This window comes from Rhyacophila brunnea, unplaced genomic scaffold (genome assembly GCF_057557595.1).
Source record: "Rhyacophila brunnea isolate RB1 unplaced genomic scaffold, BYU_Rbru_1.0 scaffold_6, whole genome shotgun sequence".
NCBI lineage: Eukaryota > Metazoa > Arthropoda > Insecta > Trichoptera > Rhyacophilidae > Rhyacophila > Rhyacophila brunnea.
Window position 1 is genome coordinate 32,063,971 of NW_028233276.1, and position 144,179 is coordinate 32,208,149.

Here is a 144,179-nt window from a genome sequence, read left to right on the forward strand (position 1 = left end):
AAAAAGACTAAGATTTAGAGTACGCAGATGATGCAGTCGTGTTTGACCCGACGATCGAACGGTTAGAGGAAACCGTATACAGGCTCGCCGCGAACTCGTGTGGGTTTTCTAAGACAAATACATCTGCAGTCCTGCAAGTATTGACGCCGACACACCTCTGCGGGTTTCCGGTCTCCCGTCGAGCTGGTGACCATGTTCAAATAATAGATGGAGGTATTTCCATTGAACTTGGAATCCATATGGGTATGGCGGGCTGCATTCAGCCGACCAGGAGTTGCATGGAAACCAAGGCTCTATTCTGTGAGGACCAAATGTTGTTTGTTTATTAACTGGGTTTTCTTACTGACGATATAAAATCATTATAATAAAAGCCATTTTTTGTTTCTATTTTGGATATTTATTGTAACATTAGATATACCAGGGTTCATGAAAGAATATAACGATATTACATCGATGTGTCAAATTATTGTTAAAAATCGATAATAAACCTTTACTAGACAATTAGCATAAACTTTCGTTTACTACAAAATATGTTAAAAAGAAACAGGTGAAACATTGTAATATCATAAAAATCTAATAATAAAATTACAGCATAATCTTTCATTGAATAAATTAATAACTTGTAAAATGTATAAATTATTTTTTTTATTATTTTACGTAATCCGTAAATTTTTCTTATATAAATCTTAGTCATGGCAAAAATTTATAATATTATACTATAGCACAAAGAAAAAAAAGAAATATGATATTGAAAAAATCGTTACTTAGTTTATAACTATTTCTGGGTATTATTGTTTTCCTAAAAATTTTATTTTTTTATTTTATTGCAGACCATATTTAATAAAATAATATTATTAATTATAAACTTTTAAAAATAATATGTACCCGTTATTTAATATTTAGGATTAATAGTTGCCTTTTTATTCTTTAGTTTAAAAATAAAATAATACAGTTCTCAAAGTAAAGAATTTATTTTTTAAAAAATATTTATCATTTTGAAAGAAAATTTCTTTGCATAAAGAAAATCTTACATAAATATAAAATTACAAATGGCGAAAGTAATATTAATGTTTCAATTTATATTTTTATCTTATTTCGTTGGCCAATCCACTTGAAGCAGTAGTGGTGACCTTGACAGGTTTTTTCGTAGTTTTTGGTTTTGCGGTGGTAGTGGTGGTGATTGGATCCAAGCCTTTGATAGAGAAGACTCCTCGGAAAAGTGGCCGGAAGAGGCGCAAGAAGGCTTGGTACCGTTCAGCGGAGCTCTGGAATAAATATTTAAAAAATAATTAAGTAGATAATATTTTCAACGCTCATAATAGCGTCTTCTCTCTATCAAATTCTCAAATGTCCAAATTCACGTAACCTGTATCAAAATTGACCATACAACCTATACCCCACCATTGTCATTCTTCAACTTGAATAAACGTAAATATAGTTGGCAGAGGACACTGAGGCGTTATAAATTAAAAACACTTGTTTTTCACCATCACAAATAAATACTCAACTTTCCATTAATTGTCATCAGTCGTGGAAATCTTATTATGTTTTGTGTCTTCTTATAACACTATAAAAAAGGGAAAGTTGAGTAACTGATGGGAAATACTCGACGAACGAATAATTTAAAATTATATGAAAAGGTGGATACACAAACGTTATCCTGTATTGTTGCCTGTGATAAATTGTAGGATGTAGGTATCAGTTGATTTGAAGATAAATCATTGACATAATAAAGAGCCTAATATACAAAAATTAGAAGGAACATGCCACGCTCATCCTTTTCGTTAGTTATTATTTTTAATTTTACTGATTTCATTACCTATTAAAATTAGTGACCAATTTAGTATGGTTATAGACTGCTTAATCAGCAAACCAGCTAACAGCAATTTTGACCAAAAATGAGGTTTTAACGGCATTTTATTATAAAGCATGTTTTCTATGCTCACATAAATTTCAAAAACTCCTAAACCTCCTAAAACTCCTAAAATAAATGCGTTATCGTTCTTCACACAAAGCAGCCAACTGGTGCCAAATTTCCAATATCGTAAATGGAACAACTCCCCCCTTTACATAATTTTTCTTTATATATAAAAGGGAAGCTAAAATATTGTATTACCTAAATCATAGTGCATCTTATTTGTAAAATAAAGTACGAGTATTATATAGTGTATCTTTGGAATAAAATTGTTAAATTCCGCTCGATTGTTAAATTATTATGTTATTTTGCCTTCCTGAACAATTTTCCCAAATGGAGTTAGCCGGTTTGTAGATTAAGCAGTCGTTATGTGAAATTTCATCCTTGTCATTTATTTTTTTATTTTATTTTATAATTTACAATTTCAGTTAAGAATTGTTTAATTTGCATTAAGTATAGTTTTTTGAAATTCTAAAAATTAAATTATTTTAACAGATGAGATTAAAATATATTTTTCCGGAAAGAGGTATTTTGAAAAAAACAATGATAAGAGTGCAGCAAATTAAAAAAAAAGTTTGATAAACTATATATTAGTGGGTATATAATGAACAATCAAATAATAATTTGTCACCTGTATGACGTTGCCTACGATCTTAGAAGACCTAATCAGAAGGGACACGGATGGACCAAACAGGGCTCCGGGGAAGTTCAGAGAAACCCTGTTGCGGTCGAACACTGGGATGTCTTCTGTAGTTGTGGAAGGTCGGGACCGGGGACGGACGGTAACTGATCGCCGCTGGAGTTGGTGATGGTACTGGTATTGGCTCTGGCTCGGGTTCTGATTCTGAAAGGAATACACAAATTATGATTTATAACATTTACGAGTATAGTGACATTCAAGCGAAATACAGTAGGTATAGATAGTATGAAGTCATATAATTATTGTCATACAAGGGTAGGATTTTTTTGATTAAAAAAATGTAAAAACCTCGCTTGTACGAAGTAAGAAAATAATAAAAATAATTAAACTAATTAAAATATTCAAAATAATTAAAATACTTAATTAAAATAGGTACCTAATTAAAATAAATGAAATAATTGAAATACCTATGTAATTGGAATATTTAAAATACTTAACCATAAGGAAAAATATATGCGAATGTAAATTTAAAAGACAAGAGTCTGTTTTGACGCATTGTTTTGGTTATTTAAGCCTCAATTACATTGAGCTTCTTTACGAGCTGTTTATTGGCGAATTTACAATCTGCCTGTAAAGTCGCCCAGTGTAATCATCGAATAAGCTAATAAGCAGGTTGTAAACACCCTACCGAGAAAAGTTGAAAGCCGGTCAACTTTACACGCTACACGCTGGCGTGTGGGCCTACTGCGTCTGCGCAGTAGAGCGCAGTACCAACCTCCCGGTAAAAAAACGAACTACGTTCCGTCAAAATAGTCGCTGGCTTGTGGCTTCTCAGCGAATGGAAAGTTTTGTGTGTAATCATCAATTCACAGTAGCTGAATCGCCTGCTTTTAATTTCGCCAATAAACAGCTCGTAAAGAAGCTCAATGTAATTGAGGCTTTACGTAAGATTATTTGTGAATTTACGCATTTTTATATATAAATAATAAATAATGATTGTTCATTGTATTGTATTATATTATGCTAATAACACTATTGCAAAGTGTTTTTATCTCAGTGCTGCCATAAGAAATAAGTATAATATCTCACACTATTTAGATAATGATTATAACGTACTACTAATACATTTGCAATTCAAATAATTGACTTTCAGATATGTTAATCCCATAATCATTTGATGATTAGTAAAAAAAAATCAACTTCACTTTCATAATATAATAATATTATGTATATTTAGTTTCCATCTTTATAGAATAAGGTTAAATTCAGTTTTAAAATTCCAAGTGCAAGTTAAATCAACCGGTCAATAGATATGAGTCAGTTTTTTTTGGCAACACTAATCAAAGCTCTTGCTATTAGAGTACTTCTAGCTATTTTTATTAAAATAAATTTGCGATTATCGTTTTACTGTTTAAAACCACCACTCAAAATAGAGTCTATATGATATAAGCATTTATCGTGGGAGACAGGCGACACTAGTTGTTGATCATTTAAATCATTTGCGTCAATCAAAACGTTCAGTCTATCCAGCTAACGATATGGTTTTTTTTCAAGTATACTTTAAGAATGTATAGTTTTTTCCACGATAATTTCAACATTCGTCTACATACTGCCGCGGAAAGATGGTATTATATTTAATTGTATAATGAAAACACAGTTATATTATAACCAAAATAATTTAGAAAATGTTTAAGGTAGTAAGTAGCCATTTGAGTGTTGATTGTGTAATTCACAAACATACCTAATATATATTTAACTATCTACTAAATAACTAAATGAACAAAAAGATTAAGTTTTTCAGAAATTTACCAATAATATCACTCTCTAATAATATTAGTCGATTATTGTACACATACACATTTAAAATTAAATTCGTTCAAGGATCCCAAACCTCTTACCATAAATAATTACAAAATAAAAATAACTTTTTATATACAACGTTTTTAAATTTTCTGTTGAATTATTATCAATTTGCTCAAACTTGTACTTGATATGAAGTAAATAAAAAACAAACAAAAAATATAGAATACTGAAATGTAATTTTTATTTCCATAATAACGCACGTTTTGTTGCTAGGACCACCCACTTAGCAACCAATAATAGTGGATTGGATTTCGGATTTCTTCCGAAATAACTTTTTATGCAAAGCAGAATTAACTGAAAATGAATTCAATTCTACTTAAAGATGGCTGAAAGTATTAAAAGAATGCATTGGCATCGTGTTCTGATATTTTATAAAGGTTTCAATTGTTTAGCTAGTCGGAAAGTTAGTTAAAAATCGATTGCAAGATTTGTACTGGATAAATAACAACCGGACAAATAAGAATATGAGCTAATAAAAAAACGTTGTAATGTAAAATAAAACCTACTACGATAATTATTAGTGATCATTGATTATAGTATTTTAGGGAAAACGGTTCCGGATCCGGAAAAACCTCATTCGTCAGACACGGGTATTTAATGGAGTTGTTTTTGTAACCCGTTATTTCATTTTCCGAATTAAAATTTTTATTTTAAAATTGAGTGGACTTTCATGAGTTCCTAGGATAATTTACTATTGTATTGTTTATTCAAACTATAAAGTTTTGTCGGTGACAATTTGCCAACATTCATGGGATATATAAAAAAAACATTATCTCTATATATATAAAAATCTCGTGTCACGATGTTTGTGGTCGAACTCCTCCGAAATGGCTCGACCGATTTTTATGATTTTTTTATGTATATTTTTTAGGTATGAGAATAGGTCAACAAGTATATTTCATACCGCTAAATGATTAGGGTATCTCTATCCAGAAAAATTTTCTTTTATTTTTTTGACAATTTTTTTTTTGTATTTTTTTTATTATTTGACATAAAAAAATACCTATAACCCCAAATTTTCACTTTCCTATCCCTAGCCTCCCATTTTTTATACGCGTTTTTATTATTTTTGTATGAACAAATTTATCCGTCGTTCGTATTTCAAACAGAACGAAATTATTTATGTTGTTGAATGACAGATGGCGCTACGTCCGAGAAGAATTCAAGAGAAGCGTCGCGTCATTTTGACATTTCATTCGGCATATCACAACGCAGTGCGTGCAAAATTTTGTACGATTTATTTTAATTTATCTATTTTTATGTGCGTGTATTACAGTGCACAATGCCAGCAAGACGCAAGGGGGGCCATTTGGGCCTTCGAACGAATAAAGCAACAAACATGCGAAATATTAGAGCAGAAAGAACAGACGAACAAATCAAACAAGATAACAAAAACGTGCGTGTTAAGCATGTCGCAATTGCATGCATCCCAATCACAAGAGGCACGAGCTGAACGAAATCAACAACGACAATTGGAACGGAGCCAAGCGCGTCGCTTCGTAGTTAACACACGCAGAGAAAATGGCCGACAACGCCAACAAGTACATCGAAAATTTACATCCGCTTCGTTCCTTCGTCTCGCATTCGAGTACGAGCCATATATTGAATATTCCGCTCATCCGAAAGTACTGATTGGTGCTATGGACAAAGAATGTCCCCATTGTCATGCGCTCAAATTAAAACATGAGTCAGCCGGTATGTGTTGCACATCAGGAAAAGTGCAACTAGCAGACATTGAGATACCACCAGAACCATTGAACGGTTTGCTCATCGGCACGGTTCCAGATTCAAACCTGTTCCTGAATTCCATTCGCACATTCAATTCATGCTTCCAAATGACTTCGTTCGGAGCAACAGAAATAGTTCACAATACTGCGGCAAATGGTCAACAATTCCATTCTACGTTCAAAATCAAAGGCCAAGTATACCACAAAGTAGGCTCATTGCTGCCAATGTCAAACAAACCACATAAATTTTTACAAATCTACTTCATGGGCGGTGAGGACATCAATCATATGGATGCACGTTGCGGCTACAATAGCCTCAATTCGCCTAATGCCAGGCGCATCGTCGGCGAACTGGACGCCCTGTTGAATGAGCACAATGAATTATTGAAATTCTTCAAAGCACACATGCACGAATTGCAAAGTGACAATCACACTATTGTCATCAATCCTGATAAAACACCAGCTGGAGAGCACGTACGTCGATTCAATCCGCCTGTTGTTGACGACATTGCTGGAATCATGGTTGGCGACCGCACATCGACGCGAGAAATCGTGATTCGAAGAAGAAACAATAATCTGGAGTTCATCGCTGACACACACCGTTCATACGACGCTCTCCAATATCCGCTAATTTTCTGGAAGGGACAAGACGGATATTGCATAAACATTAAACAACGAGATCCTGTCACAGGTAATTCATTCATTATGAACATCATTACTCATTTTGAATTGAGAAAATGAATGGTTGATGTTTTTTTGTTTTTATCGGCGGTCATCGTCTACAGCGCTATATTCCTCTTTCTGTCATATATCCCATCCCCACACACTTACGATACATTCGTTATTTTTTATTTAACAACCAAAATATTCACTAGAAATAATTTATATGGCAAAACAACGTTTGCCGGGTTAGCTAGTAACTTATATAAAGATATTATGTGACAATTTCTGTCTCTTGACACAGAGTCCTTGTTTCAAGATACGGAATCCAATGAGATTATTAACAATTAACGTTTTACAGTAAAATTATATTAATGATTATATATTTTAAGCAGGTTATACACAACATTACATAGCTATTACTACTGGTTTAATTTACAATCACTACAAAGAAGTCATGCTTGTATAAGTAAGTTATCGAACATTAAATTTAAAAGTGTGATTTGCTCCATAATAAGAATTGAAAAGGATGAGTGAATTTCTTACAACTTTAATATCAAATAAAGTATATTAATATAGTATACAAGGAGTGACAAATGTCAGCATCGAATCGTTAAGAGGAGTTAAAATGATAATTAGCCTGAAAAATCAGGTTTATATGTTAATAAATACAATATACATGAAATATATAAAAATATAAACCGGTTATATTGAAAAAAAGACATTACAAGGCTAGAAACTTCAATCTCTAAATTCCAAATCCCAGGATGATAGCATCCCGATCAATTTTTGAATCTATAATTCCGAGATTACAATTACTCAAATCGCAAGTTTTAAATAAAATAGTTAGGTATCGGAAAAAATGTTAATTAATTATCAAAAGTTTTTTATGAACATGCGTGAGCACTAGTAGAACATATTTATTGGTTGAATATTTTACGCCGTACGCATAATCGGGGGGAACTTTTTAAGACACTAGTTAGTTGCCCAAATGCGTACCATGCCAGTTTTGTTTTTCGAGCAATCTCGTCATACATACCTCCGTCAAATTGACATGTGTTGCCATGATAGACGTAGTTGTTGACCCCCTTAATTTGAGTATCATTGAAGGGGATTTATTATTACTTTTGACTTCGAGAGATCTTTAAATCCACTTCGCAATTTCTGTTTGCAAGCTTCTATATCATGCACTGGAGGTCTTTTGGGTCTTTAATATGACCCTTACTGTAAGAGAAATAACAAACACTACTAGTAGTAAAACGAGGTACAGAAAGCTGTATATTGGGCATGGCGTAGATAGACTACGACAGAAACCAATGGATAAGGAAGGATATAAGAGTATATGATATCATAGAGGTCATAAACCTGATGAAATGGGAATGAGCTGGATATGCATTTCGGCGTGTGGAAAAACACCAAACAAATGCAATCAGATAGTGGGTACCAAACGGGCATTAAATGACTGCAGGGTTACTCTGAAACCAGCTGGATTGACGAACTCATAAAGTTATGTACACCCGTAATAGAACTAATCTAACTAATCCACAAGGACTAGAGGCTGAGAAGATTTAAAGCAGATAGGGGAGACCTTCATCCAACGGTGACATCGACCACAGCTGATGATGAAGATTAAACGTTTTATTTGACGTACAAACATTTCCCTTTTAATCGTGTTATAATGTTTTGTTTTGCAAAATTTCATATATTTTTACCGATATTTAGATTCCCAGGTCAATAATCCCAAATCCCGAATTCCAAATCAAAAGTGATGAAAATAAAAGCATAAGATGTTCACCAATGGCAATTCTTGGAATTCAAGTCTTTGACGAATCGTTCGAATAATATATAAACAAACTAATCCATAGGGCATGGTAAATAAATACAATGATTAATTAATTAATTATAAATCTTAAAACGTGAAGGGCATAAGAAAATGTAGCAACGGATAACCTTGATAGTCAATAATATACTGATTGATATCAGCATGGAACTCCATTATGATGTACTTAAGTATCAGTTTAGTTTTTTTTTAAACTTTACTCTTGCTACTGGAAGCATATTGAGTATTCATTTGTATTTTCAATCAATGTAGTCGATATTGTCGATAATGGTTTTCTTCGCGGACATTAGATCGCCGAAGACATTTTTTATTCTATTTTATGGGCATTGTTATTTTTTACTACTCCTATTAGTTTTATCTGATAAAAATATACACCATAATTTATATAATATGTAATATAATATAGTATATATGTGTGTAACTATGGATTTATGAAAAGATAGAAAATCGACTAAAATAACGATTGAATTTAACATGAGTTACAAAAGAACGTACGAATATGTCAGAATGCAATCTTTCGATGAGATATAGTAAAATATATAAATTATTATTGTCTATATTGTGACAATGTATATTATAATACATTTCAGGAGAACGTTATTTTTTATATTTAAAAAAAATGGTATACTCAATCCATGTATTTTCAGTGATAACTCTTTTATATAACACTTTTTTTTGAATATTCCGAAACCATTTTTTTCATATCGTCTTGTCAACATCTTGAATTGACAATTTGTATTTTTTACCAGTACGTAACTTAAAAAAATGATTTTGAGTTGATATAATATAATATATTTAATATATTATGAGGAAAGTGCTGTAAATATTTTTAACGGGTCCGGGGATTGAATTTATTATTAGAACACTCGTTTCATCCCCATTGAAGATACCTGGAACGTTTGATAAAATTATATTTTTATACCTAAATTTTAATTGGTACTCATTCCTAAAATATACCAGATAATTTATTGAGTTTTCTTATATGACTTTAATAATATTTCAAGTGATATATTCATATTTATTAATTTAGTCAATATTCTTTTAAATGATATTGAATATATTGATGTTATTCAAAAGAGAAAATAATTATTGTTTAATTTACTATTCTTGTTTATTCAAATCAATGAGTTTATTATGCATTTCTAATTTTTATCACTTATCACAAAAAAATATTTTAATAACACAATCTTTAAGAATTGTGTCATCTAAACTGCACCATAAATTAATTATTTATAGTATTTTTAATGTTCTGTTATAATATGTTGCATTAATAAAATATGTGTGATTTAAATGCTGGTAATAGAGTTTTGTTTTTATAAATTACTATTAGAAGATTTCTAATATATTAAAAGAGGAAGAAAGTCTCAGTAAGAGAGTTCCTGTTAGAAAACATTGGTTGTAAGATATACGGAAATCGGTGTGAAAGATTAGTGAGTAATATTACATTTTAATTACAAAAACGAATACTTGCTTTACGTTTCCTACTTTGTGTGTAAAGTAATTAGTATGCAATACTGCAATAAACTATCGAAAAATCTAGTCAACAATGAAAATACTTACACCTGTGTTAATAATTGGATAATTTCAAACAGTTAATAAATCTTGCGATTTTAATAATATAACAAAGAAGTTTATATTTAAACTCAACTGAAAAAACTATCTTACAATAATAATGTTTCGATATTATTAAAATTAACAATTAAACATCACCTCTAAGTGGGATTTTTTTTGTTCTGAGTAAATCGAGATTGAAGATTGTGTCGAATCTAGAGTAGACACATTAAAAAATAAATATGTATTGCGAAGCCTAAAATAATGACACTCATATTCATTCTCAGAGATCACGTATGAATGAACAGATCCGAAAAAAATTTGTAGTTGAGTATAGTCAGATGAGAAAAATAATGAAGAAAATTCTGAAATACACTCGTGGAAATGACGGGTGAAACTAGGAATCCACATACTGTATTTCCCTTCCTCGCAGACCTAAACGCTGAGAAGAAAATTGCGACAAAAATTTTTAAAAATCTAAATAAAAAAAAGTGTAATATGGCATATTAACCGATTTCTCATAAAGTCTAAAGCTTAGCTCCATAAAAATACCCTAAATATTATTCTTCGATCTTATTTTAGAATCACTTTACATTTACCTAGGTGCATAATATTATGTTGAAAATATGTTTTAATTAAGAATATACAAGAAATAATATGGATCATTGCTATTGTTATTTTGATTTATTTTTGATTCAATGTGGGATAAACAATATTTTAAAATCAAAATGCCAGTCATACTCGCTAAATAATTTTATATTATATAGATCAACAAAGCCTTGGTCTTGGGCGCCACTTTTTATTAATTCACGCCACAGTAAATTGACGGTGTCTGTGCGGGCACTCTCAAGTAGATAATTAAATTTGCATACTTAAAATAAATGACAAAAAATAATGCTATGTACTGACTTCAATATTGTGTATAAGGCCGTCATATCGGAAGAAAACTTACAAGTTTAATATTATAAAAATGTAATATTTTCTAGAAAAACAATAATCATACTATCATATCATGTTTGGGGCAAAAAACAAGATGGAAAAAAATGATAATAGCATTGATCTAAGTAATCTAATCTCACCTAATTTCACTGTACATAAATATTTACTGCGTTTTGCATTAAAAACAGTTTGTGTTACTTTATCTGTGGGAGTTGAATGTTTTTAAAACATAATATACTCAAAACAACTACATACCGTCAAATTATTATTTTCAAAACAGTGTAAGTATTTGTTGATCAATATATTATTTACGTTATTATTATACATATTTATTGGCGAACAATGAACAAAAAATACGTTATATTATATCATTGAAAATAAATTGTTGAAATATTGCAAAAATGTTAATGCATTGTCATCGTCAATTAGCATTTAAATATTCCTAACATGGAAAAGTATCGAATGATTCGCTACTAAGCAAAAGTGCTGATACTTTTTTGACATAATTTTTCGGTAACATGTTGCTATTAGGGGTTGCACTACTGAATGAATATAATATGTATTTTGGTATTTCTTATTGAATAGCGGTATTAATACCGGTATTAGAAACAAATAAGTAATTATCAATAAATACAACTATTAAAATCTATTTAACATACTATTCTATAGCAAGCTGAAGAACCTACCTACATTTATTGTATGTATATTTATTATATGTAGAACTGGTAATTTTTAAAAAAGTTCGAGTACAGAAAAATCGTTCTGAAATTTAACGTTTGTTTGATGTACTTATCAACGTTGGATCAATAGTATGTTATAGAATACATTTGCCATGAATGTTTTGTTTTTAGAAATATGTTAATTCGCGACTATTCTATAAGTATATTTGAGAGATTTTGTTTTAATGTTGTTTAATTTTTGTTGGTTTCACTCGATATATTTTGTATTTTGACAACATTAAACTTATACACTAAATTTAGTAATATACAATATAGTAGTAAGTAATGAAAAAATAACATTAAATTCATTTTTGAAAACGTATACGTGTGTGATTTCTTAATACCGAAAATACCGGTATTTTGGATTTTTGAAACCGGTATTTTGGTATCGATAAACAATTGAATACCGGTTTTGAAATACCGGTATTGCGATCCCATGTTGCGATGCAATGAAATAGAAATGTCAACGTTTGGTTTACTGAGTGGGTTACAACCCTCAAACGTATAAATAATAAAAATAGTAAACGACAGTGAGGGAAAGCTCACACTCAATTATTATGGAAAAAAGATTTGCGAAGATGTTGTGTCGATATCTATTTATTACACAGACTATTGTACAACACTAGTATCATTAAAATGACATGGAATCTGGTCATCACGGTCAACCAGAACTTGGTGACACTTGCCTAATGAAATCGGAACTAGCAATTACAATAATAAAAATAATTAAAACTTGAGCAATACTTACGGCAAATACCTTAGAGATATTTTATTTTCTAATATTGTTTTCTAATGCTCGCTCAATTTCGAAACGACGCTATCATTTGCCAATCCTCGGCAGTAAAATCACTAAAACATTATTTGAATAAAGCGATGAACCTGTTGTACAAATTGCAGTTTAATAACTTAATGTGATTGGTCGATCAGTTGGAGCTGGTTGTTTACTGTCGCTTTCTGCTTTAATTACTGGTATTGTGAATTCTACAAACAATAGGTTTTAAAAGGCTTTGTTGATAGCGTGGTATGGAGAAATTAGCCTAAACATCGAAGGTCTGCCGTGTCATCTTTAATGAACATGTTTTAGCCAGTGGCGTAATGATAAAAGAATAATTTTAATACCTTTCCGATGTTACCAAATCCAATCAATCCAATGAGTGGGTCAACCCATTCACTGCGGACCTTTTAATTAACATTTAATTACCACATTTAAATAACATGGTAATTATACATAATGACCACCTGATAGGCAACGCACCAGATGCGTTGAACGCAGTAGAATAAAAGAAACTTATTATTACAAGTATTTGAACGTTTTTTTTAACGTCTAATCATATGAAAATCGTATTATGATGGACCATAGAATGGAGGTTTTTGTTTTCACGAGTATTGTTTTGCTACAAACATACATTGAAAGTAGCCAGACCCGAAAACCATGACATTATAGGTGGAAATATTATCCGCTCGGCCATAGTTGTCGTTGTTTACAATACGAAACAAAGAGTTACTAAAATCCACTATAACAGAGGAGAAATACAAACTTATTGTACGCACTGTTTATAAATAATAAAGAAAATTGTGACATGCTGTGCTTTTGTACTATTGCAATTATTGTCAGTGATTGATCATATACATAATAATAGTTCATTATATAACAAAACTGATTTAACACTTATCTGAGATATTTTAGTCTCATTGCAACTCTGGAAAATAAATCCCAATTCACAAGTGTGAAGCTGGCTATAGACATGTACCCGCAATATGACACGGTTAATTCGAGTGCTTAAAGTCAGACAATGTTATCTACAAAAGAGTGTTTTTTTTTTTTTTTTTTTGAGATAACGTTATTTTACATTTACGGCTACATGATAGTCAAACAACGTTATGTCAATCTTTTTTAATTTCTTATTAAATCGTCAGTAAAGTTTAACGCTAACTACATAAGTTAACCTTGTTTTCATATTTTTTTAAAACTATCCCTATAAATTTTAACATCATCACAAGCAAGATAAATGTACACTACACAATAAATTATAAAATATTAACATTAGGTTTTAAATAAACATTTCCTTTGTTGAGTTACAAGAATCTAAAATAACGATTTTTGGCTCTCCTGTAAAGTTGCACTTTTGTAGATAGTGTTGTTTGACACTAAGCCCTCGAATTATAATAATCATTAGAATTATTTTCTTCAGCTTTGTGTTCGCATAATAAAAGCTCTGTAGGAATGTAAAAAAAGGTTTTTCTTTAATACGTTCCATTGGAAAATTTTCGAAATCATTATTATCAAAGAAAAAATAATATTTTGCTATCTATTATAATTTAATTCAATGTAAGTAGGCGATTCGTGCTGTGGCGTTATACTATGACATATATTTTTATCATAGTTCATCTTGAATTCAGAATTAATTACAATGGTTGCAATACTTTCATAATATAACTTGTCCCCCCTTAGGGTACGCTACTGTTTAGATTGTGGTTGAATATAATGCAACGATAATGTAAGTAAGTACTATTGAGGCCATTGCACGACCTACGACATGGCAACAAAATGACTAGAATTTAATTGACAACATTAAATCTGGACTCGAGAGGTGGGGTGAAGTAAGGGAAAAACTTCTTTGCAAGAGCCAAAACCTATATCTGAACCTAAGAACCAGTGTATCATATATACGATTGTGCATAAAATGAATTAATTAGTAATTTTGTATGTTTGATTTCACCTTTTCAGCATATTCATTATAGAAACCTGAAATTTCGAAAATTAAAAAACCGAAAGTGCATAGACACCGAGCGGCAAAAAAAATGCATTTTCATGAAACTGTTATCTTTGGATGGATGATACACTGACTTTCAGGTAAAAATATAATTATTTCATTTAGCGCATACCTATACGATAATATTTTACAAAAATATTATTATTATACCTTTTAAATTAACTAAATTGACTCCGCTTTATTTGGCTGAAACAAGTTTTTGAGGGTCTTATAACATGAATTTGGCTGCAACGTAGACACATATTAATAATATTATATATTACGTTTTATTGAAATAGTAGGTATTAAATTTTTTTACAGTTGGGTATTAGGTCCTAGGTATTAGTGTCCCCATATGTCGGTTGAAAGGGAAGAGCTTCTCAAGTCAGTCCAACCCTCAGTTGGACCGGTTGGCTATTGCGACTTGGTATCTACAATGGAAAATTTCTCAGCTTTTAAAAAGTTTTCCGCATTTTACGGCGAGCGAGAAGGTTTTTTCTCATCGAGATAATTCTCGGTCAATACCCGTAATACATTATATCGAAGTAGGGATCACGCACACTCTTGGGAAGTAGCTCCTGGGACACTTTCGACACAAATTTGAAGAGCACCCAACGTTCGTTACGCCACGGTATACGCCTGCATAACGGGTGTGGAGACGTGGCGGGTGGTGGAGGGAAAAGCAAGTTGGGTATTGGGCGTGTAACAAACATTTTACCTGGTCCTGCGATACGAGAAATTAAAACTCAGTAAATGAAGTCAGTGGAACCTTGTCCCATACTGGGGTGAGTCGTTTAATTTTAATTCTAAATAACATTGATAATTTATAGGAAAAAATGTAAGCTGTACGCTGTCTGTATTAATCTATAAAATATAAAGCGTTTTAGACCGAAAATTGATTATTGAATTCACCAACCTCCAGCCATAACACTTGATAAGTATTTATGTAAAATTACCACTAGCCGATAGCTATACCTTTTGGTAACTACACGTTGTATATAGCATTTCCTATAACGGTTGTATGGATCGTCTATGCCGCGAAGTATGCGAGACGGTACGTAGGAAAGTCTACAGCTAGTCATTGTGAGTGAGAACCGATTATAATATTACCTATCCTAATAACTATTTTCAATCACATAGTGATATAATTCACTTGCGTTACTGAGTTTAGTTGGACGTTGTTTTATATATACCTAGTTTTAATGAGGTCTACTTTGCTCACACGGTGTACTGCTAGGTATGTAGTTTTTGATGATTCTCGATTTTTGTATTTATTTTCATATTATAGCGACTTGCCTGCGCGGTATAAGCTTTTACAGCACTTTTCGGTTTGCGCGAGCTTCAGTTTTCCCGTCCATACATACGAGCTTCCCGATACAAACTGGTTTGTGCGGGTAAATTAGCCGACGCTTAACGCTATTCTTTGGTTTAAATACAGCTTACACATACTTTTTCTAATGGATTTATGTTTTGTACTTTTCCATTTGAGTCGTTTTTGCGACCATGGTTTCGCTTTTTCGTCGCTGTAGATTGGTTTGTCGAATAGACCAAATGTCAAATGTTCAAGAGACGAAAAAAAAATTCATTATCCTATATTTAAATACATGGAGGAATTTAAATTGTTATTTTTACAGTATACGAATGCTGTATTCATTACAAAGTAATTTAAAGAAAAGGGTGGTTCTGGTCCATTTGTATCTAAAAGATGATTCTGTATTAAAAGGTCGATTTCGATAAAAACGGATATTTGACAAAACAATCTTATTGCGACGTTTTGGTATCTTCAGGCACTATGTGTATGTACTCACCAAAAGGCACAAAATACACTGACAACGAATACAGTTACCTCTAACTTAAATAACAAATTTAAATTCAAATTCCATCAAGTACCCTTGGTCGATAGTATTAACACTTACTTTTTTGTTTTGTATGTTACATTTTGAATGCCTTAAATTTGTGATTTATCATGAATTTAAAAAAATTACTGATCCCATTACCCAGACTCCCCTTCTTTAATTCTTACTGTGAAATATGCCCTGCAGTTATTAAATCACTGGTAGTATTACTATCTGACTTGTAGACTAACTCGACCTGTACCACCCACAATACGTATTTATTATGTGCGCGTGGCCTATCACACCAATTCAAGAAATAATTTTAAACCGGTCACGGCATGTTGAGCAATTGATAGTTATTTGTTTATGAAACAAATTAAGTAAGTAATTATATTATAAATGCACGTAATAAGACAATCTAGAAAATATTTGAAAGTGTGTTCGATTTTTTAGTTACTCTACTAGGGCGGATAAATACAATAAGGCCCATTTCAGATGGGACACCGGTGTCGCGCTCGATATAATATAGGAGGCATTTGTATTCGAATAAAAGGACCTTTGTATTGTGGTTATGAACGCCCCAGAGCTAATGAGTCGACGCGTGTCCGGTACACTTTTCCGTCAGCTGCTATATTCTCAAGCCGCCGATACACTTGTTTTTATTACCGCAGCCAGTTTAATGTTCTAATGTATAACGCGAAAGTATGCGTTGACTCATTAACTCGGGGCGTTCATAAACATAATACAAAGGCTCTTTTATTCGAATACAATGGCTTCATATATTATATTGAGTTTATGAGGATATTGTAGATATAAATCGAGGTTTTGTAAAATACACAGCTCATTTAATCCGTTATAAAAGTGTATTTAACGACAATTAAATCTAATCTTTCTCCTATTGTATTGAATTTTAAAGTATAGTCCTTTTGATGATAATAGATTAATACTAAAAAATCATCGTAGAATATGAATATCGTCGTAAAGAGGCATCGCAAAATGCGCACTTTCTTTAAAACTATTCAATAACAAACTTTTACTGAAAGTTTATCCAAATATACTTAGTGAACATTAAATTGCGTGTCTTGATAATAGAATCATTTGGTAAAGTGTATATTGTCTTTTTAGGCTTTTGTTCAAATCGGTTTTTGAATCTTTGTATCAATCATTTATTTGAAATATAAATAAAATTAGAATCTTGGAGGTTAATTGTTTATTTGAGTATAAATCTGGAGAGAGAGAGGCTCTTGCGTGATTGCTGCAGTATGGCCAGTAGGGGATCAGTATTTTTAGCTACGCCACTGTTTCCAAGGCGGTATTATTAGAAATAAAATATTACAAACCGATTATACGTACCGATTTAAGTGCTGGATTAAAACAATTTTAAAGTTACCTTAGTATTATACTGAAATCGGAATTTTATTAACGAACTAACTAGATGTATTATTTGAAAGTATATAGTGACAACGCCAGGTGTCGTGTATAAACACCACAAGTGATAGGTGCCCAAGGACATTCAGAGAATGGTAGATCTCTCTGAATTGGATGTTATTTATTCATGGAACCCTAGTCCTACTAATTGCATATTATGTACATGAGATTAGGGCCCCGTTATATATAGAATTTTTGGGATATAATATATACATACATCTTGTAGCACCTGTACAGATGCATGGATTTACTTGCACAAATAGTGAGTATTTTAAACTGTCGTGATAATAATTGTTTACACGTAAAAGTGCTCACTGTCTCGCCAATCTCATTCTTCAAAAGTAAGCGAGACGCAATGTTGTCATTTTATGGTACTATTTAACAGTCGTAAAAATTGGTTAAACTCAAAAATGAGTCTGCGCGGTGTAGTTTATTTTTTGTCCGGTAGGTTCGCCACTATCGTTCTACTGTGCAGATGCAGATATTGAACAAAAACTTTCGCATGAAAATTCAGAAGCTTCTGAACTTATTTAATTCATGCATGCAATCTTGCGACTTCCACAACAATACATGTTTACACGTAATTTTATTGTTATGGCCGCGATACTACGTACTGTCAGCAGTAAATCCATGCACGTGTAAACGGGGTAGGTATTATGCTTTGTTATGTTCAAACAGTGAAAAAAATCACATGATATTATAAAAACTGTATATTATTAATAACCCTGCGTCATGATCAAATATAATGCCAGGTTCATCTGCATTTTTCCTATAAAGTTTCTTTCCATAATAATTTTTAAATATATTATTATTAAACGTGGCAAAAGGGCAGATCTTTCTGTGTACTACAAATGTCTTAAGCCTGACACACTCGCATGGTGTGTAATTTACACTGTTCAATGTGCACGGAAAGCCATTTTTATACCGAGGGGTTGGTACAATTTGCTGAGAAATGTACCCTTATAAATGTCTTCATTTATTTAAAAATATATTCTTATATTAATGGGAAAATTAAAAGTATTACTACCAATCAGAACAAAACAAAATGAGACATTTTTTGATATACACTGAATTCCCTTTTTACACGATTTCGAAATAACACGCTGCAAAGCCATCAACTCTGAATGCATGTTGGAGACCAACTTGGCCAGAATGTGTTAAAACATAGTGAATAATTTTTGTTACCTTTGATTTTTTAAAGTATTTCAGTGTATACTTTTTAACACGGTATCGCGTGGAACGTATCTACCGTGTAAATGGGGAAGTCAGTGTAATTAAAAAAAAACGTTCTGATGGCACAAGAACCCATTTGCTTTATAATATCGAATATCTCAGTTAAACCGAATATGAATAACATATTTTTCTCAAACTAATCAAACAATATTTACAAAGGTTAACTGACACTAAAATATTGTGTATGTCACTCAAATAATTTGTTTGCTAGAATAAATTGAAATCTTTTTCTTTGCTCTTAAATTGACTTAAATTGACTGACTACCGATATATAAAATCCTAATTTATTTGAAATTTATTTCAGAAATCAACTCGAATAAAAATATGGTAGGAATAATAAAAAATATATTATATATTTAATTTAATGTAATCCTGTGTCATGGCCAATAGCTTGAAACCTCTAATAAGTTTTAATTAAAAATGAATAAAGTCTTTAGAGACAATTCAAAGATAAATATAAAATATAATAAGTCTGTTTATATGTATAAAAACTGTTCAAACCAATATTTTTACAGTTCGACGAAATTGTAGATACCATGGCGAAAAGAATGTACGTGAACATAGTGACATACTTACGTGAAAGATCAGAGCATCGTAGTTCCCTAGATGGCCGCTACGACAAGTATGTAGGTATATAGTTTTAATTAAATTATATTATAGTCTTTATATAAAGTAAAAACAATATATAAAATAGTGGGTATCGCAATAAAAAAACTATAATGTCGTTTTCTATGGAAAGATTATTTTTTTGTTAAATTTAGAACTTGATATTTATTTGAGTGTTACTAACACTGTCAATTCTTGGTAAAAAATGCACTGTAATAATTAAAATATAACAATGTAGTATATACTCTACATAATTTAAAAACGATCAACACCATTGGACAATCGGACACCAGTTGAGAATGTCGTACAGAAGCAAACAAAATGAAACCAGATCATTATAAAATTATTTAAAATAAGTATATACCTATTATGTATTGTGTTTTTATTTTAGATATTAATCTTTAAATTTATTTTATGATGAAAAATTATAGACTTATTTACACCTATTTAGACGTAAATATTAAAAAAAAAATATTTTCGTTTATTAAATACATTTATCTGGGTTTAATTTAATATTTTGTATGGCGAATCATATAAAAAATAGTTTTAAGTGGAGAATTCATGTCACCAAGTAAAAATATTGTGCTTGAAAGATGTTTCAAAAAGCAAAACCAATTTTGATGCTTACTTACAAACAGCACACCTTATTAATTCACCTACTACATAATTACAAATAGATACATGTATTGTAGCCATAAACCATTTTCAGGAAAATTTTGAAAAATCTATTGCTAATTTCTATCAATAACTACAAAGCCAGAGAAGGACAGAGTTCAACTAAAAGACAATAACCATTTTATTTTCAAAATAATTTATTTCAGTCCACATGGGAATAAATCACATAAAATAAATATGCACCTGTAAATATACTAAGCCACATATTTGTTGGTATAAAAAGATTTACAAAAAAAAACACAGAGAAAATATAGTAATGAAGTTTCTCAAAATTTTGAGACTAACAACAAGTGAAAGCATCAGTTTAGAAAATATAAAGGAAATAGGTAACCGTAGATACTATAAAGGTAGTCTCGAAGATTTTTTAAAAATATTTTTCTAACTATAAGTTAGAAAATTATAAAAGAGTATTCACATGTTTACATTTAGTAAAAATGTACAAAACTATTTACAAAAATATTATACTAATTTACAATAATTAACTAGTCAACTACGCACTGAAACCACATACATGAGTAAAATTATAAAATGGATTTAAGATACAACGTTATATTGAGCATTTTTTTCGAATAACAATGTTATATACAACTTAACACTGACAGTTTCCTATATTCTAATGAAAGAGTGACATATGATTTTATAACTAGTTTATTTTACATTTTTGTGCGGTAGTTATATTAAATGTGCTGAGTCAATTTTCATATGGCACAATGAAACATTCACGACTGCAATAGTAATAAAAAATATATATATAATACTATCTTGCATTTAAAATTTTATTTATAACAAAAGCATAATGTTTAATAAATAGTATGTTAGTATGTAATTGTATTGTGATATTATAATATTAATAGGAAGTGTAAATAATATAAAATGTGCATTGCAGAAATATTTAATATATCGTTATGTGATATCCATTGGTGCTATTATTATGTAGTAAAAAAACAGTTTTTTATTGAAAATAATATGTCACTCTATCCACAAGAATCAATAGAAAGAAGAAGATGTTGGCTCAATAGTTTACATAATGTGTCTTATTAAAAAATCAAATTGAGCCGTGATTCAATTTTCTACTTTATTTATATTCTGTTCAAAAAGCAGAGTATAGCGCCACAAATAAAATAAAACACATATTATCTTACCGTAGCCATCAAAATACCATAATAAACCTCTGTTCTACTGAAATCATTAATTACCTCAATATAAACAGTTATATTATAAGTTTTAATAATTATCGATAAGCGTATTATATCTTTCGTTTTATTATTTTTACTAAAGAGAAAACTTGGTAATAGTTTCACGAAAACGTATTAAACAATCATAACATTAGGTTAATAAACGATTTAAAAAAAGCTTTCGTATATTACTAATTTTGTAATTATTATTGTTAATCAAGTATTTTTTGAATGCATGTCGGAAACAGGCACGTTTAATAGAATAACAAAGCTTTACATGCTAAGTAAACCTCGACTTAATCGATCTATGGTACTTGATTGCTAATAATCTATGATCATATATTATGCTATTCGGAAATGTTTTACTTAACATCGCTTTGTAGTATCCGTGTGTTATGAATTTAATTAATTGAAATGGGATATGTTACATGGTTATGTTTATATTGAGGTAATAATGATCAGATATTTTCATCGTAATTTAATCGTCTTTATCGTCATCATCATCATCGTCATCGTTATTATCGCTACTGTCTGTAATGGTAAGGCTACCACTGTCGCTGTTTCCTCCACCCGAGCTGGAGCCAGAGAGACCGGTGAAGATGCTCAGGAGTCCGCCGAGTCCTCCGCTTCCTGAACCTGAAGAGCTTGATCCTCCCTTAGAGCCTCCGCCGCTCAGACCTCCGATGGCGCCGGTGATCAGATTGAGCTTGGGTCCCAAGAGCTGCAGCTTGGGTCCGATTATTGATGAGAAGACGTTTCCGAGTCCACCGATTCCTCCTGCGGATGGGGGTTCGATTCCGTATTGCTTGTTCTTGGCAATATTTTGTTTGTCAAGCTGGATTACCAGTCGGGTCTTTGTGTCGATCAGTCGGTTGATTTGCTATATATTAAAAGAGTACTCTCAGTATTCAGAATATAAAAATACTTTAAATAACCCCATATAGTTATTTCTTTTTACAATGTATAAAACCCAATATTTCTATGCCAAATTAGTTTATGTCTAATGAATACCTTATACCAGGAATTCCCAACCCTGCACGGGTGCGTACACGAGCACGTTTACGTGCACCCGCTGACTATATTTTTTATATTTTATAATGTTTTTAAAAACAAAAATTCAACTATTATCATATTTTTAATAGTGCAATCAACAGTGCTGCCGCCTAGCGAGACAATGATTTAGATTTAGTTTATATTAATAATTAAATTTATTAAAACGCAAATTTGTATCGTACTAATTCCACTTTTATTAATTTATATCTGGACCGGTTTCGTCCGCTTCAGAAGAAAATTAATAAAAGTGGAATAATTACCTACGATAAAAATTTGCATTTTTTTAAATTAAATTAATAATACAATGCATTTCCACCATGATTTAACAGTTAAAACAATAAAAGAAATTTAGTTTGTACACATTTTTGTACTTGACATTTTTTTTTCAATACGTGCTCAAAAATGAGTAATCCAAATAAAAATAAAACACCTATTGATTTATTTCATTTACATATAATAAATGTGTCTTTATTGTGCCCGCCACAATTTTTTTTATTATAGATGTGTTCCTGATGAAAATAAGATTGGGAACCCCTCCTCTATATAATAGTATTATTATGTATGTGCATAGGTAAACAATGAATATTTATTAAAGATTTTGTATAGTTAAAGTGTCACACTCCACTCCTACTCTGACTTTATAATAAATTATCGATATAATTAGTTTTTTTTACTATTTCCATCTTTATGTATTTCAAAAATAAAATTTAATGAAACATGAAATTGATTCATTGTCATTTTAACTAATAGTAAATACACTTTTATTTGTATTTTCTTAATATTTAGTGTGACTTGGATAATTTGCGACAGCCTCAGAAATATACCTATTACTGAAATTATATTGAATCGATTGCGGTTGAAACCATTGTCGTATTATTATATATGAAAATTTAGTGCAAAATAATTAAAATGATTACAAATTTTTTGTCTGGCCAGAATTATTCCCATTTTTTATTACGCAATAAATAGATAAATACATACAGATGAAAGTGATGGAATAGCGAATTCTACCTACTTTATAATAAGGATCAATTTTCAAACTACATTAATTTATATACGTCGAATTCAATGTTATTTTAATTTAAAATAAAAAAATGTAATTAAATTTTATGGGATTCTTATTATAAATATATATTTTATGTAGCCAAAACTGAACTCCATCTATATTGAAATAAGGCAAGAAAGACCTTTATTATTGAACTATTTAGGTATTATATGAATAAAAAATTAATATATTGTATTCCGAAAAAGAGCTATCAACCCGCATTACCTACTCAATCCAAGATTTTTTAAATGATAAACAATATATCTTTGAGGCTGTACCAAATTCTGTAAGTATATTCAAAGAACGCAACATTATTAGAATCTCGTTTTGAATTAGTTATACTTACTTTAAAAATGGACGTTGATAACAACGATAAAGTGTCAATGAAAGTGGTTTCGTACTATATGTAATTACTTACTTTAAATATTTTTATAGTCATAAACTGTATTAGTTTGCATTATTATCATGTACCTATCAACAAAAAAAATGATAAAAAGGTAACTACTTTTTTTGCAAATAACCTACTTTACTGGTGCAGAAAATACTAAAATTTAAAAAAAAAATATATATAATTACCCCAAAGACAAAACCAAGGATAGCATTTTTTGCACCCCACTTGGCTTGTGTTACTCCTTCCAACATTCGTTTATCTCTAGAATTGTCTTCATCGTCTATTGTTTCTTCCTGAAATCAAAGAAAAAGACAGTATTTAATAATTAGATACGTAAAACATAATAAATGGTTAATACCAAAATGTCATAAGATAAACCTGTAGATTTTCAAAGATTTTTTATTTTGTGCATGCTATAAAAATATTAATTATTATTACAAATTTCAATATGTGTTTATATTACTAGTGAGGCTTCGCCCCCTGGTCACCTTCGACAGCCCAATCTCCGACCAGGGAGATCCGCCTTCGGCCACCATCTGGCAGAACTTCTGCCCTCTCTTTGCTACACGTGTAAAATGATGACGCACACTAATACTGAAATATTTAAGTTCTATTATCTCAAAAAGTTAATCAACGAAACCAAGTATCGACACTTTTTTGACATCCCTAGCCTCGACCCATAAATGAATACACAATATATTTATTGCAAGAAAGGATTCCTACAAAAATATGCTTTATATGTCTCACTTTCATTTTGGTTTTAATAGTTTGTCTTGTCCAAACAAAGATCATAAATTATTGTTTGAGTCAGCATTTACTTGGCAAAATTCTACATGATATTTTTAAAGACGATAGTTATTTCATTTGTAACACCATTATCATGACGAATACTACAATAAATGACCAGAGTTTTGAAAATGTTACAATTGAAATAGTTATCGACTTAAAAACACATGTAGAATTTAATATAATTTATATTATCATTTGTCGAAAGATAATCATATGATTAATGCTTAAAAAAAGATGTAATGAATTGATAATTTTTGTGTTGAAATATTATTGTATTGGTATCAATTTAAATAGTGATTGATATACTGAATTATTGACCCACTTTATTAACATATACCAGAAGGCTAATTGATTTAAATCGTAAAAGTGCCTTCAAGAAATTTGATGTGTGTAAAAAGCAAAATTTTATTAAATACCTGCAAGGCTATATATAGTATTTAACCAATTGCCATTCAAAGTACCGATGCTGCTGTTGCATAACCTCCACAATTTTATTGAACGGCGGATATCATCAAAAACGCATTAGTAAACCAATTTAAAGCCCAGTTGCCAAAGTTGGATTAAATTTAAAATCGATGAATGAACAAAACATCGAAATAATATCGAAAAAATTAAGGACAGTGGCAGAGATTGGAAGTCGATTGGCTGATAGAACATGCAAGTACATGAGACAGTGAATACGCACTAAAATATTAAACAAATTAAATAAAAAACATATAAAATAGAGGAGTGTATCGAATGTGGGATAGTTTCTAAATGCTGGATACTTGAATTTATGAAAAACTAGGCAGTTTTATCCAGGATAGAGTTTATAAAGTAATCGCTGTAAGTTAAGCTCACTTTGAGAAAATATATAGTACCTACTGTCAAAAAAAAAATTATGACAGGAGATAGTTTAAAGCATTTTTTCAGTTTGAAACTTTGGTCGCATATTCTAGGTCACATGATTGACTCTCGAGGATTCTTAGTATCATATGACCATTTAATCCCTGTCAGGGACTGACAGCCATGCTTTTTGATGTTTCATACGAGTACAGATTCACCAATTAGTGATTCCAGATAGCAGACAGATAAAGCAAAAAACGCCCTGGTGGTAGATGATCATCGGTAAGGGAAGAAGAAAAAGATTTTTCTTTTCAACTTTTCCCAATTTTTTTTTAATGAAATTTCTATTTTTTTGTGTAGTAATTACCAAAAATGAAATGTAATTGAAAATTAAAAACATACAAAAAAAATTCGATGTTAAATTGTAGCTATCTAGCTACAATTTTTTCACCACTATTTTCATATATTTTTAACAAAAAATATCCAATTTTCGGCACAGTTACGGTCGTAGTTTTTTTATACAATATAGATAGTCAGGAGCAGTATTACAAATCGTACCTACTCTAACTATAGTACAATACAATAATATTGATTCCTCAAAAAATGTAAAATACTATAATTAAGTTTATGCAAAAAATACATTTTTTTTAACTTTGTACTACAATCAGTAAAGAAAAAGATGGTAATACTGTTATTTGTTTAAACTATGAACATATGATTATATGAAATAATACTAACCATTTGAATCTAAATGTTCATGTATGTAATTTGTTACAATATTTAATTTTTTAACATCTGTATTCCGCCATTGTCAAGTATTCATTAACAAAGTACTTAACGTATTGATATTGTAAATAAATGTTTGCACATTAAAATAAAAAAAATGTATGTACCTATATATATTAAAAAATACAAGAAAAAAACTTGCCAAAATTAGTTATGTACGGCTTATTATATTATCTATTTTGACGACATAATAATGTTTATAATGATTTGATTATTAATTTTGACGACATAATAATGTTTATAATGATTTGATTATTAATTTAGTAGCCTTAATAGTTTTTGTCTGTCAATGTTGTTTGCATTCCACATTTTTTCTTATAAAAATGTCCCAGTCAATAAAGTTATTTATCGCTGGTTGTTATAATCAATAAATCAATGTTACAACATAAGTGTTGTATTTTCATTAATCCTAAGCGGAAGGTCATCAGAAAATAAAATATTTTTTTAGCTAAAAGGCGACTATATGTATGTAAGTATGAATGAAACTTGGATTCCATATAATAATAAATGCCTTTAGTCCTACTGGAAGACTTTCCAAAAGGTAACTGGGACCATAACTTTAGAAAAACCTAAACAAAATAGTACTGTTCTAGTTAGTGGCAAAGCGTGGAGGTAGGTTATTAAGATCCGACATAAGTAGTGCACACTAAACTTTGTCAGTCAAACGTATTTGCTTAAATTGAACCAAAACTACAATGTGTAAATGGTATTTGTTAGTTTTTAAAATTCAATTAAACCCTGCCTAAAAAAACATAATAGTTTAGGTATGCAATGGACGATCCGATAAAAAAAGTGCACACTTTTTCAGTCATACTTATTTGTTTTAATTGAATTAAGAATACATAATATTACAGATGGCGTTGGTTACGTTTTTTAAATTCAAAGCTAAGCCTAAACCAAACCATAATCGATAAAAAGTATTCTTCTATCTACAAAATATCTAAAATTATGTATGTTTTAATGGCATAATTTTAGATATTTTATAGATAAACGAATATTTTTGACTTTTATCTACTATGGTTTAGATTAGGCAGGGTATATCTAAATTTTAAAAACTAACAAACACTATCTATACATTGCAGTATTGGTTCAATGAAAATATATACGTTTGACTGACAAAGTTGAGTTTGCACAATTTATGACGGATCTTAACAGTCTACCTCAACCCTTCACCACTGGACTTCTAATAGTTTATAATAAGAAATTAAAAGAATAAAATTCTTATTGTTGATACTGTTTTTTGACGATGCATATTTAATATTATATATTATGAAGCTCTAATAAAAGTTTTGAACATATTTGAATTTGTTTATATATTTATTCAACAACATAAATGCTTGTACTTGAATCGTCAGATAATTATTAATTATTATTCCTTTCTTGTTGAGATAATAACCTTTCCTCAATAAACTTGATGAAATGAAAATTTCTCTTAGGAAATGATATTCAAACGGACCGCAAATACTTGTCTATGTACGAGTATTATGGAAAACTTGATATTATGATCAAGCCAAGATAGAAATTTCTAGTCATTCTAACGTAATTTCCCTGATGAAAAATATGGCTTTGAATATTGTCTTGACATTGGTAATAAATTTTATAATACTAAACATGTTATTATAAATGGATTTAGTATTATGAAACTTCTTTCTGCAAAATAATTACATATTAATGGCGTATCACTTAAAATTCATTCATATAAGAAAATGTACTATTTATTAGTTATTTGATATGCAATACTATGGTACTATATTTTTGATATTTTGTAGAGCAGCATTCTTCATTTGGTAGGTACAAAGATCATTCAGGATTTGGGTGGATTGTAACAAAAATTTAAATAAATCATGTTTTGCTACTTGAGTGTGTGAAAGCAAAATTGCTTCATAGTTACGAAAAGACTATGCAGTATACTAATATGAATAAACGGGACAAAAATACGATTATTTAAAATATACTATATGAGAATATGGTGGCAAATGAACTAATGCAGTACGTGCGCATAATGGTCATTATTTACTCAAACTTTATTATGTTAGTCAACGACATATCCCTCAATACGGATAAATGACTGAAGATAATTATAATTGTCAACTATAACTATAACAACAAAAATTAAATGCAGCATTCTTCATATTACGTATATTTAAATATTAATTAATTAATTAATTATCTCTAACTCCTAATATTCTCCATATAATAACTATATATTATATTTATATAACATGTCGGCTTATAAAGTCGTTAGTCTGGGGTGCGAATCCCGGGTCAAGTAACATTATATTATGTTGTTTTTTTCAACGTGTGTTTGATCACAGAGCACAGACTTAATTGATTCAGCAAGTACCTTACATACATTTCTCGTATAACAAAAAACTTTTTAAACACCTCTTCGTAAGGCGGCAAAAAACCACACCTGGATTGTTGAGACAAATAATTAAACCGTACAGTCTGGGAAATGTTGTTATATAAGGTATAAAATCTATTATCTGATGAGTCCAAAAGTTTTTTTAAACGAAATTTAAGATCTTTCAGCCACTGGATGTAAACGGACTTTCAGTTTTATGATTAAGCTTCTGTTATTAATAAACAAGATGAATAAACAAAGTTTAATTATCCATATATTTAAATAAAGCTGGCATGATTATCTTTATGTTAAACATCGCATCAAAGTAAATAGATATATAAACAAATAATGAAATTGGTCATAAGATTGTTGGACATGGATACATTGTACAATAATTAATTGTATTAAGTATATCTTAGTGTAGGTAGTTCTTAAGAGCTGACAGCGCTTGGCTTTCAGACTTCCTTTTCCGGGTGCCAGTCTTGACCAACGTAATACATTGTAATTTATATATATATGTTGGTGTTTACTTGTGTCTAATTACCATTCAAGTATTCAACTTGAAAAGTGAGAGTTACTTTTGCAATTTATGGTAAAAGATAACTTGAATATTGTAAAAACACAAATAAAAGCGCAAAAAATACCACTTGTAATATGATATGTTTTTTTTTTATTATTAGAGGCTAAAGAATAAAACACAAGAATTATGAATGAAACATTTAAAACATTGAAAATATCGAAATATATATAATATTTAAATATCTACGAAAAATCTCAGAAATATGCCTATATAAATTGATTCGAATATACATCTTTCACACTCTGTTAGAATTCTTTATTAACTTAAAGTTATACTCAATTAGTACTTTCCATAAGAATTTTGTTGATAATGGCTCTCATTTGTTTGTAATTTAAAAAAAGATTCTCTAAATTTAGGTACTTAGTTAGATTTTATTCATCAAAATGACCTTTTTAATGGAATTTTGTAAAGATTTTTTATTGAATAAACCGTCTCGTTAGTTGGTTAGTTAGTTATCAAATAAATTAATTTATTTATTTATATCCTAATTGAATAAGTAATAATTATAACATTTGTAATAGCCACTGTAATATAATATGTAAAATTAAAATTTATATAGTATACAATTATTTATAAACTTCTACTAATATATTGAAGTTACTTGTCACTTGTCGTATGTTTTATTTACTAACGTGACGCTTTGGTACCCTTATCTATCAGATTTGTTTATAATATCTTGAATAATTGATAAAAAATCGCATATATGATATTTCATTGTATGTTATATGGTGTTGGTATTTATTTTGTAATATAGTTATTTTATTTTTTAATTTTATTATTCAGTAGGTATGTGAGATTACTTAATTATTGGTAAACCGGGAATTCATGCAATTATTGTAATTTAAATATAAATAGGATGTATTACATTATGAAATCATGTATAAATTATTGTGGATTTAGGAAGTCATAAATCTCTATTTAAAAATGACACAATACTTTATTAGCTTTGCCGAAAATATAAATGAACTTTTTGGAGATTTTTGTTATCACGAATCGACATGATATTATGACATGAGGTCACTAAACTATTATAAATTGTGCAACGGAATCTGTCTGTTATTATGTTTGTAGTATAATATAATGATTTATACACATTAAGTAATTATGTTAAGCTTATCATGCATAAATCGTATAGTAGACATCGTTGGCTTAACCACATATGCCTGTTGTGTGGTTACTTTTGCACAATGAACTGTTCTGAATGTGTAAAATATAATTTTATGACAACAAAGTGTGTAGAACGAATACTGGATTATTATTTAAAATTGACATGTTTTCACCAAATTAATATTTGAAACCAATTATCATATATAGTAAAATAAAAATAAAACTTTATTATATATATATATATAAGTTACAGGTAATATAATATATTATATGATACTTTGTATTGTTTTGTATTATTTTGCATGTATTAGATACTTAATTGAATTGTCGTTTACTTGCAAATACATAATAAATTCAAAGCGTGATAACACAAATAACTCAATTATCGTAGAATTAACGAAAAGTTGTTTTTCAAACAATATATCAGAATATTTGGTTTAAAGTTTTTCTTTTTATTTTCTTTAAAAAATATATAGTTGAATATTATTGAATATACCTAAATGACGAAATAAATAAAAGATTAATATTCGTTTTCCAAAAGATGCATTGTTTCCTTGGTGATAATGATGATATTAAAATAAGTTTATCACTCATACATGATAAATACCAAGTGATAAACTATCGAGAAATATCGAAAATCTATGATATAAACGAGAAATATAACAAAAATGTATATTAGTAATATAATAATGTCATATTACATAATTGACTAAGTTAGTGTTTAATTATTGGAACTTCTTTCCATGGTGATTATTATTAAAAGCGATTGACACGCGATTGAAGTTGGAACTGTTAACAATATATTTATGAACCCTAGTATCGGAACAGGTAGTTTCCACAGTTTTTAAGGGTTATCAATACTACCGAAAATGTAAAATAGAATGAAACAAAAGTTCGTTCCATTAAAAATTGAATACCTATGTCCAAACGGGAAATTTGTTGTGCCGAAATTCAAATAACCATATTTTTAAATTTCATTTATTATGAAAGGTTGAATATATTAAGTAAGTATATAATATTAAAAATGCAAAGTATTTTTATTAAAATATGTATGCTACTTGGAAATACTTCAGAAATATACCTATTAAGGAAAATTATTTAAAAAAAACCTTGAAGCAAGTGGAATGCTAACTCATGCCTTTTATCTTCAAATCGATATAGAGATAGTAGACATATTTTGTTGTTGGAATAAACAGATTGTAAACCCGTATTACACCGTTTTTTCAAAATATTCAAATACAATATTTGTTATCTTTGGTTAATTTATGATACAGTGCCATAAACTTATCTGAAGAATTGATGGGGAGCCACCGTCAAAAACTACCCAATCAAGACTTGTAACTGGACAGAATCTGACATTGGAATGACGTATTCAATATGGCATCACTATTAGTTTCATTGTTGACCGTTCTTCAGATAAGTTTGTGGGACTGTACGTTCAAAATAGATACTTTGGTACAAAATTGGTTTATGGTATTTTATATTTGACAGGCGTACGCTTTTGTTTCTTTAAAAAATATTTTTTATATCGAATATGTAATAACACGTTTTAAGTTAATTATTTCAAAAAGATCACAAACCATTCCGTCAATGATCGTGTCTGTGTGATGGCATTACCTAATAATAAAAAGGTTAATTATTTTTTTTATTCAACGAATAATTCGCAAGATTTAAGAATGTAATATTCTAATTATTGAGCATACATAATTTTGAAAACACTTCTGAGAAAATACATTATAACCAATAGAAAAAATCTTTTTGATAAAAGTAATACACCCCGCAGAAATCGAACATGCATCTGCAAGCAAGTTCAAGGAAGCTACAACACTAAAATATCTTGAAGTGATCCGTGACGTCGGTTAGTAATTAAAGTAATACCTACTTTGATTTAAAATACAAAAGCCGATAGCCAATAGTAGCTCAATTTGGAAAGCGCTTCAGAGAGTTTTATAAGAGCTGTTTGTTAAAATCTGTCGTAATTAAGTATGGTAGGTACCTAGTGGTATATGTGCATGGGCGCGAAACCCGAGGGATGCAAGTTCGATTCAAAAAGATTTTTTCTATTGGTTATATTATGATTTCTCAGAAGTGTTTTCAAAATTATGTATATTCAATAATTAAAATGTTACATTCTTAAAACTTGTTAATTATTCGTTGAATTAAAAATTAATTAACCTTTTTATTATTAATCACCCAGACACAACCATTGACGGAATGGTTTGTGATCTTTTTGAAATAATTAACTTTAAACATGTTATTAAATATTCTATATCTCTAAAAATTGTTTTCTTAAGAAACAAAAGCGTATGCTTAAAAAAAATTATGTATGTTTATGAAAAGGTTAGTTTTTTAAAAGAAAGTTGTTTTGTGACACCATGTTTCGAACACCAAAAGAAGATACGACTTGGATGGATATCGACTCATTAATTTTTGAATTAAAGGCGAATAAACGGAACTAAATCACAAAACACTTTTATTATATAATATTGATAATATATATTCAAATTTATTTGAACAAGAAAATCGAGCAAAGGTTATCAGCAATTATTAGGCTCATCTCTATTGCCCCGTTATCTAAGAGCCGGTTCGTGCAACACAAGAGAAAAAATGTTCCGTCTCTTCGGTTACCAAATACCGCCGACATGTTAATCAGTCGAAAAAGAAATGGGCTTCGTAAATAAATTATTCGCTCGCCTGCAGTGTGTGCTCAACATGCAACACGGTGAAGATCTGACTTTCGCCTTCGTCAGCTCACGCTTTCTGGTCTCCCGGCAGGCCATCGAACTCTTTCGTGATATAACAATGGGCTTTACTTTTTTTAAGGTGCTCGTCGCTCATGATGTATTATATCAAGTATTAGATAAAGTTTATTGATAGCATTGCGTCATTTTGTTCGGTTCGTATCGTATAGTTTATCCCCAATTAGAATAACATAAAATACCGCTAGACGTTTGCTATACTGTTATGTATTACGTTGCCTAAAAGCCTAGTTTAGAAATAGAAATTTGGATTCAATTATTTGATTACGAATTACACGTCATTTTAGATTTCAACATCGTATTTATTCATTACTACCTATCGCACACGACTTAAAAAACGATAGGTCAGAAATACTTAAAACTACAGGTAATATTAAACGGACTTTCAATGTAATATTTCAACTAAAAAATATTTAGCAGCATGTAATTAGGTACTTGAATAACTTACGATTTAATTGACAAAGCTCATATTAATATAATATAATCAAAGGACTCCATTTCATTAAGCATTGGATAAATGTCAAATACTTAATCATACTGTCATGGCATAGAGAAAAATCAATGAAAATATTGGCCGTATTAACAAGCGATAATGAGTAACTTCTTTTTGTGTAAAATACGTATAGAAATGTTGTCAGATTAATAATTGTACTGATTCAATTTGAATGTAATTTATAAATGAGTTCAACCGTTATAATTTTATGAATATCCATAATAATAAAGGTACTAACCTTTAGACACGTACGCCATTATCACATTCAATTAACCCCACGCGATCAACAACGGTTAAATATTGGCATTCGCCCTTTCTTCGCAGCTCACCTCATCATTCCATCACTGCTGTCTAACTAATTTACTCACTCGTTATGAATTATTGCGAGTGCGTTATGTATATTTGAAAAGTTTTATCATGTAACATCAAAACCGTTTGATTATAAAAAATAAAACTTTACTAAATTTGTAATAAAAAAAATATTGTATAAGATATTTATGTGTCATAAATATTGGTGGGATTTTTTTTTTGTTATAAAAGAAAGAAAATTAAGAATAAAACCCATCGGGGTGCCCAGATGAGAAGCCAATACCTATAAATGTGAAAGCCTACTATACTAAAGAAATTTTTGTATTACAACACATATGAATTTATTAATCCGCTTGAATGGGTCCTTTTATAAGAATTAATATATTTTAGATATTAGTAGTATTGCATTTTTATAAATTGTAGATAAATATAATAGCGTCAACTTCTGACGTTCTATGTACATTTGTAAATTTTTGTGATTGTTTATATAAATATTATAAATAATAACTGTTGTGCGCTTTTAATTCTGAGGGATGTCTAAGCTTATGTTTTATAAATCCCAGCGCACAACAAAATAGTGTGATAAAAAAGAATATGCAATTCAAAATGAATTAAACATCAGTTATACTAATATTCTTTAGCTTTAATTTCACTATTTTAGCTCTATTTGGGAGAATAAATTGTTTCTAACATGATTGAATATAATTTTCTATTGGAGATCAATAATCAAATTAAAAAAGAGCAATCTATGCAATTATACATTATAAAGATATTTAATTAATTGTATAAAGTATATACAAATAAATCTGTCAATTATTGATAAGATAATACTATAAAATTAAAAGGAGAACAAAATTACTATACTTATTTGAGTCAATACACAGTATGAATGAATGAATAATATATTATTATGAGCTAGAATATTATAATTACCCACAATTTGTCTTGAATACAATGAGCGCCTAAAGCACACACTGTTTATCACAAAGTGTATAACTATTATTATGTCATACATCTATGTTATTTACGAAAAATATAAATTTCAATTTCATTTGGCTTAAGGAAGTATTTATTATTAACTGATATAAATATCTGACTTCAAATATCCGCGCACCTTTCATTCAGGTTTTAGTTACCTTATGAGTCATGACGAATTATGTAATAAGGATGTTTAATAATACATACATTCATTGTGCTGTTAAAACCACCGATGTGACAAAATTCAAATTTCAGAAGAGATAAAAAAACATTTTATTAGTAAAATAAAATGAAAAGAGTTTAACACGTTACAACCATCATAGCGACCCTATGCACTGAAAATATAAGCAAAAATTAAGCATCATATAGCGGGAAAATCTGACGTGTGTCATCCGGTCGAATATTTGAAATAGCGGATTAGAAATTCAAAGAGTAAATGCAACCACTGCTTCGGGTAGGTATCCTATCCCTAAAAATGTATGTATGTAAGAATATCAAAAATTCCAGAAATTATTATTTTTTCAACTTTATATGGTTAGCAAAAATGATAATATAATATTTTAATTTAATATACATGACTAAAGTAAGTATTTAGTTTTTAACTTATTTTGACTATAAATAAGAAATTATATAACTAATTAAATCAAACTATACTTGATCCGAATTAGGATAACATTTAGCTGTAGTAATAATATGCGCCATGCTGTCCCGCTTTGACATTTCTCTCGCGCGGCGGCCAGTATAATTTACCGCAGTAATGTGGTATATAATATCAGCAGTTGTCAACACGATGGAACATTTTATATGCATAGGTACCATTTTAACGGCTTATATTTTTAATTTGTTGTATTCTGATTATAATAATATCAATTAAGAATAAAACAAGTTATTAAATCACAGTGTTATGAATTCGTAATTAAACAAGTGATTTAATGATTTATGAATGTAATATACATAAAATACATTTAGATACAATGTAAAATACGTCAAAAGACAGAGATACTATGTACAACTTTGCTATCTGATTTCTTATAACAGATATACACATGTTCATGTGTTTAATTTATAGTAAAGTAATTGATTTATGTAATGTAATTTGACTATCAATATGGGAATGACTTGTACGATTAAATATAGAATCGTTTTGGGCAGCTCATGGGTATACGTTAATTTTGCCTACTACCAATCAAAGTTTATTGGCTATTCGCAATTACAATACAAACAATATCTTATACACTCATACAATTCAATTGTCTTTTGCACGATAAACTTTGTTATGGCATGTTATGTAAATAATTTTAATGCAAAATTTAGTAATATACTGCCACTAAACTTTATTTGGGAGTTTGATATAAGTAACGTAGGTAGTAAGATATAATTTCAACATACCCGTTGCATCGATTGATAATTTATTCAAAAATATTTCATATTTCTGTAATGCACAAATAACTACATTCTTAAAAAATGGCACTTGATTAAAATAAATTTGTATTGACACTAGAATAGTTTATTGTGATTTATTTCTAATAATGACGTCATATTTTTTATTGGTCAACCGCCAACGTTTTTTTTTCAAAACTGGACCATTCACTATGCTAAATAAAATACAGTTTTTTAACTGGACTAACAAGAAGTTAGCCTTGTTATAAATTAAAAAATAAGCACCATAATGCCCTCGCAAATAAAAACATGAGTGAGGTATTATAAATTTCTTTGATTTAAAATAATATTATTTAATTATTTAATACATTTTGTAGCTTAAATACAATTTTTAAATTAAAAAAACAAATTAGCATGCGTATTCTAGTAAAGATTTACTTAAAAAGCAGTTAATCATTTATTATGAAATACAAATATTTTAAAATTCACATAATATAGTAGTGGTCCATTAATAATATTAATGTTCGTTATGGTAGGTACCTAACATTAATTCATCTCTTTCAAGATTTTTTTGGGCTTACGAAAACCTATTGATTATGGCAATTAATTATAAATCTAACACATTTATAGTTAATTACAAAACCGTCTTTCAGATCATCCACTGATAACACATTTCAAATAATTACTAGACTTGATAAATATTGGCACAAGTCTGTTTATTGAAAACCAGGCGGAAACATGCAATTTTCATAGCCGATTTCGGCAAAATTCATGAATTCAAGAATGTTAACCTAACCTAATAAACTACAATCAAGTATATCGGCTATTTTCAAAATTTGTTTGCCGCTGGCTTCCACTAAATAGACAAGAACCTAAATAATAAATATTTGATGTTTATAATATGTACAGTCACAATACCACCGAAATAGCTTTTGCCTTGAAAACTATTTTTTTATGGTTATAGTAATAGTATTCTGTTGTAAATTGGAATTTTACTAGTTAAATATAGTATTTAGGTAAATTAACACATATTTCAGAATTTATTTACTTTTATAATATTATTCTATTTGAAATATTGTATTAATGATCTACCACGTCATATATTATTTATTACAATAAAATGTATAAGTAGATTATATAATATTAACCGTATTTATGGAAGTTGTTATAGCAAAAATATAATTTGAAATATTTATATGTACTATCTTTCCCATTCTTTGTCATATTTTGAATATTTAATTGCTTAATATAAAACATACAATTATTATCATGTACCTATCTATACTTAATAATATTTATTAGATTATCGATGTCAGAAAAAAATACTCATATTAAGGAGCCAAAAATAAGCTTTGAAACAATAGCAGTTTATATAATTTTTTTGACTACGCTTATCCTGGAAAGACGCGTAAAATTATGTTTACAATGATATTTTGTTAAATAATATAATATTAATATTATTAATAAAATATTTATTAAAACCAGTTAAACAAGTATTATAATTTATTATTATCTTCTTTACTTTTATAATCATCGGGTGTGGTTTGTAGTAGGTAGATTTTTATAAATATGTATATTTTTAATCATAATAAGTACTTTATTACGCTAAAAATAAATTTTGGTGCTTTAGATGCAAATTTGACTGGATAAACCATCCATTATATTATTTAACGCCGTTTGTAACAGTCCTGCTTTAAAATATGCTAGATCATTAAAAAATAATACTTATAATGAAACAAAAGATTTGTTATTTTATTTTCAATTTGTATAAACTATGTGATAAGCGTTCTAGTTAAAGTCCATTGGAGTGACCCACCGCTTTGGATCAATGCTAACTTCTGCGAACTTGTTCTGGGGACAACTTTCACTAAGCGAAACACTTCGCACCATTTTCAGACAGATATTTTTGTTAAGCTTCGGATTAATATAAAAAAATATTTGATTTTAGTAATATTCCCACTAAAAATATATCAATTAGATATTCTTTATGTTAAAAAAAATATTTTAAACTGCTTCACGTATTATGTTTAATATACCAAGATTATGTTAAACATATTTCACATATTATACATATAATATTAGGAGACATCCTTGTGTGATCTTTCTAAATAAATATCTACAAAATTGCTAGCATATTCAAATTGAGAAATTTATATTGTAAGAACACTAATTTTTTTCAGTTTTCAAAATCATTTGTTAACTTAAACGAACATTACAAATCACGTACGTACTTAAATTGTTAAAAAATAACACAAATAAAAACAATTATACGTTATTAAAAGAAAATAAAATAATACTAGTACGTAAGGCACAGGCGTTTTATCCGGGTTCGATTCCCGGTCAGGTCAAAATATTTATATGATTTTCTCAAGACCTGGGTGTTTGTGATTGTTTCAATTATATCACTAATTACACTACTGTTTTACTATACAACTGTCATTGGGTGTCGTAACCTATTGTAGTGTTAAAAAACACATATTTGTATAACGTGAAAAAACTAATTAAAAAATTATAACGAAAATAATAGGAATTTTTGAAGAAAATGCCAACATATAAAACAGCGTTCATCTAAACTTATCCTCAATTAAGATGCATATTGATATCAGACACAATTTGGTAAAACACAGTTATTGCAATCCTAATTAGCATCTTCAACAAAGGTTACTAATTATAAAAACGAAATGATGCATGAAATAATTTGTTTTCACAGACAAATTAAAATTTTCATTTAGTTGACGGTAAAAAAATAACTCTCAATTCGTCAGTGATACGTCGGTCCTTAGTAACTGACTGAACTGGCATTGCTCAGTCTGGAGGATTCCGTCACAGACCCTCCAAAACATTTTAGTGCTGCTACAAAAGCGATCTACGCACTGCGTTTCTCACATGACGTAAGGTGAAAGATGTGGCGATTCCCGAAGTGAAGTAGTGCAACCTTGTATATTCTTCAATACTGAAGTGTAATAGAGTGAAGTAAGAATTCAAGTAAAAAATATATTTATAACGTTCATATTTCAGTACGTTGATTGTAGTTCAATTAAATTTATTGAATAAGTGTGTTATTATTTTTTTAATGATTATCTTACGATAAATAGGTATAGAAAATTAATATACTCGGCGAGTAATTTATGAAACAATTTTTTCCTTACAATTTCATAATTGTGGCATCAATTTAGATATTTAACCTCGGTTTTGTGTTAAAAAATGTTGCAGCATAGTATCCAAAGACCACATTTGAATTATATTTTAGGAAATATTCATTACAAAATAAATTATCATAACCAATGCCGGATAGTTCAGTTATCATGAGATATATTAATATAATATAACCCAGTTTCTCTGTACTCTATTCGTATTACAACATGAAAGACTTTTTTATAGATTAGAAAACTATAATGTCATATTACCATTTATTATGACTATTAAACAATATCTATGACTACACTAATAAAGATCGATCTCGAATTAATCTTAAAAAAATATAAAGACTTTTTTTAAATAACTATCCAGCACCTTTGCAATTGAATATGTTACAAAAACTGGTATTAAATATAGATGGAGACTAAGTATATAAAATTGATGCTAAAACAAGGTTAAGACGGTTAATACTTAAATAAGCCACGTGTATTCTCGCATTGTAATGAATGCATTGAAAACATATCAGAATTTATGCTCTGATATTTATTTTCTAGGGCTGCACTGATATAAAAACGCCTTCGACAAGCTTAAAATGTAAAATATTTAAATGAAAAATGTTAAAAAAATAAATAGAAATCATACGTACTGACAGTATACTATTTTTTCAAATATATAATATGTTTTAGAATTTTTTTCAAAACTATATATTTTGAATAAAAAACCGTAAAATTAAACATCCAAATTTATGGCATTCAATTGAACCACATTAAAACTCTATGGAATCACTATCGAGTGTTTTAATACAACACGTGTATGTATATAATATATTTGTCTTTAATGGTAGTTATCCACGATTATAATGATGTGTGAAAAAATGATAAATGCTCAAGAGTTGGATCGTAAGTATTTCAAGGGGTATATTATGTACACAAGGCGGTTGTTGACGGTAGTTTATCATATTTATGTATTGAGGTAATATAATTGTTACAAACTATCTATCTCGCTCTAAAATTTAGCACATCCACGAGAGGGGCTGTTAAAACATAGCGCTTTTTGACAGTTTAGACAGTTAATTTATTGTAATAATTAACCGCCTCCATACATAAATATGATAAACTATCATTGATAACCGCCGATAATCGCTCCGTGTATAGAATAGCTTCGCATGAAGTGTATGTAAGAAAAATAAGAAAACAAACTTAATATATTGAAAACACATAAGCTAGAATAGTCTCAAGAACGTATATATTAAAAATCTTAAAAAACAGAATCAATAGTCAAAAGTACAAAAAAATATATGAATCAAATTAATTAGTACATAATGTGACCTTAATTAAATTTCAAATGTTAAATGATGGTCATGTTGATTGAATTTGACGAATTATAGGACTTGGACTCGCCAGCTAAGTAAAAGTTAAGTTAAGTCCGTGTGTACTCAAATCATAATATGTACATGTTTTCGAAGCTGTTTTAAATGGTTACATGTAAATTGTACTTATGCAGTTCATCGTGCGACACTTATTTGTGCGCCGCAGTACGTGAAACATGAGTTCGTATAACAATTTATCAAATGACGAGTTCTTCATTGAACATTTCACCGTGGAATACATTTGTACGTATCATACAAAATTCGGTGATAGTTTGCAAATAGTAGTGTTCCAATTAGATTAACCTTAACCTAACCTAACCTAGTAAAGACATCTCATAAAATTTGCCACATGTTGTAGCATACGTACAAATATACTCCACGGTAAAATGTTTAACGAAGAACTCGTCATTTGATTAAATGTTACACGAACTCATGTTTCACGTACTGCGGCGCACGAATAAGTGTCCTGCGGTGAACTGTTTACGTACAAATTTCCGGATACGATTTTAAATTGTGTAGTTTCATTAAAAATAATGATATATTTTTAAATCATGTGTATGTTTTGAATAAAAAATATTGAAAAATAATAATATATTGATTTACCTTGTTGACTCTGTGGTAATACTAATATAAACAATTAACAACTGATGACATTTGACTTTTAATTGCATACAAAATAATAATAATATATGGCTTTAGTGAGTTATAAATTATATAGTTAATAATTTGAGTGCCTTGCACATTTGAATGGCTTGTAAAACTGAGTAAGTCCCCTCAATGCAATGTCCAAGGTCTTGACCGAACTCTTGCGAAACCGAATGATGCGATGATACAGTGTCGAAATTTGACTTTACATCAAATAAAGTATTTTGCATTCACACAGTGTGCAACTTGACATATCGATACACACTTAATTTAGCCTTTTTAGACCGAGGTTGGACATCTACGGCCGGCGGGTCTCAATTAAATAAAATTCTAATGTCGTTTCATTTACTTTTGTAGTTTATTATACATTATTATGATTTTAATAATAACGGGACAACTCCCTGACTTAGAGGGTAAATTTTCACTGTTTACGCAAACGTTATTGTTTTGAGAATAGTATTCGAAATTAAAAATTTATGTATATTATATTGTATCAAGTTTTCATCATAATATTTACACACTGACTAGTCAGGTATGATACTTTGTCACACAAATATAAATATCAATACACATATAAATAAATCTCGATATATATATTCCATTATCCGATGCATATAATGTTATCAAGTATGTTGTATTGGAAAGCAAACAAATTTTAAATAATATACTATTCCTAGCAATATGTTATTTTTTCGTCAGATGTTAAATTAATTTTATATGTTTTGTAACCACGCAAATCATCCGAATGTCGAGCGTCTCATTCAGCACGTAACCTAGAGAAACTTTTATATTTTATATTTTGCATTTTTTATATTTTATTATTTAACATTTTAAAATAAAGGCGGGCTCAGGGGTTGATTTTTGGAAAGGTTACAATATATTTTTCTCAAAGCCTGAATGTTTATTGCTTCACTACAGTATTACTGTTTTACAACATGTCTGTCATTCAATTGGGCGTCATAGCATGCTGTAGTGTTGAAAATAAACAATATGTTTATTTATTTTCTTTTATCTATTTGTATATTAAGACCCTCCTCCTCCCTGGGTCGTGACGTCATATATGGATGACCCCTAAAAAGGGTGTGTAACTTTATTTTTGGAAAATGATGAATTCACTATAATTATTTAATATGAAAATGGTGGTTAGACTGGGTATTAAACAGACTTTAAATGTAATTTTAAGATAACTAATATTGCATATTAATAGATAACTGCGATAAAATTGACTAGGTATGTAAAATAGAAATAGAGACTATGATATCAATTAGCGTTGTAAAAATATCATAAAGTCAATCTTGTTAAAACATTTCGAACATGACGATAAAAATTAGGCTCCACCTATGAATATAATAATAATAAATATAGACGAATGAACATATTCACTGCGTTGTTAACTAACGATAGTCCGCGATTTTATCCGCATGAAATTTGGATTATAAAAGTAGACAGCTATATAAAATGAAGAAATTCAGTATACAGATTCGATTTATAAATAAGATCACCAGTACATACTATTTCTATAATTAATATCCAAAAATTACCCTAAGACGCGTTTGAGTAACCCCGATTAATCAACAGTGATTTATTATAGGCACGCACTCTTAATACTCGCACCTCACCTCACGACTCTACCGGCACTATCTGAGTGTTTAACCTACTCGTGATGATGTGTTGCAAGTGCATTGTTTTTGAGAAGTTGAGAAGAAGATCAAAATGAAACTATTTTTTTTTTACCAAAATATATTCTATACTGTACATGAAAAGACCTATGCAAATATTCACGAAATTAATATATGTATAATAATTAATTAAACAATGTAATGCAATAATTACAGCGTGGTATCCTCGGCTATTAAAAATTTAATTTATATGAAAAACTGTACGTTGTTTGAATATGTATTAAATTCATCACAACATTGTTAACAGCTGCTTTGTTTATAAATAGATACATTAAAACAATTTAAATTCTAAACACGTATCTGTATTATTGGCATTCTTGAATTAAATTTCAATTACTTCAATTCGTTATGGTTATCGTTATATTCTATTTTATGTATTTTTACATTACAACGTTTTTATTAGCTCGTAGTCTTGTTTTTTCGGTGGTTGTTTGTCCAGAACAAATCTTGCAATCGATTTTTAACTAGCTTCCCGACTAGCTAGACATTTGAAACTTTTAGAATACATCAGAACACGATGCCAATGCATTCTTTTAATACTTTTAGCCATCTTTAAGCAGAATTGAATTCATTTTCAGTTATTTCTGTTTTTTATGGAAAGTTATTTCAGAAAAATCCGTAAAAAGTAAAAGAATATTATTGGGTGCTAAGGAGGTGGTCCTAGCAACTAAATTATTAATATATACGTGCGTTACCATGGAAATCAAAATGATATTTCAGTATTCTATATTTGTTTGTTCGTGTGTTTTTTATTTACTTCATATCGAGTACAAGTTTGAGCATATTTAGCATAATAATTCAACAGAAAATTTAAAAACGTTGTATATAAAAAGTTCTTTTTATCTTGTAATTATTTTTCATTATTTTTAAGTATTTCTTTGGTTTTAATAATATATATAGTATATACGCTAATTAAGTTAATACTGCCTTTGTAATATATCATTTTACCAAGTTATACTTTAAAGCCTATACAATACTAGCGAGCTGTAACGGAATTTGGCCAAAATAATAAATACAGGCATATAGTTACTCAATAATTTTAGTGTCTTTGAAAAAAAGTAACCAGTAAATTAGCATGTAACTACTAGGTATCTGTATTGTTCTAGTTCTATGCACTGCATCTGAAAAAAGCGCCCTTGTTTTTTTATCCGTGAACATGTGTGATCCCTGTCAGGTTTTCCACGTCATCCTCAAAGAGGAAAACAATAGCTTGTAATTATATTATCGTGGATACTTAAATATTCATATTTTATATGTTATGCAATTGTCATTACTAATTCAAAATTTTGTAATATATTTATCGTGTGAGAATATTCAGATTTATCAGAAATACATGCACTACATAAAAATTTTAAATACATATTTGATTCATTGATAAATTTACCGATTACAATAATTTTGATTTTGAATATAAATCTTTCAAATATATTTTGATACCTATTCGATATTCAAATGTAATATATTGTACCCAATAAAGAAAGAATATAAAGAATCAAAGCTCATTGTATTGACTATAAATGTATGTTTCAATTATACTTGATCACTGCTTGTCGAGTAATATTGAAAGTATTTGTACTGATTAAAACATATTTAAACTATGTATTAAATACGGGTTCAACAAAGTATTGTTACTGTGATAATTGTATTAAAAAAAATAAAGTTTAAAAAAATGATAAAATAAATAAACAACTTATTATGTAATATAACTACGAATCATATAGATGTTTAAATGAAGCTTCAAAATACTTAAATAAAAAATATGTCTGTATAATAATACAAATATTATTGAGCTGTTTTTTCTGTAAACATCCACTTCAAAAGATTTTTTTGAATGGCAATCTCGGCACATCGAATAGCTATTATAAAATTAATACTTTTAAATATTTACTTAATACATTACGTTTATAATAAGTATAAATAAAAAAATATAATAAACTTTCTAGATTTACAATGACCAACAGGTATATAAAAATAGTATTCTGTTCATAATATTACTAAATATTTGCAACATTTTCCTGTTCAAGTAACCGTTTGTCTATTACACACCCATCGGATGAATAATAAACTTTTATTTTGATGCTATCAGATCAAAATAGTGTTCGAAAAAAAATATAAATGATGACAGATTTTATGAAAATTTAGATTTATTGCACTGCTATTTCGTACATGTCTAAATAATAAAATAACATCGATTATGCAAGACATTTTTAGGCCTATTCTAACGTAAGCCTTAGAAAAATTACGAGAGAACTCATAATATATTTGAGAGAAGAATCTGAGAAGAATTTTGTAGCCATACAAGAAAATCTGAGAAATGAAATATAATTTGCAGAGCTAAGAAGAGCACATTTTGTGGACGGGTGATGTCGTAAGGATGTACAATTATTGTACACAAAGCAACCGCCAATAATATGAATGAAAATAATAATTAACCCGAATTGGGATGGCTTCACTGCGCTATTAGAGACCACAGTACACGACAGTCAGATGTGAAGAGATATTTTGGAAATGGCCAATATTCCCATAAGATTAGGGTTTTATAGATAATTGTGATTTTTTTGTACATTTATTATGCTTTGCTTTACTGTTTTGTAAAAAAGATTTTAGCTCAGTTCAATCCATTGAAATTGGGAGGTTCTGCTGATTAATGATTGTATAGAGTAATGTCAAGTAATCCACTAGGCCGTCGAAGAAAAGACATGTAATAAAGTTCTGGTTTGATGGGTCTACTGATGATTTTTGGGATAAATAGGTAAAGAGAATTATTGAAAGAAAGTATTGATCCATACCGATTTATCATGCATCATAATATGTCTCTGTGGATAGTACTATATTTTAAAAATAAGTTAAATTTAAAAACGCGTTTCTCAATGTAGAGACTTTTATAATATCAACTATTAATATGTCTATATAATAACGTCGGTACAGTAGAACAGCAGCTTAAATACATTATTAAACTCAATTAATTCACAAGATTTGATAATGTAACAGTATTTATATTGAATAGGTATATATAATTTGACCTCATATATAAATATTTATACCTACTAGGAAAAAAATTGTTGAAAAAATACGATGCTCGACGATACTTGAACCTGTAACCACTGGAAGATTTTTTCTATTATGTAAATATCTCAGGTGTTTTTTAACTATGTGTATTCAATACATTAGTTTAAAATTATTTACATACCTACATCAAAAAGTGCTGTTTGACGTCATGATCACAAACGGACATGCAGCGATTTGTATATATATTAATTTCTACTCGGTTTGGGATCAAACCATGAATCTGTAAAAGATTATAACTATGCAAAACAATATTATAACCTAACTGTGAACACCGGTTAACCGATTTTAAAAACAATACGTAAATATCAACAAAAAATATTTATACACAAGAGTTTTCCTAATATAGTATTCCATAATAAGCAAACCTGATATTTTTTCATCAATGAAATAAAAAAAACAAAAAAAAACATCTATCTATGAATATAAAATTGAGCAAAAATAATCACGTATCTTTGGAACAAGACACTCTTTTGTACGACCGCATACAATTTAACTTAAAACCACAAGTGACTTTAAAATTTGCCATGCTTAGTTAACTTTGTTATAAAACAAACGTCAGAAGTGTTTATTCTATTTTTAATATAAATTCTTAATAGGATTATTGTGTACGTTTTATTTGAAAAATAAGTCCTCTCTTTTTTCAACATGTCACATCTTAGACGTCATGCTATAAATTATGTATTATATTAATGAACAAAGCCATCGGTAAATTACCATTATTGCTCCCAGCTAGCGCATATAGACTTCCGAAATGTCGTGGTATCTTAACGGATGTTTTAAAAGGCAATAATTGTAATTTACTCCGAGGATGGACCAAAATTTGTAGAATAGGGAATAGGTGCCCTTGCCAAAATTTTATTTCTTTGATAAAGTGCCATTATGTATAACAAATCTGAAAATTGTAATATCTTCATGATTTAATGGTACAACGTTGCAGATTTTTAATCATCAGATGATATTTCAAACCGATTAGTGCCTTGGGTATCTACGTACATACAATCGTAACTAATAATAAATCGTGTCCGGAAAATTGTACGTATGCAGTTAGCCGTATCTCACTTCACCGTGAAATGTTGTATCGAAAATATTATATGGTCGTATATTAAAGACTGTTCAACCTCTTTGGGTCATTATATAGTACTGACATAAAATTCATGTCTAAATAATACACGATTCTTGTCAGTTTAAAAGAAGCCAGCAGCAAACAAATTTTGGAAATAATCAATATACTGGATTATTTGTTAGGTTAGGTTAGGTTTTCATTATTGAACTCATGATTTTTGCCAAAATCAGCAATGGAAATTGAATTAATGTTCATAATATGTAAATATAAATAACATAATAAACATAATAAATAACCGTGAAAATCTTAAGATATAAAATATGATACATAATAATATAAAGATGATGGATAATTGTATTCTGATTTATTTTATTAATTGCACACTAAAAAGATTATGTTCAGTCTTTATTAAACTAAAGGAACAAAATAATATTTATAAATAAATGCTGGGTGTGAGTTGTAAATATTTTATCTATTTTTTTTTATATTTTGGAGTCCAAATCTTATACAAACGAGTTTCTGAAACGAGTCGTCTGAAATGGATTCAGGAAACAATTAAAATATGTATAACATAGTATTATCAATTCGGGGTTAGTATGCAATCGGGTTTTGATAAAATACCTCTTAATTATGTAATACCTTTTTATTAAATAGTTATGTAATGCAAATTTTGATGTCAAAGAACTTTTAGTAAGAAACATTTAAATATTACTTAATATGTTATTGATCATGTTAATGGTCGAGATTACCCAAATCATGTCATATTATTATGTTGTTTCACACATGCAATTACATAGTTGATTATTATTTATCAAGTCTATAAAAATAAAGTATTTCTGATATTACGTATTGAAGAAAACAGAAAAGTAGACAAAATCAGAACAAAAATGTATATTTTAAAGTCTAATAAAATGAGGATACCCAGTTGAAAATCAGGAAAAATCAATTTTTTGTAGTACTTATTCCACTTTTAATCAATAGATTAGGACCGGTTTCTTCCGCCTCAGTGGGACATTTTCAACTTGAAACTGTTGAAAATGTCTCACTGAGGCGGACGAAACCGGTCCTAATCTATTGATTAAAAGTGGAATAAGTACTACAAAAAATTGCGTTTTATTAAATAAAAACAACAATACAATGCAGTTCCACCATGAATTGACAGTTAACAAAATAAAAGAAATCAAGAAAAATCATTGGAATTCTCATCATAACTAATGAACAGATTCGAGACATTTAAAAAAAATAGGATATAAAGACAAATACTATAGTTATTATTAGTAGGTACTAGGTAGTAGGTAATACACAATATTATGTTGTATTTATTACGTCATATAAAACTCGTCTGTTGCGAATACTATTGAACCATAAACATTCATTATGTACTTATACCCACCAAAAATTGACATTTATTTTAACACCATTCAAAGATTATATTATAAATGTTATATGTTATGCATCACAATAAAGAGAAGAAAAACGTTTTGTTTTGGAAGGTCAATTTGACTGCAAAGCTTTTATGAAAAAAAAACGTTTAAATAATTTAAATAATAGATGTAAGTTTTTTTCTTAATAATTATAAAAAAAAATCATTAGTTATAACATCAATTATTGTCGCACGTTGAGGTGATTAGAGAAACGCATAATATAAATCTCTATTGAAGTTTAAAGAGAAAATTCAAGGTCCCACGATTTGGTGAAGCAGAAAGTGATTATCTCAAAGTTCAATTATAATCAAAAGAAAAATCACTCGCCATTTTTGTGACATACTTCAAGATTCGACGGCTTTTGAAAAAAAATATTAGGAATTTTTAACACACTCTATGTTGTTTACGTACAAAAATTAAGTGTTTAAAATGTTTTATTTATTTATTATAATATTGATTACCAGCTGCACTAATTGAATTTGTAAAAAAGAAAATGTGTCTCATATCTGAATACTTAGATTTTAATATTTATCAATTTTTGATAATATAACCTCATCAAAGTCTGAAAATACTGTTGTGAATTGACATTGTTTTAATGTAACAGAAATATATAGATATATTCATAAATAATGACGTATCTACAAAAAAAATTGTTTTTTGATATTAATATAGTTTTATGTTAACTATGTTATGTTAGAAAAATCTAAAAAATTGCCAACTTTCTATCATAATATGAATTTTATTAAAATAAATATAACTGTGTAATTGTTCCTGATGTCTAAAGTATAGTTAATTTTAATACTTTGGTACGTCCTTCCTGTAATGTATATTTGATTATGATTTTTCTTAAAGCACATGCCTTTAAAACTATTAGCCGGCTCGCACATCACAATTCGCCTTGTGTGCCTAACGGCCATAAATCAAAAGTTGACAAAATTTCGACGAATGTTGCATCGTACATCCTCGCACATCTGCCCAGCGGCAAACGTCAAACACGAAAAAAGAGAAGTCTCTCGTCTGCCATTTTTATTGTGTTGATTGTATGAACAAACGTCAAACGCGGCGGCGTGAGCGAGCAATGACATTGTTGACAGAGACAAAGACAGAAATGACCGATGGCCGCCAGCTGTGCGCTTGCGCGGAGGCGACATTCCCGAGATCGACATGCACGCTTTGGCCATTGCAACTAGACGAATGTCGCAGGGTCGCAGAGTTGCAGTTGCATCGGCCAATCTGCGAAGGTCCATTTGATAACGTTTGTTTCTTGGTTTACGATGACGTCACATCGACGAATTCGTCGTAAGACGCATGCGGCGAGCTCTAATGTGCGAGCCCTCTTAAGAATACAATGCTTATTTGAGTCGCAATACATCTAAATACCTATATATCAAATATATTAATTTTAATTCAATAGGGACAAACTTGTTAAAATACTGTTAAGAGTGAAGAATTTTTAAACGTAAAGAGACAGCATCTAAACTTCAATTATTTATTATTTTTTTTAGAAATCAATGACCAGAAGACCACAAATAATGATGTAGCTATGTTTATTTATAACATCATAAGTGCGTAAACTAAAATACTTATTGTCAGTATTTCACTTATGCGGCCTTCAATATATTATATTTTTAATTGATAATTAATTCAAACTTATATCGGGTAACCTTCGCGATGGCCATAAGTTTTAGGTAGTAATTATCACATATTTAACAATGCGTTGTTTAAATACTCTTGCAATATGAGTTATTTTAGATACTTACTTATTATTTATTATGGCCGAAGTTCCGCAAGTTTTATTTTAACGACGCATATATTTTAAGTAGATTTTGACTAGATAAAAGATCCATTTATTGCAATATTCCTAATTACTCAAATATATTTACGTTCTGAGTTAAGTAAAATAACAGATATTCCTTGGAAAGGTACCGGAAATCCGTTGGCGTATCTTTCCAATGATAATGATATTTTTTGATAATTAACATTGCCAGAATAATCAATTTTTTATAACTACTACAGGTCACGTAGTTAAATGACAGAAGTGAGGCACATTACAAAAATAACTAAATGGTTGTGAATCATTCGCTCAATTTATTAGAACCATGATCTATGTGGATATGCTAACTCGTATTGAAAAAAAAGCAACACCTGAAATCATGTGAAGATATGGAATTCCAACCCTAAATCTGTTAAGATGTCTAACTATGGGTTAGATATAATATATATATACCATTCTAAATCGTTAAGTTAATCTAATGACAAAAAAGAATTAAGTACTTTCATTAAAAAAAATACCATTTAACGTATATGGGTTTCATACTTGACCGTGCGTTGATGTTTATTTGTGCATTATTACAAACTTAATGAAATAATTACGAACACCTAAATACTAAATAATAATGAAATCTTACGAATGCTGCTTAAAACATACTTTTAATGTGGCTATCAAATTGAAGTAAGAAATCCTTTAAACCAGTTGCATGAATTATCGTAACAACCTACTTTATAGGATCATCAATTAATTTGATCATATGGAAAGTCATTTATTTTATTCTGTTATACACAATTGAAATTGGTCCATTACTCGTATAATCAAATCGATATATTATTTGTATATATAAGTATAATTCCGTATTATGCCTACTATAAATTATGCAAAACACCAGCAAAATGCAACAGCAACAGTAATAACTTAAAATTGTAAGATTAAAAAAATAGTGTGTTTCAAATTATAATAACAAATATCTGAAACTAATTGATAATCATTTTTTTTAATAAAATTTGTAATTACTGTATAAGAAACTGTTTTTATTCTAAATAATACGTCTGTCACTTGCTATGAACAATTAGTAGTGTTTATTATACATACATAACGTATTGCTTACTATTTAAGTAATTTGTGGTATGATTTGCAAATATTAATACGGCGGATGTAGAATATTTATATGCGTTGAGTTATTTCAGGAAAGATATGCATTGCTAAATGAAATTTTCCTGTTGAAATAATAATGATATAATTGAGTGACCTTGAAACCAGCCGACGAGTACATGCTCGCAAAACTAGGAAATGTTTGTCGGAAAATTCATCACATCAGGGCCAAACAAAATATTGAAGGATGGTATCTAAGCAATATTATATTTTTTAAATTTTCATGCATTTCCTGCATGCATTATGTATTTAAATGAAATTAAAAGTCGTATACGGGATCATTACTGTAATAAGCCCATTATGAATATTGCAACCCAAACTAATTGCTCATCAATGTTTGTATAGAAGTGCATTCAAAAGTGTCCTTCCTCTATTTTAAATTTAAAAATAAGCGCATCAAAAATGTCATGATAATCATAATAATGACTGTGAAAAAATGTAAAAACGCAAACAATAACCTAAACAAAACAGAAGAACATTTTGTGCAATAGATTATATTTATGTTTTTCTTGGAAGAAGGGGGGGTTTTTCTGGAACCGTTGTGATATCATTTTTAGGGCACCTAACACTCGTTAATCTACACTGTAGATTCTACAGTATAGCCCCACACAATAGGTATAGAGATTTGACTGGTGTAGGAGGGAAATAAATAGGGAGTAAATAAATAATAATATGTATATACACAAAAAGTACTAATATTGAATATAAAAACTGTGTACGAAAAGGAAAGTTAAATACGGTTTAAATAATTAAAAAAAAAAGTGTGGCTAATTACTTAATAGTAATGCATATATGCATAATATTGCAAATGCACTAACCAATTTGATTCACTTTAATTATTAAATTTCAGACAAAGAATTGAAAACAATGGTATCCAAAATAAAATTGAAACTTAGCCTCCAAGCTAAGAAAAGTATTCTTTTTTATTTTTGCACACAGAAAGTCATGACTATCGAAAGATAGATACCTTATTGATTATAGAAATTTGAATTAAGTATCATACTTAAATTTGTATTAATAGGTACTTTAATAATAAGAAAAGTATGTTTAGTATGGTTATTACGATAATATCCTTAATAACGCGTTTGATTATAATTGTAAATTTAATTTGAATATTATAATATTTCGCGGTAATGTAAAATGCATTTATTAAAAAAAAAAAAAAAAAAAAGCATTAATACTTGAAGAGCTTAAATGATAATAACGAATGCGTGGTAGACATCCCCCCTTAAGTTTTCTCCTTCTTCCTTTGCCGTTATTGAGTGAAAGGTACGTCTCGTTAATTACTATGACGTTTTACTTCTTTTAAAGATCATAGTTCAGAATACATTTCAACATTATTAACACACGACTAATGATATTAATGAACTGTGTTATTTAATCACAAATCAATTAATTCTTTGTCAAGCTATATGTAGTATGTCCTTGATTGATAAATCTATACCTACTTATAATATACGTTCCTGTATTATACAAATTTCGTACAGTAAGTAATTGATAAATTTTACTAAGAGTTAAATATTTAACCTTTTTTATATAGGTACTCAGTAAAACTGAATACAAATACACTACTTATTTTTACTATTCTTCGTCTTTCATAATATTCACATAAAATAATTTGGAAACTTTGAATTTCTTTCAAGATTAAAATGTATATTTTCAAGTCGATATATAAACAAGGATCTACTATCCTTTATGCATTGTCGTGATATATGTGAAAACTTTTTTCAGTATTATGTATTCACTTTATATTTATTGATATTTAAATTTATTTATTTACTAATATAGGTACTTACTTTTAGTGGAGTGAGGTTTTCACTATCCTGTAGTTCAGCCTGCCTCCTCACTCTAGGAAAAGCCGCTACTTGTAGGGCTAGGAGCGCGACAAGCGCCAAAATGCTACCACTCCACCTCATTATCACAGCTGTTTTATTTTAATGCTGAAAACAATACAAAAATATACGTTAAAATTGAATTGAAATCTCACAGCGGCGCCATATTTATAAAATGTAGTCCAATAGATAATACTGTGATGAATGGCTTTATTGTTAAACACGTAATCATTGTAAAATCGATCATATTATATCACTGTTTTAATTGTATGACACATACGCAATTAAGGAACACACGCTGAGATGTATTATGAGATCCAACTTATCAACGGAAAGCGAAAGTGATTTGCTTGATGCCGGAGTGGCGATCTCTCGATAACACTTATGTCGGCTGCTCTTCTGGTTACTTTCATAACGTGTTAACTTTGTATCAAAATAATATTTTATGCAAACGTACGTGCCTATTATATAAAGGTATGTATATAAACACTAGAGATGCGTCCGTGTCGGCTGTCGGGGAACGAATGAGCCGCTAGGCTTCTTTGAGAGAAAAGTGGTAATGGGATCGCATACTATGTGAGGAGGTGGTTTAACGCGAGAGGCGAAAATATTATGCGAAGAGTATAGATAGCATGTACCTGACTAAAGTGAGGCAGGACAGAGAATGGCTGGAGCTTGCTAACTACAGTGATATTTCTACCCGGCGTTGTATGTAGGTCGCCCCGCGATGCAGCCTTGAATCTTTCTGTGTGCACATTTGGAATACGCCGCGAGAATACCTCCTTGTTTAACATGCGCGCCTGATACTCATAGGAGCACGGTTTTGCACTAGCCTGCCTCGAATGTCCTATTATTGTGGAAAACATTTTCCGACATTTTCATTTATCTGAAATAAAATTTTCCCGTAGTCCTTTTCAAACAAAACAAAAAAATAAAATAAAATTGATCCCATGTAACTTACTCGGTTCAATAATGCACAGTGGTGAACTCGAGCGAAAATATTACCAGAGAAATGCAGTAAAACAATAATTAAATTCATATAATGTTATGCTATATATTTAAAAAAAAATGTCTTATGAAAATTAAATTAAATCAGTTTTGATAAATCTGGAAAAGCTGCTAAATATTAAATTATTTTTTTATTATATTCTTGTATGTATTATAAATAATTTGACATTTCTCAACTTTTAAAATATTATTTTGAAGTGAATATCAGATACAAATGAAAATAGCGTAGCTGTCATTCGCATTACGCATTGAAAAATAATCATTAATTAAATTATAAGTATATTATATTGGTTCCATAAAAAAGAATAGGGAAAATTTTGCAAAATATGAAAAAGGTTTATTGAAAGAATTCAGAAGATATTCTGGCAATGTGGATGACTTCATTAACAATCATGGAAATAATACTTTTAAGACATTTTAATTGGCAAGAGTACGAATATAATGGGATTAGATACCAACTTTATAGGGGACATAAGATATGTTCCTAAATCTTATTAAAGATGCTAGTATAAAGTTTATAAAAATTAGTTAGATGTCACTCTTAGGTGGTCTATACATCTACTAATATTATAATTGGGTGGAGAGAGTTTCTGGGAGAGGTCAAGATCTGCGAAAGGATATATTTCAAAATATTAAAAATCTACGGAAAATTCAAGATGAAAATGTCTTGCATTATATAGGTATGTCGATTAAATAATTTTGTCAGAGACCTATGTATACATACATGTACATTTTGCATTACATGGAATGGGAATGACTGTCAGGAATGTTAATGTTACGTAAATGCATTCCCAATCCAAAATCACCTAAAATATAAAATTAAAATAACTTTACGTATTAGTTAACAAAATAAATATTTTAAATTGTACCTAAAAAAATGTAATATGTTAAGGCATGCATGTATCCATAAATAATATTGTTTAAAATACCTCAAAATAAATGTTAACTTGAAGATCTGATAACGTAATTAATAAAAAAAATAGAAAACCTTTCAAGGCAATAGAAAATCTGTCACATCGTAAAAAAATATTTGTAAGTATCTCTTTCTGCCTACACAATCAAACATTTTCTAAAATTCATTTGGGTTTTGATTTATGATTTTGTCAAGAAAAAACTTAATTCATTAAACACCGTGCTTTAAAAATCTATCTTGGTCAAATCACAATCGCGCGTTAAAAATATAATCATGTCAGTGAAATGCATTTCTTTATGTAATAGACAATATTATTATCTCATATGATAATGATTTATCTATGGAAAATAACGGTTATGGCAACACACTTGTCAAGATTTTCGGTTTGTAATAGGTAAGTAACATAATTTAGTGTATTAACCGAACTGTTTACCTTGACCGGTAACTGACTTACGCGTATAACCAGTAACACAACTGTATTAGAGTTTGTTTCATAATACCACCAATAACTGTGTAATACTTTAATAATTATTGGAACGGTCATTATCAACTCATTTATTAGAATGTTCATTATTTATTAATAAAAGATTGAGAGCAAATAATAAGACGTGTACTGAAATCCAATCATTATTCAATATATTAAATAATTCCGATTGAAATCTAAACATCTGCGCTGCGAACCAGTTAAAACATAATACGACCGCTGTCACACTCTTTAATCAAAAACAATGTAGCATAGAGTAAAAATACACATTCTCATAGAGAAATTATATCATTTTAAAGAACTATTGCATACAATGCAATACTAATTGCAAATACAATTTAAGATACTGGCATACGAAGTTGTTTATTATTGTATGTAGTAGTAGTAGTAGTCATTAAAATAATTAGTATCACTGAGCCTTAACAAAAAGATTAGGAAAACGATATATATATATATATATATATATATATATATATATATATAAATATATATATATATATAAATATTGAAAATGGCCGTTGGAGCTGTACGTGACGATGTCTCAAAGATGGAAGATACCCAATCACCCAAGAAGATAAATGGTGAGACTCAAACTGTGGATTATGGGTTTTGTAAAAAGAGATCATCCCTCAGGATATATATATATATAAATAACCATGCGCTTGCTTTTTCATACAAGGTACGAGGGTGGGTCAATAATTCCTTATAAAAAAGCATTAAAACAGGTTTTATTTTTGTATTTTTTTTTTATTTCTCAACATAATTTCCTTGGAGCTCAATACACTTGGTTAGACGTTTCTCAATTTTTTTTAAACCGTCAGAAAAATAAGTTTTCGGAAGGTCCTCAAAATAAGCATTTGTCCGATCGATGACTTCTTCATTTGAAAAAAACGTTGTCCACTTAGCCATTTTTTTAAGTTTGGGAAAAGGAAAAAGTCACTGGGGGCTAAATCTGGCGAATACGGTGGGTGGTCGACCAATTCGAACTTCAATTCTTCAATTTTAGCCATTGATCGTAAACATGTGTGAACACGGGCATTGTCCTGATGAAAGAGGATTTTTTTCCTGTTTAAATGAGGCCGTTTTTCTTCAATTTTGTTTTTTAGCTGGTCCAATAAAGATGCATAATAATTCCCTGTTATTGTTTTTCCTTTTTTCAAATAGTCAACGAAAATAATTTCACGTGCATCCCAAAATACAGTAGCCATAACCTTACCAGCTGATTTTACGGTTTTCGCCTTCTTTGGACATGGTTTGCCTTCGCAATCCACTGCTTTGACTGTTCTTTCGTCTCGGGAGTATAGTGGTGTATCCATGTTTCATCTACAGTCACAAAGCGACGAAAAAATTCATCCGGATTGCGTTGCATGAGCGACAACAGGGCTTTAGAGGCCACCACCCTACTGCGTTTATTGTCGACTGTGAGCAAACGCGGCACCCATCTTGCAGAAATATTTTTCATGCCCAATTTGTCATGTAAAATAGAAATGACGCTACCTTTTGAGATCCCTGTAACCTCAATTATCTCACTCAACTTTAATCTTCGGTCACTTAACACCATATCGTGGATTTTATTGATCATTTCTGGTGTAGTCACCTCTACAGGACGTCCTGAGCGTGGTTCATCCTTTGTTGATGTACGACCACGTTTAAATTCATTTAACCAGTTATAAATAGTTGCAAGTGAAGGAGCAGATATGCCGTGAACTAAATCCAACTCATTTTTTATTTCCTTTGCTGTTAACCCTTTTATATTAAAATGTTTAATAACAGCTCTAAACTCAATTATCTCCATTTTCCATTTTTCCATTTTCCACAAGCAAATTTTTTTTTTAAATGTACGAGAAACACACAACAACCCGACCAATCTGATTGAAACTTCGTAGCATACTGAATCGGTAGTGCCGCTGCATGAAAACAAACCGCTTGCAGTACTAGTCGCGCCACCTGTCGGCTTTTCTAAGGACTTATTGACCCACCCTCGTAGTTGGGAAGGTTAGTTGCATTTATGTGTAGTTAATTATGTTCCTCCATTTATATCTTTAATTTTTTTATGGCCAGAATTAAATATGCTGTGTGGCGTTCTTGTGTTATGTTGTTCAGTATTTCGTAAGGTTTTTGTAGGTAAATTTTATGGTTATGCTATTTATATAGAGTTCTGAGAGTCCATCGCTCCTTTTCTAGTACAGGACAGTCGATGATGATATGCCACACAGTTTGAATTGTGTAGCTGTCACATGAACAACGGCCATCGTCCCTCAATTTAAATCTTTTTAGATAGGCTCGCACTGCTCCGTCGCCTGTTAGTATCTGTACGAGTTCGTGTGATAATATTTTTATGTTCATGGCATGAGTGATGGCAGAGTTTATATTTGGAATAAATTTCTGCGTTATTGATCCTGTGGCGGATGTTGTGTATCTGTGGTTCCATAGCTCTATTGTGTCTTCGTTTAGTTTTTGTTGTAGTTCATCCCTGAGGATAAAAGAGGAAGCCAATACACAGATTAGGTTGCCGTGTCCATTAGAATAGCGTTGTAGAAAACTTTCTTCTATAAGTATTGCACCGATATATATGTAAATAGAACTGAACCAGGTAACCAATGATAATAACTAAATTATCTGAAGGTCATTTTGCTCTGCAGATTCATTATTTGTACCAAACATCATATTTATTTACTGGGTATGCATTGAGATAAAAATGCTTAGCATTAGTATTGCAAGCCTAAAATAACCATCCTATATAATTAATGATTATTATTATTATTAAGAATATCTAGATTTACAATCATAACAATTGTAAATAACTGTAAATTTAAATCAGTTCATGTTTTTAACAAGTAAATGCACTCAATTATGAGTTGGAATTGGACTGGAACAACTATTCTTAACTCAAATACGCAAAGCCCTCATTCTACCGCCCTACCATAAAGTATTGGCAATAAGTATAACCCTATTCAAATGAAAGTTTCGGTACACATACTTAAAAAACCTCACCATGTGAATAAAACACGTTTCGTTAAAACAATATGTATACGTGATAAATTCCAAGTGATAACCAATTTATAATTTTAAAAATATATTTAATTTATTTTTATTTACATATTGTATAGTGGAGTAGTTTTTGTCTCTGAAGCAGAAGATGCGGTTTCTAATACCGCATCTCAAAAAAGCACGCGTTATTAATTTGATGTCTGTTTCATGTAGAGCAAGGATTGGGAAAACGGCTAGAACCATTCCTCATAAAAAATCTGGTAGCAGATAACCTCCACTTTACGAAATTTGCTACACTCTGTATCTGAGAAAAAAAGGTTTGTATGTTTTATTTAAATAATTACAAAGTGATTTATTCGCATTTTAAGTGTAGCTAGTGCAACTGTAATATAACAACCATGTTAAAAACTGCGCGAAAACTCACCACTATTAATTTCCCATAAACTTAGTCACTCAAGTAAAAACAATGACAGTTAGAAAAACAATAAATCTGTATCTCAATCGCCTACATAATGTTAAAATAACTACTTTGAACTTTGAAATCAAATTGAATAAAACATTATGTTTTCACTACAATCACGTTTATTCAACCATGTGAGTTTTCCTTATCCCCAAATGTATATGTACATTTTTTACCGTCCTTTATAATAATCAGAATTATGTGTATAGCTGTCTCCTTCTCCTGCGTGTTTATATAGTATTGTCAAGTACGTTGATCTCTAGAATTCTCATATTTGAAATGATAATTATGCATGACAATTATGTGATTTATACAACCCAGAGTATTTAGTAAATTTTTGATACGAAAATGTATATTTTTAGCTTCAATAAAATAAAAACTATTGAAAGTAAAAACGCTATTCTATTCAATTGACGGCATGTTTCAGCTGTTTATTAATTTTAGCGGAGCTACTGCTGTATAAATTTCAATTTATTTATTTTTAACATATTGTGGACATTACAAATTATAAATTTACACAGTTTGACATTTAGAAATAAAAAAATATAAAATAGTATTACATAAAAAAAAGTTAGATCAGTATTTATAGATATAGATAGTAAGTTATTAAACAGTAGAAATGTGTAAATACAAAAAAAATATAAATTAAATAGGTACAAGGAAGTACACCGGATGAGTTAAGCAGACCCTATTTTAAGAATTTATAAAACAACGTCCACCTATACTCATCCTCACGTAGGTGGAATATATCAACACCCGAAGCAATTTCGTTGAACATAGTTATCGCCCTCTCAATTGGCATTACTAGTGGTAGGTTGGTTCTGCACCTTGGGAGAATAAACAACTGATGCTCTCTAGTTCTAAGATAATGGTCAGGGACACACAAGTCAACACTGCCCAGAATGGCAGAGTTCTCATTTATACCTCGTATAAGTCGAAAAAAATACGTAGCTAAATAAAGATTTCTTCTAAATTGCAGACTCTCCACCATAAGGCCATACTTCAACTGATTCGGTGCCCCAACAATAGACCCACTCTCAAGTCTGCATCAAACTAAAGAATTAAATAAAAGTTTTAATACCGTAACATCCGAAACGACTTAGAAAGTACGCATGACGAAGTCCAACATTTTAAGCGCCTTGTTACAAATGGTAACATTATAGCTAATAAATGTCAGTTTACTCTCAAACGTAATGCCAAGATCCCTTACAGATGATATTCGTGACAGGACTCTGCCATCCATCGAGTATTGGAAAAAACAACACTTTTGAGGCTCTGGTAAACGACAAAAGATTGCATTTATCAATATCGAATTCTAGTTTGTTACGCCTGCCCTAATCTAATATATTATCTATATCAAGTTGGAGCTGACGACAATAATTGTCCAAGGTGACAACTTCCAAAAAGAGTTTCAAGTCATCAACGAACAACAAATACATAGCATTTTTTTTTATTACCAATGCTATGTCATTTATAAAAATCGTGTATATATATTAATTTATAAAGTGTACTAACTTTTGGTATACCTATGCCTGGGTACTACAACTGTGTTTCCCAAATGGAGTGTGAACTGCAGAAAAGGAAATTTGTGAAGGCATTCAAACTGTTCTATTCAATGGATGGGAGATATCAATTTCTAGATAAGGTACTAGTATAGGTTTCTAATACTTCAGTTAAACCTATAATTGGCTCTATAATTCTATGTAGATCTGGCAGTGGCAAAGAGTGGAGGTAGGCTGTTCAGATCAGTCATAAATAATGCAGACCAAACTTTGTCAGCCATACGTATTTGCTTTCATTGAAATTAGAAGTTGATTAGTTTTTAAAATTCAATCAAACCCTGCGAAACCATGCCATAATTAATAATAGTCAATACATACTCGTCTATCTATAAAATATTTAAAATTATGCAAATAAATCATACATAACTATGGATATTAAATAGATAGAATATGATTTTTTATCTATTATAGTTTGGTTTAGGCAGGGCTTAATGAATTTAAAATAAATAAAGCAACAATTTTTGTAACATGTACCTAATTTTAATCGAACGAAAACAAATAAGTATGAATTAAAAGTGTGTACAATTTTATTGTATCGCCCAAAATATACCAAAACTATTATAGTTTCGTTTATTGATTTTTAAAATCTAACTAACACCATCTATAAATTGTAGTCTTAGTTCAATAAAAACAAATACCTTTGACTAACAAAGTTTAATGTGCACAATGCATGGCGTATCTTAACAGCCTACCTCCACCCTTAGCTATTGGGATCTGCCCCCCCTCACGAAAAGGTTTCTTAACTGATTTTTGTTTTACGATAAATGGATGTTAGCCCAATCTATTAGGTTTATTTTTCGGGTTCAAACACCACAGGCCCGGAATTTGAGCTCGAAACCAACGATAATTTAAGCCTAATCAGTTCAGCCATCGCTTTAAACTATATATAGTTACTAAAGCTGCATTTTTCAAATCAAATTTTGCGGAATCATGAGTTTATGTAAGTACATAACATATACAGTTATCATTAAAACAGTATTGTGTAGAATACAATGTATGTAAATACAAATTAAATGAAACAAACATGCAAATGAATTGGTTTAGATCATGCTTATTTTTCTCCTCTTACTAGTACACCCATATCCAGCGCAGAGTTTTGTTTTCTTATTTGAACATGTTATTAACTTACCCCACTAATGACTTCACCAAAAAAATATATCGTTTATAAAGATGTTGGCAAAAAGCGTAGGACTTTTTCATGACACCTCTACGCTACGATTTTCCGACGTAGATGCAGCCAATGCTACGTTAAAAATGCAGATATTCTACTGAAACTAACTACATACATAGTAGGCAACGATGTGATCGGTATCTATCTGTATTTTTCATGTCAAACATCCCGTCAGTTCTCAGAGTTGACAAATCTATTAGTCGTAAAGTGGTTATATGTTTCGTATGGAAACTTGTATAAACGTCAATTTTGATACATACTTGTGTTGTTTGTCATCACTGAAAAATGTTCAACTTTGACCGTTCAATATAATATATTAAACAACATCTATGAAGAATATTAACATTCTATAAAATATAAAATTTATCAGCTTTTCTAATACGAATTAATCAGGAATTTATCGAATAATAATAAAAACTTAGGTTTTCTAAATTAATCTTCTTTAAATATAACGTAATATATTTTTTTGTACGTAAAACGTAATATTCGAAATTTCCATTTTTGGTGAGAATTATAATAAATTGTAATAATAAAATTACCCAATAAAATAGCATAAAATAATGTTGAACTACAAATGTTGAAACGATAATACCTAGTGTATGTACCTAAATATATTAATAGGATTAAGTACTCTTTTAAGTTGTCAATAAGAATACATAGGTACTTACTTATTATAATACGAATCACTAATAAATACTTATAATATTATTCAAAATACTATTTTTTTCGTAATATAAACAAAGCGTTTAGTGCAGCGATTTTTTTCGATATGAACAAACAATATCAAGTAAGTATAAAAAAAAATGAAGAATATTGACCTATACATCTTTTAACTATGACCATTTTTATTGTATATCACAAGACATAATTTATAATAACTATTGGCACCCGTTTTACAGTAACATAATATATTGTATATATTATAAACCTAAACTTTTTTTAATAATTACTTTATCATACAATAATATTTAAAGAATATTCATTAATTATTATTGTATGATAAAGTAATTATTAAAAAAAGTTTAGTTATGGTTAATATTACGTCGTAATATAGTTTGAAAAATTACATAATTATATAGAACAGTGAAAATGTAGTTTATATTAATTTTGAATGTGTTTTTATACTCTTTTTACTGTTTCTTTATTATATATAATATAATATTAAATAATTTTAGTTTTAAGTACTGACAATTAACCGAAAATATACATTGAGTAATCAAAAACATTAGAATAATAATTAAGCAAGTAATCGGTTACTTGACAATTGACCTGTCACCTCTAGTATAATTGTACTATTTTTATGTAGTTTTAGAAAACAGCTTCTGATGAATGACCCTACGAAAAAAAACTTTTATGAAGGTAACAATCATTAATCTTTTTATTTAGTAATAGTTTACTGATGTCAAATGATAGGGGAAACATGTGTGCAGATACGTGTATTAAAATCACTGTGTACTTAATTGATAGTAACGCAATCTATGTGGCCCCATCAAACTAGCAAAGTGCAGATTGCACAACTGCATACAACAACTTCGAGTCAGTTGCATTATTTTATCATTGTTATTATCGAGTAACGTGACAATATTAAATTTAAATTTAGCTCATACAAGTATTTTTCTGCAGTAGGCGTGAGTTATTGTGACACTCTACTTAATTATATAAAATAACAAGGGTCATTGGTATTTTAATTAATGTTTATGGCAATGGGTTACCTATATCAATGAAGCATTAACTAGCTAATATAATTATCACAAATTGTATTAGAACTTTAGGGCCTAATGCAGTGGTACAAACTGATGCCACGGCACCCCAAGGCTGTTAGATTGTTTGTGATTTGGACTCTGGTACTCGAAATTTTTATTTGAGGTGAAAATGTCGTTTTTAAGAAAAGTAAAATATGCCTCGTTCTTGAATCTCGTCAGTATTTTTATTTTGGGTAGAAAAACTGGAGCACATTTTAAGTGGCATGCTATGATAAAAGTAAGTATGGAAACTATAATATAAATTGAATAAAATATATATTTATATATTTTGAATTCGGATATAGTTAATAATAATATATACGTTAAATTAAGTACTAGCTAATTGAATAAATTAACGCAACGCGGATAAAAAAATTCCTAGTATTCGGACAATACATATTTAATACTGCTAGTTTTTAGTGTTTGCGTAGATAATCGGTACTCAAAACGATTGCTTTGCGGGAAACAAGAAACACCATTCAAATATATATTCAATTTAGTTAATTTCTGTTTAGAATATGTCAACGGTCACTTTTGTTACGATTTCGATGCTAAGGGCGCGCTATTTGTTTTTGTTTATGCATCTGAAAATCGGCTGACTACCATAAATAAGTATTACTATGCATTATTCGCATAGGTTAAAATATGTATGTATATATGAAAAATGAATACCATAGAGCAGCGCTTTCTAATTAATTTTAGTCATAGAAACTTTTTTATCTCTTAAATAAAATGACTTCTTTAAATATTTTGGCGAATAAATTTTTTCCTTCCTTGGAAAGCTTTGAAAAAAAATTATTTTGCTTCACATATGAGATCTAAAATTGCAAATTACATGTTTAAATTATTTGTTTTGCGTTAAAAATATATCTACCTACTTAATTTGTTTTAATATCAGCAAGGTATACATGTTTTGATAACCATACAATATTTGTTAATCGCTCATAAAATCGAAAATTATGATCTAGACAATATCCCAATAACTCTTGATGCAATTCAAACATTCTAACTACCACTTTACCTCGTGTTAGCCACCGGACGTTTCAGAACATAAATAGGGTAGAGTAGTGATTATTTTATATATGTACGTATAATTTTAAATGGTCGTGATTGATAATAGTCTACTTTTAATGAAATCAACAATCTAGATCACTTTGTCTGGCTCAGTTTGAAGTCTGATTGAAATATTTTTTACTTACTCATACACTTGTTGAAATTGTATCTAAAAAAAAAAACGCTTGCGGAAATGCTACCATAGATATCTTTAATAGAATGCATATGGTGCCCTTTATTAAAATTATTTCAAGCAAGGTTTTCATAATAGGTGCATATTATTTATTACAAAATATTGCAATTATTAAAGGAAAATTTTGTCGATACAAAACAATGATATTGTGCTTGCTATTTAAAGTCAACATATTATATTGTATGGGGGACATATTGACACATTGTAATAATTAGCCGTACCTTAGAATTCAGGAACAATTGCCCAGTTAACTATAACTTCACATAGGTACATAAATAGGTCATAGATCTAACTTATATGACAACGTGTGTTTATTTAAATATGTTTACAATAATCTAAGTACATACCAAAAATTTTACCAATTATTATAGTTTATTTCAATATAAAATTTCACCATATCATAATTGTTTACATTAATAGTTGAATTTAACCTTTAAATTTTCGTACATATTATACCGAAAACATTAATTACTAATTGATTAAATTAGATATTTATTAGCACAAATTAAAAATAAAATATAATGAGTAGGCCATGATAATATTTCAAGGTTTTTGTGGTAAAACGGACATAATTATTAACGGTGCATTATATTGTTGACATTTATCTATTATACCATAATAACTATGAACAATTCAATTATTCACTCTATAGTTATGCTTTTATTATAGTCTAAAACGACTGTTAACAACATCAATTTAAATCAAGAGAGAGTCGATAACTACGTATATTTACTACTTAATACTTAGTTGTCCGGTACAAATCTTGCAATCGATTTTTAACTAACTTTCCGACTAGCCAGACATTTGTACTTTTAGAATATATCAGAACACGATGCCAATGCATTTTTAATACTTTTAGCCATGTTTAAGTAGAATTGAATTAATTTTCAATTAATTCTGTTTTGTATGAAAAGTTATTTCGACACCATTATTGATTGCTGGGTCTGGGGTCCTAGCAACTAAATTATTAATATATACGTGCGTTACTATGGAAATCAATATGACATTTCAGTTATTATTTCTATCAAGTACAAATTTTTTTGATCGTTTAAGCTAGTCAAGTCAAGTTTATATGATTCAACAGAAAATTTTAAAACGTTGTATATTATAAAAAGTTCTTTTTATCTTGTAATTATTTACCATTATAATGTCACGTAAATGCTAGTTTGCAAATATGATATAGATTAATTTATTATTTCCAATATTTTTGTATAGGTAGTAGATTTAAATATACAATAATGGGTAGATACATAGGAACATTTCGTGTACCCCATTAAAATGCATATAATATCTGAATATATTATAATAAATATTATTATTTTATACGAATTTTGACACAACGTGGTTAAAATAAAATTAGTCATTAGATTGCAAATGTGATAACATGTAAGTATCGAAAAACAATTTTTATTGATTTAAATATGGATATACCTCTGTTTGATAATGTCAATAGTAAATGAAATGTCCATGTTTCCAGCTATTCTATAATTTTAATAAAACTCATCGATTATTTTGTAATGTTTGTGATAAAAATAATACAACCCGCATCTCACTTCACCACTACACCAATGCTAGCTGACAATTTTACTAAGTCGTGATCGACAATGGTTAGATATAGACGCACAAACCTCTACCCTCACCTAACCCAACCATTCCACCGTTGTTATCTAATCGATTGTATTTACTAGTGATTCAACAAAGCCTGGGCATCGACACCAATTAATTGAAGTCGTGGTGCGCCCCTTTACCTTTTAGCTTATTTATTATTTTGTTCAAGTAAATCAAATACTTATAAGTATTAGTTAAATATATGTATATTCAATGGTATTACAACATCTACGCATACTCTCGTTGTGGTTTTGTTGGACACGTGATTGGACCATAACCACCTACGTAAACTGGTGGGCATTTTGGACATATTGTTAATCATGTAACCACTTTTTATGAAATATTTTAATTTACCACATACCTAAATTAATCAATATGGTACCAAAAAAATACTCGATGTATACATTTTAAACAGGGAACTAATGAAATAATAATTATTTCAACACATCGGATAACAACACATCGGATTTCAACACATTTTTTTTAATTTTTGTAAATTCTTCTTCCGACCATGTCCAATACTAATAAGATCATATGGGCCTGCTCAGATGGGAGGTTTGTTTTAACAGATTTTGTTTATATGAGAAATTGATATCAGCCACTTGCTCAACCTATTAGGTCCATATTCATGCAAAAATTGAAAAATAATATGGGTACTTGCCAGACCCAGGATTAGAACCTGAGACCCACAACGTTATAGGCCAATGCTTAAGCAGCTTAATCAGAATTTACCTTAAACTTTATCAATATAATATATAAAATGTAACCAATATTAATGCAATGTGCAAAGAAAACCCTCCATAATGTGATATATAAATATTAGTACCTATTTGATATGTTTGTAATTTTTTTATAACTATAACTAAACCAAGATTAAAAACGTAATATTCTAATGGAAAAGATATAGTTTTTCTGTTATTACAAATAAAATATGTTAAACTTTAGGATGAGCTAAATAAATAGACTTAATAACTTCCACGTGCTTATTTTTCAGCGACCAATTAGTTAATTAAGTAAAGATATCATTGGTGAAGGAAGCGAAACCTAAGCATTTTACAGTGAAGTATCTTGTACTTAGTCCCATTTACATGTGCATGGATTTACTACTAACAGTACGCATTATCACGGCCATAATAATACTGTAAACATGTAGCATCCTACAGTTGCAAGATTGCATCCATGAATTTAAAAAAATCGGAAACTTCTGAATTTTCATGCGACAGTTGAGAATTTTTCGTTCTGCGCCTGCGCAGTAGAACGATAGTGGCGAACAAAAAAAATTAACTAAGAACGAATTTTGAGGTTAATCTATTTTCACTACTTGTCAAATAGTAACATAAAATGTCAACATCGCGTCTCGCTCACTCTTGAAGAATGAGATTGGAAAAACAGTCAGGACTTTTACGTGTAAACAGTTATTGTCACGATAGTTTAAAATATGCACTATTGCTGCGAGTTAATTCATGCACGGGTAGATGCGCTATTATGTTACAAAACCATTTAGATACGACGCTTGTTAGATAATGGTAATGTTCTGAGTTTATTAGATCCAATAAGAACATTAATTTGGTATTGATTAGTATCAAATATCTGATAATATTGTTATTATCATTACATAATATTTGATAAGAAATCAAAAGAAGAATAATTACGCTAGGTAATTAATGTTGCTTCGGTCTAATGAAGGTACTACGTTCCAAGTTCCATTCATTAAACCGACACTTGAAATGCATCTTGTACAAAACACTAATAAGACCAGGTGGTATGTATAGCTCGAAGAACTGGTGCATGACTAAAAGTATGGACAAAGTTTTGGGCTCATTTGAGCGGAGCGTGCTGCATTTTATCTTCGGGCCCACCAATGACACATGGTTGGAGTGGATACAAAAATACGACTAAGCGATGGTGCCCATAGAACGCGTCGAGCGGGCGAAGTCCGCGTATGCAGTGTTTATTCATAACCATAATCACACGTCTCGTGCCGCGCATTACCCTTCACCTATGTAATAAGCGGCCCAAGCAGCACAAAACAATTATTTTTAAAGCGTCTCTCATAACAAAGCAATAAAAATATTATATTATTTCGGGGCTTGTAATAAATATTTACGACGACATTATTCAACCAGCGATAAACTTGACACGCAATAAAATTAAACAATGATTCTCTGTTATTAAATAATTGATTTTCGCCCGTCGATCGACGAGGCCTCGAGCAGCGTAATTTTGGTAGCCGTGTTCAATGAATGGACTCCATTGTATTTTCTTTCATTCGTATCGCCGAGAAGCGGTGATTCGCGAAAAAACGATGATTCATGCGGCGGGCGCATATAATGCGTCGTGAAATCCAGTGGGCGCTGGCGTATTTGATTACGTTGTATTTTCGTTGATTTACGCGCCACTTGTAGAAATTTTGCGCGAGTGCGGCGCTCGCGCAAAATTTCTACAAGTGGCGCGTAAATCATCAAAAATACAACGTAATCAAATACGCCAGCGCCCACTGGACTTCACGATACCTTGCGCCTTGCGTGCCGCATGAGTCACCGTTTTTCGCTTCTCGGCGATACGATTTAATGAAAATACAAAGAAGTCCATTCATTGAACACGGCTACCAAAATTACGCTGCTTGAGGCCTCGTTGATCGACGGGCGAAAAGCAATTATTTAATTACAGAGAAGTCATTGTTTAATTTTATTGCAAGTTCAGTTTATCGCTGGTTGAATAATGTCGTCGTAAATATTAATGACAAGCCCCGAAATAATATAATATTTTTATTGCTTTGTTATGAGAGACACTGTAAAAATAATTATTTTGTGCTGCTTGGGCCGCTTATTACATAGGTGAAGGGTAATGCGCGGGAAGAGACGTGTGATTATGGTTATGAATAAACACTGCATTCGCCGACTTCGCCCGCTCGACGCGTTCTATGAGCGCTATCGCTAAGAGCCATCCATATGCTTTGTACGTGTGCCCGCATATTGTAAAATCTATCGAATTCCACGCATGACAAATAAATTGATACTCGAGAAGCCGGAAGGAAAACAAAGACCCAGTCGAAATCATACAAAATGGATGGATGTATCGAGTTAGGTTTTTTTTATAATCCTAATATTATCTTATGGGCCTCCAGATAATGAAGGTTTGTATTAACGAGTTTTGTTTTTACGAGAATTGAATGTTGACCACTTGCTCAACATAATAGGTCCACAATGATATTCTGACGCAAACACAAATTGAAAAACCATATGTGTATTTGACAGACACATGATTCGAGCCTGGGACCTACGACACTGTAAGCCAAAAAGTGTTGAGTTTAGTTGAGTTAGAATTGGGTTTAACGAGGACAAAAATGATAGAAGCAGATGCTGGAGGAGGCCAACATCCATAAAAGCTTAAAAGTCCTTATCACAAGACAGCAGAATATTAACAACCGTAAAAAACCAAAATAACGTAAAAGGACAAAATTGCAGGAAACAAGCGTAATGGGAAGTTTATTGAAAATCTGTGTGCTCGCGTTGGAGGAAATCTAAATATAATAATTTGTTTTATACTTAAATAATTACAAGATAACAATAACTTTTAATTTACCACATTTTTAAATTTTCTGTTGAATCATATAAACTTGACAATTCTATGTATTATTAAATACTTTTTTTTGTACTTTATAGAAATAGGTACCGAATAAATATTATAGAATACTGAAATGTCGTTTTGACATTTCGTATTGATTTCCATAGTAATGCACGTATATATTAATAATTTAGTTGCTAGGACCATCCCCTTAGCAACCAATAATAGTATTTTACGTTTTACGGATTACTTCCGAAATAACTTTTCATACAAAACAGAATTAACTGAAAATGAATTCAATTCTACTTAAAGATGGCTAAAAGTATTAAAAGAATGCATTGGCATCGTATTCTGATATATTCTAAAAGTGTCAAATGTCTAGCTAGTTGGGATGTTAGTTAAAAATCGATTGCAAGATTTGTACTGGATAAACAACCACCGGACAAACATGAATATGAGCTAAGAAAACGTGGTAAAATAACAATAAATCATATGTATCAGGTTCATAGTTGGATTCATCAGATCTCTCTATGTAGTTCATACCATATTAGTATCAGCTTTGTTTATTACTTCTAAACATTTGTTTAATAAATTTTATTTATATCTATAATTTTAAAAACCAGTTTGTATTATAATGGAATTTCACAATATTATATTGTATTAATATATGATATGATAATTCCTATATAGTTATTCGTATACTCACGGCGACAGTGTTTTTCCATCACTTATATAATATAATGGGAAAGTTTTAGAATGATTCTCGACTACAAATTGGTATTTTAATGACAAATTATTAATGTTCTCGTTTTAAATATAATATATATGCAATATTAAATGTTCTGCATTAATGCTGAGCAAAATACAACGTGTTATAAGTAACGTTTTTCCGGTAATTTAATGTAGAGGGTACATGTTTTATAACGATCGTTGAATGATAAATAGATTATCTTATCTCATTTATTTCGATAGCAATTCATTCATTATTTTTTTGCGGTTGAGGTACCTTATCATTAAAATTAACTAATACGAGTACATACCTATCTTGTCTTGTCTATTATGTGAATTAAAACAAAATTTTCAAATACCTATCTCTAAACTATTCGTTTAATCCTTGAGTTATGCTAGAAGCCAAGGCCGACTATATACAGTCAGGGACGTGTTACGATGGTAGTGCCAGTAATTGATTATTTTCAAATTCAATACGGTAACCTGTTCGCAGTAAATGAATATTTTCGTTCGTATATTTTGCTAAAATCAATTAACGTGTTAATATTTATTTCAATAAGAAAGAATTATAATTTTCTACAACAGTTTACCATATTATTGCATACCATCTATGAGCATTAACTAGAACTACGATTGATATTTACAGTTTCGTGTATTACGGCCTGACTATAGTATTGAAATAATAATCAGAATGTTAATTATTCCCACCCAATTTCACAAAGCTCCACACTATATTTTTACTTATATAATAGTAATAAATAATTAATTTATTAATTTCGTGTGAATTATAACATTTTACATTGGTCATATCATTTGTCGTAGAGTCGTTGCGAATTGAAACTTTAAGTGGTGGAGCACACCTCAAGAAGCAGTGCGATGCGCGCAAGACAAGTGCCCTTTATGCCTCTCGCCCCTCTCTCATCGCACGGCCACTCGCAGCGTGCTTTTTCGCTAATGTCCACAATGGCCGAGCGGTAATGTGTCAACCTATAATGTCGTGGGTCCCGGATTCAAACTCGGGTCTAGCAGCAAAATCACATTTTTAACGTGTATTTGGACCCAGGTTTGACCCAATAGGTAGACCAAGAAGATAACACCTATTTATTGTAAAAACAAAAATCTATTAATACAACCTCCATTCTGTGGTCTATATTATGATCTTCTTTTAAGGATCGAACATGGTAAAACAAATGTAACGAAATATTATTAAAATTTAATTGTACACAAGTTCTATGGTTATAAATTATAATACTATATTACATGCGCAGCTTAGAGTCACGCCGATCATTTCAAACAATTGCCAACTTTAAATAGCAATTTCTTGCAACGATTCAATTACCAAAAACAATCAAATAAATTGTACCTACATAATTATATAGTGTCTGCAAGTGTTAAAAAATATACAAGTAGATCAAATTATATCAATTAGTCAACTTAATGACAAACACGAAACCTATTGTCTCATATGTAGATATTAAATTAAGACATTAAAGTGATTATATTTGGATAATTAATAAGTTACTGATTGTAGTTATTTACTAGCATTATTTTGGTTTTATATTATCTCAAGGTGTGTGCGTCATTTATAAACAAATAGATAATTAATTTACATCAGTGAAAATAGTGAATAAAGTATTTCGTTATAAAATCAAACATCAATCTGACATTATTGAAAAGACAAACATGGAGCCCTACAAACCAACCGCCCCCTCACCACACGCGGTCATGAGGCCCTACGCTTAGTGTGAAGCATCATCAGTTGTTTACGCTTGGAAATGTCTCAAGAGCAGTTACCTAAGACTGAGATCGCCACGCTCTCGAGGAACTTTGACTGAGTTTACTGAAAGACGTAATTTAATAAAAAGTGTCTTGGAAAACAAATGCATGGACTACAGAACAGTCTTGACATTATTGACAGAGTACACCGCATGGTGGAAAGATGAAATTCTTTCTTCCTTTTATTTAATATATATTTTTTTGTACACTACCCTGAGGCCCAATGAGAGTAGATTTGTTAATAATAGATGTGAAGCAATCATGAAAACCCAGGCATTTAGAAAATCACATAAACATATTGCGATCTCACCGGGAACTCAGAGACCCCAGGTGAAAGATCAGTGCCTTACGCACTGGATTAAGAGGACCTTCAAACAAATCTGGGACCTCAATCATCGAATAATTAAACCTGGTTAAAATAGACCAACAATACCCGCGCGGCTCAAGCGTCGTCATATAACGTCGTGGGGCCCAGGTTTGAATCCCAGTTCTGGCAAGTAAACATATTGTTTTTCAATTTGTGTACGAGTCAGCGTATGGACCTAATATGTTGAACAAGTGGCTGACATCCATTTCTCGTAAAAACGAAATTTGTTAATATAAACCTCCATACAGTGGAGGCCCATATAATCTTTTTAGGATCGAACATGGTCAAAAATAAATATATATATATATTTATAAATGTGTATGACTAGAAAATTTAAAATGACATTTATCGATCGAGGCAGATGGTCGGTGGGTGTCGTGACAAGTCTGCTCGTAAAATTTGGGAATTATTCTCATAACCATACAAAAAAAACAACAGTTTCAAATGAAATTTATATTTTATTTATTTCAATAGTACCTACAATAGCACCTACGGGATAGTCCCGACTCTTCTATAGACTCATCCATTTCAATTCGTGACATCTCAGTATGCGGGTATACAAATCGCTTAACGTCAGCGGACAGCAGAGCCAGTCCAAAAAACAAAACAAAAAAAAAAAATCTTAACTTTCTTCTTTAAGCACTACGGTGCATGGTTGCAGCATCAGTCCCGTGCGGCTCCGTCTCGGGACGTCTCAGCACTAAAAATCACTTCTTTCAGACACGTTTAAAGCGTCATAGAAAGCGGCCGTGCATATCCACGGCTGTGCATATATGACGGGTGGTGGTGGGAACTTTAACTTAGTACTTACATACATTAAATTATATATGATTTTTGAAATTGATCAATAAAGTTAAATAATATTTTAAAAGTTCCATTACGAAATTACATAATATTATATACTATAATTCATATAATATGTCCATGAATCAATAATAATTACTTGCAATATTTGAATGATGCTATTAAGAACATCTTGCAAATGATCACTATTAGAATGTCATACTTAGAAGATAATCTGATACTAATTGATTTGGTATAGATGTTAAGATTGAAGGACAGCCAACTTGTGCCAGTATTATATTGACAATCTAATAATACAGCATTTAGAGCGACGTGCAAAATTATTCAATCAAACCTTGAACGGTTTAGGTTACTTTATTTTAATACGTATCATTCTAATAGTCTTGTATTACTTGTTCAACATAATATTCTTTTACAGTAATAAGTTATATTACTCATATAATTTACAGTTGACGGTATGGGTTATCCAAATTTATTTATTGGACGCTTGCACTAATATAATATTAATACATAATTAATATTATATTAAATTATTGTATGCTTAATATTTCTTACATTTAAAATGATTTTGGAATGAAGTCGTATATTTGAATTAGTTACACATTAAATAATTACAAAGTAAAAAGAACTTTTTTATATACAACGTTTTTAAATTTTCTGTTGAATTATTATGCTCAATATGCTCAAACTTGTACTTGATATGAAGCAAATAAAAAACAAACAAACACACAAATATAGAGTACTGAAATGTTATAGCCGCAATAATACGTAAGTACTGTCAGCAGTAAATCGGGGTAATTTGATCAATTCGTAAGTACCGATAGTCCGAAAAGTACGGAACAAAAACAGCATTGTGAGGATGTTTCAATCGAGTGTTTGGCAAAGTTTCACAGCAATAAAGCAGAGTTTTTGCATCTATTCATAACCATGAATGAAACATGGGTCCATCACTTCAAACCTGAGATGAAAGAACAGTCAAAACAATCGACTGAAATGGGTGAATCGGCTCCAAGGAAGGCGAAAACAGTTCCATCTGCAGGCAAGGTCATGGCGTCAGTTTTTTGGAATGTGCGTGGGGCAATTTTCATTGATTAACTTCAGAAAGGAAAATCAATCAACGGCGTGTATTATGCAAACTTATTGTAGCGTTTGAGTAATGACATCAAGAAAAAACAACCGCATTTGGTGAACAAGATAGTTTTGTTTCATCAGGACAGATCATCAGTTCACACATCCGATATCGCGATGGCCAAAATCAATGAGTTAAAGTTCGAATTGCTTCCGCACGCACCTTATTCGCGAGATTTAGCCCCCTCGGATTATTTTCTGTTTCCAAATTTGAAAAAATGGCTCGGTGGTAGAAGATTTGCCAACAATGAAGATGTGGAGTCGGCGGTTGATGGCTATTTTGAGGAGCTCGACGATTCTCAGTATCAAAGCTATTGAACATAGCTGGAAAAAGTGTATCGACCTAAAAGGAGACTACGTAGAGAAATAAAAAAAAATCCCAAATTTGTGTTTTCTTTGTTAGATCTAGTACTTCTGGGACCACCCTCGTATCATGCGTACAGTTCCGAAATTTAAAAATATAACATATTATTGCGTTTGATACAGCTACGGGATTCTAGCCATCATCACATGGAGCAAAAGTAAAAAGCTAGTGTAGCAGTAGAAAGCTCATAGCACGTACTATATCGTTTTCTTCCGACCACGCCCGATCCCGAACAGATTTTGTTTTTCTACGAGAAATGGATGTCAGTCACTTGCTCAACCTATTAAGTCAATACTCTGACTTATACACAAATTGAAAAATAATATGTGTACTTTCCAGACCCAGGGTTTGAACCGAGGACCCACGACGATATAGGCCGACGCTTAAGCCGCGCGGCCATCGTGCGATAAATATCGTTTTAGACTCATCAAATAATCCATGGAGAAAAAGGGACAATGATACCTATTCGTATCCGCGAAGTGACTAGCTATGTTGTGGATACTAGTTATATAATAAATACTTTAATGCATATACAACAAACATTAACTGTTTCTTTCGAACTTAAAAAATAAATATACCATGCATTCAAATATGTTATTTTTGTATGTCAATATTCAACTACTTATTAATAATAATAATTGTCTGTGCTCATTTCATAAATATTTGTATTTATTAAAATATTATTTTTCAAAGAAATTGGTGTAATATTTTAATTATCTCAAAGCTATTTAAAACAATAAGTAATATTTCTCACACTTTACGTATAATTAGTATTGTCAGTAAGTAGCATTATCTAATTGATCAAAAAGTGACATTCTTATTCAGTATTTTCTGAATATATTAAATAATAATAAACAATCACCCGAACTTGCACTAAATACGTTTCCTTATTACTTCCAAGTAATATTATGATAAATAATTATCATTAAAAATCAAAAAAACAAATGCAATAAATCATTATTGCTTATTTTGTAATGCAAATCGTAGATTATAAACAATATTAAGCACTGTAAAACCTTTGATAGAACAGATGACTTTATGACACAAAACGAACTGAAAAACATTGCCATAAAGAATTTAAAAAAAAACTCAATTTCATAAAAGTACATTAGCTCATAGATTTTTTTTTATGTCAGATATTAAATATTTGTGAGGTTGAGACAAGTCAATGTCACTTGTGAACTCAATGTCTAATGAAGCCTCAAAATATCTAATGACAAAACTTGACGGTTAGGCAAGAGTAATAATTGCAATATAAACTCTCTGAATATAAAATATGTTTTGATAGTTTTTAATAAAAGTTATTGCTAACGTAATTTATTTCGGCTTATAAGTGCTTGGAGTTTTTTGTTTCCATTACCAGATGTCAATGGACAGTCTTTTGGAATATCGTTTTGTGCTAAATGATTTGAACTTGCCGTTTTCTAAACGCGAAAGCTTTGCAAATATTCATATAGCCACCAGCTGAATAAATGTAAGTTTTAACAAGAAAATATAGTTTTCAATAACATATTATGGTCAATGATACAATTTCAATTATTTTTTATTCCTAAATATATTTACATAATAATATTTAAATAAATTATTTCATAAATATAAAAAAACTCTATGTATTAATAATTTAGGACAAATAAGGCAATTGTCAACAAATCATTTTTTTTGCTATTTTGCAACAAATAAACAAATATGTAATAATGAAATGTCATTTTGATTTCCATAGTAACGCACGTATATATTAATAATTAAAATGAATTCAATTCTACTTAAAGATGGCTAAAAGTATTAAAAGGCATGGTGTTCTGATATATTCTAAAAGTTTTAAATGTCTAGCTAGTCGGAAAGTTAGTTAAAAATCGATTGCAAGATTTGTACTGGATTAACATCCACCGGACAGACAAGAATACGAGCTAAGAAAAACGTGATAAAATACGTTGTAGATATCCTATAATTATTACATTGCGATATATGGATAAAAATGGTTACTCAATTTTGAGGGGGTTATCGATAAATTATAAGCTTTTTAATATACTTAAATAATTTAATAAATGATTTTAATTAAAAATAATAGTATTGTTTGCTTTAATTTGAATATTACAGTGTACATTTCAAAAATAGAGAATACCGCTTTTGCTTTTAACCTAATTTTATTCAATATCATCAATTATGTCTTACGAAAAGAATGGGATATGTATATTAATATATACTAAAAGCATTTACTAAATATTTTAAATGTATTTAATCTTATTTTTTATCCTAAAACTCCATTTTTTCAATATATTTACAATTATCGTTACATAAGCATTAAGTACCTAGTTTTTAGATAATAATTTTTGTTCACGAATAAATATGATTAAAACTGTAATATTATTTCTTCTAAAATTATTTTTCTGAAATTTTATTAAGAAATACAAGATTATATTAATAAATGGTGATAGTTAATGGAAGACAAAAATTATATAATATAAATTTAAGTGTTGTTAAAATAAATGATAAAGCATAGTAAAAGTTCGAAGTCTCCACAAAAAACTAAAGTTTAACGATTTCGTATGTTATATTATTTAAATTTGTTAGGTGTCAATAAAAATCACAAGTTAAAACTATTTATTTAGTTTGCTTTACTGCAGGCAGAAACGGGAAAATTTTGCATCAATTTGAAAAATAGTTAATGACCAAATCATCTGTCTCCCTTCTCAACTCTGTCGGAATTTTCGTTATCAGGATTATGACCCAGAAAATTCGCAATACGATTCTTTATAATAGTTACTATAACGTACTTTACTGATGTTATAACTACATGTTAGGTTTTTATTTTCCTTTTTTAGTCCATTTAAAAAAAATGTATGAACCATTTTTTTGTATACTTTTATTGATTTTTAGAAAATATTTTTTTTATGGTGCTAATTGTCAATTTTCGGAGATTTTTTTTACCATGTTCGTTCCTTAAATGATCATACATGCCTTTACGGAGTGAAGGTTGTAATAACAAATTTTTGATTTTACGAGAAATAGATGTTAGCCACTTCAAAATACACAGATTGAAAAACAATATGTTTTTTTTGGCAGACTTGTGATTCGAACTCGGGACTCACGATATTAAAGGCCGACACGTAACCACTCGGCCACCGGAAACAGAAAATAAAACACAATACGTATATCTATAATAGATATACCATCATAAATCGTCTAGTGTTCGAATTTAGAACTATGCTCATCACATTATAATAATTACAAGATAAAAAGAACTTTTTATATACAACGTTTTTAAATTTTCTGTTGAATCATATAAATTTGACTTGACTAGCTTAAACAATCAAAAAAAATGTATTGGATAGAAATAATACTGAAATGTCATTTTGACACTCATATTGATTTCCATAGTAACGCACGTATATATTAATAATTTAGTTGTTAGTACCCTAGCAACCAATAATAGTGGATTGTATTACGGATTTTATCCGAAATAACTTTTCATACAAAACAGAATTAACTGAACTTTAGCCATTCTACTTAAAATGGCTAAAAGAATGCATAGGCATCGCGTTCTGATATATTCTAAAAGTTGCAAATGTCTACCTAGTCGGGATTATCTATACTAGCTACAATCGATTGCAAGATTTGTACCGGACAAACAAACACCGGACAAATAAGAATACGACCTAATAAAAACTTTGTAAAAAGTATTGAATGATATGTCAAATGTTAGCAAGTGGCGCCCTCACTCCTCGAAAAACTTATACTGGTGAATCTATAGTAGGTACTTATTAAAATTATTCTGCTTAATTATATTATATTTAATAAGCAGTTGACAACGTCTTTGAGAACTAGGCGAAATTGTTTTTCATTATCATTAAACATAGTCTAATAAGTACAACATATTTTTAACACCCACGATGGCCGCACGGCTTAAGCGTCGGCCTATAGCGTCGTGGGTCACAGGTTCGAATCCTGAGTCTGGAAAGTACACATATTGTTTTTAAATTTGTGTATGATTCAGAGTATGGACCTAATAGGTTGAGCAAGTGGCTGATTTATCGTAAAAACAAAAAAAAATGTTAATACAAACCTCTACTCAATGGAGGCCCATATGACCTTATTAGGATTGGACATGGCGTCTATTAAATTCTATACTATCCTAAACGCCAAGCCATAAAATGTGCAAGTAAGCAATATTTTTTAATCTGGAAAGTACACATATTGTTTTTCAATTTGTGTGTGATTCAGAGTATGTACCTAATAGGTTGAGCAAGTGGCTGATATTCATTTATCGTAAAAACAAAAAAATGTTAATACAAACCTCTACTCTATGGAGGCCCATATGATCTTATTAGGATTGGACATGGCGTCTATTAAATTCTAAACTATCCTAAACGCCAAACCATAACATGTGCAAGTAAGCAAACTTTTGAATCTGGAAAGTACACATATTGTTTTTCAATTTGTGTATGATTCAGAGTATGCACCTAACAGGTTGAGCAAGTGGCCGATATCCATTTATCGTAAAAACAAAAAAAATGTTAATACAAACCTCTACTCTATGGAGGCCCATACGATCTTATTAGGATTGGACATGGCGTCTATTAAATTCTAAACTATCCTAAACGCCAAACCATAAAATGTGCAAGTAAGCAAAATCGTGAATCTGGAAAGTACAAATATTGTTTTTCAATTTGTGTATGATTCAGAGTATGGACCTAATAGGTTGAACAAGTGGCTGAAATCCATTTCACGTAAAAACATAATCTGTTAATACAAACCTCCATTCTATGGAGGCCCATTATGATCCTATTTGGATCGGATATGGTCGAAATGAATTAATAATATTGTGATTTTTTATAAATAATTTTAGAACATAACTGAAACCGTAAGTTATTGCCAATATATTCCGTTAATCCGATTCAAATATTTAAAGAATTTTGTTTTAAATGTTATTTCTAATTCCCACTAAATATGTACGTACCTACAGTATGTCGTCATAATTACAAATATGCAAATTATTAATCATATATAAAGCAACCGATTTACGAAATAATCATGTCACGGGTTAATCCAAAAAATATTACAGTGAAGAAGAAGACCTTTCACTCTCAGACAAGTTGCGTCACTGTACTATAATATACGATTCAAACTGCATAAAGCAATTCATTTAGATTGAGGTTAATAGTAAACTCAAGTCATATTCATAGTAATACATAAACTGACCTAACACATCGATACTTTGAATTGAATGGTATTTATTTACTATCTACTTACGTAAAAAAAACTTGTAATATTAACGCCACTAATAAAGTAACGTGGATAAACACATTCAATAATACTATAATTTATATCAATAATTCATTAATCATGCCATTTTTTTAATAATAAAATTCCTAATTCTTGTCAAATTTGGGATCACAAAGATTATAAAATATATTTTTTATCGTAAATATGTTACTATATAATGTTAACATTAATTTTACTAATGGTTTTGTAAATGCGTTTAAAAATTAATAGATCTAAAAAATCTAGACACCACTGCACATGGATGTACTGAAATATGACTATATTCTAAAACATTAGAGCGAGACGTTTAAAAGAATACTATTTTATGTAATAAAAATACTTTATGCAGTCATCAACTATTTAAAATAAATATAAAGAATAATAAGGCTTCAAAATTATATAAATAGATTATCTACAACATTTAAGGAATGTCTAGGGTTATACTCTGAAAACACCATAAAAGCTCCATTTTGACCTACGCTGAGCATGTGGGCCCTTAAGGCATATTTGTATTTTATTTAAGATATATTATACTTACTCGTATCTACGTTTTATTTTAATTTAATTGTTAATAATAGTTATAGTATTACTTGAACATGAAATAATTTAGAACTACGTATACATATTTTAATTACTAGTATACGACATAATATAACAAAATGGTTATTTTTTAACCGGATATTGTTATAGTTTATAAAACTGTGGAAACCAATTAAGTATTTTTTTTAATAAAGTATTATGAAATATAACACGACATATTTTTACGAGTGACATAATATACGGTCTTCGGCTCTAGTTTAATCATCGGCTTGTAATAGTTTATCCGAGGAATATTGGTTGCGTAAAATTCTGCGGTTCATAGCACAACTGTGACATAAAAGACGCAAGTCAAATTTGCACAATGTTTAGATGTAATAAAAAATGCAAATATATACACACGGTAGGTTCACTCTGTTGTTTTTTTAATGCTCAATGCTAATTAAGGCCCACATACTTAGCATTTTTACAACTGTGTAGAAGCGAAATACGTACTGAAAAGGTGCTAATGTATGCACATTGAGTGGAAAACTAACATTAATATAATAATTATATTATATGCTATGCCAGTATATTGTCACTAGGTATTAAATTCTGCAATAATTGTCCGATAGATGACCTAGAGTTATAAAATGTCATGGAATTTGAATTTGTTTTACACACTTGCATACATATTTAAATTATTGTTTAAATCTTATAGTACGGTTGATATCTTCTAACCAAGGCGTGGGCAAACTACAATTATTTCTATGAGGACCGCGAGCTTTAATCGTATTTCTGAAAAAGTTTATTTTTTTCTATATTTTAAGGCGTCAATTACATTGAGCTTCTTTACGAACTGTTTGTTGGCGAATTTAAAAGCGGGCGATTCAGCTACTGCGATTTGATGATTACACACGAAACTTTCCATTCCCTGAGAAGCCACAAGCCAGCGACTATTTTGACAGAACGTAGTTCGTTTTTTTACCGGGAGGTTGCTACTGCGCTCTACTGCGCAGACGCAGTAGACCCACACGCCGGCGTGTAGCGTGTAAAGTTGACGGCTTTTAACTTTTCTCGGTAGAGTGTTTACAACCTGCTTGTTAGCTTGTTCGATGATTACACTGGGCGACTTTACAGGCAGATTATAAATTCGCCAACAAACAGCTCGTAAAGAAGCTCAATGTAATTGATGCTTTACACACTTTTAAAAATAAAATTTGAATATGCAGGAATTGCACCGTCGAGAAGAAATCTGTAAATTTTATAACACTCTTAATACTTTGGACGCGGAAGACGCACACGGTGCGTAATGACCAGGCGGCCGATCGATGTAATTAACGTGCATTTTAAAGGGGGCAATTAAAATCTCATTATCTATTCAGCAGCGAAAGCGTTAATTTGAACAAATTCGAAGAACTTAAAGATTGTGCTCAAAAAATGTTTGTTATTTTTGGATCAATATGTGAACAAATATTTTCAATTATGGATCAATAAAAACTTTTTACAGTCAAGCATCACCGATAAACATTTAAAATCAATTTTAAGAATCTCAACTACAAAATTAGCACCTGAAATAAAAAAAAATGATGAAAAATGTAAAACAATTTCATTATTCTCATTTAATTGTTGGCTATTAGGGAATCATTTATTTTTAAAAACTGTATTTTACTTGCGGCCCATCCACCGTTCATTTTATATTTCTAATGTGGCCCTTCATCCAAAAAGTTTGCCCAGACCTGTTCTAACCTAAGGCGTTGTAAACATGTTACCTTTATAGCCTATGCGTATTTTGATCTGATTTAGTTTATTACATTATTAATGCTACAAATTGCCTTTAATCTTATAAGGACACAAACGAATCATCATTTGGTAACGGTGACTGTGTTAATACTAACTCGAGAAGATAATGTTAAAACTTGTCCTTGAAATTGCGTAGATTGTGATTTCATCTACTGGCCTGCGATTTCCTAACTATCGACTCGTGTGTCACCCGACGACATGACGTAATTGTGACGTAAGCCAATACACGCTCGAGGCAAGCCGCCCAACGCACACGGCTCACCATAGATATTATTATGCTGAAACACCTATTTGTGTATGGGGACAATGGATAACGCCAATATTTGAGTAGCGTTAATTTCTCGAATGCTATTATCACTCCGGTAGTACGTCACAATGATGTCTTATGACGTCATATGACATCATTGTGACATCGTCGACTTGCAAGTTATAACATAAGGCCCCTGGGAACGAATTACGTAGGGTAAAAATAATGATTGTTAATTAACTGCTCTTACATGAAGCCTATTGCATCGTTTTCTTTCACTCTAACTACTTAAAATTTTCAGTTAAATTTATCAAACTTCACGCTCATTTTGTATGTTTATAGCAGCTATAACTTGAGACCTTGGCAACAGAATCGCGATGTTAATATTGCAGGTGTAGTTTAAGCTATTAGTTCTTCAAACCGCCGCTCCTCAAGCTATAGTTGTCAGCATGGCCCCCACATCCTAAAGCGGCCTCCTAGGTCAGGATCTATGGCGGGCCCCCTACCCATCGCTAAGGTTAAATGAAGTATGATGTTCTACAGTAGCATTCCCCAAGTGGTATTTCGTGTATTTTTAGCGATTTAAATATAAACCCAGTTGCTTTATTGAGTTGTAAGAATTCAGCATAAATCTATGAAGCACTGATCGTGACCTCCTTTTATGGTAGATAACTAAATAATATGCAACCCTTTGCCATATTGGATAAAAGGCCATTTTGTATGTCAGGAAATACACTTAAATTATGTAATTATAAAATAAATTTCTCCACGTGAATTATCATTTAATTATCAATCATCATATCACATCACATTATATTACACAATCACATATTTTAAAATGTAAATTATGTCATTAATGAAAATAGCGCCGCATGCGACTTTTTTTCCTACTAAAGAAAAATTGTGATGTGTTTTTTTCACTTAACTGGTTGAACCGCAACGCCGAGCCCCCAGGCTAGAGTCCTGTTAGCCCCCCCCTTTGTGGTGGCCATCGTTGTCAGCGTCTAAATTAAAAGTCAATAACACCATACTCAACATTTTTCGTTGCACGTCTTTTTTATAGTTAGCAGAAATACTAATTTATCGCCTTCTAATAGAATAAAATAGAAGAAGGAAGCGATCAGATGCTACATAATAGCCGTATTAGTATACAAAGTCAAAGCCTGGGCATTAAAGAAATGGATCTCATATCGGTGTAGCATAAAGCCACAATCCTAGGCTGATTACATGATCCATGAAGAGGTTTTAAGACGATCCAATATGACAAAAAAATCTATAGTTACTATCAAGCGCAGAAAAGCTGCATCCTTCAGTAATATTTCTTGCAATTATTAGAAGTATAATTTACTCCATCTCATAATCCAGGGGAAGGTATAGGGCAGCAGAAGCATAAGTTGAAGGAGATTCTCCTTAATAAGCAATCTCCGTAAGTGATTTAATGTCCAAGGCATTGGAGATCTGATGATAAATGTACTGCAAGTATGCAAACTTTCAATATAAGACGATACTAAAAGAGAATAATATAGCCACAATACCGATAATCAATTATTAAATATAAATAAATAAAAAGGATTCCAAGTAAAATAGATTCGATATAATTAATAAGACTACCGCTCAATGATTAAAATAATGATATAAAAATAAATTGGTAGGACGTACGAGTATCTAATGATAAACTAAAATTGTTCAACGATTAGGTATAACGGTTATTTATAGTTACGTATTGATTGTAAACCACTGTAAAGATAATTTTTTAGTAAATTTTATTTAATTGCATGTTACGTAAATCCATCAATAATTTATAATAGTGCATGACACTTCACCTTAAAATGATGTTACGTATCCAATTGACAGGGCGATGACAATTATGGCATCAGCAGCATTCAAGGAGAATAAATTACGAATAAGCTTCGTATCTCTTTTTCGTAAACTTTGCATTGACTTTTGGAGAGTTATGTGTAAAATATTCACCTTTTTCATGGAGTCCACTTTGCTGATTGCATTTTTTAAATATTCATATAATCAGTGCACCAATTACAATAATGCAATATTTACATCCCTAAAACACCCAAGATAAAATAAATCACGTATATATCTGTTTTGATATCAGCGGGAATTGATTTTAACCTGAATACCCTAGTATGAAAAGCCAGTACCTGGCGCATTAGACTCCGAGGGCGTCATTTTTATTAAGTAAGGTAAATATTTCTGGACTTTAAGTTCTATCAGGGGACAACAGTAACTTTCGTAACCTTGATTTAAATTTTACTTAAGGGCGGACGTGCTCAGCGTGGGTCAAAATGGAGCTTTTATTCTATTTTCAAAGCATGATCCTGGACATTCCTTAAACGTTGTAGATAATCTATTTATATAATTTTGAAGCCTTATTATCTTTTATATTTATTTTTAACATTTGATGACTGCATAAAATATTTTTATTACATAAAATAGTATTCTTTTAAACCTCTCGCTCTAATGTTTTAGAATATAGTCATATTTCAGCACATAAATGTGGAGTGGTGTTAAGATTTTTAAATTTATTAATCCTATCCTATCCTTATTCTTAGGTCAATAATTATTATAAAGCAATCATTATTCATAGTATGCTTATCGCACTTAAATGGTCAAAAAAGCTTATAATTAGTATCTTTAGAATTATCTTGAAATGTGTTAATCTTGCTCATTTTTTGAATAATAAAATGCCTAATTCTTGTCAAATTTCGGATCACAGAGATTATCAATATAATTTGTTATCATAAATATTTCAATATAATAATGTCGACATAAATTATACTGATGATTTTATAAATGCGTTTAGAAATTAATAAATGTAAAAAATCTTAACACCACTGCACATTTATGTACTGAAATATGACTATATTCTAAAACATTAGAGCAAGAGGTTTAAAAGAATACTATTTTATGTAATAAAAATATCTTATGCAGTCATCAAATGCTTAAAATAAATATGAAGGATAATAAGGCTTCAAAATTATTTAAATAGATTATCTACAACGTTTAAGAAATGTCCAGGATCATGCTTTGAAAATAGAATAAAAGCTCCATTTTGACCTACGCTGAGTGTGTCCCCCCTTAAGTATAATGATACATTGATATATAAATTAGTAAGTAGATGATGAGTATAGTAAAAGTTATGGTAAGTACAATTTTAGGGGTAGTATAAAACATGGCGATAACGTTCGGCAAGTTTTATAATTTTCCTTATCGGTTATCTACGGTCGAATGTGTACTGATATTAATAAATATATTTTTTTTATAATTAAATATTGAATAAATGATTTCTTCAACTTGCCTACATATATATTCTAAAATATAATGCGTAAAATATCCATAATTATTGCAATTATCGCATATTTGCAGGATTGTTTGACAGTAAGTGTGCAGGTGCCTAGTACGTTAATTATTAATGTAATAGTACGGACATCCTAATCATTCAGGAAATTCAACCATGGCATTCAATCATTGACCGAGAATCATAAGATATCTTTTTCGAAATCCTATCACCAGTTATGATGAATATAATATTAAATATTAGTATATATATATATATATATATATATATATATATATATATATATATATATATATAAGCTTCATAGCAACTTTTCGACTGACTGAAGAGACACCGCAGTTGACATTAAGGAAAACCCACAGTTGAGTGTATAGTAAAATAAAATTATTTCTTGTCGAATTATTTCAAACTGAATGCTATCTCCTTAACCCCACGTCGCTATAGGATTGGTTTGTCGAATGTTTTTTTGTATCTAAATGGACTAGAACCATTCTTTTCTTTAAACTACTTTCTAACGGTAATGAATACATCATTCATATGCTGTAAAAATAACAATTTAAATATCTCCATGTATTTAAATATAGGATTATGAAATTTGTTTTTCGTATCCTGAACATTTGGTCTATTCGACAAAGTAATCCTACAGCGACGCCCAGTCACCCATAAAAAATCGTCTCGACTGGTAATATGGCCATAAATCAAAACCGGGCGCAATGTTGCAATTATCTTCTGCGCGAAAATACCGGTGATGTCACGCAGCCAGCATAAACAAAAAAACAGCTTTTACACATGCGTCGATCGAATATTTTTCTATGTTATTGTACCCCATGTCGAGTGAAATTTGTTACACATGACTAGCAGAGTTTTTTGTACCAAAAATTTTGCACCGTTGCTATGTGTGGTAGTACATTAAGTTACGTGTGTTTTGTGAATGATAACAAAATCATATCTACAAATTTGACGTGTATCTATATTAGTATTTTATGATAAGGGTTTCATTAAAGTCTATTACACAATTTATTGTGTTTTGAAGTTCTAAAATGTTCATAATTTATTTCACTATTAATATACACTAGAAAGATATGGTAATATAAAAAACAAACTTTTTAATAAGTAAGTAATATTTTTATTTTTCATACTTTTTCCAACCTCACTTAACAACGGACATTTTCGATTGGTAAACATCTTTACAACACAATAATTTATAATATTTTTGTTGACTCACATTAATTCATAGTATTAAAAATTGTGGAAAACGTAGGAAAAATAAAAATATAACTTACATATTATTAAAATGGTTCTTTTTCATAATTTATAAAAAATGTTTTGTCATTGTACCTACATTTAAAAAAATCTATTAAAGGCACGAACGTGTAAAAATTACACAAATAAAATCTTTTGTTGGCTGTTATGATTGTTTTTCGCTGTAAATTGGTAATAAAATTATAAGTATTATTACTATAATTGTAATTATTTTTTATGTTTTGTTATGGTCAGTATTAGTGAATAGGTATTATTCGAAAATAATACTTTTTCCTAAGCTTGTTTATTAGGTAAATTGTTCATCTTTATGTTATATAAGTATGGACTACAAAAAATGATGTATCATTCAAAAGGGTCAAGTCTTAAGGGCGGACGTGCTCAGCGTGGGTCAAAATTGAGCTTTTTTTCTATTTTCAAAGCATGATCCTGGACATACCTTAAATGTTGCAGATAATCTATTTATATAATTTTGAAACCATATTATCCTTTATATTTATTTTAAACATTTTATGACTGCATAAAGTATTTTTATTACATAAAATAGTATTCTTTTAAACCTCTCTCTCTAATGTTTTAGAATATAGTCATATTTCAGTACATAAATGTGCAGTGGTGTTAGGATTTTTTACATTTATTAATTTTTAAACGCATTTATAAAACCATCAGTATAATTTATGTTGACATTATTATAGTGAAATATTTACGATAAAAAAATATATTGATAATCTCTGTGATCCCAAATTTAAGGTATTTCCAGGATCATGCTTTAAAAATAGAACAAAAGCTCCATTTTGACCTACGCTGAGCATGTCCCCCCTTAAGTTTCGCTGTATATAGTCTTATAAGACGTATGTTTAAAATATAGTAGACAGACAAAATAACAAATGACAAGGTGTTACTACACATCATAAAGCGCAAAAACTGCACATTGCAACGATGTGTAGTAAAACATACCGTCTGCTATAGATTATTTCACAAAGAAGATCTTCAGGTAAAGAGGTCAGGATATTAGGAGTATAATCTCGGTGTTCCCGCCAGCGTTCTCAAAAATTGATATTACTTTGGTGATTGACAATCATCGCAAAAGAGACGACACTTAAAGAAGAAGAATATAATACCCACAAATGAAATTGAAACATTTCAATATGTTTAAAAATTCAATTCAAAGAATGCAAACTCAATAAAAATTAATATATGTAAAGTTTCTCTTTTGCCACAATATGGAGAATTGTGATTTTACCATTTTTTTTTGTGACTGATTACTTATTTAGAATTTTCTAAATGGACCCTGAAGGCAAGAAACCGGAAGGAAATTGATGCCTTTAAGATGTGGTGTTGGTGCCAAATGATTTGTATTTATTTGACAGAGCACAGGACTAACCAGTCAGTCAATCATCCAGAAACTTCATATAAAGGAACGACTCTCGACAATATATCTGAGACGAATTCCGAAGATTTTAGGACATATTGTTCGGCGCGGACTGGACAACCTGAAGAGACTGGTGGTTTTGGGTAGCCAACAGGGAAGGCGAAGCAGAAGAAGAGCAACCAAGTGAAAGAGCTGACTGGGGGAAGCATTCACTCTGCCCTTAAAGAAGCATAGGGTCGAGAGGTATGAAAAGTTTTATCGCTCAAAAGATGACACAATTCAAAGGAGGTCACGATTAGGGATTACAATACCGGTATTTCAAAAACGATATTCAATCATTTATCGATACCAAGATCTAAATATTATCATCTCTATCTACTTATACGTATTTACAAAGGTCAACATAATAAATGTGGGTAGGTACTTTAGGTTGCTATAAAATAATATTTTAAATAGATTTTAATAGTTATATTTATTGATAGGTACTTTTTAATATACTTAATACGTTTTGACAAATACCGGTATTGATATATTCATTCGGTATTGTAATCCCTAGTCACGATCCTCAGTCATGTGATAACGACCAAGACGAGAGATTTTTCTTACATCCTAACTAACTTATATTTCAATAATAAAAAAACACAGTATTCAGTAAATAGATTTTTTATTATCATTTAGTCATTAAAAGACGTACATATGCATAGATATCATCTATAATTAATTGCCTTGACTTAATAACTGCATTGAAACCATTTTTTTTAATATTTCGTGCAAATGGTTGTTTGAAGTCTTTTCAAATAATCAATCAAAGCGTTTTTTTCTTCAAATTGTTTACTCAGTATGTCCGTGATAATATGTGAAAATGAATATTGACTTTTAAACTAAAGTATTTATTTATGTGTACAGTATAAATTATTTTATTATTTACAGTTTAAAGAAGATTTACTTTCACCTGCCAGAAAACATAAAGTTGGTAAGGCATGTTTAGTTTAATATATAACGTCACTATTGGTATTATAGAGCGGAGGTCGGCAACCGGCAATCCGTGAGCTGCGTGTGGCCTAAATATGCATTTTTTTCGACTGATACATAACATAAAATAACAATAAAAAATCGTCATATTATATCTGCAGTTTGATGGCAAACACAATAAGGCACTTTCTATGGTATTGTTGAAGATTTGTATACTAAATTTTCAAATTGGATTTATTTAATCTTTTTAATTTAGTTAAACCAAACCAACCTCATTTTTTTGGAATTATAATAAATATAATTCAACAATTTTATTTTTGCTCGTCGCGAAGAATTTTGCATTTGAAACACATACATTTCCGAACAAGCATTATTTATTGTTAAATCCAAACTAATCGCAGTTTCATACTTATCGTTTTTTTTTGTGCTAGTGGAAATATGAAAAAATATGAAATGATTACGAGGCATTGCTAATAATTTATTTATACTACTCGTATAAAGCTAAAACAATTGAAGACCACAAGCAAATATCATTCTATGTCACATCTGTATCATTTTGAGTAAATCGGTTTTTATAAATATTTAACATAAAAATATAATAAACACTACCATTTATTTGAAAATATACTCAATTGACAAAAATACAATACATATTACCCAGTATTCGTGCACATGGAATGATCTTTCCCTGACCACCTTTATTAGGAACACGTTTTTATAGGACACAGATTTATTTTTCCGAAAATGTTTTTACACAGAAAAATACGTTAGGAAATTCTCCACAAGATTTAATGCCATCTTGAATGAATCAAGAATTTTGCATTTGAAAGACATACATTTCCGAAGGAGCATTATTTTTGCTATGAGGGGAAAAATCTTCTCGCATGCCTGAACATGCATGCTTCAATTCTAATGTACACACAAGTGGACATAGATAATTTGACTTACATAGAACAGACACAAATACAACATTACGTAGGTAGTTGAATAGTTTTACATATTCTAACTGTATTTTGATTTTAATCTGTATTTTTATTGTATTTATTCGGATTAGTTTTTATAAATGACGTTTGTTTCATATATCGTTCTTCGCATAGCATATAAGAATCTGCATTTTTTAATGTTGAAATAATACAAGATAATTATTGTTTTTAACACTCCATAATATCTTACAGGGTGAATGCACTGACTTTCAGAGGCACCTATCGGAAAAATACGAAGTTTGTAATTTGAGACGGTTTATTGATATTTTACATAAAAATAGATAAAATCAAAGATAAATTAGGTAAAATTAAAAAAAAACATGTTCATCAAAGGATCCCGTGTAATTATTATACTTATTTTTGTATGCTTTTATTTATTATAAAAAGTTTGGTTATGTTTTCTCTAATGCAGTGAAAATAGCTTAAACAATAATTAGTTTATTTTAAATTTATTTAAAAAAAAAAACATCGATTTAAACAATGTGTACTACTCAAAATCCTTTTAATTTATATTTAATCTAGTTTTGATGCGGTCGCAATATTGTAGGTCTAAATGTAAATTGATAAGGATGTTTAAGTTTAAAATATTTTGAATGCACTAGAGCAGCGATTTCCAAACTGGGGCGCGGACTGTTGCAAAGGGAGGCGCGAAAAGTTTAACACAATAATGTAGCCACAGGTTTGCAGTTTGCAAGTGCATAGTTTATAAAACGGCAGCTAGTTATAAACTACATACAAAACAGTCCTATAAAAGTTAGGTTGTTTGCAAACCTTTATGAAGATATGGAGACTAATTTTATTGTGGTACATACTATTGTGCATGGTCCCCACAAGAGGGGGGCTGACAGGGCTCCAGCCTGGGGACCCGGCGTTGCGGATCGACAAGTTAAGTGAGATAAACACACATCGTTAACGATAAATACAATTAAAGATAAAGATAAATACGTTTACGATAAATACAGTTAAAGATAAACACAATTCGTTCTATTAGTAAAAAAAGGTTTTTCGGTTACAGAATATTAACATTTTACAATGTATTATGTGTATGTACGATACAATTTGATGTGATTGTATGATGTGTGTGATTGATGATAATTCAAATGTAGAATTTTATTTTATAATTATTTGTAGTGTATTTTATGATTAATAAAAATGGCTATATGGAAACAAAAATCTTTGTTCAATTTTGGTTGAATCGAACTAAAGAATAATAATATAATATTTTCTCATAAAAGCAATGCAAGTAGTGCTGCTACCATTAGTAACATCATATGTATGCGAAACGGAATTTTCTGCATTAGCAGAAAAAAGCACTTTGTGTAAAAATGTATTATTTAATGAAATAAAGGAGGGGAGGCGCCAAGAATAGATTGTTTTTAGTAATGTAAAGTTTGGAAACCACTGCACTAGAGTAAAAATAGTAAAGAATATTTATAATTTGAGACTATAAATGGAAAAGAGCAGCGTTTAATTAAATCCTATTTAAGAGCACCATTTTGTTTCCCTAGATGTACGTGCAAATTTATGTAAAGCTATTTAATGCAATGTTTAAAATAGAGTAGTATGGTTTGCAGGTTTTGCTAACTGAAAGATACACAAATGGTTAATTACAACTTCCGTTCCAAAACGAAGCGTATATTATATAACAAATACATTTGTTTTTGCAAACATTGATTCTATACAATTTAATCATCGATTCATCAAATTTACTTATAATTATAATCGTATATCTTAAGTCTAGTAGTGAATTCAAAATTAATGCATACTTAATCAATGTTTAAAAGGTTCATTGATATTATGAATTTATGAATGGTAATAAACTGAGCTGCAGGTGATAGAGAAAGCTTTAATCTTTTATTATAATATTGAAAGATCACGATGAATATAATAAAAAAAAATATTTATACACATTGTGTCATCTTTCGGTGGTTTCGTAATACTTTGACTATTAAGTATTTAATTAAAGTGAAATTCGCTTTCTAACATCATGACCACGTCAATTCTTCGCCAGTTAGTCTTCTCTTCATTAAAAATATTAATTCAATACAATATCAATTAAAACTGCATTAAAATAAATAGTCGAGAATCGCACCCAATGGTTCGGATACCGGATAAGATCCGGCCTTGACGTGAAAAGTACTTCCAGTATGACGTAACAGCGGGTGTGCTTTTTCGTTACGAAACTTTTATAAGCGGTTATTAGAAATCAGCCAGCCAGTCATAGAAACGTAATTCCAAATTTGAAATAGGTACGCGTTGCTTTGTAGCCATTTATTTAATCATAGATGTCGTTGGTTTGTCTTAAATTAGGTTTTCATCAATTTCCTAATAATATACCTACTTTAATAAATTGAACGAATAATAAATTACGTATTTAAATTGAAATGTATAGTTTATTTTATGAAGAGCTGAAGAATAAATGGGTATACAAGATATATAATTAAAAAATCAGTTGGAAGCACATATCTATATACATAATATTTATACGTGAAACAAAACAGAAATGTAACATCTTTCTTTGTAACTATGAAACGTTATTAGTATTTTTTTCCTACACTCTTACTTTAGGCTTAAAAAATTAGAACTTTAGATTTATCCTTCAAATATTGAACCGAATTTAAACATATATATTCATCGAAGCAATTTCATTTATTATATCGTTATATATATTTATCAAAAGAATAAAACATAAATTAATGTCATTTCTATACCATTCCATGGGAAAAAAACTTTGAAGTGCATCGCATCTATCATATACATAAGGCTGCTATCGGTGGCTATCGAGGCTGTCAAGGGTAGTTTATCATATTTATGTATTGAGGTATTATAATCGTTACAATAAGTTAGCCGTATAAACTGTCAAAACTGTCTATCCTGCTCTAAAAGTTAACACAGAGTTGACAGTTCAAAAGGTTAACTTATTGTTACAATTCTCAAAATATAAAAACCTTCAATTGCCATCGATTGCAGCCTTGTGTATATGAATAATAGATACCCTGGTATGAGGTATAATAATGTTGTACCGTTTTAACTAACATACTAAAACAGTTTATGAGAGTTGATCACGATTATTATAAAAAATAGCTCAACACGCAAAAATATTATATATATATGTATATAATATATTAGTTTTCCTCTATGTTTATATATAATTAATACAAGCTTCTTCATAATTCATGCAAACGCAAAAATAATTCTTTCAATTGGGTCATCTGTGAAAAAAAGCATGTAATTGCAATCTTGCATATTATTAATTATATAATTGCAGCTTAAACTCAATAATAATAATTCAACTATAAAAACAAATTAAAGAGGTTAAAGGTGTTCAGTTACAAACTCACAATTGCTGGTAACCTCTGATTAATTATTAATAATAAAATTATAATTTGCATATTTCATTGTCAGTGTTTGTAACAGATTTTTTTTATGGGAAACAATAATTAAAATGAAATTTATTGTGAATAATCAATATAAGTACTAACGTATCGATGTGAAACATGGATGCTAAATTCAAAATAAGAATTCGAAAGAATCACAGTGCTGTATGTAGAGGTTTATGTTGGAGAGAACGCGCGTAAATTGAAAAAGAAATAACTAGGTATTGGCAGGACCGAATTTACTAAAAGATGAAAGGAAATATAGACCTTGGTGAGACCTCTGCGCTTGAAATATATATTATATCATAAGTATATATTTTAAATATATATGAAAATACCCAAATTTGACGGAACTACCCCCGCGTGAATGAATTTACAGGTTTCCAAAAGCTTAACAAAAACACATAGTACGTACTATGCAAAAAATATATAGTTAAAAGACGTGTAAAGACAATTAAAAATACCGTTTTACTATGTTTTTTTGGGGTCCAATATTATGTATTAGTATTGTGGCCTCTTCAACCGTAACTTCGACTCTGGATATTGGACCGAACCGATCTGTAAAGTCCTTGAAGTGGAGATGGGTAAATTACATCACTTTAAGAATAGATCAAAATTTAAAATATTGTTTTCAGTGATAAACGAGATGAATAATAGGTATGTTGAATATTCAAGACTTGAATCTGAACGAAAATATATTTTAGAGAAATTTGATTGAAAGTAGCTGCCGTTTTTATGTGTATTTAAAACACGACGCAAAAGATATTTTTACTGTTGATCAAATATTTAAATATTTAAATAAGTAAATTTTTACTTTCTTTTGGTAATATAAGTATTACACGGAAAATAAAAACCATTTCTTTTATTGCGTCAGAAGAAAAGAATATTGTAATTTTTGTCAGAGCCAAAATTGGAGGTCGGCATAGTTTATGGTTATGTTGTCAAAAAAAATGTTTACTATTCCGTAATCACCATATTATTTTCTAAATTAACATTCAGAAGTTTTTAGTGCATTATTGTGACAGAATTACGATAGAAAGTGTCTTATTTTAGTAGTATTCATTTATGGAGATTACATTTTGGGTCACACGCTAGAGATGTCAAAAATATAGCAATACTTTTTACTTATACGATACGGGTATCAAATATCCTCATCTTTGGTGAGCCTAAAATAAGTCTCAGATAAATTTATTCTTTCGATCCGATTCCAAACGATACAATACCAATATAGACACTTTCCTTCAATACAATAGCGAAACCAAATATCGGCATGATTTTTTTATTAAGGAAAACCAAGTGTGGTTACGTACATACATATAAAAATAGATAAAATCAAAAGTCTTCAACCAGTGAAATGTTCATAGATGATAGCTGATAATATACTACGTTTAGCCTAACAATATATCAAAAAATATATAAATAGAAGGAAACTAGAAAAGAAAAATATAAAAAGAATATTAACAATTATAAACGGTAAAAATAACAATATAGATATGTACGAGTAATTTTTAAATTTACAATTTACATTACACAAATGACAATGTGAGAAAGGATAGACAACAGTATTAATAATAATAATAATAGAGAGATAATTCATATAATATTTCATTTACGATCACAGTCGATTATACACTATGATGGAAATGTCGCGTTTAAATAATACGCATGAAGCCACGGTCCACCCCGAACCAATGCGCCACGATTGGTTTGAAGTTTGTCTTTTAGTTAAATATGGGTGCACCTACATATATTCAATTTCATGAGAAACTTATCATCATAACATATATGTATATACTAGTGGCGAAAATATTGAAAATTATGCAATTAAGTCATATATTACCTTTAATATTTTATAAATAGAATAATATTTGCTATCTATTAAAGCTTGGTTAGGCAGGGCATAATGAATTTTAAAAATGAACCAAATATATATTATATAATATACTAATATGCATTCTTCATGCAACGAAAACAAACAAGTATGAATGAAAAAGTGTGCACAATTTTGTAGTATCGCCCAAAATATACCAAAATAATTATTTTTTGGGTTAGGCAGGGTTTAATTGATTTTTAAAAACTATCCAACACCATCTGTAAATTGTAGTCTTAGTTCAATAATAACAAATACGAATGGCTGAGAAAGTTTAATGTGTACTATTAATGGCGGATCTTAACAGCCTACCTCCACCCTTCGCTACTGGTATATACATAGTTTAGTTGTCAATGTTTTTAGATAGATGGTTACCTGCGTTTTGATTAATTAAACAATGTAAATTAACAGTTAATTATATTACAATGAGAGCTTCGTTTTCTGCCACTCGATGACCGTAGTATCACTTTACCCCTTAAAAATATACATGTAAAGTGACACGATGTTTTTCAATTTACGGTAAAATCTTGTAATAATATGTCTAAGTAGATACCTACATAAATAAAGTTGCAATACCCAAATGGGTAGGTAAATTTCTCATTTGAAAATCAATAAAATTCATATATTTAATAGCCAAGAGCTAATCGGTAATAACATAGAATCTAAAGTAATGACTCATTCGCATGACATTAAATAAGACATATCTTATGAGTAATTGGTAGTCAATTTCAAGTTCCGGTATTGATAACTTGTGTATATCGTAATGGCTATTCTCGCGTGTTACATCTCGCGCGCTGGTCTCGTTTTGAAAGTGGGATTATTGACCACAACTTTCAGTTTCTCTCGCGCTGAAAGTAAAAGTTATTGAATAAAAGTATTCTTGTTTCACTTACACTTTTATCGGTCGGCTATGCGTCCTCTCTGTCACTCGCGATGTCTAGTATATCACGGTATATTATTAGGTTGTTTTATTATTTTGCTATTGTATTATGCTTTGACCTTTTGGTGAGATGATCATAAGAATGAAGTTACATCAGAATGCAAAATTACGTAATTAAACAATCTAAATGATATATTTAAGTACATAACTATATTTAAAAAAAAAACACGTATTTTTAATAGTACCAGATTCTAATGTATTCTACAGGAAAACCTTTCATTAAAACTGCTTTTATAAATCTATAAATAAAATGTATATTTTGCATAAATTAAACAGACTGAACCGCGCAATATAATGAAAAAGCTTTCATATATTAAACTAATTAATAATGATATTTAAAAAAATGTTTTTATCGCTAAGATATAATATTACTTATTACACCTTATAAACTCACTAGATGAGTAAAACACGTATCTACACTAATAATAAAATTGAAATTTCTGTCTCTTTGTCCGTCTATTTGGTTATAACTAAAAAACTACTTAATCAAAATTGAACAAACTTGCACACTACAATGTTGGTACCAAGTAAACGTTTATATGGATTATCAATATCTCAAATATAACGCACTTGCAACGGGTTGACAATCACGCGCCTAGAAATTGAACAATTCATACTATAAATTAGTATATTTCTCTCTTGCATATATACGTCTACTTTTTATTTTATTTTTATTTCACGTGGACAAAGTCGTAGGCGATTGCTAGCCGTAAATAAATATGCGAAAGATACATTTTATAAATTATCATGCATTAATAATGTTTAATAGAAACACGTAGTATTGTATTTTTTTTAAATTTATATCGTTATTCAATATGAATTTAAAATATTTTTGGAGGTTTATATTAAAACAATAGGTAACGTAAATAGTACGTCATTTATTAATCTGTATTCATTATTAATAATTGTATGTATACATTCCAGTAAATACAATGTCAGTGTCAGTGAATAATCACTATTAATTATTGATTTCCTTTCTATCAGGAAAAATCGTATGCGTTAATAAGGCTGTTTGACATTTATAGCATTCAAGTAAAAGTATTACGGAAGTGACGTCACAAATTTCCTACTGCACTGAACGCGCCAAATGAAAATCGCGAACCGACGTACCACCAATCACGCGACGCGGCGAAAACACGAGCGGCGGCGAAAGTGTCCGGCGACTTCCGAGTGCGCGGGAAAGATTTAAAAATGGCGCCGGCAATTTTCGCGGTTAATGTCAGAACCCGGACGGAGTTTCCGGTGGCTGATTGGCGGTATTTAAGCGGGTAAGGTTGCCGGCGCGAGTCTCTACAATGGCGGACGCGTGGTGATCGGCACCAGTATGCGGCCACCCGCTCCAGCCGTCGTCAAATTTTCACTTTTTTTTTCAATGCCTTTCCCCCACCAGATGCCTTTCGGTGCCGAAGCGATTTGGCTGCGCATTATTGATTTGATGGTATGCAAGACACGTGGTACCCATAATAGCATGATGCTCAGTCTTCGTGTTTTGTGCGAGGAAGTAGGTTAGAAACACAAAGAAACATATATTTATTAACTAACTAACAGATAAATAATAAAATCCAATACAATTATGTTTCAAATTAAATTATTTATTAGATATGTAATCAATTATATTATTATTAATGGAAATAAACCTTATCATCAACTTACACTTTTCGATTTTATTTTATTAAGTATATTTACCCGTTCGGCATTTTCTTGATATTATATCGATTATACATTCAATATTTTTATAAATAATTACGTAGGGTAACACAATATACCTAAAAGATAGACTAGGTACCTCATCTCCAAAAATTATTCATTCGATAAAGCACAATTAAAAAAAATATATGCTCTATTTGTGTAATTATGGCTTTTAGTATTTTAAGAATTTTCGGTTTTTGTTAAGAATAGTTTCAAAATGTGAATTGTAACTGCCAGATATTAATTTAGCTAAAAAATATGTACCTACTCACGTAAGTTTTGATTAAATTATACTTAAGGCACAGAGATACAGATATTATTTGTTATCATAGGTACGTGTTTTATCTAAATCACAGATATTGTCGACTACATATACCTATGATAGGATGAATACCTAATTGACTGAAAAATTATATGTAAACTTATAATATCGTGAGTCCCGAGTTAGAATCACGGGTTTGGCCAATTCACATGTTGATATTTCTATGAGGGTTTGCACCCAATAGGTTGAGAAAGTCACTAAAATTATTTTCTCGTAAAAATAAAATTCTATTAATACAATCGCTACCACATGGATGCCAATGTGATCTTTTCAAGATCGGACATAGTAAAAAACCGGTACGTTTGCAGTTCGCCGTATCAGACTTCACCGTGAAATGTTGTATCAGAAATATATGGCCATATATTTAAGACCGTCCAACCTCTTTGGGTCGTAAAGTATTGACATATAATGCATGCCTAAATAAAATACCTGTCCTGTCGGTGTACAGTTTACAGGAAGCCAGCAGCAAACAAATTTTGAAAATAGTCAATATACTGGATTATTTGTTAGATTAAGTTAGGTTTTCATTCTTGAATTTTGCCAAAATCAGCTATGAAAATTGAATTAATGGTCATATTGAATCTTATAAAATTAGAGACGGTATATTATAATATGGTAATCTCCAAGCTCACGGCAAACTGTGCCACGGTGAAATGTTTTACGTACAATTTACAATATGTAACCGTAAAAAACATAAATATTAAACTATTTATGATATTTTTAAGATGCTTGTTTGCTATAATTTTAATTATATCAACTTTTAATAGTTTTGTTGTGGATGACTACTACAGGTACTAAATCTAACTATTGGATATTGCTTAGTATGTTATTTTATTTTGTTTGTAAAAATAATGGACTATTAATATTACATTGATATTCACACTTATGAGGCAGCTGGCGGTTTTTCCTACACTATATTATTTGTGGAATTTTATTCATAATATTTGTAAGAAATGAATAACATACATAGATATCATATCAGTTTCTAATACCTTCATCAATTAATATGTATTTGATTATATATACAAGTTTACGTTACTTAAACTTTTCTAAATTAAAGTGTATTGTATCTTCAGATACTAATATTTATGACGATCGACTTAATATATTTAAATTTCGAACCGCGTTGATGGAAGGTTTATTTTAGTAGAAATGTATTTAGTACCTAGGTATATTTTATTTTTGGCTACACTAAAAATACTTTAATATTATTATTATATTGTTTAATACCAGAATGCAACACAAACGACTGTACTTGACAGGAAGGTTTTACCACCTTATATATATATATATAATTTAGTTACTAAAAACCCAAACAGAGTTTTGCTTCGAATATTATTTCTGGAAAACTCTCTTCAATTCTTCGAAGACAAGATTTTACATAATAAATTGGTGTCGATGATTGCCGGATACAATCACCAAGGAGGATATAGCTTAAATTATATAATCGCACTTTGAATGATTTTGGATCCGTATTACGGTATATTCCAATCTTGCAAGATAGTACCTAGCGCCGCCGCTAGAGGTACAGCTAGTGGCGTACCTATGCAAAGCGTCACCCTTAAGCAGTAAAAACACTGTTTAGTGTTATTTTATTTTATTCATTACCTACTTATTTTTTATGAGCTACTTTATAAGTACCCATTTGCAGTACAACGCTCAAACCCTTTGTTCAGTTGACTAACCGACGTATGTATGTTCAATATGTTAAAAATAATGTTAAATTCTCAAATCTTGTGAATAAAAAAAATAGTTTATTAAATTATTAGCAAGTGCAAGTATGTTATAGCTAAAATTTGGACCAATACCTTGATTTAAAATACTAAAACCGATAGCGAAATTAACGCAATTTGATAAGCATTTCGTGTCAAAACTACTAATTAATTTCGTCGTAATTAGCTAGGACGCTCTTGATTTAACTGGCAAAGCTCATTGGCGTGAATCCAGTGGTTACATGTTGAAGTCCCGTTGGTCATCGTATTTTTTCTAGGGTCCGCAAACTTGTAAGTACGTATGCAGTTCGCCGTATCACACTTCACCGTGAAATGTTGTATCGGAAATATATGGCCGTATATTAAAAACCGTCAAACCTCTTTGGGTCGTATAGTACTGCCATAAAATTCATGTCTAAATAAAACACGGTTCTTGTTCGTTTACACTCTGTTATGGGTTGGAATTATTAAAAGATATTAATAATTATATTTAACGTTTTCCTTTATTTCCGATTTATAACACAAAATCACATAACATATTTGTTACTGGTATACTAATACAAGGTTAAATATTACTAAGTACAATACGTGTTTCCTGTAAGGAGTCCAACTGAAGAGTGTTTTATATTCTGGAATACTACTAGGAAGGGAACAATAGAGATGATGCAACAAACTTAAGAAAAAAATGAACAAGATTTAACATGTGTCAGCCGGTCGAATCCACTGGCTGACTCACTAACAGTCACAAATTTGAATGGCACATAACACACTCTATAGGAAGACAGCAGGAAACAAATTTTGAAAATAGCCGATATACTGGATTTGTTGGGTTAGGTTAGGTTTTTATTCTTGAATTCATGATTTTTTTCCAAAATTAGCTATGAAAATTGAATTAATGTTCATATTGAATCTAATAAAACTGGAGCCCGTAGTATACGGTCATCCCTTTCCGATAAGAAAGCTCACGGCGAACTGTGTCACGGTGAAATTTTTACGTAAATTTTAATGGACCTAACCATTTTAAACCATTTAAATGTACCAACCCACGGTGGCCGCGCGGCTTAAGCGTTAGACTATCACGCCGTGGGTCTCAGATTCGAATCCTGGGTCTGGCAAGTACACGTATTGTTTTTCAATTTGTGTGTGAGTCGAGTATGGAGCTAATAGGTTGAGCAAGTGGCTGACATCCATTTATCATAAAAAACAAAATTTGTTAATACAAACCTCTACTCTGTGGAGGCCCATATGATCCTATTAGGATCGGACATGGTCGGAAAAAAACCATTTTTCTAGTACCTAGGTAATATCTGAGGTGTTAACAAATCATGTATGTTCAATATTATAAAGAATATTATATTATCAAATTTTGCAAATTATTCGTTACTAAAAGTAATAGTATATTAACGCTTTCGCTGCTGAATAGATAATGAGATTTTAATTGCCCCCTTTAAAATGCACGTTAATTACATCGATCGGCCGCCTGGTCATTACGCACCGTGTGCGTCTTCCGCGTCCAAAGTATTAAAACATAATAATATTTATTTACATTGTCGTTTATTATTTCATTTCCAACTTAGCATAGTATGTACATGTTATTCAAATAACCTATAAAAATATATATTTTTTTATTTCATTTTCCTTAAAATATTATATAATATTATATTATTATGGTTGATTTTTTTTTATATAAAATTTATTGCTCTAAAAGTGGTTTAATAATAAGCATGATGCTGTTGACTGCCATCAGGAAAGCACGGACTGTTGCCATTTTTCCTTTTTGCATCATCATGACAATTGGCTGAAACTGAAATACAAATATTATTAGTTACATGACCCAATAAACTATTATCTTAAATGGGTTCTCAATACACATGTATTAGGTGGAGTAGTATCAGAACATCTGCCTGTAACCATCAGGATTGAGGATTCGAATCCCGTATTTGAAAATTTTGCATATGGTTTTTGCAATGTATGTTTTAACTACAGCAAGAATAAACGTAATCGTTTAAACGAATTTACTAAGTCGAAAGCTATATTATGCTCAGTTTAAAAGTAAAAATCGTTATCTACCTTCAAAATGCATAAATCAAAGAAAGCGAAGTGAATTTTGAAGTTATACAATATTATAATGTAAACAAGTACTATAAATATATATATAAACTCGCTATTATGATGATGATGATTAACGGTAATTTCACAAAATACTGCAGGCGATTTTTTTTTATATTTTTGAAAGGCATTTTTGACTTCTCCAAAAAATATTCACCAGTAAAACCAGAATATATTTCAATAGGTAGGTAAATATTAGGATTGTGATCAATTGAAATAAATTCTACCTGATTATTTACCAGAGCTAGACTCAAATAATGTGAAAAATTGCACGACAGGTTACTATTTTTCATTCTCAGACATTAATTTGTGAAATTAATAATTATTTCATAAAATTTAAAAAAAATGGTATCTCCTGCGTTTATATTAATGACTTCTATCAAATATATACACTAAATTACAAGTATTTTATTTTTTTAATAAACTGACAGATTTTTAGTGTAAGAAAACTAACATGTTAAATATTCGAAGTTTTAAAAAAAATTAGTAACTTTGTATTAGAAAGAATATTATTAGAAAAAAGTACAGAATCTACAATCTAAAAATTATTGTAACGACTATTATGGTAAAATAATCACATGCGTTTGTTAATATAACAATTTTACAATATACCTACATGTATGTTAAAGTTTATTCATTACGGTGCGCTATTTTAATAGAAAATATTCTGTATAATTAATTATAATAATATGAAGGTTCTTTATCTGCATTAATTAATAATCATTAGTTTGCGTTGCATTTATAGGAAATGCACATTAAATGTTGTTAGTTTGAAATTTACATATATTTTTTATTCTTTAATTTAAATATATAATTTTAAAAGATGTTTGTGCATAACACTATTATAATATAGTAATAGTTGGAATATAAAATATATTTTGAATCGAATGATAAAATACAGTATAAAATAGTTTCATTAAAATTAATAAAATGGTATTCATAAATTAATGCCGTTTATAAAATGACTGACTCATCTTCTCAGAGAAATTAGAAATTTACTTTCTCGATGATTTTTATTTTGCAAATTGCTTTCAAAATAATATATAAATGTATCTAGTATTTATTTATTACCGATCTTTTTTATATAATTTAATTCAACGCTTACATCTTATACTAAGTAGGTACCCACTGAAGAATAATATTAAAGAAAAAAAATGTAATGTTCTCGCTGCTTATATTGTCTTAAAATATTAAAACTATTTTTATAAAATTACACCAAAATCAAAGAGTAAGGAATACACTTATTTCAAGAGCGAATCATTATATTATTATGATTTTTTTTATTAAAAATTTTGATAGCAATTCCATAATTGATTTTAGTATGGTTCAATTGGTAATTATAGGAAATATATATTCTCTGCGTCGGCAGCATTATTTGTAAATAAAAAATAAAATGACAGCATGTTGACACATTTTATTGAAATTTCTTACTACATTACTTAATAATATTGTTACGTTATGGCCATTTACGTTAATGGCCTTACCAAACTACACCTGCCCCGCACCATACCCGGTCTTAATCGGACGTATCACGGATACATTTCGTGTATAGTATCAGTATTTTTTTTATTGACTGGGAATATCTCAGGAGCAGTTACCCAAGACTTATATCGCCATGCACTCACTCAGCTGTGCTTTGACTTATATGACTTATAGTCCCCATAGGAAATAGAAACACTTAGAGACATTTTTTAAGATGCAACAAAATTAAATTTTGTAGCGACCAAGTCGGACGGTCCGATCGGTGCAATAGCTGGCTTAACCGACTTGAGTATCTCTTCCTTTTCCGTACAAATTTTAGGACATTCCCAGAGGATGTGGTTAGCATCCTGTGTTTGTACACGTCATTTGTATTAGTCATTCTCTCTATATGAAAATTATTCTGCAATGCAACTAGTTTAATCATAAGGCATAATAAGGCATCATTTTTAGTTTTACTTTCATTTTATATAAATAGAAGAAGGTTTCTCTCTTCCATTTTTGAACAGCATATTATTTATTATTCTATTTGATGTTTAAATCTGTATCTCAAAATCAGTATGTCTCAAATCCAATCTTCTTTCATTGTCATTTCAAGCTTAATTTTTTTTTCTCTCTCACGAAGAGGTTTTGCAACAGATTTTTTATGAGAAATGGATATTAAACACTTGATGAACCTATTACTAGTTAATATTTTGAATTCAAACACGCATCACATTTGAGCTTGGTTTAAATCTTACCATAAAGCAAATCTGGAAATCCTTAAAGCATTAAGTTGAAAGCACATGAAAGATCTGAAGTCACGTTTTCCAAAAATGTTTTTTTAACTTAAAATACATTAGCTGACAGGTACAGAGATAATGAATCGTATTTTTAATAACATCATAGTATTACTTGTAATAGTGTTATTCAGAAACGATAACTGTTATATTATTGAGTGAAATAAATTATTTTCTCACACTTATTGATGTTGTGATAAAATGCAATAATTGCATAATTACTACAACTACAATGCATATTCACTTTCTTTATTAAATGCGTGATATTGTAATTTGATGTGAAGCCTAAAATCTATTATGTAAGTATAAATACGATTTTCAATTTAATTTACCTTTATTATAATCAGACATTTCTATGCAATATCGATATATGGTATATCCAAGCAAACTTTATAATAATATGTCAATATCATCCGCTATCCAAGTTTGAACATGACTATACTTTATAAAATTTGAAATGTGAACGTTACGTTGATAAATATTTTACCTGTAAACTTGAAGCCTGCAATTTTAATTATGAAATAACACGCGTTAACTATTTACGGGCGATTGCATGTTAATGTAATTACTATAATGAGATCATCCGCCTCTCTGTTATGTTCTTTATTACTGTATTCGTTGGTAAGTTTCTGACGTTCCAATTACACACACACAGACTCAACGAATCAAGCAAATTATCATAAACAATCAACTTTAAATAGGAATTACACGCAACGATTCAGGTATTAATTAGATCGTCTCGACACTTGTCATTAGTTTATAACACACGTTGTGTTTTTAATGTCAAAAAATGATAACGTAACCGAAAATATTCATCTATCAGGTTGTTTATCATTCAAATGTAACCACAAAGTATTGGAGTTTGTATGTAAAATAATGAATAATTTCGGCGAGCAGCATTATAAAAGGTAACATCAATATGACAGCATTAACAGGGTGTGCAGCGTAACTTATCGCCTTTGAAGCAATCTTCCATGTCAATTGTTGAACTGGACATAAAAATATTCTATTTCTGTTACGCCTCTTTAAAATTATTTAAAATGTCATTTCTCGATCAAGACAGACGATCGGTGTGAATCGTCAAATCGGCGAGTCTGCTCATGTAATTTGAGGGGAAAATCTGTGGGTTCCACGAATTTTACTTGTTATTTTAACATAATATACCTATCTACTGGATTAGTCAAGATTAGTCATAATAATTTGTTTAACGCTTTCGCTGCTGAATAGATAATGAGATTTTAATTGCCCCCTTTAAAATGCACGTTAATTACATCGATCGGCCGCCTGGTCATTACGCACCGTGTGCGTCTTCCGCGTCCAAAGTATTAATTAAAAAATTCGAGAATGCTCAACACTACATGTATTCAATCAATAATGTCTGTCTATAAGACATCCAATACGAGAGCAAAAGAAATGTAATATATTATAATAAAAGTTTTTTTTACATAATTTCATTGGGATTCTTTTATTGCGTTATTCTAATAATAACAATTGATTTTTTTAAATATTTATTTAAACTGCAACTATGGTAGTTTAGTGATTATAGGGTAAGTTTCTTAAGCAATGGGTTCAATCCATGAATATTTTTAATGTGTCCAATCCAGTCAATCCAAGTCAGGACAATAAGTTGAGTGAATTGCAAACAGCATTGGTCGTTTTAAAACCCATTTAGAATGACATCCACTTCATAGAGGCGTATAATCTGCTCTAATAACTAAGAATGAAAATAGTATTTTACATTTATTTCCTAATTAAAATGCAGCTATAAGAAGTACGCAAATATGCCATTAAAATAATATTTTTATATGACCAATTTATTTTCTCTATTGAGTCAAAATCAAATTTTGGAGCACATACAATAAACATGAAATTGATATGATAGGCAACTTATTTATGCAAAATATCTGATATGATATTATATTGTCATGCCACGATATTATGTCATAATGATAATATCTAAGTAAGTTGTATCAAAACAACTTCAGTCAGTGCCACGAAACTATTATATCATTTTGATGCCATTCATATAAATCTCATATCTGCATATACGGTAATAATTGCCAACAGTATTTCAATAACCATATTATTTTACATGACACATAACATATTATATCCTTGAATAAGAGAAACATATCTCTCGTTTAGTTGTCAGCTCACGGATACGTTCTACTTTCATATATTATTATTTAAAACTGATTATAAAAAAAATAATGAATCGCAAAGCTAAGATTTTGTTTATATAAAACATTATATTAGTGTTTTTTGTAACCAGTTGAGTAAGTTGTTGCGTTATCCTGAGCTTCCGCCAAGAAGAGCAGATAATAGAGAAGCGATGAATGACCCTGAGTCTGATCCGCCTGAACTTTCTTCAGAACTGTCTCCGGTACCAGCCTGAAAGGAAAACGGTTACAGCATGAGAGAAATGTACAATTATTAATTACCATCTTCACAATTATACGACATTTCCATTACGTATAATAAAAACACACATATTATGCAACCTGTTTGTTAAATTTACATATTATATAGTTACTTACCGGCACCACAGTATTGATAGGATAAAGGTACAGCGGAAACAAATACGCTTATGAATATTTAAGTAATTTACTACAATATTAAAATATGTAGTTTATATAGATAATATAAAAAAAAAGTTCAAATAAAATTTAACTCGGACGGCTAAAATTATTAAACATGGAAACATGCTTTGCCTACTGATTCTCTTAATGCGGGTTGTCCAAATTCGAAAAAACTAAAATAAAATAAATTGCGGGGCGCGGGTTTACACGTCATTCCCGAAGCGACGTTCGCAGCTGACTGGAGTCTCCAGCGGCCACGCTACTTTTGTGACTTAATTTTCCATTACGCCTGTGCAATTTTTCGTAATGAATCCACCCGGGAGATCAAGACAAAAGCATATATCCATGCTAAAATATTTTTAGACAAACCGATAAGTTAACAGAACCCATTATCAAACGTAGAAAAAACTACATCCCTACTTTAACTGTATTTACCCAATGAGACGTATGGTTTAAGCTAATTCAGGTAAAAGCAAAGGTAAGAAAGAATCTACACTGAAATTTGACTCAAAACCACCATGGCCATACATTATAACTACCAATAATGATGGCGGCTCTCGTGGTGCAGTGGGTAAGGCGCTGGCCTTCCACCCGAGAGTTCTGGGTTCGATTCCCGGTCATGACAAAAGCATTTATGTGTTTTTCTCAAAGCCTGGGTGTTTGTGATTGTCAAAATTACTAACAACCACCTTGTACGAAAAAGCAAGGACATGGTTATTAATAATTCTAAAAAAAAAACTACCCATAATGTTAAAAGTTCATTTTTTGAAGTATTGCACACAGCTGATACAGTGACAGATAAATGTCATTGTACATCCGACAAATAAACAGCGATTTGTATTGGTGCTTAAGAAAATAATAAGGCAGAAATATTGGGTAGGTACATTTATAATTTCGAATGCACAGTGTTTCAATTGTTAGAAGGATATTTTGCAACCTGAAATATCATTTCATTGTAATCGCCGCTGTTTGACATTTTTGATCTCTGGTGATCGGACACTGACAGCCACCGGGGTGATATGGCAATCATAATAATATATTGTACTAGGCTGAAAAGTGACTGGCACGCTGTAAAATGGCATGGACTCTATGCGGCGTGGTAGCGGTGATTTTTTGAATTATACACCAAAATTTTTGAATTGTAGACAAATATCTTTTTCAACCAAAAAGATTGCATGGACACTGTGTGCGGAGTTACATTAAGTTACATGTGTTTTATGAATTCAAAAAAAATTGAATGAATGTACCTAGTCGACATATTGCAGTCGAGACGAGTTTGTATGTGTGACCCGACTAAAGGACATTAGAGGCATAACGTAATATCGAACGTGTTGGTGATCTGATACAGGTATCTCTAGATATGCGATATATCCTAACGTCATTTACCTTCAATAGAAGATAGCACCAAGAGAAATGAATAACTCCTTTTCAATTATATTATCAAACTACTTTTTTAGCTTATTTAGTTCTTTCGTACTCCTACCCTGTCAATTGTATATTTTATACACTATAATATAATATAATAAAGCTTTACTGCATATCTCAGCCAAATTCTATATACATATAAAATACGATTATATTATTGTTTATGTTGATATAAACAAAATATATTTATTTTACAAATGCCATTAAACTTTTACAATAATAGTGATTACATAATTTAGAGCTAATTCTTGTTTTCATGACCGGTTTTTCCCTTATTAAAGTTTTTATTAACATAACCGGTTCAAAGAAAAATTAAAACATGTGGATTTAGTAGTAAATACTTGTACTATTATTAAATATTACATTATTATGCCGAAAAATATTATAAATATATGAATATCCATAAAATATATACATATTCGATAAAACGTGTTTTTTTTATTGAGGATAATCTTATCATAATTGTTTTTACATTACATAAAGCAATTTTTTTTAAATTAAGTATTTTTTTATCAATAATATATTTGAAGGTTAAATAAATTATTGTCTTTTATATATTATACAAATGACCGTGAAAAAGCTTTCTTTTCTCTTATTTGGTACATTGAAATAAGATTATTCCAATATTATAAAAATTTAAATAATAAAACTAATGATGCGTATTGAAGACAAATCAACCTCAACAAGTTCAAGTTTTATGTACCCATTATAAAAATAATTTAATGATTTTTAGCTAAACAATTTCAAAATTAAATACATTGTCAAATTCATATATCTTTTGTATTTCAATAATTTTATTGGTCAATGTCTTTTTTAGTAAATATTTTTCATGAATATCCATTATTATCTATTCGACTATTAACCAGTTAAAACCAATTACCTACCAGCATTCTTTTAAGGCTGTCAAAAAGTATATACAATTTTTTTAATAGATTGTAACTATGGCATAGCAATATTTACAAAAAAACATATTATGCAAAGCTCTTTAGAATAAATGCATGCTTATAAACACTATACATATATATATAATAAATAATTTATTATAGTGGTACCACAGTGAGAGTACGGTGCGCAAGAAACAGCCGGGATAATTTGTATGTATTGTCTATGGTCACTTCCGTCGTATCAGATTGTCTCGCTTGGCCTTCTTCCTCCTCTTTCTTGTTACCCGAACGAACTAACGAACATTACTTACAATGTGGTATATATATAACATTCCTTTAAAATATTTTCAGTCACCATTGCATTCATTGAAAATATATATAAAAAATATACCATCTGTAAAAATAACAGTAAATTTATTGACCATTAGATTTTCTTCGTAGTTTTGTGATTAGTATGAATATAGATCCACAGTATCACACAGGTATCAGACAATACAATAAAAATCGCTCTGATGTTGGGTGATCTCTGACATAGGAAGAAGAAGAAAAACATATGTCTGGGGAATAATTACAGTATAAGGTACAATATTATTAAATCACTTATGTTGATATGCTGGCAAAGTAACGATTCACCCCGAAGAATAACCTGAGTTAATTTTCAAGTATTTTCTCAAATAAATCGAGTGTTTATGAAATATTAAGTTAAATTGTCATCCAAGTTATTCCATCACCCAGGTCCACTGAAAAAATAAGTTAAGTTAGGCGAATAAAAAAATAAAGACATACACATTTTGCATGAATAAAATGACCCATTTTACTATTTTTTCTACTGCGTATTATATGTCTCTCATAACTTATAAATCAAAACCATGCCATTTTTCCAATGTGTAGAATTACCATGCAATTGGTAATAAAAATTAGCATAGCAAGATCTGTATTTAACCATATTACTCGGATATTAACATATATTCCACTTTCTGTGGAAGATATTTTATAAGATTATTTGGTTCCATACGTTTATCCTGGATACAGCGGCAAAAATATTTTGAAAATAGCCGATATACTAGATTATTTGTTAGTTTGGGTTAGTTTAGGTTAGGTTAGGTTATCCTAACAAATAATCCAGTATATCGGCTATTTTCAAAATGTGTTTGCCGCTGTATCCAGGATAACCGACTTGTACCGATTATTTTATCTACAGTACTATGACATATACAGTACTAGGACACAATGGGTTGGGTAAATACCTAACAACAATTCCATATTTTAAAACTTGTAATAAAATAACCTGCTTTCTGTTGAAACTCATATTAAGTATGCTCCGGTTTTGAACCAAAATGATCATTCACAGCTTAGGTATTCATTTCATGGAATTCTTTAAAAAGGATCTGTCTTAGTATTTTACTTCATGGAGTTGTTTGAATCTTCATGAAATTCCTGATGGTATGCTACGGGTGATATGCTAAAAATACATGTATACCTATCATATGGTACACATTATTTAGAATATTGTATTTAATTTAATCTCAACGTGTAGTATATGATATTTTGGAGTGGTACCTATGCAATATTATAAAATACATGAGTATATAGGTAATGTTCATTTTATAAAATATGGAGAATCAAGCAATGTTTAAAATAATGTAAGTTATATAGAACTTTGTAAAAAAGTATAGATAAGTAAAATTTACTATTTAAATACATGGTAATTTATAGAATGTTTAAAGGGGATGCTTTGTATCAACAGTGTCTATGGACTGCACGCCATTGGTATGAACATTAATAATTATATTATTATAGGTATACTTATTCATTTTTTCAAGTCATGTTTTTACCTTATTAAACATGATAATTATTACAATAGGTTTTTGTCTATTTAGTGGAAGCCAGCGGAAAACAATTTTTTAAAATATCCGATATACTGGATTATATTTTGTTAGGTTAGGTTAAGTGATGTTAAGTAAGGTTAAGTTATCATTCTTGAATTCATGAATTTTGCCGAAATCTATTCTAGGCTAAGAAAACTGTCACTGTTCCCGCTTGGCTTCCAGTAAACAGACTTGTACCTTGTAATATTTTTTGATATAAAATAAACTGGACGATTTAAAATGTATTGTGTTACTCATTTTAAAACATAAATAAAGATATTATAATGTAATGAAAAAAAACAGACGTGAATAATCATTGTGAAAATGCTGTTATCTCGATGATTCAGTCAGTGTACCTAAATTAAATTCTGAAGACATCATTCTCGTTTTCATTTTAGTTGAAAATTTATGTCTTCAAGATAGCTACGTGAGTTGAAATAATTATTTTGTTTTTTATTACCGCACTGATTCCTCCCAAGACTGTCGCTACCAAGTTTCCAAAAAATGCACCGTTATTCATCTGAAAAGAAAATAAATATTTAAAAAAAAAAACTCACGAATTATTCCAGTGAAATTTAACGATTACTCCGTGCCATAAAAAGCAATGATATAAAATGATATTGAAGATAAAATATTTAAACAAGTCTAAATAAATAAATTGGTACATATCGCGTAAGTTAAGCCAAAGGCACACAAGTTAAAATCAATTATATATTTGCAGTGTTGAGATAGATTATAGTGTGAATAGGTAGTGACATACTGATTTGAGTTTGTATCACTTACTTATCTGATTATAGCAAATATTACCAAATTTTTATAAATTTAAGATTATTCATGGAGACTAGAATGAAACGTAGTTACTCTAATAATAGTTGTAACATTAAGACGGACTTTGGGTCTCACTTATGTTATAGCTAAATCTCTCTCTATACAACAACTAATTTTCTACAAAATTTCACTTACAAGTTTTTGATTAGCAATACTATTATTATACTTTTTTGCCATTCTTTATTAACGTATTCGCTGCTAACTATATAATGAGATTTTAATTGCCCCCTTTAAAATGCACGTTAATTACATCGATCGGCCGCCTGGCAATTACGCGCATGCGCGTCTTCAGCGTCCAAAGTATTAATAAACCTTCTAATATACCTTAAAAACCATAGACAATTTCAATATACAGTTTACAAATTAATAGAGATGGAAATTAATAACCCAGTTGAATACTTTTTTTTTTATTGATTTTTCATTTTGTTACTTGGTTTGATAATAATTTTCCAAAATTGTCAAAGGGCAAATGTATACCAACTAAATTTTCAGAAGAGCAAATATATTAATTTTTAATATTAAGTTTCACTAGCATAATATAATCGAAAATTAAATGAACAATATATTCTTATCACATTAAGCATGTTACTGTGAGTGTACTATGAATATACAATTTTCTATTTCTGTTTCTTTATGTAAATGTATGTCAAGATATTTTTTATATTAATTAAAACTGAGTTTTACAACATTAAAAATATTATTAATATCGTTAAAAGTATTTTTAAACATTAATAGGTTGACTAACAAGTAAGTATTAATTCAATCGCCCAAATCAACCTGTTACTTTGTTATTCATTATAAGTATCGAAAAGATGCTCTACACATTCGGTGGTATTTTTATAAAAACGTATTTAAAAACCCTCAGTTTTACCATGAATAAATTATTCGTCCTTTTACCAAATCTGGGATAACGTAGTATTACTGATTGAGTTTAAAAGCAGTAAATAGCAATATATATTTATAACAATGACAATTTTAATAACTTATAAATCTAGGAAATATTTTTATTTACAATAATATATAAATATAATAGGGTTCTCCTTTCACTACATACCGCTCCTCCACCAGTAACTCCATCCAAAGCTGTAACTATATAACCACCAATGGTTGTTCCTATATCTTGCATACCATCTCCCTAAAAAAATCAAGGAGGAATTTTAGTTTCCAAAAATACACTCTTTTCACATTGTTTGAAATTAACTTTTGACTTTGACACTGAATATTGTATGTCATTCTGGTTTATGATAGTTTTCTTCACTTTGCAATCTGTTGTAAATCCTGGCTTCTTTATAAAAAAGGATACTTGACACTTTTTACGAATAATGGGTAATAAATAAAATAAACAAGGCGTGAATCTTATAAACTCGGGGCTTGAACCCGATTCAAATGCTATCACTCTAAAACTCATGAATCGCGGCTAGCATTAAATTGGAAAACAAACATAATTACAAACCTGCTGCGGTTCTCGTGGTAGATCTTATATAAGATGAAAGGGCACCTGCCATATTTAAAGATAATTTTGGACATGCACAGTAGATTAATTTAATGAATTTATTTGTATTTAGGTTATTCTAGGAGTATCTAGCAAAAAAATCTTATAACTTAGTTGAGAGTGTGCAAGATTCCTAGTTTATCTACTGTATAATATAATGCATCGGTAGAGCCTAGATGAGAATAAACTCTCACAATATAACACTGATAGACAAGTAATAATAAAATTAGATGACTTATGTAAACCAGGTTGCATTAGCCGATCACCCTAACTGAAGGTAGAACATAGTTTGTTGGCTACATAAGCTTAAGTAGGGATTGCAATATTATACCAAATGAATATATCAATGCCGGTATTCGTCAAAACATATTATAGAAACAAATAAGTACCTATCAATAAATATAATAATTAAAATCCATTTGAAACACTATTTCATAGTAACCTGGGCACACAAAAATCTCTCTGAAGTTCAACGTTTGTTGGATGTACTATCAACGTTGGATCAATAGTTATAGAATAATTATTGTAAATATTCACAACGAATGTTCACTTTTTCGAAATATTTTAATTAATTATTCATCGCGACAATTCTATATGTATATTTTAGTAATTTCGTTTTAATATTATTTAACTTTTGTTGATTTCAGTCAATATATTTGCATTTTGGCAGTACAAAACTAACTTATCCATTAAATTTAATATACAATAAGTAATGAAAAAATAACATAAAATTCACTTTTGAAAAACATATAGGTAGGTATCTACGTGTATGCTTTCTTAACCCATAGCTAACGGGCCGCACAAAGTTGTGTTTTTGCTAATTCAAATGCAAATTAACACGTTAATTACAAAATTAATTAAAAGGGCCCGTAAGCATTGTGTTAATACCGAAAATACCGGTATTTTAGATTTTTGAAACCGGTATTTTGGTATCGATAAATAATTGAATGCCGGATTTTAAATATAGGTATTTTAATCCCTAAGTAATGTAGTAGTCTATTAGGCCAAGCCGACAAAGCTAGTGGCCTAATATTGCTGTCGATACAAATAAACTATTAAGGCCTAAATAATGAATGGGAAGAAGATAACATTCTAAATACATTTCTAACCAAGAAACATAATGTTTGTAATAGTTTCAGCAATAAACAATTAATTTTGAATTTCTAATTAAAATAATAATGTCCAATTAAGATTATTAAATGGGTTGATTATTATCTAAAGACGATATGAAATGGAGAAAAAGTTGATTTTACTGTCGAAAATTAGTAAATTTTTTGATAAATTATTGTGGGACAACATTTCTGACGAATTCGCACAGAAAATAATGGAACCACTTTCAAAATATAAAAACGTGAAAAAAACATTATGAAAGTTTTTCTGCGCATTTTTTATCGACAAATTCATTTATGTGTGAAATAATAAGATATATTAAAAATAGAGATTTTATTAGTTGATTGAAATATAATTAAAACTGAAGAAACGATACATAACATTGTGTTAAATATTTTTTTTACAATTCGTTAGTATTATTTTTTTTTGTGTGATATATATTTTGGCCTATCAATATTTGATGTTTAATATCTTCTGTAAAAATTGTGAAATACTAATTTTAAGTTTTATAACTTACATTTATTAAGTAATAACGAAAAAATAGAAAAAAATCTACTTACTCCCAAAATTCCAGCTAAAAGACCAACAGCAGATCCAATGAGAGTATTCAAATCAAATCCTTCACCCTACGATAGTAAAATAGTATAAAATAAATATATTATAAAGTTTAAAAATACTGTAAAAATGCATAAATTATATTAGGTAATGTCAGCGTATATTCCTAATCCGGTAAGTTTTTTTCGTATATTATGTTATATTATTAAATGAACCATACAACCATACATACCCCACTCAAATTTGCTACAATTGATCCTACAGCCGTCAACAATGTTCCTAGATCAGATTGTCCGCCTTCCTGAAAATGACTTAGTTTATAAAATATTTAATTCAAAAAACAAAATTAAATTTTTGTATCGAAAATAATAACAAACTTATGACAAAGATTCTATGAAAATCAAAGAGAATACATAAATAAATATAAAGGGGGGTCCGGGGAGTTTGTAGTTAATTAATCACGTATATAGAAGAAAACGTGATACTTTGAAAAAGCTTATCGTCAAAGGTCGATGTACACCTTACAGGATCGACCTACCATGAATGACGCTACGGATCTCTCTATCCCATGCAAAAGCAAAAGTATAGTCAAGACGTGTCACGAAACTATACACTTAAATGGCAGTGACAGTTATTGCTCATGCATTGAATAAAATATAGCAAATTGTTTTAGAATACATTTTTTGATGCATATTGAAATAAATGGTATTAATATTCTGTCAAAAATCTTCATTTTTATTACAAACAGGTCATCGAATTACATTCGAAGATAATTAATAAATAACACTAGCATCGTAATTTGAAATTCACGGCCTGAATATAGTCAGTATTGGTGGAAACGCCAGAATACAGATATTACTGGAGAGATATAACTAGGACACTTAATGGTGGTCTTGTCGCGATCCTTGAACGAGACAAATGTTTCATTTTTGAAAATACATAATTTTGAAAAATACTTTCTGAGAGAATATATTATAACCAATAGAAAAAATCTTTTTTTGAAAAAAGTAAGTCACTCCGGCGGGGAATCGAACCCTGCATCTCCCGGGTTTACGCCCCATATCCGTAAATCTACAGACTATAAAAATAATTATAAAAAACTATCTTATTGTAAATTGACTATTATGATGATGTTATTTATGGCAAAGTATATTTTAGAACACTAATGATATCAAACATTATATAAAAAAAATGTTTATGTGATTTAAAATTTTAAAAAATCAATAATTTATATTACCCCACTGAGTGATGCCAAAAATCCAAGAATTCCACCTCCCATTCCATCACCACCTCCCGGTGGTTCATCTTCTTCTGACGATGTAGCCGTATTATCATCGTCGTCTAATTCTTGTTTATCTGCTTTCGTTTCATTCACCATTCTTTTTTGCAATGTTGAAATAATCTAATTACGCATGAACAAATAATATTATATTACATACATTAAATAACAAATATATATATATATATATAATCTAAATATATAACATTCATAAATGCATTTATAACTTTTACTTTTGCTAATATTCAAGCAGCTGTAAATAATAAAGATGAAAGGTCACTGTTGATCAATAAATAATTATTTACTATATGAACGTGTAATAAATACTTTAACTCTCACAGATAATTAATTAACACTTTTTTTATATTTAATAAATATTAATATCAACTTAAATGGTTTATAATAGTACCACAAAATGTTTATTGGTAGCTCTCAACTAAAACCAATGAACGTAATGTAATATCAACTGATGAGTAGCGATGCTTAGTAAGTATTTAATATTTATATAATAAATAATAGACAAGTTTTTTTTAAGGAATACAATTACAATGTGAGAAATTAGTAAAAAATTTAAATACTGTGATATTATTGGAACTGTAATTAATTATAACTAATATCTGTATGAATATACAGTTTAATTATACAAAAATAAAAAATACGAATACCAGTGCAGATACATAAAAATGTGATAAATCTTTGCATGGGAAACCGTATATATAAGACAATGATAACTGTCTAATTATTTTATATTGTTATCATTGCGTGTGTTAAAATTATCGTATTGAACTTTCATCCAAAATAACAGTAGATATTCAGTATTACCAACGAAGTGCCAACAAACTTTCCGTGGTACAACTATATTATAATATACCAATTTTATAATCAAACATCGTTTAGTGTATATTAGACATTTATTATAATAATGTATTATCATTTCTAAGGCCGAGACGCATAGAATTTCGCAAATCCGCTTTTTTCGGGTGATTATTGTTTAGTGTTTAAATTAAAGTGTGCGTGAGCCACTTTCGTACAACGATATTATACAGATGAGAAAGATAACCTTAAAATTTGACAGCTGTCACATTTTAACCAAAAATTAAATTAATAGTTTATTATACCATTCATTTGTTTCCGGTAAAAGAAAATCGTTTTGAATATCGATTATATATGCATACATATATTGGTTATAATGTTATCCATATTGTAAACATGTACTTAATATATAATTAGACGCCACGGATTTCTTGTCGTATCAATAAAAAAATATACATACAGGTCAAGGACTCTATATTGTATACTGTAGTACCAATGTATCGAATTAACTAGGGTACTGATAAAGTAACCATTATAATATTTAAAGTTTAAAAGTGTGTTCCTAATAATTTATTTAATTTATGTGGTGCAGTAGTTATACTGTTAACATTATAATTAAGTAAGTAGAAACATAAAATAATTATTGTTTGATAATCTAAATTTATAAAATGGCAATAATTTTGATTTTGGAACGCGATTATTGCCTCACTAATTATGATTTTCGCAGCAATATCTTTTCTATATTATATGCATGGATTTCGACCTTCTTTTTTTTTGACGTAACGTCAATATTCCACCCATCTCGGCCTAAGTCTAAATAAATTTGCGTTCTTTTTAATTCGATACAACGAAATATTTTTGTTATAATTAAGCATAATCTAAAAAGAAATGCAAGTCTTAATCTTCTCTAAAAAAATTAATTGCAACAAAATATAATTCTCATTCAAGATCTTCATTTTATTTCATAATTAAATACGTAGATAGGTACTGAAAGTAATAAAATATTAAAATGACTTTTTTAATAATGCTTATTTAAAGACAAAACCTTGAAACAGGCTGTCATGACACAACACTTAGAAGGCTAAATAAAAAATATTATTGGTAATAGGAAATAACTTACCGTCACAGGTTTATTATTACAGAGAGTTCTAATAAGCTTATCACCCACGTATAAGATAATAGGATGTTATTCACAGACATTTTAAGAAATCAACACCATTTCCTGCTAAAAGAATAAAATAAGCTTAGATAGAACCTTCAATATATTCTTTGGAACAATATTATTTTAACATAGAGTTATTTACATTTAAAAAAAATAATTAAAATAAAATTCTAATTGACACTTAATAGAACACAATTTAACGTCCCGGGTTTCACCTTCTATCATATTCAGGCTATATTAATTGTATGTATAGTTAGAGCTTAAAAATGTCAGAAGGCAAAACCCGTGTCGGTCAAACCGATTTTTAATATAAAACTCTTGTCAAATATAATTTAAAGTTAATTTTCATCAAGTACATACCTAAATATTATGTATTATTTTTTCAATAATTATATTTTTTTTTGCTGAATAAAAAATACATATGTATATGTAATGAACCATTGTCAAAAATACTGTAATGGTGTTAATATTCAATTTTATTACTGGGAAGACAATATATTATTAAGTTAAAATAAAATAAACCTATACTGTCTTATATTATTTTCATCTACATAATTGAATAGCGATTACGGTTGGTTACATTTACTTAGAAGGACATTCTTAAATGATTTGGCTTGCCAGCTATGGAAATCCTGGAAAGCTGCTAAATACCTTCTGCAGAGTATGCAGCGGGGATGTGTGATTCTGGCCTGGGAAAGAAGACTGACAAACAACAGAGATTCTTGAAGGCGTCTTGTGGTGTCTATATGCAACTTCTAAGGGGCGGACATGGTCGAAAAAAACGATGTTAATTGACCATTATCATCAATTGACAATGTATTTCTGCTTTCTAAGTTTTATTTTAATGAGTGTTATTCAATTATGTCAATTAATTATTATATTATACAGTTTTTTGTTTAATTAATTCTGAAAGGGTATCTTAAAAGGTTATTATATTTTTTGATTGTATTGAAAAATAATGATGAACAGAAAATTCTAAATTTTTTATTGACACATCTTGCGAACCTATTCTATACACAAGCTGGCTATCGGCGGATATATTCGGTAGTTTATCATACTTATGTATTGAGGTATAATAATTATTGTTACAATAAGTGAACTGTCTAAACTGTCAAAAAGTGCTATGTTTTAACAGCCCCTCTCTTGGCGGTGTTAACTTTTATTGTTAGATATACTGTTTAGACGGTTAACTAATTGTAACAATTACAACACCTCTAAATATGATAAACAACCGTCGATAGCCGTCGAGAGCCGCCTTGTGTATAAAATAGACACTTTTGGTATTCAAATAATGATTCACATTGCTTTATATAAAAATAATTATATATAGTATTTGTTTATAAATACCCTTATCGAATCCAAACGGAAACAATAAAAATATAAAAGAATGTAATAGGTACGTACATGTTTAACATAAAATATAAAATTTCCTCAGTGCATAACTTTGCCAAATAGAATGTTTGAATTCTTAAAAATTGTGTAAACACATAGTGCAATCTTTACATAAAATTTCAAATACCTACCACATAAATAAACTGAAAACAATGTGCATGCTCGTGCAAAGTCATTTAAAATGGAAAAAATCATTGCAAATTACGAAGGAATCACAGACGAGTGGTTATCATAAATTGAGGGCGGGTATTACATATGTTGTGTAAACCAACAGTTATTTACTGAGGCTACATTTGATCAGTACCTGTTCCGCTTCCCTGCGTATCCTGGCACTCCGCATCTCATCGATCTTCAACAATAATTTCATAAAAGTACAAACAATCGAATAAAATAAAATACCATCATATACAATCAACACAATAAATATGGGTAAAAATTAATATTCGTCTACGTCAACTTTTGTTTACGATAGATCAGTGTTTTTCAAACTTTACTTAAAAATATTTTACAGTGACAATGATAATTTTATTCGTCGTCAAAGTAAGCAACGTCGGTAACATCTGTCTCTGAAAGGGTATAAGGATATTGTAAGTTTAAGAAACACTGATAGATAATACTATTAAAGCAAGCAATCAATTATTTAATGACAATGTATATTTTTATAACGATCACTGTAATAAAAACAGCTAAATGTATGCAAACATTACAATGGGTAATAAATATTATATCCCAAATTCAATGTTATATTATTAACCATATTATATAATATATAAATAATAATAAAACTTTATATGTTGAGGGTTTTATATACAAATATGGTATGTACAGTTTTTTATGGTTTGAGAAAATCATATTTGATAGTTGATATCGATCGAAGTCAAAATGGTCATTATAAAATATTTTAATAATACAATATATTTACAATAATATTATTACGTAAAATATATTTTTAAACACTATAAATGTATGATAATATAGATAGTGGTTTTATGTAGGTATAATTTCAATAAAACGTGACACAATAAAAACTTTGTAATTGATACTCCATTGCCAATTATATGTCATTATATTATAATAAAGTATTTTTCTATCAACCAACCATTCCCAAATTCAATAAATCCCGTATAACTATACTCAAACCATTAACGATAGCAAAGCTCTTCAAATTGCGTAAGCATTTTTTTAAAAGATAATTTAATATAATATGCACATACATACAAAATGCAGTTGGAAAAAATGAAAGTCGATTAAGTAAACATCAGCTACTTACTATACAATTTATGTATTGTTGTATTATAAAATGATATGATTCATCTATTAGCAAAATATCAGCTGTTATAAATTATTTATTTTAAAATTTAAATGGCTATAATTATCTTAGAAAACAACTGGAAAAGAAGACATCCGTTTTAAAAATATATATATGTAGGAATCGGTTGCATAAAATATTAAAATTAACATACATCAAAAAGTAATAACCATTAGTATTCGTGGTTACTGTGGGTATTGTTTTATGATACATAAAGTAATTGATTATGTAATAATTAATGTAAACTTACACTGATAGATCCACTGGAGCTGCCCAAAAGACTTGAAATGATGCCGCTTATTCCTCCTCGATTTTTACTATCTCGACTCTGAATGGAAAAATAGACGCACAATCTATGTAAGTATCTAGCAACGAATTTTTAATGTGTCAACAAGAAACAATAATATATGATCTTTTATATTATTACAACATTTTGATAACAATAATTTTAGTATCTTCAGTGCATTCAATTACCGTCGATAGTATTATTAAATTTATATTAAAATAATTACAAGATAAAAAGAACTTTTTATATACAACGTTTTTAAATTTTCTGTTGAATCATATAAACTTGACTTGACTAGCTTAAACGATCGTAGAATACTGAAATGTCATATTGACATTTTATTTTGATTTCCATAGTAACGCACGTATATATTAATAATTTAGTTGCTAGGACCCCCGATCCCTAGAAACTAATAATGGTGTCGAAATAACTTTTCCTAGAAAACAGAATTAACTGAAAATAAATTCAATTCTACTTAAAGATGGCTAAAAGTATTAAAAAATGCATTGGCATCGTGTTCTGATATATTCTAAAAGTTTTAAATGTCTAGCTAGTCGGGAAGTTAGTTAAAAATCGATTACAAGATTTGTACCGGACAAAGAACTACCGGACAAATAAGAATTAGAGCTAAGAAAAACGTTGTAAAATAGTTTTTGTTCTTCTCTTTTCCAATTCTGATAAGTCCACATTTCAATATTTGTGGTAAACGACATTTTTGTGTGTCAAGCGTATCTAGTTGGTTTTAAGATTTTTTCCACCGTATCATATTCTCAAATTAAAATAATATACCCATTTCATTAGTCAATAGCACATTTGTTGCAGTTATATATGCAAAATAAAATTATTCATAGCACAATTTATTTATATCAATTTAAGTAATCGGTTTCTGTAAGTCATTAAGTTTTAAACCTTTTTTGTGCCTTTTTAGCGAATTATTAAGTTTATTTAATATATTTTTTATAAAATAACGCTAATAAAATGTATGTATTTTTGTTATTATAATTTTTTTAAATGATGCTTTATTTTTTATGAAATCATCTACACTGCAATATAACGTAGGAAGGCAATATTATATATATTATATATATCAATAAGATAACATTTTTCTAATAATTGTAGTTTTATCAATCGTATTACAGTAGTAAAACCAAGCCCTGTGTGTCTATTCTATGCACGAGGTGGCTATCGATGGCTAAAATGATAAACGTTATCAATTTGTCATATTTATGCATTGACGTATAAGCAGATATAAGTTAACCGTCTAAACTGTCAAAACTGTCTATCTCACTCTAAAAGTTAACACAGCCAAGAGAGGGGCTGTTAAAACATAGCACTTTTTGACAGTGTATACGGTTAACTTATGGTAATAATTAACCACCTCATTACATAAATATGATAGCATACCGTCGATAGCCGCTTTGTGTATAGAATAGACCCGCTGGTACGCCAATTAAAATTATTGATAGGGAATCAATTGTAACAATTATTAATTCCCACAGTCGCAATAATCTTTCAGCATCCCTAGCTCGCTTAGATATGACAAATGATCCTAAATATCAACCCAAAAGCGACAAAATAGATAGATATAAATGCGTTGTTTGGCCATATATTATACTTTATTATGATCAAAGATGAAGGCTTCTTTAAATTTTAATTTGTAAAAATTAACAATTACCACTTAATCTTGAGATGTGTATAGCTCTGTCAAACATTAAAGTGGTAATGCCTATCCAAATATTTCTGAGAGAACGTAACAAAATTGTATACGTGTACAGCTAAATAAGCCGCAGTTGAGACTTCGTAACTTAATTTAAAAAAATACTTGAATAATATTGACCAAGAATATAAAATTTAAAACTCACCCCACCACCACTGGATGCTGATAAAACAGATCCCAAAAATCCTGTTGAGCCTCCGGATTGTGCGGGAGCTTTGATCTCTAGGTCATTATCATCTTTGTCTATCATATGCACACCATTTTCGTAGTCCAAAGGATCGAGAATCTGTACATTCTGCCTTCCTACTCGACTAGGGAACTGGAACAAATTTAATATACAACGAAATAATGAGTTTGATAATTCTGTGGAGCTGTGCATGATTATCAAAATTAAGGTTTTTACGCCGAATGGCAAACATGCCGTGATTATATATATTTCGTTTATAAACTTTAGTTTTATAATAATTAATAAATAGATACAACAAAAATGAATGTTTTATTTTTCCCCTGGCTGTTCTGTTTCGCCACTCTTTTGTTTTTTCATGTTCTGTTTTCACCGTTCTGTTTCTTCATGTTCTGTTTATTCATGGAGCCAGATTTGACATACAAGATACACCCTTTATCTAATTTTAAATAGGGTTTTGCATACAAGATTTTGATAGCGCCGCTAGCAACACATTACCGGAACCAACAATAAACATCACCAAACTTCAAATCACTGACGGCCATGACAGTTTTTTGACGTTAGTAAGATCTTATTGTATCATTGTTCTCTTTGTTTTTAAATAGATATTATAACCTCATAGAGTTTTCAAGTATTAATGCTACGCAGAACTTCTAAGTGTTTTCATATTCTTTTGTAGGGGTTAAAATGGACTGAGGCGGAAGCACACATTCATGTAATTCTAACGACTATCACTACGTTTCGTGTAAAGTGTTTTGAATCTAGGTTGAAACTTTTATTACTAAGGAGGCGTCTCTTTTAGATAAAATGACTTCTTGCGGTCATAATAATTCTTGTTTTAATAAATTAATTAAGTTACATAAATATAATATTACAAAGTGATTAAGGAACCAAAATCCATAGAATTATCAAATTTAGTATATTAGGTTTTTAGGCTAACGTATGTGTAAGATTTAATGACATATTATAATTATTATTGTGTTATAAATAAAACCAGAACACTTCTCAAATATGCTTTCATTTTCGTACTTGTTATATTTTAATAGATAAACCTGATTTATGTTTACGATTCGCATTTGAAAGTTATCTTATATAATAAAAAAATAATAATTATTTTTATTAAATTTACTTTCTATATTTATTTTTCAAATACCAAATTCCAATGATTTATCGTGTCAGTGAAATTATTCATATTGTTTAGGGCTTATCTCTCTCTTGACAATCTCAAACAATACGAAATTTGATAATATAGTTTTTGCAATGGATGTTCAAATGTCAAAGATGAAATTCAGATCAATATTGATAGATAAATATAAATTTTATTTTTTAAACCTTATATTTTATTCATGAATAATTCACAAAATTAAAGAATGTACCTAATATTCTTAAATTAATATACATAATTTGAAAAGACTTGTGAGAATTATAATATAACCGCCAGAAAAAAACTGCAACGGGATTCGAGGCCGCGGTGCAAGTACGTTCTAACAAAAATTTTGAGAGATCCTGACACCGGTTAGTAATTAAGGTGCATTATTAATACTATGATTTAAAATACGCCAATACAATAATGCAATTTAAAAAAGCACTTCAGTGAGAATGGTTAGAATTGTAAGAAACCTTAGTTAATTTCGTCACAATAATATAGGTTACACATAGCTTAGTGGCCAGAGCATATGGGTGCGAATCATAGGGGGCACGGGTTCGAATCCCGCTGGGTATCGTACATTTTCAAGTGATAATATAATATTTCTAATATTTCGATTTCAAATAATGTTTTTTCAATAAATTCTTATAATATTCTATGAATTACTACTCTACTTTATTAGAAATGAATAAAAATACCCAATACACACTTCGTATAAATGGATTAGCACACTGATCAAAATCGTACTGCACTGATAATAACTCTATCAAATCACACGATAACTAGTATAGGTAATTATTAAGATATGTTAAGAAATATTGTCACTTAATACTTTGCTTATTCGTTAGGTCGTAGGTTATACAACGCTACTTTAGTACAATTACTTAAAAATATAATGTCGTTCAAGTTTTTAAATGATATAGTTTTTTCAATAAACCATTAAGGGCAGACGTGCTCAGCGTGGGTCAAAATGGAGCTTTTATTCTATTTTCAAAGCATGATCCTGGACATTCCTTAAACGTTGTAGATAATCTATTTATATAATTTTGAAGCCTTATTATCTTTTATATTTATTTTAAACATTTTATGACTGCATAAAGTATTTTTATTACATAAAATAGTATTCTTTTAAACCTCTCGCTCTAATGTTTTAGAATATAGTCATATTTCAGTACGTAAATGGGCAGTGGTGTTAAGATTTTTTACATTTATTAATTTTTAAACGCATTTATAATACCATCAGTATAATTTATGTTGACATTATTATAGTAAAATATTTACGATAAAAATTATATTGATAATCTCTGTGATTCCAAATTTGACAAGAATTAGGCATTTTATTATTCAAAAAATGGGCAAGATTAACACATTTGAAGATATTTCTAAAGATACTGATTATAAGCTATGTCTTTGACCATTTAAATGTGATAAACATTCTACGAATAATGATTGCTTTATAATAATTATTGACCTAAGAATAAGGTAGTGTTTTTTTGAAATACGCCATTTCTTTTGGCATTCCCCAGTGGTTAAGCTACAACATACGGCCGTAGCCATAAATTGACAAACTAAAACTGAAGTAGGGAGTAAGATCATATTAACGCGCGTGTTTGAACATGTACCGTTTAAAAAAAAAGATTTTTTTTTCGGTTAGGTACAGGTTTAAACACGCGCGTTAACATGTTCTTACCTAACTTATTATAAAATTACTTAATGAGTTAAATTATCGTACAATCTAAAATAAAGCAATTATACCTTCACAATATACAGCTATCGTTACATACCGTTTAAAAGGGAACTGTTGTCAACCGTTAATATAATCCATTGTACCCATGCCCGTGATAGATTGATTGAAAAAACAACTTTTGATTATTGAAGCTAGCCTCACAAATTGACCCAAAGATCACTGGATAATATACCCCAGATTGAGCAATAATAGAGTTAATATTCGTACTAGTTTTAGAAATACTTATATATTAAATGTGTGTATTTAAATATTATATAACCTACATTAATAATACATACAGAACGTGTATATCTGGTGTTAAATACGTAAGACTTTTCGTTACGTCTATATACATGGCATAAGGCTAAAGGTTAATAGATTCTCTTTACATAATATTATATAGATACATGATGATAGTGATTGCGAAAATATTCTCATTCAAAATGCAGTTGACTTACTTAACGTTATATTATGATAGTTCGTGATGCAGAACTTGTCGGCCGCCAAGTTAACAGGTTAATGCACAAATCTTTACTATGCATGTATAATATATTGAATTAATCAAATATTTTACTACAATAATTATAGTTTGTTTTTTTTACAAATAATATTCAACATCTTTCCATGTATTGTGTGATTCGCATGAACACCGGTTATTTTGTGATGGCAGGTGTAAACATTATCAAAATCCATATATTCTAAGTGTAAAGATATGTTCCTTAGTTTTTTTGTTATTAATACATAATACTATATGCATACAAAATGATTCATTAATAGTCATAAGTTTAATTCAAACAACTTCAACATAAATATTCCTTGTTTTTTATTCATCTAAACCTAAACTATAAACACATATACTGCACTATGACAAGATTAAATAGGTAACCGAAAATTATGAATTATATAATAAACCCAATAATATCTAGCTAGATTATTTATCTGCCTACTTCGTTGTTTAGTAAATAGTAAAATAGGTAGTTATACACCGAACGATTTTGTATTAAACAATTTGAGACTGAAGGGGATGACATGTAACACATAATTTATTGTTATGATTACGTTCATTTCGGTCTCAAGGGTACATGTGCATGCGCATAGTGTCACTTAGTTAGCCGTTCAATACGACCAAGTAAAGAGCACGTGTAAACATAACCAATATTGTATCATAACAAATATATATGTTTATAAACAAATTTCTGGAGACTAACATTCTACACTGCTAATTTATATTTATAAAACTTTATTTATATTGGAGAGTATATTTATTTTTCATTGTAAAGATTGTGTATCAAGATTTGAGGCTATATTTATGTAAGTATTAATTATGAGTAAAATTATATATCAATAAATCAATATTTTTTGTGAATGTTGAGTTGGTAAATAATTCAAAAAATATAATAAATTTGATTTTTTATTAATTCATCATGGGCACTTCTGAATCGATTATAACCGCTGTATAGCAAAGATGAGTTTTGGTCCAATACAATAATTAAATTACAATTATCATGTGCTATATGAGACACAGATGAATCGTGTACGTTTTCATCAATCTAATCCACTGTAATATTAATAGAATCAGGTAACGGCTTATTTTGTTTTGTTACGCCAAAGAAGTATAACTTCTAACGCGCGTACATAAGTACACACACCGATTGTTTTTATATTATAATATTTTCATGCTGATTCCCGGATTTATATAATGTCTACATAGTGTTTATCCTCAATTGTTTTCACCCTTATTTTTATTAAGTCTTGAATGTAATCAAGCACTTATACTATGTCAAGACATGTATAACGTATTATTTGTGTTACAAGATAATTATCAGTATTTAATTATACTTTGCAATAATACCAAAGGCCTATTTATCAGTGTCGTTGCACCTTTCAAAATGACTTGTCAAGGATTTTGCGGATAGTGATTATTATGATCGGTGTTTTAATGACATAATGATGAAAAAATGGAACTTGCGAGAAAATTGATCAGAGTACATAAATTAATAGCGACAGGGAACCAACTTGTATATACCTCACCATTGTGCTTATGTTAATTTGACAGATTAGCATGATAATCTTATTTTAATTACGTATTACTGGGGTCTAGGTCATAATTCCTTCAATCAAAGTTTCGACGAATGTACAGATGTATCTGATTTGTTCTGCAATTACTATGTTTATGTCAATTTTACCTATACGATAAGCACGCGACAGATATCTACCTACGTCTGCTATGCGTGATCAGGGACTGTAACTTTAACGCTTAGTCGAGATCAAGACAGATCGATTCGGTGAACATTCAATATAGTATACAAACTGTGGGACAACAGACGTATTTGTTTTTTCTAGATGTGTCCTGCAGGCTTCAGATGAGACAACTAAGACCAACACACTGGGTAAGTCAGTCTTTAACCGGCCATGGAAACTTCGCATCCAAGCTGCACGGTTTTTGTCTGATAGGACATGGGACGGAATCCACATGCGGACACAACCTTCAAGACGTTGAAAACGTCCTCTAAAACTTACCCGCTGATGGAATCCGACTGAGCGGAGCAGTTTGCCAGGGTCCATCTACACACGAGCTCAAATTAGCCACGCCGACTTTTGACTGGCATTTGAAAAATTCATATGGAGGACGGAATAATTGCAATCCTTCCTTAGATTCATCACTTTCAACTCCTGGCTCCTCTGTTTCGACAGAGTTTTAGGACACGGGTACAGAGGACACTTCATGACACTAAAGATAAGTGACGATTATTTTGTTATTTTATAAACCCTAACCACCAAAGTGCATGGTTACTATATCAATCTCGTACAGCTTTGTTTCGGGACAAGGAAGTGTGGCACTAATATATTTTCATTCTGACACGTTTATAGCGTCATGGAAGAAAGCCGTGCACAAATATCGGCTACATATACATGACCGGTGGAGATGGAGTACCTCAAATCATATCCGATAGCTATATTAAAATAATCTTAAGTAATATTTTACGTACATATACGAACATGTAACATTTTCTAATACAAATGACCTTGGATTTTTGTTTTCCGATGCGGGTGGGAAATATTGAACGTATTATATATATATCGGTCTCGGCTAGGATTAAAAGACTTCCAAAAATAGCTATCGACTAATAAACATGTCTGTAAAATTTAATGCAATTTATATTACATTCTCTTTGTAATCATATAATAATATGTATATACGCTAATAAACCTTGTAATACATTTAAAAAATATATTATCATTTTATAAAGCAGCATTAAATCAATTAACTCGATTTTAATACTCTATAGATACATACTTTATTTTATTTTAAATAATATAATATCCTCTTACGGATTATTATACTATTAAAGTGACCATAATTGTTAAAATAATATTCGAATCAATTACAAAATGTTTTCTTCCATAATGTCACACAGACAGAAGAATTCGGAATACAGATAGAAGGAATTTTATACGCATTCCATATAAGGAATTTTGAATCCAATTCGATATTCGAATTGAACGATTGTACGTGTGGTTATATTGGCAATAAGTTTAATAATTTTTTCTTCTATTGGCAGCCCCTAAATTATTAACATGACAGCTTACATTTTGTCTCTATTTACAATATTACTACGTACAAATTTCTCAGCGTCTCACGTGATTATTCACTCTAAACATAATTATGGTCAATCTATTGGCTGCCTACATAAAATTGACGAGGAAGTATTTTTAAACTTTATATTCAAATGTCTGCTTTGATCAGTATGACGTACATGAAATGTCAAATTGAAGTCGAATTTAATTAAACACTATTCAATCCTATGAATTTAAGTATTGAAAACTTATTTTGGCAATATAACTATTTGGGTCAATCTTAAATTATAGTGTAATGTGATATTAGAAATGTAAAGTTATCTTCGAATGAACCTGCAAATTGCAAAATCACTCATAGCCAACTTAATCAAAGGTCTTTTTTGCTTCAGTTTCAATACATTCACGCTTCATCTCTATAGAAGAAGTTTTTTTATCATTGATACACGCGCATATTTTTTTAATATAAAATTATAACCGTTAATGGCTACACTTAACTCAATAATGAAAAACATTTCTTTTATTATGCAACACTAATATAATAATACTAACAGAATATTTTTTATTGTTCAAAATATGGCACATAATAAACAAAATAACACCTGCAATTAACACGTTAATTAATGCGGTACTCACATCTCTTTTAGTTGGTTGGTCTGGCGCCTCGATGACGTATGATGGACTCTTTTGGTGTCTAATTTCATTTGTCTGCAGTGGTTTGGCAAACGACAATTGAGAAACAATTAGCAACAGTAGCAATCTCGACAGGCAATGAGTCATCTTGATTTACCTGAAAAATTAAATGACAATCAATAATTAATTATTAATAGAAATAAAAAATACATTCACATACACCTAGTAAAAATAATAATAACTTTGTTTATTATATCTATATTTTAACTTTTCAATACATTCAATACAGGAGCGTACACAGAAAAATATATTGGGGGGCGGTCAATTTTGAAAAATAATATCCATAATATTCTTTAATTGATTTTTAAGGTGGCGGAAGGGAGCGCAGTTAAGAAAATCCAGCCGGTGCCACTGGCTTCCACATTTACTCCGTCTACTACTTATCGCTTCTTAAGCAGAATACCACACTTTTCCAGACACATTCCTCATACCCAAACATTCCGCACTTTAAATCTAGCGATAAACACCTGACCTGCAGGTATAACTAAATGTATACTACAATGTATTGGGAACTGTCACATCGCTGTGGCTTAAGGGCGGACGTGCTCAGCGTGGGTCGAAATGGAGCTTTTTTTCTATTTTAAAAGCATGATCCTGGACATACCCTAAACGTTGTAGATAATCTATTTATATAATTTTGAAGCCTTATTATCCTTTATAATACATTACTTTATAAATTATACGAATGGTTTTATAAATGCGTTTAAAAATTAATAAATGCAAAAAATCTTAACACCACTGCACAGTTATGTACCGAAATATGACTTTATTCTAAAACATTAGAGCGAGAGGTTTAAAAGAATACTATTTTATGTAATAAAAATACTTTATGCAGTCATCAAATGCTTAAAATAAATATAAAGGATAATAAGGCTTCAAAATTATATAAATAGATTATCTACAACGTTTAAGGTATGTCCAGGATCATGCTTTGAAAGTAGAACAAAAGCTCCATTTTGACCTATGCTGAGCATGTCCCCCCTTAATGGTCATAGTTATGAGGATCGTTAGTGTCCGTTTGTGACATCCGCGCTGTTTTGAATTTTGGACATGTCACATTGAAATATTAAACATTGGAGTTGCACCAAATTATGAATGTCTGGGGACTTTCAGTGGTCATAGATCTTGCGAGTCGTGGCATGCCGATAGGAGTGGGGTCAAGGCGTTCATACGATGTTCGATAGCCAAATCATCCGGGTAATAAATATCATAATCTCAGTCATAAAGTCCTGATGAGGTAATATTCTATTTAGCTAAATAATTTGGATTTTTTCGGTTTATAGGGGAGTCCGACTAGGGAATCTAATCCCGAGCCAAAATTCTGATCCCGGGATTTCGGGATTACAATTTGACAATCTCTGGATCCCGGGACTGGTCCCGGGATTGGCATTTTTTCCATTGTTAATATATTTTTTTTATATTTACAAATAACATTGATAAAATCGGTCAAAAATAAATCTAGTATCTATAATTTATACTATTTAAGACATTTATTGTTAATATTGTGTACGTTCAATCTTAGAAATACATAAGTTTAATGGAGTAAATAATATTGTAATATAAATAATAATGTGAATTTAATATGAAATTGCTGTTTCTGATGGTAAAGACTTAATGAATGGGTTAGCGAGATTTAAAATAGTAAAGCAAATCATGGTGTACTTGTGGCCTTTACGCTTCATAAATCTAATTAGTCAGCCAAAAATGAAACTGCCGTAAAACGTATGAGATCATGGTGGAAATACTTTGTTAATAGTGCGAAACATTGTTTTTTTCCAATCTTTCTCATTTTTATTAATTTATGTGAAAAAATAAAATGAATCGACAACTTACACATGGGTATAAATCAAACTTCATTTAAACTTAGTTTATTTCTAATGTAGTTATTTGTCATTAAAAGTATTTCTTCTGTTATATTTTCGTTTTCATTTTATTTTCCATAAAAATTGTTAAAAAAAATCAATTCCGAAAGTTTCGGGATTATGTTTATCAATCCGGGGATTCATAGGTATCGAAAATAGCCCGAGATCCCGGGATTGGAATCCCTAGTCCGGACCCGAACCTTGTGTGCGCGCCGTTTGTAATCCAGATATTTTGGGAACATTAACTTATGTGCTCATAATAATTATCTGCGTGATCGATATTATGATATTTTTTTTGCTTTCAACTGTTTCTTTGCGTTAAGTTTATAATATACGTTTAGTATTATTATAAGCCAAATTACGATTTCGATGCCTAAACGAATAAATCATTGTTGATTAATCCCACCATCATAAAAGCCAACTCCCTTCAAACCTTATCAGTCGCTGATTTTACCTCTTGAAAATAACGAGGGTTTATATTTTTGTATAAATAAAAAACTTGGAAAAGCTTCAAAAACATACATATAAGAAAACGCTGATCGATATTGATACGTCTTTTGCTTGCCGGAAAGTCTTTTAACTACTAAACTATCGGTGTCATTCTTGATGATTACTTGCAATATTCATTTACGTTTGATGCCCACGATGGTTGAACGGTAATGTGTCGGCTTATGATTTTGTGGATTCCAAGTTAAATCCCGAATTTGAAAAATTCACATGTTGATTTTTGCTATATATATTTGGATTCAGAGTATGGACTTAATAAGTTAAACAAGTGGCTAACATGCATTTCTCCTAAATATAAAAAAAAATTGTTAACATAACTTCCACTCTGTGGAACTCCATATGATCTTAATATGATCAAACATTGTAAAAAAAAAGTATGAATGTTTTTACATTTACCTTTTTAACCACTATAACAGCCCATTAGGCCCAATGACAGTAATGCAGTGACAAAGTTGTGTAGTAATAGAAGTGAAACAATCACAAAAACACAGGCTTTCAGAAAATCATATACCTAAATATATTGTGACCTCACCGGAAATCGAAGAGCCCCGGATGAAAGTCCAGTGCCTTACTACCCTCGTAATTTAAATCAAAATGATAAAACCACTAAATTTGACTCATATTATTTGTGATGTCCTTATATTTGTATTTTTCTTTAAGATTAAATATGATAGTCCATTCACGATATTATAAAATATAAACGTTAAAAACTAATTTTCGGGGTGCCCTCCTAGTGAGGTTTCTTAACAAATTATTTTTACTAGAAATAGAATACCCACGGTGGCAACGCGGCTTAAGCGTTGAACTATAACGCCAAGGGTCCCAGGTTCGAATCCTGGGTCTGACAAGTACACATATTGTTTTTAAATTTGTGTATGAGTCAGAGTATGGACCTAATATGTTGAGCAAGTGGCTGATATCTATTTCTCGTAAAAAAAAAAAATCTGTCAATACAAACTTCCACCCTGTAGAGGCCCAAATAATCATATTAGGATCGGACATGGTCGGAAAAAAAATACCTAGTTGTTAACCATTTCTCAACTTATTAGGTTTATGCTCTTGATCAAAAAATACACATGCAAAGAATGTGACAATCGTGGGATTTGAACGCGTGACTCACGGATGAAGAAGCAAACATTATACCATGAAGGCAATGCGAGCGCATTATATAATATAATATACACTCATGCACTTTAAAATGAATCGTTTTGCAATCATTATTTCTATATTTTACGAAATTACTTTGCTGCAGAGTTAAAATAAATTATCTTGTATGAAATTTGTAGAACTATTTCAAATCAAACAAGGTAGAAGTAAAATATTAGAAGTATAATAAGATAGCTCAAAATATATATAATGGTCTAAATCTTAAATAGTGTATGTAATAATATTACAGTGAAGAACGTGATTTCAAGTTAAGCTTAAGTTTCGAAAGAGATATCTAATCAAAGAGGTAAATAATGTTATTTATAAGATTAACCACTTTCACTGTTCATCGATTATGTGTTACGACTATATTCTACAGTATTCAGTTACAAAATTACGACCACTATTTAACCAGAGTTGCAATTAAATAAATCTATCATAACATAATATACTATTTACTATCTATAGATCAATATTAACAATTTCTTACAATAACACATTGATTTAAAAACGTAGACACGTGATATCTACTATATGATTTAAAAATTTAATAATGTTTAAAATCTGTAAAGTTTTTCTGTTCACGTTTTACGTTTAATTTTTGCCAACATCTTGGAAAACTTAGAGAATTAAAATTCGCTGTACGTGCGCTAATACGGCGAGAGTACATTCCATTAAAATTTTGAAACGATTCGATACTCCAAACATGCTTTGATAATCTGGTTTGCCGAAAATGGTCAGGGGTGAAAAGCCTTATTAGATATTATATATTTTTTTATATTTGTAGCTTAAAACCAGATTGTCCAAAGTTGCATTTTGAGAAAAATAAACTATTGTCTACCATATTGGGTAGATTCATAATAGAACCGCGACATTCTCAAAATAATTTCAAATGTGTTTTTTGAAGATAATGTAGTCTAGCTATCATGTACAACAAAACAAAGACCCTTCCAAACCAAACCGCCCCGCACCACACTCGGTTTTAATCGAGCTTGGTAAACGCTTGGTAATGTCTCAGAGCAGATACCCAACACTGCGGTCGCCATGGTCTCAAGTAACCTTTGACTGAGTTTACTAAGTAAGTTAATGTAAGGTGCCATGTGAGAGAAATGCACGGAGAATTAACATTAAATAAAATTAATTTAATAAATTTGTTTTAAAATGTCTAATTATTAATTATTTTGGACAAAGTGCGCAGTCATGGTTTTAGACTCTGAGATAGGAGCCTACCATATTTCGTACAATTCGATATACTTACTGAGGTTACGTCCATACGAAAAAATACCACAATTCGTTCACAAATAATCCGATATTTATTTACGTCAAGACAGATGGCGTGCTGTGGTATATTTTTTAAGCCTTTGTAGATTGTTTTGTAATCTGTATAATACATTCCTACATATTATGCGATATCTGTCGTTGGCAAATTAAATTATTTTTATAGAAGATGAAATAATCAAGTGAATATATAAATATGCCTATACCTATGTATTTTTTTTTGTACCAAAGTGAGCATTTCTTCTCTCTCCAAGCACTTTTTTAGACATTCCCTAAGGATGTGGCTTGCATCCTGTAGTTCAACGCCACATTGACATGTTGGTCGGATTCTCATGTACGGATAAAATGTGTGTGTTAATTTGGATCGATACATTAAATCAATTATTGTAAGTACGTTGTGCTAGTATCAGTCAAAGTTTAACTCCTCCCTGCCATCAAAAAAATAAGACAGTAATTTATATTATCGACACATACTGTTGACATACTGGTTATAATAATTAATACATGAAAGAAGACGATAGATCTATAAGTCGTTTTTATTTACTTAAATTAAACTTTTGACAGTACCAATCGATGTGTGTCATTCTTTTGTTTGCTTTATTAAAATGCTACAAAACATTTCATTCCTATATATAACTATTTCGCAATATTTAATTAAGAAAGAAAATAAATCTCTTCGCTGTTTTCAAACCGCGTCTTTGCATAACAATTATTATTTATTACACATAACGTTATGTAAAATAACATTTATCTTGGTAAATCGCAGCGAACAATTAATATGCAAAACTAGTTGTGAACCAATTCTTTTAATTATTGTTATTAAAAAGCAGTGACGCCCCTTTGAAGAGTGCCGCCATTAATCAGACTTAGAATGCCGTTCTTTTTATATATCTAGTTTCAAATTATCTGAACATTTATTATGTATATACATACTATTTTACAACGTATTTATTAGGTCGTATTCTTGTTTGTCCGGTGGTTGTTTATCCAGTACAAATCTTGCAATCGATTTTAACTAACTTCCCGACTAGCTAGACATTTGAAACTTTTAGAATTTATCAGAACACGATGCCAATGCATTCTTTTAATACTTTTAGCCATCTTTAAGTAGAATTGAATTCATTTTCAGTTAATTCTGTTTTGTATGAAAAGTTATATCGGAAGAAATCCGTAAAAAGTAAAACAGTATTAGTGGCTAGGGGTCTGGGGTCCTAGCAACTAAATTATTAATATATACGTGCGTTACTATGGAAATTAGTATGAAATGTCAAAATGACATTTCAGTATTCTATATTTATTCATTATCTCTATCAAGTACAAATTTTTTTGATCGCTTAAGCTAGTCAAGTTTATATGATTCAACAGAAAATTTAAAAACGTTGTATATAAAAAGATCTTTTTATCTTGTAATTATTATTAATTGTTTTCAGCTTTCTGTAACAGACGAATACATGAAAAATCTTGAATTGATATACACACCCTTACTGATAATTAGAACATTTCCAAGAAACCTACTCTCAAACAGTGGTAGTAACATAAACGTGGAAGTTTATTGCTCTAACCGGTTTGGAGGCACCCTTGTGAAAACATTGCAATAAACCATCATTACAATATTTAAGTAGTAGTTATTAAAATGGGTATGACAATATTGACAATACAATGATAGTTCTGTTGTCAGGATTTTTTATGCTTAAATTAATTTTTTAAATAAGATATCGATACTTTCTAATGAAACGACCGCATTGTCTGGTTGATGAAAAACTGCCACTGAAAATTGTAATACTTGTATTTGTTCTTTCATTTGCTGCCCTTTATTGTGTGCATAACCTGCCTAGCCTCACGGGACGTCACTGTTAAATGGATTAAATATATTTTTTCCGACTTATACGTGGTATAAATAAGAACTCTGCAATTCTTAGTAACTTGTGTGTTCCTGATAACTATATTAGAAATCGGGAGCATCAGTAAGTTATCTGTTCTCCCAAGTTGCAGAACTAACCTGCCATTGGTGATGCCAATTGGACAATAACGCTGTTCAACATAATCGCATCGGATGTTGATATATTTCACTTACGAGAGAATGAGTATAGGTGGGCGTTATTTTATGAATTCCTGAAGTCCACTTAGCTTATTCGGTGTGCTTCCATGCTTTATAATTTTTGTACATATTTATTTTTTATACTATTTTTGTGTTTTGTTTTAATACTATTTTTTTGTTTTAAATGTCTTGAATTTATAATTTGTAATGTTTACCGTAAGTATGTAAAAAAAAAAATGAAAACATGGATTGAATTGAATTGAATCACATGTTTATTAATACTTTTATTAATTTAATAATAGTTATTTATCACCAAAATATAAATCATTAAATTTATCATAATAATCGTCCATTATTCATTATTGATATTATGATACCATATTCAATAACGCATTATAATAATGGTCAACTAAAAAAAAAAAAGTATTCAAATAATTCTCTATGATATGAAATGTATAGATATCTTTAAAATATATCGAAGTTCTTATCGATTGTACATTTTTTTTATAAAACAATATACCTACATATCTTTGTCGAGCTGTTAAAACCTTCGATGTTTAAAAATGTTTTCTGTTCATCATTTATTTATCCAACAAAAATGTTATACAGACCACTAAAAATTTAATTTAATTATAGAATCTCCGATTTAATTTAAATGTCTCATTTTAATAAGACCGTAATACCTCAAATTTAATCACATCATCAGAGATATTAGAAATATTAATACTATTGACCGAAGGTACTTGATGGAATTTGAATTTAAATTTTAATGGATTTAAGTTTTTTACTATTACACTCAGATGGAATAGTACAAAATTTTAGTCCATTAGATATTACAAATACTTGATGACGACGAGCCCTTTATTATAACGTCGCTGTAGGATTGGTTTATCGAATAGACCAAATGTTCAGGAGACGAAAAACAAATTTCATAATCCTATATTTAAATACAATATGGAGATATTTAAATAGTTCTTTTTACAGCATATGAATGATGTATTCATTACCATTACAAAGTGATTTAAAGAAAAGGATGGTTCTAGTCCGTGTAGATACAAAAAAATATTCTGCATTAAAGGGTCGATTTTGACAAAAACGGATATTCGAGAAACCGATCCTATAGTGACGATAAGTTATTCATACAAATCAAGTTATTCAGACTTTAATGATAAAGAATGAAAGTACATCTTATTACATCAGAGATTTTAGTAACAATAGTTTAATTGTAATGATATTATTCTAAAGAAATAAAATTGTATTAATGTATCATTTTTCGGATAAAGGATTCTCTAATGTAAATTTTTCTATTCGAATATCTTTGTATTTAGTACCTACTTATAAAAGACACAATGTCATATTTTTATTTTGAAATTATTATTAACTGTGAAATTGCTCAAATGGATATTAATGCAATCGTATTATTATTCGTCTAAAAAAATAATCAATCATTATTATAAGTAATGTCTCCGAAATAGTAATGAAATTCTTACAATAATAATAATAATTAATGTTGAAACGTAAGTTTTCAAACTAAATCAATTTAAAACGCTAAAAGCTGTATTAATGTCTTAGAAATTCTTTGTGTTTTTTTTTCGTTATTATTTAGCAAATATCACTGATTCACTTACTGGCCTAGTTTTAAAAAATGTTAACAAATATTTTTTATCGAAGCACACAACAATACACACAACATACGCACGACTAACAATATTCTGATTTAAACAAACACTTTATACTCAGTAAGCAAATTTTATTGAGGAACATTAAGTAACATCCTGTGATCGCTTGTCTTATACCCTACGAGTAACCTCTGATTAGATGCACTACGCAAAAAATGAAATATTGTCGTGCATTTTAGCACAGACACAATCATAATATGTATGTATATGTGTGTACAAGCATGTGACGTAAACGGAACCTTTAAATTAAAATGAATTTAGTAAGTAATAGCGAATAATGATAATTATAGTGTAAAAAAATATACTTCGCATAACAAAAATATATTATTTTTAACAGCAGTTTGTGTATACTCACATATAAGACACTCTTAATTTCAAAATATACATACAGTAGCGGAACTACGTGGTGCACGAGTCCGCAGTGGGGTGGGGCCCGAAGCTCATGTTGACCCATTTTTAATATACGAACACATACATTCACCATTATTATTTAAAAAAAAAAAAAAAAAAAAACTAAATTAATAAATACTACATTCAACTATTTCATTCACAGTTTCTTGAAATATATATTAAAAAATACTCAAATACATCTAAAAGCAATGTGACAAGGCAGACGCCGTTGCGTCAAAGTAGGTGGTACTTGATTCCAAATGTATTCAATTGGAATTATTGTGTACTATCGAATTATAATATATGAACTTTTGTAGGAATTCATGTAACTTTTGAATCTATATAATTTGAACTTGCAGGGCCGTTCTAAATAGTTAATACGGTAACACTTTCCGAAATTGTTATTGCCCCCAAACAACACTTATCATCCAGAGCAATTCTATAAAGAAGGCAGTTCTCTACACTAATTGTTGGCACAGTTAACACTTCTTAATTGATTCGAAATATGTTTCATTATAATCTCCAATTGGATAAAAACGTTGACGTGTTAATCGTGTTACTCAACGATATTTGACAGCTCGCGGTTAACGCGGTCATGGGTGACCGTGTTAAAAAATATCACGTTTGACGGGATAATTAAGTGACAGAATTACGACATATATTTATCACTTTTTTTATAGTTTTTGTAGTTAAGTGATAAATTGGAATACGCTGTAGTGTGTAGTCGGTGATAGATACAATATGTTTAAACTGTTTAAAATCAAAGCGCATCTAGCTAGATATGTTAAATAAAGCTATTATTGTATGCGATGTCATTCCGCAATGCACATGTCTGCAACGTGCTTTAAGATTAATTTTCCATAACTAGACTGCAGTAAAAATTCAGGGCCAAGACACACAGAAACGCTATCTGCTTTTCCGTGTGTCTTGTCCCTAACGTTGGTGTAACAAGCTGAAAATCACTATTTAGAATAAAAATCACATTTTATGCATATAATACATGGATGTTTATAAGCATTATAAAAATGATTATTTTATTTACTTTTGCACAGTATTATCACAATAAAAACTCACTTAAATTTTCACCGATAGACAGAAATATAATCCTCTATTATTTTTGATGTTGCTTTCTCTACACACTTCACACAAATGATAAAGTAAGTAAGTGTAGGTATTCAAAAAACAGCAAAAAGTTAATTTAAACAATAATTATTAGAACGCATATTGTAGTGATGCAACCAAAATGTAATTAATGCAGTTGGTAATTCTAAAAATGTTATGATTTGGAATATTTGGCACACGTACGCAGCCTTTTCTTTACCATGCTTCACGTAACAAAATTATTATATTATTTAAAAATATGCATATTTTAGATTATGACACAGCAATAATACAATGCTCTCATGCACCATACTTTTTTTAGTAGGTATGTAGCAAAATCATTACTTTATATGTTTTTATCCGTAAGACTATTGAAAAACTAATACAACGTATTTTAGCTATATGTATACAGGTTGATTGGCACGGAAAACAATAGACAAACAAAAATAAACCACAGTCATAATACAAAGATATTGGGCAGTGGGTTGCCTTTTGGTTGATGCCAAAACACGGTTTAATTATTCTTGATTGTGCAGAAATATGGAATAAACGTAAAATCGCATTTAATGTGCATTCAAATTTGTTAGGTACATAAACGAAACGCGCATTCAATATTGGTGATATTTGAGGACATTCCGATAACTTCATTTTATATAGCTTGGCCTTTATTAAATCATATAACAAATCTCGCTTCAAAGTCTTTGTCTATGGTGACTGGCTTTACATTTATATTAAATAATTTGCTCTGTGGTTTTAACAAATTTATATTGAAAAAACTGTATATAATATATGTATTAATTAAATTTATTCAACAATGATAATGACAACATCTTATTAGAAAGTACTGAACCAATATTTTGGTATATTTAAGTACTTTTTACTAATTTTATTTAAAATTATATAATTTTTAGTTTTCTTTGATATTATTACTAGGTTAAGTTAACATATGTGAACGGGGTATTATTTTTGAAAATTATACAAAACTAGAAAACAATTATAGAAACCCCAGGTCATATGACTTTTTTGTAGTAACTAATTTTTAATGTGGATTGTTTAACATTTAGAATTAGTCAAAATTTATAATACGAGTGGATACACAGAAAAAATTTAAAGTACATAGTAAAATAACCGCTTTCTAAATAAAATAAAAACCAATCTAAAAACTTAAATACTTACCACATGCTAAGAAAACCTTCATCTATCATTGTATTAATTATTGACAATCAATTTACCTGTTTTTACCGTTACTTGACAACTCGTTGATTTGCCTTATGAGTGAATTCATGAGTTATCGAAAAATACTAATCTAAATATAAATAATTATATTTATAATTAATAATTAGTGTAAGTAAACAATGCTTTTTTTTTAAATTTAATCATTGTTTTTATTTAAAACATTTTATCCTTTCTATGTTACAATATGTATTAAAGATTGTCTTAAAAAACAGCTAGTAGTTAATATCGACGAATGTAGAACTTTTTTAGGATTGTGGAATTAAAAAATATCTGTTAAATAATCATGTGAAGAAATTTTATTCATGAGATTTGGGTGAAATTTCATATGCTTTTTAATCAACCTCGAAATCGCGCGATCCGGATTGGAAATATACATTTCCCTTCAAAACGACATCAGCCAAGAAGCTAGAAGAAGAATTACTCTAGAAAACAAATCCCACTACAATTCACAGTGACACCCGGGGGCTCCGGGCTTGATTGGAGACCTATACTACGGTGGTTGGGTATGTAAAATAAAACACAGCACCAATAATGCGATGACGGTGGAAAGAGTTTGTTGTAGATAGAGAGGAGTAAAGATTTTTATTGATATTTTAAATACTGCCGCCCAATACTGCATTAACCGCGAGCTGTCAAATATTGTCGAGTACCTAATACAGTTAACACGTCTTACCTGATTCCAAATGTATCCGATTAGAATCAAGTAAGACGCAGTTCAGTATGTCAATAATTATTGTAGACAATCGCCTTGATTATGGAATTACTCCGAGTGATATCCGTGTTATTAGAAGCAAAAAAAAATAACGTGTTACCGTTGTAACTATTTATAATAACAATTAATTTTGAAACCTCAGAATGGATTACTTCTCTCCAGAATTGCTATACCTAATCAAATTTTATGATAATTGTATATTTTATTTATTATGGAATGTATATTTTAAAGTCTACTTTATGAATATTAATCGTTAATACAATAACAATTCTAAGTAATTTTAGTAATAGTCGAACATTATGCGTCTTGTTTTGTATTGGTTGTAACAAGCAAGAATTAAGGTTTTTTGTCAACTCTAATTTGCCGTAATGTCAACCTTGGTATACCTCAATGAGTTTTTAATAGCCTCTCAAATTGCCGTCTAAAATTTCCGGACATGACAATCTGAATGGTCGATTCCTTATATGTCATGTGTCATATTACTAATCAGTAATCAGTAATCACTAATCATTCAGTGATAAATTAATTGATAATTTAGCCTTTAGTTTTTAAGAAACGTTATTGTTTAATCATGTTTAATTTTCGAACAAATTTTTCACTCTATTTACTAATTGTGTATATCATTTGTTACTATACGGATTTCCATCGCACTATTTTCTGTATAACATACGTATAGATTATATGCATTGAAACAAGATATTATTTTCCATTTAATATCGTGGGTTTACTGTCTAAAG

The 144,179-nt window shown here is 29.8% G+C and overlaps 2 protein-coding genes across 4 annotated transcripts; both read right to left on the minus strand.

The window, feature by feature from the left end:
- Nucleotides 1-956: 956 nt before the first annotated feature.
- Nucleotides 957-98,704, minus strand: LOC147065567 (uncharacterized). Of its 3 annotated transcripts, XM_085956666.1 has the most exons (6): nt 98,424-98,704; nt 97,332-97,437; nt 53,508-53,651; nt 24,234-24,341; nt 2,547-2,759; nt 957-1,265 (listed from the first exon to the last, which is right to left on the minus strand). In XM_085956666.1, the coding sequence occupies exons 3-6, from the start codon at nt 53,625-53,627 to the stop codon at nt 1,086-1,088; spliced, it is 621 nt and encodes a 206-aa protein (XP_085812792.1). In that variant the 5' UTR covers nt 53,628-53,651; nt 97,332-97,437; nt 98,424-98,704; the 3' UTR covers nt 957-1,085. The 3 variants fall into 3 exon arrangements, with proteins under 3 accessions (XP_085812792.1, XP_085812790.1, XP_085812791.1); XM_085956664.1 differs by lacking the exons at nt 957-1,265; nt 2,547-2,759 and adding an exon at nt 20,513-22,439 and having other exon boundaries at nt 98,424-98,509; XM_085956665.1 differs by lacking the exons at nt 957-1,265; nt 2,547-2,759; nt 97,332-97,437; nt 98,424-98,704 and adding exons at nt 20,513-22,439; nt 54,182-54,292.
- Nucleotides 98,705-107,757: 9,053 nt separating this feature from the next.
- On the minus strand, nt 107,758-121,186 carry LOC147065568 (uncharacterized). The gene is made up of 8 exons (XM_085957023.1): nt 121,160-121,186; nt 119,422-119,523; nt 117,447-117,611; nt 116,442-116,510; nt 116,215-116,280; nt 114,107-114,187; nt 112,685-112,744; nt 107,758-107,859 (listed from the first exon to the last, which is right to left on the minus strand). Exons 3-8 carry the CDS (start codon nt 117,585-117,587, stop codon nt 107,758-107,760), a joined length of 519 nt encoding a protein of 172 aa, XP_085813149.1. The 5' UTR covers nt 117,588-117,611; nt 119,422-119,523; nt 121,160-121,186.
- Nucleotides 121,187-144,179: the final 22,993 nt, after the last annotated feature.

Excerpts from the sequence above, each read along its gene's own strand:
- LOC147065567 (XM_085956664.1), bottom strand. The coding sequence starts at position 53,627 with ATGAGGTGGAGTGGTAGCATTTTGGCGCTTGTCGCGCTCCTAGCCCTA. Across the intron at positions 24,342-53,507 it reads AAAACCTCACTCCACTAAAA|GAAGAAACAATAGACGATGA; the intron begins GTAAGTACCTAT and ends CTTTGATTTCAG. Across the intron at positions 22,440-24,233 it reads TCCTTGGTTTTGTCTTTGGG|CAAATCAACCGACTGATCGA; the intron begins GTAATTATATAT and ends TTTAATATATAG.
- LOC147065568 (XM_085957023.1), bottom strand. The coding sequence starts at position 117,587 with ATGGTGAATGAAACGAAAGCAGATAAACAAGAATTAGACGACGATGAT. Across the intron at positions 116,281-116,441 it reads TTGTAGCAAATTTGAGTGGG|GGTGAAGGATTTGATTTGAA; the intron begins GTATGTATGGTT and ends TTACTATCGTAG. Across the intron at positions 112,745-114,106 it reads GAGTTACTGGTGGAGGAGCG|ATGAATAACGGTGCATTTTT; the intron begins GTATGTAGTGAA and ends TTTTCTTTTCAG.